This window comes from Nicotiana tabacum, chromosome 10 (assembly GCF_000715075.1).
Source record: "Nicotiana tabacum cultivar K326 chromosome 10, ASM71507v2, whole genome shotgun sequence".
NCBI lineage: Eukaryota > Viridiplantae > Streptophyta > Magnoliopsida > Solanales > Solanaceae > Nicotiana > Nicotiana tabacum.
Window position 1 is genome coordinate 100,031,926 of NC_134089.1, and position 144,179 is coordinate 100,176,104.

Below are 144,179 nucleotides of genomic sequence, written 5' to 3' on the forward strand. Positions count from 1 at the left end.
GCCAAGTGCCCTCCAGGCATGAATCTTCAATATAACGACACCATCACAAACTTCATACTTGGTTTACATCTTTAATCAATCAAGTGATCACATGGCACACTTATATAATCTTCCCATGGGACACACTCCCACAACCTACCACAACAATATCTGGAGCGTACCTCCAAACCACCGGTCGCACTAACGCTGAAGAGCGATCAAGAATCATTAACCAGGACGCAAAACCCTTTTTACAAAACACCGATCTTAGGTGACGCTGAAGACAATACCAACTTACCGTAAACATCGAAACTTATCTCCTGCTCATTCGAGCTCATGACATCTTGTCAAAATTTTCCTTCACTCGTGCCATTCTCCGCCCAATTTCCACAACCAGAACTGATTCACCAGCATGCATCAAATCGGAACTAACATAGTACATAACTGCACAATCCGCTAACCAATAGCAAGCTCCCTAACTTAGCTCGAAGCCATAGATCACAACACACTATACTCATAATGCATATACTCCATTGTTGCCTCAATACCTTAGTGAGGTTAAACTCAAATACTCTGTAAGCTTGTGTAAACACATTTCATCTAGTACTTCAACTCTTTGGCAATCTCGCAACAGTTAAACTCACTCTCTTAAGTGAACCAAAAATTTCAAACTTCAACACTTACAATTCATTTGCACATGAGATCTTCTGTCATTCACATGAGGATCACACCGCCTTAGCACACTTCACGGGAGATAACCCACCTGCTTCGCCTCAATATAACATTTTTGTATACCTTCCACCGCCATAAGCATTACGTAGTCAGTTGATCTTCTTGAGTCTGTACTCATACCGTAACATGAAATTTACTTCACTCCCAACTAGGAGACATGAAAAGATTCTTCACACGCCCATAACTCGGGCTATAACTTGAATCAAGATAGACTTCAAGCATCTACTAATTCTTCCATCATTCAACATACCCCTTCTCGTCGCTTCCAATTCGTATGGATACGCCTCGTAGTACTAACATACTCCTCACATAGACACAGCCGTCATTTTCACTAACGAGGACACTACCGAACATATAAGTTCAAAAACACTTGTTTACACAATCACCACCTCGGCACTCCCGCCATAGGCAAAGATCCAACCTCAAGTCCTCCAAACTAGCCCACCATAAACTCACAGAGATAACACCTCGCCCCTCGATCGGGGAATCACAAGACATCGAGGCACATCTGATACTGAGCGCCCATGCGCGTATACGAACGCGTGGAAGGAATTTCAAAAGTTTCTTTTCAAGATGAATCAAGGACGCACGATAAGAATTCAAGAATATGACGTTTTCCTAAAGGTTCTACAGCCTCTCGAGGATAAATACAGACGTCTCCGTACCGATCCGCGATACTCTACTAAACCGGCTCATGACTCGCGAGACCAAGTAACCTAGGCTCTGATACCAACTTGTCACGACCCCAGTCATGATGGCGCCCAACACACTGCTAGGCAAGCCCGACCATTCAACAACATTATCCCAAATTCTTATTCAGATTATAGATAAATATCACAGAGAATTTACTAAGTCATCACTTTCAAGTGTATAATTAATAATAAAACCTGCAGAAATTCAACTAAAATACCACACCATAGCCCAATAGAATCCGGTGTCACGAATATAAGCCTCTAATACAGAATATCCACATATTACAAGTCTGTCTAGGAAAAATACGGAATAAAAGATAGAGATAGAGGGGAGAGATCAAGGCTGCGAATGCCATGCAGCTACCTCAATACTCCCGGATACTGCTGCTTAGCTAAACAAATCCTCACTCAGCCTGTGGTGTACCTGGATCTGCACGCAAGGTGCAGAGAGTAATGTGAGTACTCCGACCTAGTGAGTAATAAACATAAATAAAGGCTCAGAATAAGAAATCGTGGAAAAATACAAAGTAAACTATAACTGGCAGTTTAGAACAACAAATAGTGAAGCAACAAGTCAATTAAATCAGAGTACCAATTACTGAGACAGGTATAACAGATAAAAACAAATGCATGAGTGCAATGCAATGCATATGATGGTACTCTCTGGTACACACTGCAGCGTGCAGCCCGAGCCATCCATTTTATTTATTGTCGACGGCGCTCACTAGGGGTGTGTACAGACTCCGGAGGGGCTCTTACAGCCCAAGCACAATACCAAGCCATCTCGTGGCATCAAATTTAGGCCCTCGGCCTCATATCAATCTCAGTATAATCACCCAGGCTCTCGGCCTCAATATCAATGTAATCAACCAGGCTCTCGGCCTCAATATCAATATAACACTGTTGTGACGCGCAGCCCGATCCATGCTCAGTCCAGAAATCATCATAAGCCCTTTGGGCATTTGTAAAACAGTAGTTCTCAGCCCGAAATATCATTTAGAAATATCATTTAAGTTTTTAAATCTTAGAAAGATGGCTGAGTTTGCAAAACAGTATTTAAAACCTTGGACTGAGATCAAATGATATGCATGTATGCGAAAACAGTGATGTCAATCCCTGAAGGATTCAAATAATTGGCAAGAAGCCCAAATGTAACAATTAAATCCAAGTAAGGATGATTCTCAATTTAGTTCAAACAGAAAACACGGTAAAAACATCTCTCAGGACGGACCAAGTCACAATCCTCAATGGTGCTCTACCCCACGCCCGTTATCCGGCGTGCAAGTCACCTCAATAAAGTGTTACGATGTGAAATTCCGGGGTTTCAAACCCTCAGGACATCATTTACTTCAATTACTCACCTTAAACCGGCCAAAGCTCTAGCTCGCTATGCCCTTCCTTCTCAAATTAGCCTCCTCGTGCGACGAATCTGCCCAAAATCATAACGAATATGTCGCATTATGCTAAAGGGATAATACCCAATCGAAAACACTCGAAAAATATCAAAATTCACGAATTTGACACAACCCGAGCGTCGGGCCCACGTCTCGAAACTCAGAAATTTTTACGTCATCGGGTTCCTTATCTCGCCACGAGTCTATACATACAAAAATCTCTCAAATCGGACCACAAATGGCCCCTCAAATCCCAAATTTAGAATTTCAATTTCAAGCCCTATTTTCTTACAATTTGGCTATATTTTCATGAATTTCAAGGATGATTTCACAATATAATCATGTATTTAGTTCATAGGACTTACCTCCAATCACTTCCCGTCAAAACCCCTTCAATTCTCGTCCAAAAGCTCTCAAGGTTGCTCAAAAATGGTGGAAAATGGGTTGGGTTCGCGGATGAAATGTTAATTTTTCGGAAGTACTGTTCACCGCGCGGGTACTGTTCACCCGCGGTTACTATTCACACGCGGTTACTGTTCACGCTGCTAAAACATTACAGCAGCAGCCAAAAAATTGCAGCTTTTTTTTTTGTTTCACTAAAATGGCTCTAACTCCATCATACAAACTCGGAATTCAATGATTCTTGTTCCTATGAGTCAAAAATAATGATACAAACATAGTCCTTCAATCGAAAATCAATTCGGAGCTCGTTTGCTCAGTGCGATAGCCATTTCGCTCGTTAAATAATTAACTCATGTTTCACGTCAAAAACCCAATCGCGACTTGATGAAATTAGACCAAACTTTCCAGATCACTCCTATAATTAATTATTTAAATTCTGGAAATCTCGAAATAAAATTTCGATCTCTAGAACTAAAAATAGACCTTTGGATCATTACATGTTTATGCTCAAACGATAAAAATCTTCCAAAAACTCTTCCAAAACTTATTCGAGCCTCATGGGACCCCGAACAAACATGCCAACATAATTCATAACATTATTCAAACCTCTTCCAATCATCAAAACACCTCAAACAACATCAAATTACCCAAAACTCATCGAATTCAAGCCTAATTTTCTAAAAACTTCCGAAATACACTTTCGATCAAAAACCCGACCAAACCACGTTCGAATGACCTGAAATTTTGCACACATATCCCAAATCACCTAACAAAGCTACAGCAACTCTCAGAATTCAATTCCGACTCTCAGATCAAAATCTCACCTATCAACCGGAATTGCCCAAAATACTAACTTCGCCAATTCAAGCCTAATTCTACACTGGTCCTCCAAAATTACTTCTGATCACACTCCTAAGTCACAAATCATCCCCCGAAGCTAACCGAATCATTAGGATTCAAATCTGAGCCCTCTAATACATAAGTCAACATCCGGTTGACTTTTCCAAAACAAACCTTCCTTAAAGATACTAAGTGTCTCATTTCCTACTAAAACCAATCCAAATCAACTCGTTCACACCCAACACTGATAATGAAGCATGAAGAAATAGGAAATGGGGAAAACGGGGCGGTAACTCATAAGACGACGGGGCGGGTCTTCACATCCTCCCCAACTTCGGTTTACCCGGAACCTCTACTCAAAGTAAGAAGAAGAAGAAGAAGAAGAAGAAAAAAAACAGATATCATAGGTATCCTAACCCTGATAGCCCATATAAGAAAAAGAGGTCTAGATATAGATCTAAGGAAGAGCATGATACTAGCAAAGCGCATCGGAAATCTACTCGATTTACGAAGAATAGATCAAAGAGAGATCTCGCTGATATTAAGTGTTATAAGTGTGGAAAATTTGGGCATATCGCTCCAAATTGCAAGCTTCAAAAGCTAAAGGCCTTAGAACTAGACGATGGGTTACGTGACAAAGTTTATAACTTGTTATACACTTCCGGATCAGATTCTGATTATACTTATTCTGAGACTGAGTCTGAAGCTGAGATTGATCTGATAGATTTATCTGAAAGTAGTAAAGATTTGGATAATACTTGCGCCGCTTGTAAAGGTGATATTTGCACTTGCGATGATGATGAGTTTTATAAATTGCAATCACAATTCCAAGATTTGAATATAAAAACCATTACATCTGACAATGTAATAGAACTTTTAAAGAAATTACTGATGAAAACATTCGTAAAAAAATTATAAATTTGACTGAAAGTTCTAGTTCTAGTGGTTCAAAGCTTTTTGAGAGACCAAAAAACGAATTTGAATATTTTGCGCCATATTCTTTGTCTGAAGTTAATAAACGTCTTCATAAGACAAATACGCCAAGCAGAGATACTTCGTTTGAGGATTTGAAAATCGAAATTGAGAATTTGAAAAGAGATATTAAGTCTCTTAAACAAAATCAAATGATTTGTGATCATCGGATTACTCAAATTGAGAAAAATAATTTTCTAACTGATTTTCCAACTGATTTTTTGGCTAAATGAATTTTCGAATTTTCAAATGAAAAGGGAAAAGAAATTTCTAATAAGATTGATTCGATTAATGAAAATTCTGATATGTTTTTAGGAATGATGCAGGTTGTTACGGCTCATAAGTGGTACATTAAATGTACTATCTTGATTGATAATAGTTTCTCTCTAACTGATGTAGCAATGATTGATAGTGGAGCAGATGTAAGTTGTATTCAAGAGGGTCTTGTTCCTACTAAATATTTTCAAAAGACCACTCATTTGGTAAAATCTGCTTCTGGTCATGCTTTAGATATAGAGTATAAATTACCAAATACTCGTATTTGCCAAAATAGAGTTTGTATTCCTCATTTCTTCTTTTTGGTAAAAAACCAGTTATACCCTCCGATTATACTTGGAACCCCTTTTATTAATGCTATTTACCCTTTTAATAACATAGATGCACAGGGTTTTTCTGCTACTTATCAAGATAAAGAGATAAGTTATTCTTTTGTTACAGATCCCGTAACTAGAGATATTAACGCCTTGATTAATATGAAACAAAGGCATGTTGATTCATTACAATTAGAAATATTGAGCATGAATATATTCGATACTTTACAATCTGCTAAGGTTCAACAAAAGATTAAATTGATTGCTGAACAGATGGCTGTTGATGTTTGCGTTGATCACCCTAGTGCCTTTTGGAACCGAAAAAGGCATATTGTAACTCTTCCTTACGAAGAAAACTTCTCCGAGGATGATATCCCCACTAAATCTCAACATTGCCAGATGAATGCTGAATTGGTCGAATTCTGCAAAAATGAAATTGATAATTTGTTACAAAAGGGTTTGATAAAACCCTCAAAATATCCTTGGTCATGTTCTGCCTTTTATGTTAATATTGCTGTGGAAAAGGAACGTGGTATTCCTAGATTAGTTAAAAATTATAAACCTTTGAATAAGCATTTGAAATGGATTAGATATCATATCCCCAATAAAAGAGATCTGTTATCTAGATTATATGACGCCAATATATTTTCAAAATTCGATTTAAAATCTGGATATTGGCAAATTTAAATTTTTAAAGAGCATACTGAGATGCTAGAAATCTGAATTTTGGCAAATTCAAATTTGTAAAGAGCATACTTATAGAACTGCCTTTAATGTTCCATTTGGTCAATATGAATGGAACGTCATACCTTTTAGTTTAAAAAATGCCCCTTCTGAATTTCAGAAAATTATGAATGATATTTTTAACCCTTATCTAGATTTTATCATCGTTTATATTGATGACATATTATTATTTTCTAAAACATTAGAGATGCATATTAAGCATCTTGATATTTTTAAGAAAATTGTAATACAAAACGGCCTAGTTATTTCTAAAACAAAAATGAGTCTATTCCAAACCAATGTTCGATTTTTAGGCCATAATATTTGCCAAGGAAAAATTACCCCGATACAAAGAGCGATTGATTTTGCTTCAAATTTCCTGATGTTATTACTGACATGACTCAATTACAAAGATTTTTGGGAAGTTTAAATTATATATCTCCTTTCTACAAAAGTTTATCTCGTGATCTAGCCCCTCTATATGACAGGGTGAAAAAGGATCATAGGCAGCATTGGACTGACCAGCATATTACGTTAGTCAAAAGTATTAAACGGCGTGTTAGGTCTCTACCTTGCTTAACTCTTGCTAATCCTACATGGCAAAAAATTATTGAGACAGATGCGTCCAACGTTGGCTACGGTGGGATTTTAAAGCAAGTGAATCCCAACAATAAGAGTGAATACCTGATAAGATTTCACTCTGGTAAATGGACCGAAGCCCAGAAGAAATATGCTACTGTGGCTCATGAAATGTTAACTATTGTTAAATGTATTTTAAAATTTCAAGACGATTTATATAATCAAAAGTTTTTAATAAAAACTGATGCTCAATCTGTTAAATATATGTTTGACAAAGATTTCAAACATGATGCGTCTAAATTAATATTTGCTAGATGGCAATCTCAACGAGCGCCTTTTGATTTTGAAATTCAATACAAAAAAGGAATTGATAATTCCCTTTCGGATTTTTTATCCCCGGAATACTTAGAGTGATTATGATTTTCTATACGACTTTTCTCGATGAAGAATTATTAATTACTATACTTAAAGTGGTTAGATTAAATAGAGATCTACAAAGTCTCATAATTGAATTGATAATTGAAGAAATCATTGATAACCTAATTAATAATGAATTTTCTATTCATGATTATGCTGAAACTGTTAGGGATGATATGTTGGATTATTACTTCTCAGAATAAATTGACTTGTTATTTGTGCAGAATGGACCCTTCATGGGACACCAGAGGCAGAGGTAGGGGAAGATCTTCCCCTAGTAAATCATATTCTCAAGGATCGTCATACGGATCCTCATCAAGTTCTCCGGTGATACAAGAGGGAAAAAAGAGTTTAATAAACTCTAAGATATTTCATAAAAGAGATTCATCAGTAGGTCCGTCTATATATCTGGATGATATTCCAGAAGATAATCCATTATACGGTCATCTACAGGCATATTTGACCGCCAAAAAGCACAGTAATACATTTGCTTCAATCGCTAGTGTCACGACCCCAACTCCGGTCATGATGGCGCCCAACACACTGCTAGGCAAGCCCGACCATTCAACAACATTATCTCAAATTCTTATTCAGATTATAGATAAATATCACAGAGAATTTACTAAGTCATTTCATTTAAGTGTATAATTAATAATAAAATCTGCGGAAGTTCAATTAAAATACCACACCAGAGCCCAACAGAATCCGGTGTCACGAATATGAGCCTCTAATACAGAATATTCACCTATTACAAGTCTATCTAGGAAAAATACGGAATAAAAGATAGAGATAGATGGGAGAGATCAAGGCTGCGAACGCCATGCAGCTACCTCGATACTCTCGGATACTGCTGCTCAGCTAAACCAATCCTCACTCAGCCTGTAGTGTACCTGGATCTGCACACAAGGTGCAGAGAGTAATGTGAGTACTCCGACCCAGTGAGTAATAAACATAAATAAAGACTGAGAATAAGAAATCATGGAAAAATACAAAGTAAACTATAACTGGAAGTTTAGAACAACAAATAGTGAAGCAACAAGTCAATTAAGTCAGAGTACCAAATACTGAGACAGATATAACAGATAAAAACAAATGCATGAGTGTAATGCAATGCATATGATGGTACACACTAGTACCCACTGCGGCGTGCAGCCCGAGCCATCCAGTTATTTATCGTCGACGGCGCTCACTGGGGGTGTGTAGACTCTAGAGGGGCTCCTACAGCCCAAGCGCAATATCAAGCCACCTCGTGGCATCAAATCTATGCCCTCGGCCTCATATCAATCTCAGTATAATCACCCAAGCTCTCGGTCTCAATATCAATGTAATCAACCAGGCTCTCGGCCTCAATATCAATGTAATCAACCAGGCTCTCGGCCTCAATATCAATATAACACTACTGCGGCGCATAGCCCGATCCATGCTCAGTCCAGAAATCATCATAAGCCCCTTGGGCATCTGTAAAACAGTAGTTCTCAGCCCGAAATATCATTTAAAAATACCATTTAAGTTTTCAAATCTTAGAAAGATGGCTGAGTTTGCAAAACAGTATTTAAAAACCTTGGACTGAGATCAAATGATATGCATGTATGCGAAAACAGTGATGTCAATCCCTGAAGGATTCAAATAATTGGCAAGAAGCCCAAATGTAATAGTTAAATCCAAGTAAGGATGATTCTCAATTTAGTTCAAGTAGAATACACGGTAAAAACATCTCTCGGGACGGACCAAGTCACAATCCCCAATGGTGCTCTACCCCACGCCTATTATCCGGCGTGCAAGTCACCTCAATATAGCGTTACGATGTGAAATTCCGGGGTTTCAAACCCTCAGGACATCATTTACATCAATTACTCACCTCGAACCGGCTACTTCTTTAGCTCGCGACGCCTTTGCCCCTCGAATTGGCCTCCACGTGCGTCGAATATATCCAAAATCAGAACGAATATGTCATAATATGATAAGGGAACAAAGCCCAATCAAAACAATCGAAAAATACCAAAATTCTCGAAATTAGCAAAAACCCGAGTAAAATACTACTTCACAATGCCTTTTCCTCTCAAATCGACCTCCGAATGCCTCGAATCTAGCCACAATAATTCGATTTAATCAATAAAAATTATAGGAATTAATTCCATATGGAATTCTACACTTTCCATTAAAAATCCGAAATTGCACTCAAAATTCGCCCGTGGGGCCCGCGTCTCGGAATCCGGCAAAACTTAGAAAATCTGACAACCCATTCCGATACGAGTTCAACCATACCAAAATTATCAAATTCCGACAAAAATTCGACTTCCAAATCTTAATTTTTCATTTTTTGGAAGATTTTGCAAAAATCTTTATTTCTTCCATTTAAATCCGAATTAAACGATGAAAATAACCATGGATTTATGTAATATAAACACTTTCGAGTATAGGACACTTACTTGAATTGAAATCGTGAAGAACACCTCAAAATCGCCCAAGAAACGAGCTCCAAAAATCCCAAAACGAAAATGAAGAAATGAGCATTTTTGGTCCTTAAGTTTCTGTCCGCCCGTCACTAAAAGTCCAGTTTCGTCACTAAAAGTCCACCAGAGACAGTTTTACCAGCTATATTCAATCGATTATAACTTTCTGTACAAATGTCCGAATGACAAATAGTTTAAATTTTTGGAAACTAGAATACAAGGGCTACAACTTTCATGTTTTATATATTTTCCGATTCCATATATATTTCGAGATATAAGCTTCCAAATTATGCTTCTCGCATCAAAATATTCGAACCTTGCTGTCAAAAATCCAGCAAGTTAAATTGGCTTAAAAATGGCCCGAAACCATTCTGAAACTCACCCGAGCCCCTCGGGACTCTAACCAAATATTCCAACATGTCTTAAAACATTATCCAAACTTACTCCAATCATCAAAACACCTCAACTAACACTAAAATCATCGAATTACATCGAATTCAAACCTAAGTTCTTTTAAAACTTCCAAAACACGCATTCGATCAAAAATCCAACCAAAACCATGGCCGAATGACCTGAACTTTTGCGCACACATCACAAATGACATAACGAAGTTACAACAACTCTCAGAATTCCATTCCGACCCTCGGATCAAAATCTCACCTATCAACCGGAATTCGCCAAAATACTAACTTCGTCAATTCAAGCCTAATTCTACACCGGACCTCCAAAATTACTTCCGATCACTCTCCTAAGTCACAAATCATCTCCCGGAGCTAACCGAACCGTCGGAATTCACATCCGATCCCTCTAACTCATAAGTCAATGTCCGGCTGACTTTTTCAACTTAAGTCTTCTTAAAAGAGACTAAGTGTCTCAATTCCTTTCAAAACCTTTCTGAATCAACTCGTTCACACCCAACACTGATAATGAAGCATAAATAAATAGGAAATGGGGAAAACGGGGTGGTAACTCACGAGACGACGGGTCGGGTCATCACATCCTCCCCGACTTAAACAAACGCTCGTCCTCGAGCGTACCCAGAGTTGTCCTAGAAGCCAACCAATAGCTGAACGACTTTACCAAGAATATACCTATGGGTGATCCCACACTACCCTATCTCGCATAGGTCCGATAACACAACATAGCTGAAATTTCACAATTCATCTAGTCCATAAACCATAGAACCACACTACACCTTCCGAAATCATACACAAGATTAGAACTTCATATCCATACTCAGAATAAGCCCGAACCAGCTGTAATAACCCATACCTGCAACATCAGGTGCAATTATCTGATATACCACATAACTCAAACACTCGAAACAATAATTTCTATTCACAGTAGCTGCACATAATAATCGAATATCGATAGGAAACCTCTTAACAACTAAAGCCTCATTCCAACACTTTCACATACTGCCAATGATAAAGGAAACACACAATAAATCATAACCATTTCCTATGTCAACCATTCATGAAGTCATTCCTCTCCTGGTAATTACCATAGCAAATTTTGAACTGAACCTCAATATTTACCCATCACACATACTGAAATCGAATCCGTTCGCATTCATTAATGATTTCAACGATCTCTTCTGACCAAACACACTACTCAGGTGACATGACACATCAATACATGCCTAAGCCACAACTTGCATAATACGTGCACCAATAAGAAACGGTCTGAACATACTCAAATCATGAAAATGACTCAACTGAGAGAGTTGTACCTAAAACTCACCAGTACTGCCACAACACAAGGCTGAGACCCTGTCTCACATCATAGAAACAGGACACACAAATTTGACCTGCAATGTTATGTTTCCATACAGCTTTGCTGTAATGCACGTTCCTATCCAAATACTACTCTACAGGAAATACCTCAAGTCACTATGCTTGAAATCGACAACCATGCTCAATTGATGTCTGGAGCCAAAGCAAATCATTACACCTATGGTGAAACAAATAACACACACCACGCAAACCTGATAGAACATAACCGGTACGTTATCCACCAAGCAACACCCAATTACTCATCCTGCTCGACTTCCACTACTACAACTCCTATCGGAGCCAGACGATCCAGTACCCGTCACCAAATTAATACCGAAATCAACAACCTCGCCCGGTGACATGCCTAGCCATATGAAACTCATCTGAAAAGTCCCCCAACACCGGAACTGAATTAATGATAGCAACCTTTGCACTGACATCCATCACGAATGCCCAATTAAGAAAGCAATCCTTCCCAACCGTCCGCTGGTCCTTTGAAATATAAACCACTCTACTAGAACATAATCCAATGCACTTCATCACTCAACCCATGGCATTTTCGGTATTGCCCATAGCGCAATAGTTCAGAATCACTCAACACTAAGACAACCAGTCTGAATTCCGACATCACATCCAAAATCTAACATACCAGTAAACAAAGATCCACTCGAACCTCTGAATCCTGATTGCCACTAAACGGTGCCGAATACACACGATCCACCACCACAACCTAGCATGTACATGAGAACTCCCAGTCTCCAACTCCATATGGCACACAAATCATCATACCTGATTCCAGTTTCCACCATGGGAATACATGCACACCTTTGATACCTAATCATTCCATGATAAATACTCTAAAATTTCCATGTGCCATACAAGCAACTCGAATATCAGCAGTCGATCCAGCCTTAAAGTGCTGCAATACTATTGATGTGCCATCAACTTAATCACATTGGCCTTTTTTTCTGAAACATATACCCTCTACAAATCACTATGATTAGAAATACAATTTCCTTAATCATTTGAAGATCATTCACCCTAATCATCTGAAGCTCATCCCTCTAATCACCTAAAGTTGCCCGTACTGCCTAAGAATGTTATGAATTTCCATTCAGAACTGAACCATAACCTTACACAAGCAAATCTCAATCCTTCACAACATATCGCATATACCATATCATCCTAAGGTAACATGACAACTTCACCTCCCTTCCAAACCATGAACGTTTACGTACTCAACTAGTCAAGAACTTCCATTGATCCCATCTAGAAGAAAAATCATTACACATCTCATGCTCTGCATGACATACATAGGTCTTGTTCAAATTCTTACAATACCGACACGACGAATGAGATCTGTATAAATTCATGACACCGCCGAATCAATAATTCATTGGGTCTATACTTCTGGAAAGAACTATCACCTCATTATGAACCAAACAATGGTCTTAGCCCCTTAATTTACTTCATATACTCAGATTGCACTGATCTCGAATTCAATGATCTCGTCTCACCCATTACGAACTGCTCAGGCAATAAGCCACCTTAGACATAATCAAAAGCCGCATATGATGCCCTAATATGCCAATAGGCTACCAATTCGAACGCGATACAAAAAAATAAAATGAACTCTGGAAGGAATTACCAATCCCACGCACTAATACGGACTTTCCTTAGAAAACAGGAAACAAGGCATACAAAATAGCATATAGAAAACTATACTCAACATCACACTATTGCGGCGTGCAACCCGATCCAGATAACATACCCATGGCGGCGTGCCACCCGATCCACACATAGATCTCACATAAGGAGATGCACGTCGAGCCAAATTTGCTCATTACAACAAAATACCGAGTATCGGTTGTAAGCATGCTAAGTGCATACTAATATCACTGAGGGACATATAGCGTTATAAGCTACAAAACTCAAGCACAACTGAGGTGCAATGTACAGTCTGAATTTCAAGAGCCAAGATGCTCATATAACGTCATTCCTACGCGGATTCTCAACACATAGCAATTTCTCAAGCCGTCTCACAACTCACACAGTGCAATGCATTACTACGTGAAATATCTGACAACGAAACATCAACCTAACTACTCATCCATGAGGACCGCGTTACTAAAATGCACACATCTGGCCTGATATAGAGCCATTATTCACATTAAATCTATCTACCTACTGCAAGCTGATTCTGATCACACTAAACTAGTCTGATAACCTTTTAAAGGTCCATAATAACTCCCATTTTTCTCATAACACACAAGAACAACCATCACAATCGGAGTAATCCTCCCCAGTTCACAACCCAATAAGCCAAGTGCCCTCCAGGCATGAATCTTCAATTTAACGACACCATCACAAACTTCATACTTGGTTTACACCTTTAATCAATCAAGTGATCACATGCCACACTTATATAATCTTCCCGTGGGACACACTCCCACAACCTACCACAACAATATCTGGAGCGTACCTCCAAACCACCGGTCGCACTAACACTAAAGAGCGATCAAGAATTATTAATCGGACGCAAAACCCTTTTTACAAAACACCGATCTTAGGTGACGCTGAAGACAATACCAACTTACTGTAAACATCGAAACTTATCTCCTGCTCATCCGAGCTCATGACATCTTATCAAAAAATTTCCTTCACTCGTGCCATTCTCGGCCCAATTTCCACAACCAGAACTAATTCACCAGCATGCATCAAATCAGAACTAACATAGTACATAACCGCACAATCCGCTAACCAATAGCAAGCTCCCCAACTTGGCTCGAAACCATAGATCACAACATACTATACTCATAACGCATATACTCCATTGTTGCCTCAATACCATAGTAAGATTAAACTCGATCCTTCATAAGCTTGTGGAAACACAAATCATTTAGAATTTTTTAACTCTTCTGCAAATCTCGCATTCACTCACACAACAGTTAAGCCCACTCCCTAGGCGATCCAATTTAGATTTCAACACATTTTGTTCACTTGCCATTGAGGTCTTCTAATAGATAACATAAGGATAACACAACTTTAGAACACCCCGCAGAAGATGACCTACTTGCTTTGCCTCCAACTAACATTTCTGCATACTTTCCACCGCCATAAGCATTACGTAGTCACTTGATCTTCCTGAGTCTGTACTCATACCGCAACATGAAATTTACTTCACTCCCAACTAGGAGACATGAAAAGATTCTTCACACGCCCATAACTCGGGCTATAACTTGAATCACGATGGACTTCAAGCATCTATTAGTCCTTCCATCATTCAGCAGACCCTTCTCGTCGCTTCCAAATCATATAGATACGCCTCGCAGTACTAACATACTCCTCACGTGGCTATCCAACCATCATTCCCACTAATAGGGACAATACCGGACATATAATTTCAAAACTCTTTCTCGCACAATCAGCACTTCGGTGCTCAAGACTTAGGCAAGGATCCAGCCTCCAGTCCTCCAGACTGGCCTAACATCAAACTCACAGCGATTACGTCTCGCCCTTCGACCGGGAAATTACAAGCCATCAAGGCACATCTAATACTGAGCGCTCATACGCACATACGAACGCGTGGAAGGAAATTTCAAAAGTTTCTTTTCAAGATGAATCAAGGACGCACGATAAGAATTCAAGAATGTGAAGTTTTCCTAAAGGTTCTGCAGCCTCTCGAGGATAAATACAGATGTCTCGGTACCGATCCGTGAGACTCTACTAAACTGGCTCACGACTCGCGAGACCAATTAACCTAGGCTCTGATACCAACTTGTCACGACCCCAACCCCAGTCATGATAGCGCCCAACACACTGCTAGGCAAGCCCGACCACTAAACAACATTATCCCAAATTCTTATTCAGATTATAGATAAATATCACAGAGAATTTACTAAGTCATTTCATTCAAGTGTATAATTAATAATAAAATCTGCGGAAGTTCAATTAAAATACCACACCATAGCCCAACAGAATCCGGTGTCACGAATATGAGCCTCTAATACAGAATATCCACCTATTACAAGTCTGTCTAGGAAAAATACGGAATAAAAGATAGAGATAGATGGGAGAGATCAAGGCTACAAACGCCATGCAGCTACCTCAATACTCCCGGATACTGCTGCTCAGCTAAACCAATCCTCACTCAGCATGTAGTGTACCTGGATCTGCACACAAGGTGCAGGGAGTAATGTGAGTACTCCGACCTAGTGAGCAATAAACATAAATAAAGGCTGAGAATAAAAAATCATGGAAAAATACAAAGTAAACTATATTGGAAGTTTAGAACAACAAATAGTGAAGCAGCAAGTCAATTAAGTCAGAATACCAAATACTGAGAGAGGTATAACAGATAAAAACAAATGCATGAGTGCAATGCAATGCATATGATGCGTCCAACATTGGATACGGTGGGATTTTAAAGCAAGTGAATCCCAACAATAAGAGTGAATACCTGATAAGATTTCACTCTGGTAAATGGACCGAAGCCCAGAAGAAATATGCTACTGTGGCTCATGAAATGTTAACTATTGTTAAATGTGTTTTAAAATTTCAAGACGATTTATATAATCAAAAGTTTTTAATAAAAACTGATGCTCAATCTGTTAAATATATGTTTGACAAAGATTTCAAACATGATGCGTCTAAATTAATATTTGCTAGATGGCAAGCTCAACGGGCACCTTTTGATTTTGAAATTCAATACAAAAAAGGAATTGATAATTCCCTTCCGGATTTTTTATCCCTGGAATACTTAGACTGATTATGATTTTCTATACGACTTTTCTCGATGAAGAATTATTAATTACTATACTTAAAGTGGTTAGATTAAATAGAGATCTATAAAGTCTCATAATTGAATTGATACTTGAAGAAATCATTGATAACCTGATTAATAATGAATTTTCTATTCATGATTATGCTGAAACTGTTAGGGATGATATGTTGGATTATTACTTCTCAGAATAAATTGACTTATTATTTGTGCAGAATGGACCCTTCATGGGCCACCATAGGCAGAGGTAGGGGAAGATCTTCCCATAGTAAATCATATTCTCAAGGATCGTCATACGGATCCTCATCAAGTTCTCTGGTGATACAAGAGGGAAAAAAGAGTTTAATAAACTCTAAGATATTTCATAAAGTAGATTCATCAGTAGGTCCGTCTATTCATCTGGATGATATTCCAGAAGATAATCCATTATACGGTCATCTACAGGCATATTTTGCCGCCAAAAAGCAAAGTAATACATTTGCTTCAATCGCTAGTGTCACGACCCCAACCCCGGTCATGATGGCGCCCAACACACTGCTAGGCAAGCCCGACCATTCAACAACATTATCTCAAATTCTTATTCAGATTATAGATAAATATCACAGAGAATTTACTAAGTCATTTCATTCAAGTGTATAATTAATAATAAAATCTGCGGAAGTTCAATTAAAATATCACACCAGAGCCCAACAGAATCCGGTGTCACGAATATGAGCCTCTAAAACAGAATATCCACCTATTACAAGTCTGTCTAGGAAAAATACGGAATAAAAGATAGAGATAGATGGGAGAGATCAAGGCTGCGAACGCCATGCAGCTACCTCGATACTCCCGGATACTGCTGCTCAGCTAAACAAATCCTCACTCAGCCTGTAGTGTACCTGGATCTGCACACAAAGTGCAGGGAGTAATGTGAGTACTCCGACCCAGTGAGTAATAAACATAAATAAAGGCTGAGAATAAGAAATCATGGAAAAATACAAAGTAAACTATAACTGGAAGTTTAGAACAACAAATAGTGAAGCAACAAGTCAATTAAGTCAGAGTACCAAATACTGAGACAGGTATAACAGATAAAAACAAATGCATGAGTGTAATGCAATGCATATGATGGTACACACTAGTACCCACTGCGGAGTGCAGCCCGAGCCATCCATTTATTTATCGTCGACGGTGCTCACTGGGGGTGTGTAGACTCTGGAGGGGCTCCTACAGCCCAAGCGCAATATCAAGCCATCTCGTGGCATCAAATCTATGCCCTCAGCCTCATATCAATCTCAGTATAATCACCCAGGCTCTCGGTCTCAATATCAATGTAATCAACCAGGCTCTCGGCCTCAATATCAATGTAATCAACCAGGCTCTCGGACTCAATATCAATATAACACTACTGCGGCGCATAGCCCGATCCATGCTCAGTCCAGAAATCATCATAAGCCCCTTGGGCATCTGTAAAACAGTAGTTCTCAGCCCGAAATATCATTTAAAAATACCATTTAAGTTTTCAAATCTTAGAAAGATGGCTGAGTTTGCAAAACAGTATTTAAAAACCTTGGACTGAGATCAAATGATATGCATGTATGCGAAAACAGTGATGTCAATCCCTGAAGGATTCAAATAATTGGCAAGAAGCCCAAATGTAACAGTTAAATCCAAGTAAGGATGATTCTCAATTTAGTTCAAGTAGAATACACGGTAAAAACATCTCTCGGGACGGACCAAGTCCCAATCCCCAATGGTGCTCTACCCCACGCCCATTATCCGGCGTGCAAGTCACCTCAATATAGCGTTACGATGTGAAATTCCGGGGTTTCAAACCCTCAGGACATCATTTACATCAATTACTCACCTCGAACTGGCTACTTCTTTAGCTCGCGACGCCTTTGCCCCTCGAATTGGCCTCCACGTGCGTCGAATCTATCCAAAATCAGAACGAATATGTCATAATATGATAAGGGAACAAAGCCCAATCAAAACAATCGAAAAATACAAAAATATTTGAAATTAGCAAAAACCTGAGCAAAATACTACTCCACAATGCCTTTTCCTCTCAAATCGACCTCTGAATACCTCGAATCTAGCCACAATAATTCGATTCAATCAATAAAAATTATAGGAATTAATTCCATATGGAATTCTACACTTTCCATTAAAAATCCGAAATTGCACTCAAAATTCGCCCGTGGGGCCCGCGTCTCGGAATCCGGCAAAACTTAGAAAATCCGACAACCCATTCCAATACGAGTTCAACCATACCAAAATTATCAAATTCCGACAACAACTCGACCTCCAAATCTTAATTTTTCATTTTTTGGAAGATTTTGCAAAAATCTTGATTTCTTCTATTTAAATCTGAATTAAACGATGAAAATAACCATGGATTTATGTAATATAAACACTTTCGAGTATAGGACACTTACTTGAGTTGAAATCATGAAGAACACCTCAAAATCGCCCAAGAAACGAGCTCCAAAAATCCCAAAACGAAAATGAAGAAATGAGCATTTTTGGTCCTTAAGTTTCTGTCCGCCCGTCACTAAAAGTCCGGTTTCGTCACTAAAAGTCCACCAGAGACAGTTTTACCAGCTATATTCAATCTATTATAACTTTCTGTACAAATGTCCAAATGACAAATGATTTAAATTTCTGGAAACTAGAATACAAGGGCTACAACTTTCATGTTTTATACATTTTCTGATTCCATATATTTTTCGAGATATAAGCTTCCAAATTAGCCTCCTCGCATCAGAAACTTCTGGGAAATTTCAAAACAGCTTTACTAGCCCTTATTCAATCGATTATAACTTTCTGTACAAATGTCCGAATGACAAATCGTTTAAATTTCTGAAAACTAGAATACAAGGGCTACAACTTTCATGTTTTATATATTTTTCTATTCCATATATATTTCGAGATATAAGCTTCCAAATTAGCCTCCTCGCATCAGAAATTTCTGGGAAATTTCAAAACAGCTTTACTAGCCCTTATTCAATCGATTATACCTTTTTTTACAAATATCCAAATGTTGAATGGTTTATATTTCTCGAAACTAGAATACAAGAGCTACAACTTTCATATTTTATACATTTTTCGATTCCTTATAGATTACGAGATATAAACTTCCAAATTATGCTCCTCGCATCAAAATTTTCGAACCTTGCTGTCAAAAATCCAGCAAGTTAAATTGGCCTAAAAATGGCCCGAAACCATTCCGAAACTCACCCGAGCCCCTCGGGACTCTAACCAAATATGCCAACATGTCTTAAAACATCATCCAAACTTGCTCCAATCATCAAAACACCTCAACTAACACTAAAATCATCGAATTACATCGAATTCAAGCCTAAGTTCTTTTAAAACTTCCAAAACACGCATTCGATCAAAAACCCAACCAAACCATGTCCGAATGGCCTGAAATTTTGCACACACATCACAAATGACATAACGAAGCTGCAAAAACTCTCAGAATTCCATGCCGACCCTCGGATCAAAATCTCACCTATCAACCGGAATTCGCCAAAATACTAACTTCGCCAATTCAAGCCTAATTCTACACCGGACCTCCAAAATTACTTCCGATCACACTCCTAAGTCACAAATCATCTCCCGGAGCTAACCGAACTGTCGGAATTCATATCCGATCCCTCAAACTCATAAGTCAACGTCCGGTTGACTTTTTCAACTTAAGCCTTTTTAAAAGAGACTAAGTGTCTCAATTCATTTCAAAACCTTTCCGAATCAACTCGTTCACACCCAACACTGATAATGAAGCATAAAGAAATAGGAAATGGGGAAAACGGGGTGGTAACTCACGAGACGATGGGTCGGGTCGTCACAGCTAGAGAAGAGGACAACGATGATATCAAGTCCTACGAAAAACTACCAAAGAAAGAAATAATATTTTTTTTAGAAAACTCTGAGATTCAGTGAAAGGATGAACCATGGAAGATATTCTAGAGATACCTGATTAATGGGTTATACTACCCAGGTGAATCATATAAAACACGCGCTTATTATGAGACCATCCTCATCAGCACAGGTAGTCCAGAATTCCAGCACTTTTCCGGTTATAACACCAGTGTGAACGTTTATAATTTCTCAAAAATTATTATCAAGCATATTATATCTGTTGAAGAATGGGGGATATCCACAATGAAAGAGAGGCAGATAAGCCTTAATAAATCACCCATGAATTTTACTTACTGGGATTATATCCAAACATTCGATAGAGTATTATATTATAACAATGATAGACATAAGCACACTTGGTTTATTAAAATATGTGTAAAGATATTTGCAGGACCTATCCCTAATTGGTTTCTGAACTGGTGGTCATATCACGGCCCCACAACAAAGATCTTGTCTGAGCCATTTCTTAAGTTATACAAAGAATGGACAAAAATTTCTCCGTTTTTAACTGATTTATATCATACAGATCATATCTGTTATTTAGAAAAAATTGATCAGATATACTTCTTCATTGAATTCTCTATTCCGTGGATTCATAAATGGACCCCCGAATTGGGGTTTACTGAAGAACAAATCCCTTGCTTATATAGGGTCTTTTACAATAATTTTTGGGATAAGTTAATGAAGAATGATCCCAAAACAAAATTGTTATACGGTCAAGAATTATTGGATTCCATTAAAGTACAGATCCAGTTATACGCGACCACTTCCCAGAAGAAAATATTTGATGATGACTCAGTCAAACATATTGCTAGGAGAATCTCCATTCAAGATGGAGATAAAACTGATTTAATAAATCAATATCTGGAAGAAGTGAAAAGAAATTTGCTTCAAACTTTAAGCCAATGTGAAAAATCAGACACATCGATGCAAAGTGAAACAAGCAACGATGATGTAGAGGAAGATTCTCAACCTATGATGACAGAAAGGATATTGTCTGATAAAAAAATCAAAGAAGTGGAAGATTTCCTACAAATGATGGACAAAGTAGAAGAAAGAAATAGTGGAAAATAGTGAAGCCGCCAAGGACTCCATAATAGGACCCCACTACTATAGTAGAAACACTGTATACACAGTAGATACACTGTATACACAGTAAAGACACTGTATAAGGGACCCACTGTACTGTACATAGATTCCTTATGTTTTTTTCTCTTCCTATAAGTAGGAGCCCTCTCTCATTCAGGGAGGCATCAGAAAAATTCCCCTCTCTCTCTCTCTCCCTCTCCCTCTCTCTCTCTCTCTCTCTCTCTCTCTCTTGTAAAGTCTTTTAAGCTTCTTAGCTTCTTCATTTTGTAAATCAGTTGAAGGAAATAAAAGTTTCGAAGTTCAGTTCATCATCTTCAGTGCCTTGTGTCCCGGCCTTAAAGAGTATTTGTTTATTTTATTTTATTGTATAGTATTTAAATTACTTTGTTTCTCTCCACTGCCGTGACTATGTCCGGCTAAGCGTTTTCATATCTGTGTTGAAGAACTAATTTCTCTTGTATATTAACCATGAAGAATCCAGACTCTTTCAAAATATAAAGGAATTTTAATATAGTTTCTTGGCTTGGTTCCAAGATTGTGGTACAGTCGACTCTGGTACTACTCTTATTGGTTTTGCCTTAGTGGCTACGTCTAGCCAGCTGTGACATTAAAGCCCGCTGAAGTTGTCAAAAGGGTTATCCCTTTCACAGTTAGAACTGCTAGACACATGGGCTCAATAAGAGTATGTATCGGACCTAGACAGGCCCCTTGTTTGGGTAAAAGGATAGATCCTTCCATACAGTCATTAAAACTATAATAAAATTCCCGTATATTTCGAATTTTTACTGGTCGTGCGGACTAATGCCAACCTTCAAAGGTACTGAAACAGCTAGATCTGGATGGCCGTGCGGACTACCGCCCGCCTACCGGTCCTAGTGTTAAACTATTCACATGAAATAAAGATATTCTAAAATATATTTTTCTTTATAGCTTTTTCGTCTTATATGATATTGTTAGTTTTGTTATATGTTCATATTTCAATAATATTAGCTTCTTAATTTTTAGTGTTAAGTTAGGGTTATGATAATTATTAAGTTATTAAAATAGTATTAGATTATTAAATTAATAACTTTTATATTTATCTAAATTGAATATAACTAGTAATCAATGTAAATAGATACAAGCACATAATTGTTTAAATCTAACATATAATATATTTAAGTTTGACTAACTATAATTATATACTTATTTTAATTAGTTTTGAAACTTTAAATTAATACTTTGTTTAATATGAATTATGATATTTATTATTTACCAAAAAATAATTCATTACTTTATAGTAGCTTGGTTTCTTATACTCCCCTATATCAGTCATATTAAGTTCTTAAATTCTTTTCAAAAATAAACTTAATAATAGTGAAAGTCTGTAACTATCTGTAAATACAAATAATACAAAAAATAAGCATAATAATAGTGAAAACATGTAAATATTCTTACATACAAATAATACTCAAAAGAGAGACAAGTATCTCTCATGTATAAAAACATTATCATGACGTATTTTATCATCTAGAAAAGATATATATAATTTTTTAAAATCCCAGTACTTAGTTATTCACACCTTAATTAGATATAATTAAATATTTTTAATAAAATTGGAACTTACAACTAAAACTGATTTAACCAGAATAACAAGATAATTAATTTTTGTATGGACTTAGATATCTTGTTGTAGCTAGATATAAATAATTATATAAAGTTAACACAGATAATAATAATGTTATCGATAAAGATAATATTTTCAAAAATTAATTGTTTATCATATATTAGGGCAAAAATTAGCAATGAATTTTATTTTTTCATTGCAAAACTTATTATTTCAATATAAATTTTTTAATTAGGGACGAAACCATAAATTTATTGTAAATCCGTGATTATGTAGCTACAAAATGTCATTTTTTATTAAGATTATTATTATTTTCTTGTAGTGTTAAATATGTTTCTTGTATATAATTGGAGCCTTTGGTCATTTATCAAAACTAAATGTACCAGCCCTCCCCCAACAAAGATCTTCATAATAAGTGTACTTATTTATTTCAAAAAATTATTCCTATTGAAGATTTAAAAATTATTAAGGACCATATACATAAATATCACTACAACAATTAAAATCTTCAATATGAATACTTTTTTGAAGTAAATAAGTACACTTAAAAGTAATAGAGTATATGACATACATAAATATCCACAAATTAATAATAATTTAAATTTTACATAAAAATATATATAACTAATAACAACTGCAATAAAATAAAATATGAGTTATGATAAGTCTAAAAAGTCAATTGATAAGTTTTGCTGCTATAAACAGGTAAACAAATGATATATTATTTGAGAATGAAGATTAATTGCAATTTTAAACAATTATTTAATCTCATATACAATTACTACTTTCTTCCTTAATGATATACAATACTATTTTTCTATATTATAAGAAAAAGACAACTATTACATTTCACATTAAGAGCCTGTTTGGACATAAAAAAAAAATTCCTTTTTCCAAAAAAAATTTACTTTTTTCCGAAATCAGCGTTTGTTCATAAAATTTTCAATTTTCACTTGAAAATGTATTTTGAAAATTTAAAAAACTCCCAAACAACTGTTTTCAAAATTTTCACTCAAATCACTTACAAAACTTCAAAAACAAGTCAAACTGAAATTTATGTCCAAACACAACTCTAAATTTCAAATACCATTTCACTTGGAAAAAAAATTATAATTTTTTAGAATTTTACAATTCTTATGTCCAAACGCCTACTAATATTTTATTACCTAATAGTGTTAGACAACTCTTGTCATGATTTTCATTATCAAGCAAAAATATTCATCATTTTTGTCATGGCAACCATTTTTTTAAGCCAACTATTTTTTTTTCTAGTTTGAAGCAAAAATCATTTAGCTACAAGATTTTGTTTCGAATAATTTCATAAGCCTTTAAGGTTATTATTACAAAAGCAAGTTTCAAGTTGCAGCAAAATCTAATGATTAGCTACAAAAAAATTTCAGAGCAATAAATTTGTGGCTGGATCAGTCTGTAATGAAAAATAATTATAGTTATTAAGCTAATTATTGCCCTCTTTTTTAGAACTTGAAGCAAAAATATTTATCTAGCTACAATATTTTATTTTAAATAATTTATTATGGTTAAAAGGTTATTTTTGCTACAATAACTTTCAGTTTGTGATAAAAACTAACAATTAGCTACAATATTTTGTCATAACAATAATAATAAATCCTTGGCTATATCATTTACCTATTGCTACAGTTTTTTATAACTTGAAGTAAATGTATTCCTTTAGCTACAATATTTTATTTTAAATACTTTATTGTGGCTAAAAGGTTACTATTGCTACAATAACTTTTAATGCGTGGCTAAAATGTATGATTTAGTTACGTAATTTTATTGTAGCAATACATTTGTAGCTATTTAGGCAATTATTGCTACGATTGTTAGCAATTATAGCAAAAATAAGGAATTAGCTTTACCAATTTAATTTTCGTGGCTAGCAAATTTTACGAATTTGTAAATAGCTAGAAAATTCTAATTTTTGTAGCTATTGTTAGGTATTAGCCACGATTTTTAAATTCGTAGTTGAGATTTCGTAGCTATAAATACCTTATGTTGTAGTGTTTGGTTTTCCCTCATTATGATGCCCTTGTTATCACTTTACGAATATTAGATACAGATGTGAGACGCATTAGGGTGGACGGTGGGAGCGGTGCATGCATTATCCACCCTTGAGTACTTGCACAAATGAAACTCGAGGATAAGATAGTGTCGCGTTGCATCACGCTAACATATTTTAACAATGTAGTTGAACGAACATATGGAGAAATCACACTCCTCGTCTTGGTCGGCGACGTCCCTTTGGAAATCACATTCCGCATCATGGACCAGGACATGACGTACAACGCAACAATAGGCCGACCCTGGATATACGCCATAAGGGTCATTCCCTCCAGCTTGTGCCAAGTTGTCTTAGTATAGAGGCTTGGCCTCATTTTTTTAAAACATGAAAAATCTAAACAATTCTCACCTTTTTTCTATATTGTTGGATTATTTTTCCAAATCAACAAAGTGTCAAGTGTGATTTGCTCCATTTGTTGAGTTCGCTGAAATTCTGTAATTTGGGTTGCCACTATTACAGAATAGCTTCTCCGTTATATCCTAGGAGGAAGTAATCTATAATCTTGGACAACAGTGAGGGAATTAAATTCCTTAAGGACGCATAAACAACTTGTGGACTCGAAATTATTTACGATTTGTTTATTGAACTAACATTTATTCTTCTATGATTTTTTGGTCTCGAACACAGATTACTGACAATTAGTTCACTACACCTTTCGTAAAGTCCTTACCCTTTTTTTTGGATTAACATGTAACAACATTCTCTTTATGCTTTTTTCGTTTTACATCAATAATATTTACTTTACCGATCAAAATAATTTTTTTGATCGAAAACTCAACATTCAGGTGCGGGAGAGATGATATGGCATGCCATGTCACCCAATAAAATTTAGAATTTCTCAAATGGCATGCCTACTCAACTTAATATATGTTTAATACCATTTCAGTGTCTTTGTGTTGGCGAAGTACTAAACCTTGCCAATAAGCTTACTGAGAAAGCTATATCTGGTCGGAAATTATTGGCAAGATACATTAATGCCCCAATTGCACTAAGATATGGTACTTTGGCACCAAGAAGTTCTTCATCATTTTCATGAGGACGGAATGGATCTTTCTTTATATCAAATGATCTCACAACCATCGGGGTACTCAATGAATGTGATTTATCCATATAGAATCGCTTTAAAATCTTTTCGGTGTATGTTGATTGATGGACAAATATTCCAACTTTCATATACTCAATTTGTAGACCAAGACAAAATTTTGTCTTTCCAAGATCTTTCATTTCAAATTCTTTCTTCAAACAGTCTACTGTTTTTGGAAGCTCCCAAGGAGTTCCAATGATATTTAAATCATCAACATACACGGCGATTATAACAAATTCAGATCCAGACCTTTTTATAAAGACACAAGGACAAATTGGATCATTCTTGTACCCTTCTTTCAACAGGTATTCACTCAGGCGATTGTACCACATACGACCTGATTGTTTCAATCCGTATAAAGATTTCTGAAGCTTTATTGAACAAGTTTCTCGAAAACTTTTATATGCTTCTGGCACTTTAAATCCCTCAGGTACTTTCATAAAAATTTCGTTGTCTAATGATCCATACAAATAGGCTGTAACAATATCCATTAAATGCATATCAAGTTTTTCTTGCACTGCCATATTTATGAGATACCTGAAGGTGATAGCATCCACTACAGGAGAATATGTCTCCATATAATCAATTCCAGGCCTTTGGGAAAACCCTTGTGCCACAAGTCGCGCTTTATATCTAACGACTTCATTTTTATCATTTCGTTTTCGCACAAAAACCCATTTATACCCTACTAGCTTTATGCCTTCAGGTGTTCGAACTATGGGTCCGAAGACTTCACGTTTTCCAAGTGAAGTTAAATCTGCCTGGATAGCATCTTTCTATTTTGGCCAATCATTTCTTTGTCTAGATTCATTGACAGATTTTGGTTCAAGATCCTCATCTTGTTGCATTATTTCAACAGCAACATTATAAGCAAAAATGTTATCGATAACAATATTATTTCGGTTCCATCTTTTCCCGATTGAGACATAACTTATTGATATCTCTTCATTTTTATTATTTTCAGGTACTTGGACCTCTGCTAAGGTCTTATCATTTGTTACGTCTTGGGGCTCTTCTTGAGCCACTACCTCTGTGTTATGTTCACTTTGATCACTTGCTCCTTTTCTTCTTCGAGGATTTTTATCTTTAGAACCGATTAGTCTACCACGTTTCAAGCATGGCTTAGACTCATTTGCTTTAATTAATTGTCCTGCCAAGATATCAACTCGAATTGGAGCATTAACAGCTGGAATATGTGACTTAGTCACCCTTGGTAGGTCAGTGAATGTATCTGGCAATTGATTTGCAATATTTTGTAAATGAATAATCTTTTGAACCTCTTGTTCACATTGATTTGTTCGAGGATCTAAATGAGACAGTGATAATGCATTCCAATCTATCTTCTTTTCCAGCTGCTTATTTTATCCCCCCAATGTTGGATATACTGATTCATCAAAATGGCAATCAGAAAATCTTGCCGTAAATAAATCTTCAGTCATCGGCTCTAGATATTTTATAATAGAAGGAGATTCATTTCCAACATATATCCCCAACCTTCTTTGAGGACCCATCTTTGTGCGTTGTGGTGGAGCAATTGGAACATATATCGCACAACCAAAGATCCTAAGATGAGAAATATTTGGCTCCTGACCAAAAGCCAATTGCAATGGGGAGACTTTATGATAACTTGTGGGCCTTATCCGCACAAGCGTTGCTGCGTGCAAAATAGCATGACCCCATACTGAAATGGGAAGTTTTGTTCTCATAAGCATTGGTCTAGCAATTAATTGGAGGCGTTTGATCAATGATTCTGCTAGACTATTTTGTGTATAACATGAGCAATCGGATGCTCAATTGTTATCCCAGTTGAAATACAATAATCATTAAAGGCTTGGGATGTAAACTCACCAGCATTATCAAGACGAATTGTCTTAATTGCATAATCTGGAAATTGTGCTCTTAGCTTTATTATTTGAGCTAACAATCTCGCAAATGTCATATTGCGAGTTGATAGTAAGCACACATGTGACCATCTTGTAGATGCATCTACCAAAATCATATAATATTTGAATGGTCCACATGGAGGGTGAATGAGCCCACATATATCACCCTGTATACGTTCCAGAAATGCAGGGGATTCCATCCTAACTTTAATAGTTGATGGTCTAATAATTAATTTTCCTTGAGAACATGCAACACAAGAGAATTCCTTAAATTGAAGAATCTTCTGATTCTTCATTGCATGTCCATGTGAATTCTCAATTATTTTACGCATCATATTAGAACCAGGATGGCCCAACCGGTCATGCCAAATAATAAAATTATCTTGATTAGTAAATTTCTCGTTTACTATGACATGTGTTTCAATCTTGCTAATACTTGTGTAGTATAAGCCGGAGGAAAAAGCAGGTAACATTTCAAGCACATATTTCTTACCGGACATTATTGTAGTAATATAAAGATATTCAATCTTTTCATCATTTGTAGTCTCAATATGATAGCCATTTTGGCGAATATCTTTGAAACTTAATAAGTTTCTTTGAGATTTACTACAATATAGTGCTTCATCAATAGCCAAATTTATTCCTCCTGGTAGTAATAAATTGGCTCTTCCAGAACCTTCAATTAATCTTGTACTACCAGATATTGTATTAACATTCGCTTCTTTCATTACCAAATAAGAGAAATATCTCTTATCTTTTAAAATAGTGTGTGTTGTAGCACTATCCAGAAGACATATATCATCTTTATTAATCTTGATTCCAACTGAAGACTGAGGAATTTTCATATTCTTCATATAAAACAAATAATACATCATAAGAAATATGAAAGACAAGCGGAAAAAAAAACATTAAGAAATACATTAGGAATGTAGAAACTAGCAACACATGATGCATTAGGAAAATACACTCAAGAAAAATAAACTAGTTGCAAACATAAAAATAACAGCTTTTATAGCTTCATTCCCCAGTAAGATGATTAGTTCTTCAGTCAATATCCTCAAAGAAGTCTCCAACTTCTAAATGAGTAATATTTGTTAGGCCTTCAAAATCATCATCTTTATATGCAAGATGTGCCTTAGAATCATATTTATTTGAGGGACCTGCTTCATCATCATTATTTTGAAAGATCAAGTGTGCCTCCACATTATTTTCTTTTTTCTTGAGAGAGACTTGATAAAGTTTGACAAAATGTTCTGACGTACGACAAATGCGTGCCTAATGACCTCTCATACCACATCGGTGACACATACTAGCTTTACCTTTTGAATGATTAATTTGAGAACCCTTATTGTTCTCCAATTTATTTCCACCATAATGACGATAATTGTTTCGCCCCCTGCCACGTCCACGTTTACGACCATGTCCACGACCACGGTAATTATTTTGTTTTCTTTCAAACTTATCATATGTTGCTACAACATTCACTTCCGGAAATGGAGCTGACCCAGTGGGACGGGCTTCATGATTTTTCATTAATAGAGTATTATTCTGCTCAGCCACAAGTAGACATGTGATTAACTCAGAATATTTCTTAAAACCTTTTTCACGGTATTGTTGTTGTAGCACCACATTTGAAGCGTGAAAAGTAGAAAATATTTTTTCCAATAAGTCCTCATCTGTGATAGTGTCTCCACATAATTTTAATAGAGAACTTACTTTAAAGATAGCAGAATTATACTCACTTATGGTTTTAAAGTCTTGCAACCTTAAATGTATCCACTCATACCGAGCTTTCGGTAATACCGTAAATTTTAGGTGGTCATATCGATCCTTCAAATTAATCCATAATTCAAGTGGATCTTTTACGGTTAAATATTCAGTTTTTAACCCTTCATGTAGATGATGACTAAGGAAAATTATGGCCTTCGTTTTATCCTGATTTGATGCTTCATTTCCTTGTATAATAGTATTTCCAAGACCTTTAGCGTCAAGGTGAATTTCAGCATCAAGAACCCATGATAAATAGTTCCTTCCGGTGATGTCAAGTGCCACAAATTCAAGTTTTGATAAATTTGACATAGTGAAAACTATCATAAAAGATGAATAAGTTAGAGAAATAATTATAATAATAAACAATTAATGAAAACAAAACGATTAAGGTAAAAGAAATGAAAATAGAGTTATATCATGTTAACAATCTACTATTTCATTTTATTCTTGCCATAAAGTAGAAATTACATACTTGTTTCATTTCACTTTATATTATTGATATATATGTGTTAATAGAATTGAACGTGACTAACATTATTTATATGTTCCAATAAATATAAAGTAATTAAAAAATTATTGCTTGTCAATTCATTTCTCACAGTTCTTCAAAATGCCTTAAAGATATGTTTTGATCCAGGGAGTTCATGACATTAGTGCATAGCTAGTTTGAAGACTTTGAGGTCCTCTAAGAGTTGAGCACGGAAGGAAATAGTTATTTAATCACTGCAATGTACTTAAACTATTTAAGATGCCCAAGCGCACAAGTAATCTGCAAACAATGAACATATGATATGTACTGCCATAAATAAGATGATTATAATGATATATACCTTAATAAAATATGACTCAACTTAGCGGGAGTTAAGAATAAAATTAGAGCTTCGTACTGATAACGTGTAATAAAATAAAAGTAATGCAGTAAAATGTAAATAAGAAGAGATAGAAAGAAGGGAGAAGTGTTTTCTTCTTTCACTTTGGTGTATTTTTCCATTGCAATTACATGACCTTTTATAGGCATAAAAAGTAAAGATGATGGACATAAAGTAGAAAATTTAATCTTTAAGTTATTCACAATATGAGCATTCAATATAGCATCCAGTGTAGTATCCAATGTACAAACTATTCATAACAAGTTTATATTTTTCCAGTTAATTTTTAGCAAGGCTAAGAGGGCACCTATCAGCATAAGCCAGTGATTGGTTCACTAGTTTGTTGCAAGATATGAAGGCTCTTTGGCTTTTTATGGATTGGGTTTTAAACCAATTAATAGCAACATACATTAATTTTTTTTGTTTTATATTCGTCCATGATTTTATTTCAATTATTTGTTTCTTATCTTACATCTTAAAATCGAGATTTTTGTTACTTTTACAAAGAAATAAAGAATTGCTAAACTTTAATTGAAATAATTACTAATTAGTCATTAAAACACGGAGAACCAATATGCAGAGGCGGATCCAGGATTTGATGACTATGAGTGCCACTATTTTAATGCAAACCTACTACTACCGAAGGAGATTGAATTAGAGTATACATTTTGTCGGTTAAACCCATATTGATTTAGTTCGGTTCGGTTCGATACATTTTGAAATAATTAAATTTAATTTACCAGATTTTTGATGCATATAAATACGTAATCACCAAACAGAATAAGTTTTGTCCATCTCGATCTAATTCTCTCAATTCAAATTCTATTGAATATGAATAAAAACATAAAATGAAAATTAAATTTAAGTTAGCAAATACACTTACTTAATCTACATAGAACTAGATTAATATTATGTTTATCTATAGTAAGGAAAATATAATATTGGATGAATAAAATAAGAGGAACAATAATAAATTCAGTATAACCCCACAAGGGAAGAATTAGCGTGTACGCAATCTTAAGGAGGAAACACACCAGCTACAAAATAATTTAGTCTCGATCCTGAGTCGCACGTCTAGAAATTTGACAGCTCAATCGTGGCACTCACTATCAATTTGTGACTTTGGGGTGCTACTCTTTTCATATTTAAGTGTATTTGAGTAAAACATCAGTACATAAATAAATGTTTACCTGAGCGACCGGGTGCCGTACCACCCCTAATCTCCTGCATATATCCGCCCCCTGCCAATATGTTGGTACCTTATTACTTATAAATTATCTATGTAATGACCAAAATTAAGCTCTGAATGTCTACATATATTTTCCCAGATCTCATTATAACCTCATGATAGTAATTAGCAAAGAATGCCATTTATTATATATGGATGAAAGAATTATTTTTCAGTTATAGTTGAGAAACTTCATGAAAACTTTCACGAGTAAGGATCTCTTGTTGCTAAATATACGAATATACCTGAGTTTAATAAAAAATGGAATATTTATTTTTGTCCTGCAATAAGTTCTTTGTTAATCAACGAATAAAAATCTAAGTAAACCAAACCGACTAAAAATCTAAGTAAACCAAACCGACTAAAAATCTAAGTAAACCAAATCGACCGGTTGCAAACTCCTACTTTATTCATGTGGCTTGATATAATTTAGATTAGAATTGATAGTGCATCCATACTCTCCAAATTCTGAATCCGTCTTTAGTAATATGTCGAAAATTCAATGCTTCATGCAGGAATAAGGCGGTAGAAATGACACTATGTAATAGTAGATACTTTTATACACATTAGTTAAAATATATCTAGAATTTTGAAAGTATTTAAACCTTAATCATATCTCAAATTTCAGATCAATTGTCCTCTTCTATCTTCACAAATTAAAAAAAGTAATACCTTGCTATGCGTTGTTATAAAACAATGAACAGACTGCATTTGTTGTTGATACTAACTTTATGAAATCAAACAAGACAATCGAAATATTTTTGATAGGTCCAACTCTGAAAGTTTTGAACTACCATAGCCAAATGTCTGTCCGAGTAAGGTTGATTTTGAGACGGCTAAATTTTAAATACTGTATAATTTTTAATTATAATTTAAATAATGGTCCTAAAAAAGACTATTTATGAACTTGGGGGATAAAGATGATAGCTTCACTTTTTGCAAGTGTTAAACCCCAACCTTCCATATAATCGTTCAAAGAAATATTGCCTTGAGGGACAAGTTCCATTTTTATCTTGTAAACATTGCTTGATTCTACAGTGTTGTCTCCTTTCATCATCAGTTCCTTATAATCTTTTACCAAATATATAATTTTAACTAATCATTTTAGATTAATTTTTTAGAATAAGCTAGTTTAACTACCCATAATCAAACCTAACGGCTTAATCTTACTGGAAGAGAAACAACAAACAATCTTTTGTTCACCAAAACATCTGTTGCCCCTCTCAGTTCACGGGTGGAGAATCTGGTTGGGTCATTGCTCATGCCAGCTTCCAAATCCAAAACCCTAAGCTCTTTGTTCCGCTCCGCCAGTAAGATATCAAAGCAATGGAAATCCGCTGCGCCTTCTACCTCGGCTGAGGATATTGCCCTAAAACAGTACGTCGCCTCCATTAAATCGCCATCTTCATCTCGGCTTACTGATTCTTCCAAGTCTCTCAGTGAAATAGCCGCCGAAAGCCTGAATTTTAAGTCAGCTGCTGATTCTGGTAGCACACTGCTAATTCTTCTTTGCTGGAACATTATAAACATTAAAATTGCTTGATTATTTATGCTCTTTGTTTTGTTCAGGAGAATCAGCGAAAGTGCTATCAGGAGAAATATCGTCGATACTATGTGGTATGTTGTTTTTTTCTCTGTGTTAATTTGATAAATCAGGTACATTTGTCATAGTTTTTAAGTTTTGGATAAGTTACAAACTGAGGAAGGATTACTAACTTAGGTTGGAGTGTTTTTTTTTTAATAAAAAAAATATTGCATTCTTTTTGTTTATTCTTTTATTGCTCTGTTATTCTTTTGGTTGTTCTTTTTTTACTTCGGCATATCACATGGACTCATTTGTTAAAAGTAGAAAAGAATTGTTTAATATGAATGCACATAATGATAATTGTTAGTTTGCTCAAAAAATGAATCCACATTATGATCAATCATGTTCTGACCTTTGAAGTCTTAAATAATAGTGGGAGAACTTCTAATAAGTTCCTTCTCAAAAAATAAAAAGGAAGCTCCTAAATGAGTCTCCACAAATTTTCAGTTGCCAAATTGGAAAATTCTGCCACATTTCTAAGTATCAATAATCTTCAGTTTAGCTATACATCTAATACAAAATATAAGTGCATTCCCTAGTTTGGAATTTGAATATGTTGTGGTTGTCTTAGGAATTCTTGTAATGATATTTGATAGCAGAAGGTTGAACAAATGTGTGAACTATGATCATCCAGCTACTGTTATCCTTATATTGATATTTCTGCATTATCCAGAAGGCTTAAAAGATAGGCTTCAGCAGGTGGGATCAGAGAGGACTACCTGAAATAATTCCGATCACAAGATCCACTATGATGTAATTGGATGTGGGGAAAGGATGCACAACTTGGAATATCTATTTGTTTTAGCATATGTCGTCTGCATGCGGTTGCCTTACAAACCGTTTTATCTACATATTCTTCTTATTATCTCTTATTGTAGGTGATTTAGATTATGATTTGATCGATTCAGAAGCGAGTAGCAACACAAGTTGTTTGGAAAATGTATTGGATGTACCATGGTTATCAAATATAGATAGATCCAATAAGTCATTGCGGCGGAAAGAAATAGCACGAGAAAGGAAGGAAATATGGACCTTCAAGAGTAGTCAGACAAGTCGTTTCCACCAGTTGGTTAAACAATGTGCCTGTAAATTGGGGACTGATACTACCATTAAAGTGTTTGGTAAATTGGGACGAGAAACTGGCCTGAAAGAATATAATGCTCTAATAAGACTCTGTATAGAGAAAGCCAGAGAAACAAATGATGAAGAGGTGTCGTTGAAGCAGCTTTCAAAAGCTTATCAACTTCTTAAATCAATGAAGGAACAGGGTTTCCAAGTAGAAGAGGAGAGCTATGGTCCAATTCTTATGTTTTTTGTTGATTTTGGCATGGCACAGGAGTTTGACTTTTACTGTGAGCTCATAATAGATAGAAACTCTGATTCACTTGCAAGATTAGCTTACTATGAGATGTTGCTTTGGATTAAAGTTGAGAATGAAGATAAACTAGAAGAACTCTTCTATCATCTTTCACTTTATGATGGCGACGATAAATCCTCCTTTCAAGGTTTGCAATTTACTTGACACATGTCCCTATTACTATTTTAGTTTGTATATTCAAATTGTTTGATCCTACTGGTTATTAGAAGCTACTTGTGGTAGCATCTTGTACTTCAATGAGTAGCGATTAAAATGATTAAGTTGCATGTTTCTTTTTCTCATATTTATTGTACATTATGTTTGTAATGCATATGCAAATTGTTGATGAATTTAGAGTCTGTCTTTGCAATCCGATACCATCTTAGAATGTCACAATTTTTTCTGAAATGCATCTTATGATGAGTTCTGGCAAAGACTGTCTCTGCACCAGTGTCATACTTTAGCATCTCACAATGTTGTACATGTTGCAGAAAACTATCTGTTAGCACTGTGTGAAGAGGACCGTGTTAAGAATTTTGTGAGGCTCCTACACACTGTTGATATAACAAAAATTTCATCTATGAATTGTGTCACAAATATCTTCAAGTTCTTGGGGAAGTTGCAACTGGAGTCCTTCGCAAAGAAGTTTCTTCAGGAGTTAGTAACAATAGGTAAACTTGTCAGTTTTCTTTTGTTCAGAGGCGCCTATATAGTTGGTTCATTTTTTAATTCACTGGCCTCATGTTAGGCACATCTTTTCTAATTGCATTGGGTACTATAACATGAAGGTTACCCATTATTATTTAACTCATAGGATGTTCTCTATGTTGGTATCTTATCCCAATACATCTTAGAAAGGGTTATTATCAAATTTTGCGAATAGATATACTATAGACAATTTTTCTCAAAAAAAAAAAAAGAAGGAAATTACTATATACTAGAAACTTTTTTGAGTATTCGCATCATTTGTAAGGAAATTGATGGTTTTCCTTTTGCTGTTAGCAAATCCTTAACTTCTGACAAAGTGCCCTAATCTCTTCCACTTACATTCCCTTCTCATGCATCCTAATGTAATCTCTCTCAAAGCAGATATTGGAGCAGAAAACATCTCAAAGTTCATTTACAATTATACAACTAGCATGCCAAATTTTGCGGTGAGGAACTTCTCATGAATGCTGCTGGTAATCTCCCTTGGTATACAAGTCACATGACGCTTGCATAAACAACAACAACAACAATCCAGTATAATCCCACAAGTGGGGTCTGGGGAGGGTAGTGTGTACACAGACCTTACCCCTACCATGTGGGGTAGAGAGGCTGTTTCCAATAGATCCTCAGTACAAGAATATGAAAAGAGAGAATAAAACAATAAGAACAACCAAGGCCAAAAGGATAGAATTAGAAAAATAAATGGAAAAGATTGTTGGATAGAATATCTAAGACGCTTTTTTTTCTTAAGTCACAAGTTACATAAACATTTTAAACTCTGCGTACAGTCAAACGATGTCAACTGATGTCACACAGGAACAATGGAGGTTAGAGGGAGTTTAATTTTTTTATTGTATTTTGCCTTCTACTTATGTTTTTCCTCTAGATACTGATTGACTCTGGATTGCAATTAGCATAACTTCTCTACGTTTCTAATGTAAAGTTGGTTCTGAATTTTAAATAAACTATTGCAGTTGCCAAGTTTAGAAATGCAGGGTAAGACTGCGTATAATAGACCCTTGTGGTCCGGCCCTTCCCCGGACCCCATGCATAGCGGGAGCTTAGTGCACCGGGCTGCCTTTTTTTTTTATTGCAGTTGCCAAGTGGATCTGTAGTCATGCTAGTTCTTAATGTGCCCACCTGTGAAATATTGCTCTGATTGCTTTGTTATGTTGTGGAAGCTTGAAGATGTGATGCTTGAATTCAAAAATTTACATGCTGAGCTGGAGCTTACACCAACATCTTCCCAATATCAGAAGCTTATTATGTATTGTTGTGAGTTATTTAAGGTATGAACCGATTGTTTACTGACGTTTTAGATATACTCTATGCAGTGATTGGAGATTTCTTTGTGCAAATAAGTCATTGCATGTTATGGTTGGTATCTAAACTTCTCCAATGTACTGATACTTGCAACTTTGCAAATAGGTACATGTTGCACTTGATATGGTTGATCAGATGTTTGAAGCGGGTGTGACGTTAACGCTGGAGACATTTAATTCCATACTAGATGCCTGCGATAAAGGCTGTGAGTATAATTTGGTAGGTTGACTTGAATCTTTTATCCTTTTTTTGACGTTTTGGTTCATTAACTTAATCTATGAGGAGCTGTCGCATAGTTTGGGCTAGGACACGTCAATTCTCTGAGATTTTACGGTCACAAATGGTCCTTACTGTTCTGATAAATTTGCTACTCATGTATATATGGTTACAGTAAACAGTTTTGATGCTCCAAAGCTGAACCTGGATAAAGGATCAAACCATCCTGGGCAGCATGTTTAGATGAAATACTAATGTACTAGAATAGATTGTGATATCATTCTTTAGGGGCAAAAGATAAGAATTAGTTCTCATGATCTGCTCGTTGGAGCTTTTAACTCTTAGGAACAGCAAAGTTGGAGTCTCCAAATAGGTTAAGCATTAAATAGCAAATGGGCTTATCAAATATTGATATATGTCTTATCAGTAGAAGAGCTAAGTTTATGATGTCAAATCCAAGCAAAAGGTAATCTTCATGGCTATGATAGATTTTCAGCTGAATTTAACCTGTTGGTGTTCTTATATATCTGTTCAAGTTTCGCTCTAGTCCCTTCTCTTTGTCCTTTCTTCTTTCTCCATTGTCAACTGAACTTCTTGCTGCTTATTTGATTCAATCACTTTTAGGGGCGAAATACTTCGAGTTGAAATTTACATAAGTAATTTTTTCCAAAGTACCGGAGGATTAAATATTTGCAAATTATCCATTGCATATCTCTTGTATCTTTGATTTATTTCTGGTCGTCACAAATCAAGTTTTAATGTGTATCCTCATGAATCTTAGGTTCATCGAATATATTCAATGTTACTTCGCCATGGTCTCAAGCCAGATAGCGAGACCTTCAGGATAATGATAAATATGACGTGAGAGCAAAAGATGTAAGTTTTCTCTTAGGGAATGTACATATTTGTGTATGGGTATTGAAAGAGTCGCCTAACGACAAGAGCTCAGTGTTCTTATGTTGTCCTCAATGCAGTTTGAAGGCGCATATGGCATGATCGAAGATTTGAAGAAATTTGACGTGATGCCTACCACTAGCATGTACAATTGCATAATGGCAGGATATTTCCGGGAGGTGAGTACTTCTTTTATCATGTTATCTTCTATGCTTGAGTTGTCATAATTTATCTATGTGCAGAACGACTAACTTCCACTCTCAAACCTATTTATTGCTTCTTGTGGTCTTCACTTGACCGCGTCTCTTTCAAAGTACTTGTAGAGTGTCTTTTTGAGTACTACAACAACAACAACTCCAGTATAATTCACTCGGGTTTGGGGAAGGTAGTGTGTACGCAGACCTTACACCTACCTTGAGGGTAGAGAGGTTGTTTTGAATAGACATAATGTCTTTTTGAGTGAAAGGGAAAATAGATCAAAGTATATTGCTCAATTTCAAGTTGCTACATTTGATTTACCTCTTTAGTGGATCTAGACATAGTAAGAAATCTAGCAAGTTTATCTTAATAATTTCACTAAATTATGTGGGCAAAGTTGTTTGTTTCTCTACAAAAGTTGTGCAACTGGAGCTAGGGGTCGTCTGGTTACTCGTGTTATTGGAAATAATTCCGGATGAATTCTGCGTCAAATGTCAAGTGTTTGGTGATTGTATTTTGTTTGTGTATTGTTATTCAGATGTTTGGTTATCAAATTTTGTTTGCGTATTAATACCCACATAGGTTATGTGCATATTCATGTCATTGTGAATAACAATACACATATTAGTTATATATGGAGGAAATGATCTCCTATGCTTACAGTTTGAATAGAAGAAAATGGTCCTACAAAGATCTCCCGTGTTAAATATAGATCTCTTTGTTATTTTTCACTGATCTCTTGTGAAAAGGGTCATATAACTAAAATAACATTTGTAAAAAATTACAAATTCAAATCTTCTGTTGTTTTGATATTGGTTAGCTCATAGTCTGATAAAGTTCTTTTTTTTTTTTGGTTGTAATAGGAGCTAACCTTTATCCTCTTTTTGTATTCTTCCTGTAGTTTTGATATTGGTTAGCTCATAGTCTGATACCCTTTTTTTTTTTTTTTTTTTTTTTTTGCGATAACAGGAGCTAACCTTTATCCTCTTTTGTATTCTCTTGCATCTTCTTGATGCCTTTTACATAACACTACTTAAAAAAAAAAAAAAATCTTGTTATATTTGCATACGAGCATGTAATGCAGAAACAATGCTTCTTATCTTATTAATTGTTTAGTTATTATACTTGTTGTATTTCATTAATTTAATTTTGTGTAATGCTTGTACTTCTCGTTTAATAATTTGAAACAAACTGTTTAAAATGGGTCTTCCATGATTAAAAGAGTAATGCAATGTTCATTATTCATTATCTTATCTTTAAGATACGTAATTTTAAATCCTCTTAAAACTGTTCATTATTTTGAGATAATTAAGAATTGATTATTACGAAGTAAAGTTATTATAATTTATAGTTTTGTTACACACACACACATGTATATAGTACCAATTATTTTCTTTCTTTTATGATAATAAAGCATATAGTTGATACATATGTGGGATAGCAATTAATTAGTATCAAAGTAGTTATCCGAGTAAGGGTACTTATGGGATTTAGAAAGCTCCAAATTTGCTTAAATTATCTAGTATTGCAATGGAACGAACTTGAATGGATAGGTTGGACATAGATAATTTCGACCCTAACGGGTTTCAGATCGATGCGTATTGATTGATTGATTCATTATGTTAATAAACCAGATACTTCAGTGGATAAATAATGTAGCAAATTTTCATTAAATTTAAAATATTTCATTGGATAAACGGAAAAGGTCCTGAAATCTTTACTATTAGAAATTGTTTAAAATTATCCTTCGTTATACTATTGGAATAGAAAAACTCCTACCATTTTACTATTGAAACACATATCCCTTCTTTGATGGACTAGACACGTGGCACGCATCCAAGGCTCTTGGTCCATCTAATGTTTAATTAGACTTGACCCGCCCCATTACCGATACCCAACCCTATAAATTTGACCCTCACCAACCAATTTAAACCGCCCTATTACGTGGTAGTAACTCCATTTTTAGTCAGAAATGTGGCTTGGATCGTTTATATAAAGATGGTTCAATCATTTTTAAATTTATTTATATACTTATATGAAGGATGAATACAGGAGTTATTACATGGATCAACAAATGGAAGAGGACACTGAGATTAAAACTTCATTGCTGGCTTTGAGAACAAGAAGAAAGCAACATGCCATAACCGATTACAACCAACATTGATTGTCCTACAATAGAAAACCGGATGATTGACATGATGGATCTGGTTATTCCATGACCAAAGTCCAATTATTCCATGATGAAAACGAAGATCTTCAATGACGACAACTTTGAGGAATAAGATGATTCCCATTAAGAGTTCAATATTGGCTGTTTTTGGAAACACATAGGGGCTCAAAATTGGACCATGGAATTGGGAGGGGTAAGGGAGGGAGAGTAGAGAGAGGAGGGCTTAAGGTTAGAGAGTGGCTGCAGAGATAACTTTTTTGTGTGGAAGAAATGAGAGAGTATTGTATTGAGTGGAAGAGAGAAAACTTGGTTGGAGAGGGTCAAATTTAACGGGTTGGGTACCTGGTAATGGGGCGGGTCGAGTCTAATTTAAAACTAAATGGACCAAGAGCTTTGGATGCATGCAGTCCGTCAAAGAAGGGGTATATATGTTTGAATAGTAAGACGGTAGGGGTTTTTCTGATCCAATAGTATAATGGAGAGTAATTTCTAATAGTAGAGGGATATTTCAGAACCTTTTCCGATGGATAAAAGGTAGCAAATTTTCATTAAATTTAAAATGTAATACATTTATTATATTATACACCTTATATATTTATTAAGTAAAACATCTGTTAGCGGAAACGTAAAAGAAAGAACACAAGATTTAACGTGGTTCGGATCAAAATAATCCTACGTCCACCAGAGAACAATTGCCCTTTTAATATTAACAAAGGAAGGGGAGATTTCCCAATTACACTTAAGAGAATTTCTCTCTTAACTCTCTACTCACTACAATGTATTGTATTATTTTGGGATGATTTCTACAAGTGAAGGAGTGCATCTATTTATAGAGGTAAAGACCTCCTCTTGATGTCATTGGTGACATCAAACTACCTCCTCTTGATGTCATGGGTGACATCAAATGAGGAAGCTTCCTCCTAGCATCCACACCAACTCTTTCCACTAACTCTTCCAATTGGCATGCCATTGTTGACTAAACATAAACCAACATTTTCAGCATGCCATTGTTAACTAAACATAAACCAACATTTTCAATCTCCACCTTGGTTTGCGTTTCGAGCGTGTGAACAACTCTGGCCAAAACTTCTAAGCTTACTGGGCAACCCCGTTGTAAGAAACAAGAAGAATCAAACCATTGTTGAACATACCACCTCCACCTAGCAACTGTTCTCTTCGGAGTTGCATCAGTTGATGCACACCCCCGCCAAGTCCTTGCAGTGTGCAAACTTAGCGAGCGGGACTATCTTGGTCAACATGTCTGCAGCATTATCGTCTGTGATAACCTTCACGACCTTGATAGTTCCCTCATCAATAACATCTCGAATAAAATGAAATCTGACATCAATGTGTTTAGTGCGCTCATGAAATCTCTGATTTTTCATTAGATGAATAGCACTCTGACTATCACATCTAAGAGTTGATTCCAGCTGAACCAAACTCAATTCTGCTACTAAACTTTTCAACCAGATAGCTTCCTTTAGCGCCTCCGCTGCTGCCATGTATTCTGCTTCTGTCGTAGACAAAGCGACAATCGACTGCAAAGTCGACTTCCAACTGACGGCACTGCCAACGAGGGTAAAGATGTATCCAGTTGTGGACCTTCTTCTGTCAAGATCTCGTGCATAGTCAGAATCCACATAACCGAGAATTGAAATACCTGTACCACTTTTTCGAAAGGTAAGACCAACACCAGAAGCTCCTTTGAGATATCTCAATATCCACTTGACAGCTTCCCAATGCCTCTTTCCTGGGTTGGACATGTATCTACTTACCACACTTACAGATTGAGCAATATCTGGACGTGTGCATACCATAGCATACATAATACTACCAACTGCACTGGCATAAGGAATCTTTGACATATGCTCCACCTCATCCTCGGACTGAGGCATTTGTGACTCTGAAAGTTTAAAATGAGGAGCTAATGGTGTACTTACAGGCTTGCACGTTTGCATATTGAATCTTTCGAGAACCCTTTCAATATACCTCTTCTGAGAAAGATGTACAACATCGTCTTCTCTTGAAATCTCCATACCAAGGATTTTCTTTGCAGCTCCTAAATCCTTCATGTCAAATTCCTTACTCAATAGTTTCTTCAAAGCATTTATCTCTGTAATGTTGTTAGCAGCAATAAGCATATCATCAACATACAACAGTAAATAAATCATTGAGTTACCAGACATCTTCTTGTGATACACACAACTATCAAATGCACTCCTTGAGAATTCATGTGTAGTCATGAATGCATCAAACCTCTTGTACCACTGTCTAGGGGATTGCTTCAAACCATACAAAGACTTCTTTAGTTGACATACGTGATCTTCTTTTCCCTCAGCTAGGAAACCTTCAGGTTGATCCATATAGATTGTCTCTTCTAGATCACCGTGTAAGAAAGCAGTTTTGACATCAAGCTGTTGAAGCTCCAAGTCAAATTGTGCAACCAATGCTAGTAGCACGCGAATTGAGCTATGCTTCACGACCGGAGAGAAAATCTCATTGTAGTCAATTCCCTCCTTTTGGCTGAAACCTTTTGCAACCAATATCGCCTTGAACCTAGCATCTTCCACTTCAGGAATTCCCTCTTTCTTTCGGTAGACCCACTTGCATCCAACTGTCCTCTTCCCTTTTGTCTTTTCACTAAGACCCATGTCTGATTCTTGTGAAGAGACTCCATCTCTTCAGTCATGGCTAACCGCCATTGTACAGCATCCTTGCAAGAAGTTGCTTCAATATACGAGGAGGGCTCCAGATCTTTAATCTCTTCTTGTGCAGCTACGAACGCATATGCAATCAAGTTTGCTTGATTTATAAGGCGTTCCGGTTCTCGTGTTTGCCTCTTCTCCCTCCCCTTCGCAATTGTGTATGGTTCATTGACAGCAAGTTCTTCAACGCCTACATCTTCTGACTCATTTTTAACCTGAGTCTCTTGATCCTTTTCCTTGGCAAGCTCCACCGGAAGCTCCACCTGCTCGTTGTTCTTGTTTCCTGAAAACTCCACGGAAACTTTACGGGGATCAAGTATAGAGGATTCATCGAAGGTGACATCTCTACTAACTATAAATTTGAGTAAAGACAAACACCAAAGTTTGTACCCTTTTACTCCATCCACATACCCTACGAATATGGCCTTCTTAGCCCTTGGTTCAAGCTTTCCTTCATTAACGTGATAATAAGCTGGACACCCAAATACTCGTAAGTATGAATAGTTAGAGGGTTCACCTGACCATACCTCATTCGGAGTCTTAAAGTCAATTGCCAATGCTGGAGATCGATTGACAATATGAGCAGCAGTGTGAACTGCTTCAGCCCAAAATACTTTGGACATTTTGGCTTGTAGGAGCATACAACGAGCCTTTTCAAGAAGAGTTCTGTTCATTCTCTCGGCAACTCCATTCTGCTGTGGGGTATGCCTGACAGTCCTATGTCTTGAGATCCCATGAACCTTGCAGAATTCATTAAACTCTTCATTGCAAAACTCCAAGCCATTGTCTGTGCGAAGATACTTGATTTTCCGCTCCATTTGATTTTCAACCAAAATCTTCCACTCTTTAAATGCTCTTTCCGCCCTTCGATGGAAGTTTAGAAGGACCCCATAAATCTGAATGGATGTAGTCTAGCACTCCTCTTGTCTTGTGTTTGCCAGTGCTGAAGCTGACCTTCTTCTGCTTCCCTAGAACGCAGTGCTCACAGAAGTCAAGCGTGCTGATCTTCTCACCTTCCAAAAGTTTACGATTGCTCAACATCTCCAGTCCACGTGCGCTCATATGACCCAGTCTCATGTGCCATAGTCTTGCCTTGTCATCATTAGATAACTGCACTGTAGATGCATTTGCAGAGCCAACAATGGTGCTTCCGGCCAATGTGTAAAGGCCGTTCTCCAGCTTGCCTTTCAGCATGACTAAAGAACCTTTAGTCACCTTCATAGTTCCTGCTTCGCTCATGTACCTGTAGCCTTGTTCATCCAGAGTACCCAAGGAGATCAAATTCTTCTTCAGATCAGGAACATGACGGACTTGTGTAATAGTCCTCACGATTCCATCATGGCAGCGAACCCGAACTGAGCCAATGCCAACTATTGCACAAGTTGCATTATTGCCCATTACTACGGTTCCTCCACTTTTCTCGTAGCTGCTAAACCAGTCTTTTCGGAACGTCATATGCAGAGTACAAGCAGAGTCTAACACCCATTTGTTTTCATAACTACTATTATTATTACACGATGTTGTTAGTACATAATCATTATCAAAATTATGTACCTGTTCAACTGTAGATGCACTCGCCTTTTCCTTGGACTTTGACATTGGGCAATCTCGTTCAAAGTGCCCCTTCTTGCCACAACCCCAACACTCTGTATTCTTCTTGTTCACACGAGACTTTGATCTGTGCTTTGATTTGGTCTTTCCCTGTTGGCTAGTCCGTAAGAGGCCACTTGCCTGGTCATCTCTATCTCCTTCAATGTGCCTCCGCACATCACTAGAGTTAAGTGCCTGCCGCACTTGCTCAAGCTTGATAGGCTCCTTGCTATACATCATTGAATTCTCAATAGTTTACTTCCTCCTTTAATAAGATCGGGATGAGGAGTGACCTTCACGATATCCTAAAGTCAATGAAAATAGCAAAGCACATGCAAGCGTCTCCTCCTCCCTTTTAATTCCTGCAATCTGTAAGTCCATGACAAGTTTATTAAACGCATCTAAATGATCTTGTAACGAAGTACCTGACCCCATCTTAAATGTGTGAAGACGCCGTTGTAACAACATTCTTGTTGTCACTGATCGGTCTTGGTATAGCCCTTCTAGCTTTTCCCACAACTGTTTGGCCGTCTCTTCGGTACCCGTACTCACTTCACAAAGCACGTTAGGTGCAAGGGATAGTTGGATTGCACTCAATGCATCCCCTTCAATCTTCTCCTTGTCGGGAGCTGATATATCCGTAGGATACTTTCCGTCAATAGCATGGATTGAACCTTCCCTCCGCAGTAACGCCATCATCTGGATCTTCCAGATATTGAAGTTGTTGCGTCCATTGAATCTATCAATTTCAAACTTCATGGAACTCATATTTGCTTGTTCTTTCTCCTTGGATCGTTAAAGAATCCTGTCGCTCTGATACCAATTGTTAGCGGAAACGTAAAAGAAAGAACACAAGATTTAACGTGGTTCGGATCAAAATAATCCTACGTCCACCAGAGAACAATTGCCCTTTTAATATTAACAAAGGAAGGGGAGATTTCCCAATTACACTTAAGAGAATTTCTCTCTTAACTCTCTACTCACTACAATGTATTGTATTATTTTGGGATGATTTCTACAAGTGAAGGAGTGCATCTATTTATAGAGGTAAAGACCTCCTCTTGATGTCATTGGTGACATCAAACTACCTCCTCTTGATGTCATGGGTGACATCAAAGGAGGAAGCTTCCTCCTAGCATCCACACCAACTCTTTCCACTAACTCTTCCAATTGGCATGCCATTGTTGACTAAACATAAACCAACATTTTCAGCATGCCATTGTTAACTAAACATAAACCAACATTTTCAACATCCAATAGTACAAACTATCTGGTGATTGTTATTCAATACACCCCTGTAAATATAATGTGTATAATTGGTCGGTGAACCAAACCACCCTTACAGAGACATGTCTGGATACTTCCGCAAAATCTTGAATGTGACCCATGTTCGTGCGTTACAGGTATTAGAAAACAATCTTTCTATATGTCCATCCTTCTCTATATTGGGAAGGGAAAATCAAGTGATGCTTCCATCATGATTCATTGTCGATAAGTTGTCTTGTGCATGCATTTTAGGTACAGAAACAGCCCTTTTTTTTGGGTGTGAAAAGCCTTCCAATCCACGTGAAATATACAATTGCTTGATGGCTTTTATTAATATATTGGAATTTTGTTGCATGAATTTCCCTATTGCCGGAAATGATAATGATTGTATAGTGCTTATTACTTCTAATTTTTTCAGCTTTTGACTTTTCCTATTTGTTGAACTTTCTGCAGAAAGACATTCATGCTGCACTAAAGGTTCTCAAACAAATGGAAGATGCTAATGTGAAGTCAGACTCTCAGACTTTCAGCTATCTGATAAGCAATTGCACAAGTGGAGATAACATATCTAAGGTCCTTTTGTTTTTCATCTTAGTTCAGTACTCCTTTGTGATAAGTTCTATTCTGTGATCTGTTATAAAAGAACCTGCCCAGACTTGGCCAAATTATTTAGCACCCATTGTTATGGGAATAGGATTATAAATCAGGACTTGCATTTCTCATTTCGGAAATAGCCGCTCTACCTTCACAATGTAGGGGTAAGGCTGCGTACACGCTACCCTCCCCAGATCCCACTTTTGGGATTACACTGCGTTTGTTGTTGTATTGTTGTGGGAGTAGGACTATGAATCAAGGCTTGCATTCTCATTTCTCTGGCTGATTAAGTTTGATAATTTGAGTGGATGCATTATTTTCGTTGTACTAGCTTATTCTAGATTATGTGCCCTTTCATATTTCTCGTTATTAATAGAAGGTGGTTCAGTAATTGGGAGTAAGAAGGTAGAATGGAGATTATATTCTAACTTCTTACAATGGAAATGATAGAATGGAGATGATAATGTCCTTGATTATAGAAGGAAAGCCAGCTTATGTTGAGCTTAATTCCAATTTAAGATTATAAAGCTAGTTCAATTCATGTACTATCAGAAATCGTGCAAGCATATTGGCAAATCCTTATTCCTTTGCGGACAAGTGCGGAAGGGCGCACTGTTGAACTCCTGGGTAGGAATGAGGATTTACGGATTGTAGTTTGCCATATCAAAAAATTGAAAAAAACTTCAAATTTTATGTTGATATTGCTTTGGAAGAGAATTCTGGCTGAAATAAGAAGTTGAAAAATGAAAGGTGTAGCGTAGAGTTCAATGAAATGGGAGAAGAATCATGAGGTCTCTGGTTCAAATTCCAATGGAGATAAAAATCATTAGGTGATTTTTCCCATCTATCCAAGTCTTAGTGGGTTGAGTTACCTGGTACGTGTGCCGATGGGAGTTAGTAGGTACCCAATAGAATAGTCGAGGTGGGGGCAAGCTAGCCCAGACACCACCGTCATAAAAATGAAGAAGTTGATAACTGCCGCATAGAAGTGGGATAAACTGTATATTGCAAATTAACTAGTGCAACATAAGAAAATTCTCATATTGACCCTCATCAAAAGATAGGAAGGCCATTAAGGCCTCATTTTTTTTTTAAAGATTAAGACGTCTGAATCTGAATGCACATCTGAATATCAAGATGTGTATTAAGATTAAGATGTTTGAATACTAAATGGTTAAGACTGCTTGTTTTTCAACATTTGAATGAATAAAAGTTATCTTTATATAAAAATTAATAAATATAAAATTTATAAAATACTGATTTACTTAATATTTTATCAACAAAATATTTAAAAAAATATATATGGCAGTTGATGGTGGTGATGACTAACGGTGGTATTTGTAGATGCCAACTAGAGGCAGTGGTTGGTAGTGGGTTTGGTTGATAGTGGTGGTTCTAGATAGTCGCTAGTACTGATTGGTAGTGGAGATTACAGTTGAGAATGGTGAGTGATATAGTTGAGAATGGTGGATGGTGGTGGTGGTGGTTGAGTAAGGTTGTGGTAGTTCATAGTGGCGGGCACTAGCTGTTATAGTTAAGAATGGTGGTGGGGGTGGCAGTTGAGGTGAGTGGGTGGATGGTTGTGGTTGAGGATGATTGTGGTGGTGGCGGTGGTTATTGATAATTGTGGGGGTAGTAAGTGGTGGTAGTCAACAATGGTGAGGTGGTGGGTGGTGGTAGTCAATAATGATGGCAGTGATGATGATACTTGAGGATGATTGTGGTCGGTGGTGGTGGTTGAGTATGTAGGTGGCGGGTGGTGCATGATGGTTGTTGATAATGGTGGGCATTAGTAGTAATTAATTGTGAATATGGATAATAACATCTTAATGAAATTAAGTCTCTGTTATAGATTTTAATCGTTCAGACCTATTCAGACTCATTAAGTGGTTACTAAAAAAAGAAAGAAGTAAATACACGTAATGATCAAGATCTGAATGATTCAGACTTAAAAACAAACACACTTAATGTGTGAAATCTGAATGATTAAGATTCAGACCTTCATTGAGTGCAAACAAATGAGGCCTAAATGATGTTTAATCAAGATAAAATATTTAACCATGTCACGACCCAAATCTAGTTTAGGCCGTGATGGCGCCCAGCACCGTTGCTAGGCAAGCCAACAGTGAACTATCTAGTGATTTCCTTTTTAATAAGTTATTCAAATAGCTAATTTTCCTTAAATTTAAAGGATTTAATAAATAACGGATTTTTAAAGCAATCACAAACGAAAACAACTAAATGAAATCATAACTGTAGAAATACAACCCAAAATCATAAGTCTACTAGTGTGTGCCAAGACCCGGTGTCACAAGTGTATAGTAGAATATACAAAAGAATACTAGTCTACTGTCTAAAATGTAATAGACAGAAAAATATAACGAAAGGAAGACTTCGGCTGCTGTAGTACGGCTCGGAAGGGCAACTCACCGTGTAGTCTCGAAGCGGGGATCAAATATGCGCGCTGAACTGGTAAACAAATGCACTCGCCTCAGATCCTGTACAATTTAGTACAGAAGTGTAGCATGAGTACATAAACAATATGTACCCAGTAAGTATCCAATCTAACCTCGAAGAAGTAGTGACGAGGGGTCGACTTTGACACTTACTATGGGCTAACAATAATGTATTAAAACTTTATGCTAAGCATGGATTTCATGATAATATTGAAAGCTCAATAACAGGAAAATGATGAATTCTTCTCTCACAAATATTAAATCTCAAGTTCAGTTTTATCATTGAACAGCTTGCATTTCAAGACATTTAAGCAATATCAATTAGGAATAGTTCCAAAGAATTAACATGCGCAAATTATGCCGAGGTCGTACGACCCGATCCAATATAGTATTTAAACTGTGCACTGCCGAGGGTCGAATGGCACGAACCATAGATGTATCTATCTGCTACCGAGGTATTCGGCCTGCTCCACAAATAGAAAACATTTCAAATAAAACACATATTCTCATATATAGTCAAATGTCTCATTCGTAACTTCAAGTAAGTAAATTTTTCCTTTTACAACTCTTTTATCAACTTCCGTTATGACTTGAGCAGTTAAATCAACAAGTAGGGGTGCAAACATTTCAAATAAAGCATGGTACGGGTCCTAGACTACCCGGACAATAGCATAATAGTAGCTACGTACGGACTCTCATCACCTCGTACGTATGTAGCCCCCACAAATAGGTACACACATTTATTTGATTCACCTATGGGATTAATTCCCTCTTACAAGGTTAGAAAAGAGACTTACCTCGTCTTAAAGCTTACTTTCCGGTTCAAAAATGTGCTCAAACCTCCAAATTTGGTGCCCAACGACTCGAAACTAGTCAAATATTATATAAATTAATCAATTTATGCTCAAAAGTTCATATCCTCATTATTATAGTGATTACCCAACCCTAAATGCAAGATTCCTAAATTCACCCCGGGGCCCACGTGCCCGGATTCCGTAAATTTTAGAAGAAAGTTGTTACCCGTAACCTTAGGAACATAAATATATGATTTTTACTAAGTTCCATAACCAATTTCGTGGTCAAATCTCATTTTTATCAAAAACCTAGGTTCTCATCTAAACCCTTGATTTTCACTAGTTATTACATGTTAATCTACCCATAATCTATGTATTTAACTCATGTTGTGTAGAAATTACTTGCCTCATGGCAGGACATGGCCATGGCACGAGTCAGGACGTGTCAGGACATGGCACGACATGGCCATGGCACGTGTCAGGACGTGGCCATGGCACATGTCAGGACGTCGCAGGATGTGATGGCACGTGTCAGGACATGGCAGGACATGGCCATGGCACGTGTCAGGACATGGCCATGGCAGTGCTAGGAGAAAACTCTCTTCCAAGAGCTCCAAAAATCACCCAAGAGATGAAGTAAAGCGAGATAAATGGCTTTAGTCCTGCATTAAATGAGCTGGGCACAGGCTTTTATGCCGCATTTGCGACATCAGGTTCGCAAATGCGAAGCCCTGGCTTTCCAAAGAGTCGCAAATGCGGACTCTGCTGGGATCGCAAATGCGGCAAATGTGTCGCAAATGTGAACACTGCCTAGGTTGGGCTCCTTCACAATTGCGAAGCCCTTCTCGCAAATGCGAGGTTCGCATTTGTGAACAATTTCTCGCATTTGCGAGACCTGCAATTGCTGCCAAGAAACGCCAGAAAACTGATGTGTTTTCATTCCTTCCGAACGTTCGAAACTCACCCGAGCCTTCGGGGCTCCACACCAAACACCCACACAAGTCTAACAACATCATACAAACTTGCTCGCGCGATCGGAATACCGGAATAACATCAAAAACCACGAATTGGACGCCAAAACGCATGAATTTACGCATGAACTCAAAAACTTCTAAAAACACTTCCGCGCGTCCGATATCTATCAAATCAACTCGGAATGACGCCAAATTTTGTGTGCAAGTCCTAAATGACATTACGGACCTACTCCAACTTCCGGAATTGGAATCCGAACCTGATATCAAAAAGTCCACCCTCGGTCAAACTTTACAAAACTTCAAATTTCTAACTTTCGCCAAATGACTCCGAAACGACCTACAGACCTCTGAATCCACTCCCAGATGCGCTCCCAAGTCCAGAATCATCATACGGAGCTATTCCTAGGCTCGGAATCCTAAATGGACATCTAGAATGTAAAAATCCATTTCAACCCAAATTTATGGAATTTGCTCAAAATGCCAACTTTCACTATTAGGCGCCGAAACGCTCCCGGGTCATCCAAAACCCGATCCGAACATAGGCTCAAGTCTGAAGTCATCATACGAACTTATTGGAACCGTCAAATCCCGATTCCAAGGTCGTTTACTCAAAATGTTAATCGAAGTCAAACTTGGCCTTTTAAGCCAACTTAAGGAACCAAGTGTTCCGATTTCAACCCGAACCCTTCCAAATCCCGAACTAACCATCCCCACAAGTCATAAAACAGTAAAAGCACGTACGGGAAGTCTTATTTAGGGGAACGGGGTTCTAGAAAGCAAAACGACCGGTCGGGTCGTTACAAACCATGTCTCGTGAATACATCCATCATCACAGTGCTAGTCTTTCCATTTGATGTAAAAATTGTCCTTTACATAGAATTTCACAAGGCGGACACCAATCTTTTTCTCATAGAATTTTTGTTAGTGGTAATTGGATCCATTCTGATTCCTTTATCTAATTTATCGAGGCATAGACTTTTTAGCTCTTTTGTTTTTTCTTTCCATATTAGCGCAAAGATGCTTATTCTATTGACATTGACTATAAATATGCTCGATAACAATTGGTAATTTGAAAATCTGTAGTTTCTTGATGAGATGAAAGATTCTGGAGTTCAATACACAAAGCATGTATATATGGCCCTAATAAATGGATATACAGCTTCTGGACAGTTTGAAGAGGCTAAACAGGTACACGAGTATACCCAGTTCAGTTTCTTGTTTTTACAAGTCTTTGATTGCCATATGTTTCCCTTTTCTGCATGGTAAATTCTTTATTAGGTCCACAAATTCTTAATAGCTGGTTTTCCCCTTAAAATTATTTCAGTTGTATGCTTTTATCTATTTGTTTAATCTTGTTGAAGTCTCTGGTGGCACATTTTTGCATCTCAGTTGATTCTCCGTCTTGGGGTTTTTTTTCTTGTCCAATCAGAAGCTTTCACGTGAAATGTATTTTTTGCAGCAAAATTGAACGGCTTTCTAACTGATAACCCCAATGTAGAGCATTTATGCGAAAATATTTTCTGTTTGTCTCCTCGGAAGAAGCTAGATCTTACCAAACGAAAACGTTATTTCTTCTGATGATTTAGAAGCATCAAAATATGTGCAGGTAATCTATGATCGAAGAGTACCTGTAAAGAGCTTCAATGAAATCAGAAGTGTGCTTATTTCAGCTCTTGCATCACATGGACAAATGCTTGATGCCCTTGAAATATATGAAGAAATGAATAAAGCTCAATGCAAGTTGGAGCCAAAAACAATCATATGTCTCATTGTGAGTGCTTTCTTGCACATATGCTCTTTCCAAGATCTTTTCTTTAAGCACCTTCCAAATTCTTGACACTCTTATTCTTTTAAATCATAATTTTATAGGAACACCTTCAGTCTGAAGGAGAGTTGCATAGATTGCTGCACTTACTTGAGCAACTAGATGGCCTGGATCGTTGGATTGATGCTTGCTTTAGGGTCATAACATATTGTATTCGGCACAATCACTTGAGGTATAAAGTCATAACTGTTTCTTGAGAGTTATTGCTGAAATTTGACTCGCTTAAAATTTCCCCCTTTGTGTAATAGATCTGCTGTTGACTTGCTCAAAAAGCTGGTAGATGCATACAAGAACGATGAAGTGGCTAAAGAAGTTCTGTTTGATGAGGTCTTGCTTTTGATCCTTTTCTCTGCTTTCGGTTGGAAATTATAATTATGTATCATGGAACTTAGTACTTTTAGGGCTCCTGCCGTTGATATACTCTTATCATTCCTTGTGTGCAAGATGGAATGTCTTGCTCCTCACTGAATATAATATTTTACTTGTCAAAATTGTTGGCTCTCATTATTTATGGAGACTTTAATTTAGCTCTGATGTGTTAAATTCTTGTAAGATACTGATTTTTGGTAATCATCGAGCAGGTTTTCTGCCAGATTGCGATAAATGAACCAACAAATTTGCAGTTCGGCTTGGATCTCCTTCAGGCTATTAAGAAAGAGATTGGTGTCCGCCTTTCAAGAAAAAGTCTTGATTTCCTCCTCAGTGCGTGTGTCAATGGCAAGGATTTACAAGCTTGTTCTCTGGTTTGGAAAGAATACAGAACAGCTAGTCTTCCTTACAATGTTTTAAGTTTTGTGAGGTAATTTTCGAATTACTGATATTTCTCAATCTTGTTTGCTTGCCTGAACATTCTGTTCTTAGGAAATTCATGATAGTTACTCATATTCGTTATTTTAATTTCTCTACAGTTGCATCTGTTGAGAAATTATTGAGTCAATCATTCAACTCTAAAGATTTAAATAAGCTTGACTAGTGCATTTTCATATGTTTGTTGCGTTTTGTCCTTCTTGGTTCGAGTGAAATGCAAAGATTATCCATCTAATACAACTTAAAGTTAAAGTTGGAAAGAAGTTAGAAAAAAGCATTCGAACTAACAAAGCTTCTGAACTACAGATAGGTAAATACACTAAATGAATCATTTACATCATTTTCATACAATAGTTATTTTCACTGATTCTAGGAGTTAAATTGTAACAATTATTCTGACAAAAGCTGCACTTTTCCTATTGGTGACTACCAAAGGATGCAACAATTGATGTATTTTGACCTTATGTTTGGGCTACTTTTGAGATCACAAATGGCATTTGTCCTTTTATGTATTCCTTATTTGCTCTAATACCCCGCTTGATGCAGGATGTATCAAGCCTTGTTGGCATTAGGGGACTACAAATCTGCAGCAAATATTTTCAATAAAATACCAAAGGATGATATTCACGTTTGCAGTGTACTCCAAGCTTGTCAAGAAACTTATGGAAAATCTGTCTCTGCAAAGGGGAAAAAGAAGAAAAAGAAAATAGGAAAGAATGTGAGATGTGAACAGTGGAGTTCATAGATGATTTAGAAAATTCTTAGGTGTGTATAAATTTTGAACGTGCCATCTCTGTATGAGAATATTCTTTGCAGATCATTTAGTTTATCTATTCCTGCTTGGTACTTTATTTTCCCCCCCTCTGCTCATTTTTCTTCGTCCTTTTTGGTGCAGCAATTGCTTGAGATCAACTTTTTGCAGATCATGTAGATGTACAACTTTTAGTGCTGAGAACTCGTACATTGGGCGTAGAGCTCTATGTTAGTCCAGCTTTAGAATTGTCCAGAGATTCAACATCAAGTTGGAAGTGGATCAAGAGAAACGTGAGACACTTCTTTTGACTTCTGTTATCATGGATTTATTGCCTATGATTATTTTGAAACATTGAAGGGAACTTGCACTGGAACGTATAAAGGACTAAGAATCAAGTGGGGCAGATGTCTTGTTTCATTTTGAAGAGTAAGGAGAGAATCTGAAACATGTGTCCTCCCGAGTTCTTACTTCTCCCTTTTCCCAAAAAATGAGTTCTCTGTAGAATCATTTGTTAATTTGGAGATCAGGTATATGATAGTTTCGTATTTGTAATTGGTCGATGATACACACATTTAGCCTTCAAATTTCCTACCTGATATTTTCGATGTGTTTAGTAGGCCTTACCTGTATTTTCATTTTGTAGCTAGTCTTCTTGTCCAATGCTAACATTTCAGACCATTTGGTTCAAACCTTATGTTAATGGAACAATTGTGAAAATACCATAGCCAGTAAGGTATATATCCACATGGAGAAAAAGAAAACAGCGCAGATTGGTCTGCCTGTAGTTTTAAGCAGAATGAGAAATCCTAGCTGGAGTAATGCAAAAGGGTTCCAAGTGTAGACCGTTGAGCTCTCTGCTTATTTTCATCGTCAAAACAAACCTATAAAATGCAATTGTTCCTCTTTTCTCATATCTTCTGAATGAAACAAATATGAAGTGATTTAACAGCTTTGTAATAACATTTCTTTACCGTGTCTTTCCACCCAATCATGTATTGTTCTTTATCGAAATTTATTCATTGCCAATTGTGGCAACTTGAGTACAATATTTATACGTGGATTTGATACTGCAGCCAATTTGTCTCTTTTAAGTCTTTTCTTACAGGTAAGGTCTATCAGTAACACACATCTAACTTTCAAGGAGATGCTAGTTTGTTCTTGCAATAGTGATGTCCTTCTGATACCAGATAAAATGATAAATATTTGATTTTTTTTTTCTTTTTTTGGTGAGAAGAAAGTCTTGCATGCCCGTGTGTTTAAAACAGTATTCTGTTAATGCAATTATCATCCACATTCTTAACCCCAGAGGGAGCTTGTTGAGGAGGGGAAAGAGCAAGGGGGGAAAGGAGGAGGAAGGTTTTGCTAGTTCAATACTGTAAATTAAACACTTGAATGCACTATAATTCTTCTTTAAGAAGTGGTTTCATCCGACTGGCGAAACAATTCTATTTTTAGTCAGTTAATCCATTACAGAAAATTGCTTTTATAATGATTTCTCTGTAGAACGATTTCTTGTACTACTTGCTGGTAGTTACTATTACACAACATTAAAGAAGATTTGAGCTTCCCATTAGCAAAATCTTTCAAAAAGAATTAGCAACAAGAATTGCTTGCCTGCAACGCGCCCTAGCTTGTTCAAGTCTCTCATTCAGTGTCTCTTCTTTCACTGCAGCACTAACCATAGCCAAATCCATCTCCATCAACTTCAAGACTCTGGACAATTCTGTCACCATTCTATCTTCAACTTTCCCTTCTTCCCTTAACACTTCTGCTTCTTCTCTAGCTCTTTCTGCCACTATTTCTCCCACTTTAGCCAACAATACTGTCGACCCAAAATCTCTAGCCATCAACTCCTCCAATTTCTCCAAAAAATCCATTATCACATATCCTACAGGCTTCTCCAAATTAATAGGCTTTGTTCTCTTCCATCCAATCTCAAAGTTTGGTGGATCCTGCTTCACAAGCCCAGTTCTTGATTTCCTATCGCGAATTATCTCTGACTTTCTTCGTTTCTCTATTGGGAATTTTTCTGGGCTGATTGTTGTTTCTGAGGTTGGTGTGGGACTCAGGAAGTTGGGGTCTGAAAACTCAGGTGTGGGATTGGAAGTGCATTTGATAGTGAACTGCTTTACATGGATATGATTTGTGAGTGGTTGTGATATTAGAATTTTAGAAATTGGATGAATTGTAGGGAGAGTGTGGACATGGTGGAGTTGGAGGATATTAGAAGCCATGCCAAATTGCCCAACAAGTCGATAAGCTCTATTTTGTCAAGTGGTGCCAAGTATCTCGTGCGTTACTAGTAGGAGGAGCAAAATATCTTGCCAAGACTGCTCCTTTTAATTGTTGAAAATTTAGCTGAGTATTTTGTTAAAGGATTAAAATATTATGTACAATGGTAGTGTAAAATTCTTTCTATTTTTATATCAATTTAATTAATAAAATTACAGCAAAAATATATATATGCCGAAGATGTAGTAAATTTGTTAATAATATAAGTATATTTTAATTGGTTTTAGCAAATTATATAGGGAGAAATTAAAAAATAACTAGATTTACAAATGGTCATTCAAAAATAGTCACACTTTCAAAAGTAATCGAAATTTAACCATTTTTCATGTAAAGATAAATTTGAACGAAAATACTATTCAAAATCCGGAAAATACTCTTGTATATTATACTGGAGCTCCAGCATAAATATACTGGACCTCCAGCATATTATACTGGAGTTCCAGCAAAAGTATACTGGAATTCCAACATAATATACTGGAGTTCCAGCAAAGTATACCGGTCCAGTATAATATGCTGGAAGTTCATACACAAGTGCTCGAATCTCCAGTATATTATGCTGAAACTTTCCGCGTGTTGGAGTTCTAGCATAATATGCTGGAAGTTCATACACAGGTGCACCGAACTCCAGTACATTTTGCTGGACCGGTCTCTGTTGCAGCAAAATAGTGGCTATTTTTCAATAACTTGGCAAACGCTGGCTATTTTTGAATGACCAATCCGAAAACTGGCTTGATATTTTTACAATTATATACACTAGCTATTAAGCCAATGGCCCTATATATATAAAAAAGTTTGTGTCAATTAAATTCAACGTGTTCTGTTATGTTCCTTCTTTCATACTGTATACCTTTTGTAGTTTCAGTCTCTCTAATTGCGTAAGCTTCAGCAATATTAGAATTTCTCACATGAAATAAACTGTAAAAGACAACCCCAGGCATGAAGCAAATGTTGCCAAAATAACCAAATCAACCTTAAATATGTTGTATGTTAAATCCATCATCATTTGGGATAATCTTCAAGTTGATTAAAGGATAATCTCATGAAATTCAATCTATCATTTGATAAAGAAGTTCTGATTCCTTAATTCTTATATTTGCTGCTCCCTCCGTCCAAGTTTATTTGTTCACTATATTAAAAATAGATGTGCACTTTTACTTGTTCAGTTTAAAAAATCAATCGATAATTTACTACTTTTTCAAGCATTAATTACACACCCTATTTGGTATTATCATATGTATAGCTAATACATAGCAAACCATGGTATTAGCAATACCAAAGTTATTAATACATGTATAAGCTTAGTTAAAGATAAAATTGCTCCTTCAAATTTTATGCTTGATTTTTTACCTGTTTTTCATTAATGTAAATAAGATACATGTTGATAAATTTGCCTTTCTAATTTTTTTTCCCATCCCATTTTCTAATATTAAATTCTTTCAATTCATCCCTTCTATTAAAATATCATATTTAACAGAAAAATGCTAAAACCCGCAATTCCCTTTCTGAAAATTAGAATACTTTTCTCTACAATCGTGGGATTCTTCCTCTTCCTCTCCTGTGAAGCCAATTGCTCCATGGCCACATCGTTTTGGATCAACATTTGCACAAGTTATATAGACTAAATTAATGTAATTATCCCTAAAGAATTTGGAGGGTATTTTAATAGACAAATAATTTTCTAAAAGAAATTATGCAATGCATGTGATTTTAATACATCAAACCAAACAGTCGACAAGAAATAATTTCAACATAACTATTATATTATAGACATAATTAACATTATAATTAATATCCGCATTACTAATATACTATATTCAATATTATTCTTATCTATCTGCTAAACGAGCCCTTAATGGTTTTCAATTAGGACTTGCTTTTGGATAAAAAAGTAAGGAACTTGTATGATTTGGATTTTTCGATAAGTGATTTTTGACAATCAAATAAAGATTTACTACTTCGGTACTTCCATTAAAAGACTAACGAAGGAAGGAGAGGGGAATTAAATTTTTAAGACACTTCAAAATTTATATCAAATTTTAAGACAAAAGTGTTAAAGAATGGGGCACAAGGGACATTTTTATAATTAGGGTTAATGACATAATTTTTAAAACCCCCAAAGTTCTTTTATTTACAAAAAAATCACCCCCTCCACCCCCTATTCCTCCTCTCTCTCTCCCCCTCCAACCCTCCTCCTCCTCCCGCCACTCCTCCTCCTCCCCTTGTTCCTCCATCTCGCAACACTCTTCTCTATCCCCGCCACTCCTAATCCTCAAACATTTAGGAAAGATATTTTAAATATTTAGAGAAATGTTTCAAACATCTTCTGAGATATGTTTCAAACATCTACACATATCTGTGGGGACTAGGGGTGTACATAGGTCGGGTTGGTTCGGATTTTCTAATTGCCAAACCAAACCAATTCTATCGGGTTATTAAATCTAATGACCAAACCAAACCAAACCAATAAAAGTCGGATTTTTCAATTTCGGGTTTTCTCGAATTTTTCGGATTTTTTCGGGGTTGTTTTTCATAAAGTCTTCATAGCACAAAATATAGAATTTTTGCTCCAAATATTTCTTTAATCCTAGTAAGATAGAACTATATAAGCAGAGACAGATTTATGTGGAGGGAGGTGGGGTACATGCACCCATGCTCCCCTCCCTATGCTATGTATAAAACACTAATTTTTTCAATTATGTGTTTAAATATATTTGTGGCCACCCATGCTTAATAGCTTGTTTGGATGGTTGTTACACATCGTTTCATGATGTATCGTATCGTACTATACTGTATTGTACTGTATTGTTTGATAAATACAATGTTTGGATAGATTGTGTCGTTTGCTATCGTTTCATGATATCACGCATCAGCAATATGAAGAATAAACGTGCAATATTATAAAGAAAAATTATGATACAATGTACAATTACTATATAAAAAGGTAGGATAAATTATAAAATAAAATAATTTAATAATAATAGAGGGTGAGATTTAGAGAAAAGGACAAGGTAACGACGCGACCACACCAAATCGGCTGTTACATAAAGTGGTACATTTCGTCGTTATGTAACGACGAATTTAACGATACGATACAATAAAATTTAAGTAACAATCAAAACAAACATTGTATTTGAAGTAACAATACGATACGATACAATGGGTAACAACCATCCAAACAAGCTGTAAGTGATTGTTTGGTGCATTGGTGACTAAGTGCCCCTCTTATCTCCTTTTTGTCCCCAAGGTCAGGGGTTCGATCCCCATACAATTTTTTTGATTAATTTCTTTTATAATTAATTACAATAAATAAATTCTCAATTTCTCACACCCATTTCAATTAACAACATATCCCTATGCATTTTCTTTCTTTTCAATTAACAAACAAATATATTTTTTTACTTTAAAAAAATAATCCCTTTTGCCTACGTCTTTTTTATTTTCTTCTCCTAATCATTCTTTTGAGTACAAATACTTTGAAATCCCTAAAAGCAAAGTACTCATGACTCGTCTCTCTCGGCTCTGAGGCTCTCAATGGATTCAAAGCAGGAAAACCCCTACTTAATATTAAGCGCCACTTTTAAAATCTTTTTTGAATGATTGTTTTATGTGCTATGTAGAACGTGAGATATTTATAACTGTAAGTAATGATGTTATTATTGATTGTTTTCAATAAAAACTCGTCGAGGACAATTATAAAGTGAATGATATTTTTTGCAGATATAGTATTAATATAGTTTGCTCGTCAACTTGCCGCCATCACAAAATTTTATATAATGGAACCAAACAGGAACCAAATATCTATCTTAAAGATAATAGTGCACCCATGATATTAAAATCCTGGATATGCCTCTGTGTATAAGGTGTTTTTCAATAAAATAACATAAATATGAGATGAGTCGTGGCATTGTACTAAAATATTCAATAATAAAGATAATAAAATCGCATAAAATAAGTATTATTAATAAGCCATAATAAAAACAAACATAATTTAAAATTACTAATAAGTTGCTAAAATAAGTACGACTAATAAGTACTATTATTTACATGACTAAACACTAAAAGAAAAATAAGTTATGTATTTTATCTAAACCACGGAAAAACTAAAAAATAGATATCTACTACTATTTTCATTCATAGTACAATTAATTGAATGACTTTTATTAACATAAGTATTGATTTGATATTGGTTTAGGATTTATTTGAGTTACTAACATTTATGAACTATAAAACTTATTGGAGCATCCAAAAATTATAAGTCCAAGCTTGAAATAATACGTGAAAAGATAAAACTATGAAAAAGCTTAAGAAATATTTATAAACTACACTACAATAAATTTTTTTATGTATTAAATATATTTAAAACTTCTATACATATAATGTCGGGTTGATTTGGTTTCGGTTTGACTTTTTTTAGTTAAAACCAAACCAAGCAAAATATGGTTGGATTTTTTTTTCCAACACCAAATCATAGTCGGATTTTTTTCTCGATTTGGCTCATATTATCAGGTTGGTGTGGTCTATCGGTTTCATTTGTACACCCTTAGTGGGGACGTTTGAAACATCTGTGGAAAAAAGATCAATGAGAACAACACTAAAAAAAAAGAAGCAAAAAAAATATCCCGATGGATGTTTCAAATCTCTTCCCGGGAGATGTGATGTTTCAGCAGAATATTCATTTATGGGGATGTCTCAAAATATCTCGAGGGTATTTTACAAAATATTTACTTTGTAAAATTTCATATTTTTTCACTCGTATATTTTAAACCACTAGAAGAAAATGAGATGAAGAAGGAAAGAAGAAGAAGATGACACAGACGAACCAGCAACATCAACATCAACAAAAGTTGAAGAGAAAGAAGAAAGTAAGGAAGAAGTACGAGGAAGAAAAAGAAGAAAGAAGATAGAAGGAGAAGAAGAAGTAAAGAGGAGAAAGAAGAGGGAAATAAAAATTTGAAATAATTTGAATGGGTATGGTTTTTTAAAAGTTTTGAAAATATTAATATTTACCCATAACTTTAGTTATTTTTAATCTTACCCCCAAACCCCTTTAATTACATATTTTTTTTTATTAATGTCCTATATTGTTACTCAGGACTTCAAAAGGTTTTTTTTACCTCATTTTTCTCATTTATCCTAGGAAATAGTGGACGCCCAGCGACAGAGGGGTATAATTGTTGTTGTAAGAGGAGAAGGAAGTGTTGGTGCGCCGTGTCTGGCGGAAACACAAAAACGTGGTTTTTACTGCTCACAAAGGCTCACTCACGACTCAGTTGAGGAGTGATGGCGAGGATACCCATAGGGTGCGAGCCGGTGGTGGGATCGTTAACGCCATCAAAGAAAAAAGATTACAGAGTCACTAACAGACTCCAAGAAGGCAAACGTCCGTTATACGCCGTCGTCTTCAACTTCATCGACTCTCGCTACTTCAATGTCTTTGCTACCGTCGGCGGAAATCGAGTACTATTCCTCTTCCTCTCTGTTTTTTGTTTTCTCTTATTTTTTTTGGGGTAACCTCCTATTTTGTTTTTTTCGGCTCAGCGGTGTAAGTTAAATAAGCCCTAATTTTCCTTAAAGCCGAATCTTTTACGAGTAATTGCATACCCCAATGGATATAGAGCATTCTTATAGTTGAATCCCACTAGTTTGGTATTGAAGCTTATTGTGTTGCTGGAAAATTATCTAGGATTTAACTCACCTTCTTCTTTTCACTTAGGGATGAGAAGTACATGAAAACTAACGAGTGTGCTTCGGCCTTTACTACTTGTTGACTGTTATGTGGGAGAAGGTGCAATGTTTAGATAGAAAAGCATCAATCTTTTTTCCATCTTGGTCATTTTGCCTATTTGTTAAAACTTCAAGTTCAATAATGCTCTCTCTTTTTCATTTCAATTAAATGTGCCAGATGTTTCTCTGCAAGTTACTTTAATATTGAAGGCTCGAGAACGGAGGACCCCAACCTCCCCCACACATTCATTTTTTAATGCTTAGAAGCAAAAATGTTAAACTCATTGCTGAAAACTTCTTATTTAATTAGGATTGTTATGCCTGCTTTTAGCACACGCTTACCTTATACACAGTAACTGTTGATTGGTTCTTTTGTTTCTCCATATTTTCAGAGTGCCACATGTTCTACAGATTGCAAATATTTTCCTATCGCTTTACCTTTCTAATATAACCCCTTTGTTCATGCCAAAGATAATGATTATTAGAATTGCCTGTAATCTAGAAATCTTGTATAATTTCTTATCAACGTGAGAATGATGGAATTATAAAACTTGTTGTATTTCTGTTCAACTTGAGAGTTATGCATGAGGCAATCTTTTATTGCTTAAAATAAATTCAGAATTTGGAGAGGCTGCATGCTTGTGTAAATGAGGTGTCTTTTCTTAGTGTAGATTATGCCATCTGAGAATTGTTAAAAATTAGGGAAATTGAAAGAAGATAAACAATAATAGAAGAATAGGAATGCTAGCTTCATGATATTTATCCATTGTATGCCAATAGTGATAGCTCAGACTCAAGTCTTCAATTTTTCTGTTGGCTTGTCAGGTGACTGTTTACCAATGTCTGGAAGGTGGTGTTATTGCTGTGCTGCAGTCTTATATTGATGAAGATGTAAGAAGTTGCAAGTTCTCTGTTGCTGCATTTATACTTTACATATGTGATTTGTATGCTTAAAAAGCTTTTGGCCTTTCCATGTGCTTTGTAGATCAGAAAGATGAATCCTTTTACACTGTAAGTTGGGCTTGCAATATTGATGGGAGTCCATTCATAGTGGCTGGAGGAATAAATGGAATTCTCCGTGTTATTGATGCTGGCAATGAGAAGATACACAAGGTCTTGTACATGAAACTTTGGCTTGCACGTTTACATGGTTAAAGAAGACTAGCTGCTTGTTTAATTTTTGAGTGAATTTCTGCAAATGATCATAACATCCATCTAATTAATTTTTATCTGACTGGTAATATATTTCTTCTCCTCCATGATCCAATCCATCTTATTCATTGTGATACAACAACAACAACCACAACAACCACAACGACCCAGTAAAATAGGGTAGTGTGTACGCAAATTTTACCCCTACCCCGAAGGAGTAGAGAGGTTGTTTCCGAAAGATCCTCAGTTCAAGAAGACGGAAAAGACGAGAAGAGAAGGAAAGAGACAATATATTAGTACCATCAAACAGAAACCAAATGAATAACAACAGCATCATAGGAACTAGAAAATAGTTGAAATCCAATAACAAAATCAGAAAATAAGCCCCGATGCTATGAAATACGGAAGGATAGTGTGAACACAACATTAACCACTAGTAGTCTAAGGCCAACCCTATCGAATTAGCCTCACCCTGGACCCGACTACGTCCTAACCTACAACCCTAATGCTCGACCTCCATACTTTCCTAACAAGGGTCATGTCCTCGGAAGTCTGTAGCAATGCCATGTCCTGTCTAATGACTTCTCCCCAATACTTCTTAGGTGCCCTCTACCTCTTCTCGAACCCGCCAAGGCCAAACTGTCGCACCTCTTCACCGGAGCATCATGGTTTCTCCTCCGCACGTGCCCGAACTATCTGAGCTTCGCTTCCCGCATCTTGTCATCCATAGGAGGCACGCCTACCTTCTCCCTAAAACTTCATTCCTAATCTTATCCATCCTAGTATGGCCGCACATCCACCTTAACATCCTCATTTCTACCACTTTCATCTTCTGGATATGAGAGTTCTTAACCGGCCAACACTCTACCCCATACAACATAGCCGGTCTAACCATAGCTCTATAGAACTTACCTTTGAGTAACGGTGATACTTTCTTGTCACACAGGACTCCTGATGCTAACTCCATTTTATCCACCCCACCCCTATCGGTGTGTGACATCCTTGTTGATCTCTCCGTTCCCCTAGATAATTGACCCCGGGTACTTAAAACTACTTCTTTTGGGGATGACCTGTGATCCAAGCCTCACGTCCATGCGCACTTCCCCCGACTCGACGCTGAACTTGCACTCCAGATACTCTGTCTTAGTCCTGCTCAACTTGAAACCCTTAGACTCAAGGGTATATTTCCAAACCCCCAGCCTGTTGTTAACACCGCCTCGCGTCTCATCAACCAGAACTATGTCGTCGGTGAATAACATACACCATGAAACCTCCCTTGAATATGGTGTGCCAGTGAAACGGGCTGAGCGTAGATTCTTGGTATAACCCATAACAATCGGGAAATGCTCTGAGTCGTCTCCCACTGTCCTCCCATTGTGATATAAGCAAGTTAAGTTTTCCTCCATGATTCAATCCATGTTAAGTGATATCCAGTCAAACAATACAAGTTTGAAAAATGAAGAAGCTTTTGAAACTAGTTACATGTTAACTTAATAGCATATGCCTATTCACCTTTTTCCATTTACTTGTTTATGATTGAACAGAGCTTTGTGGGACATGGAGACTCCATAAATGAAATTAGGACTCAAGTCCTGAAACCATCTCTTGTAGTATCTGCCAGCAAGGTATGTACCTCAAGTATCCTTCTTTTTGTCTTATTTCTTCTTCCACGAGGAAATTTTATTTCTCTTAAATGGGTTACTTCTTGCACTGTTGCAAGATGCATGTAGAATAAAGATCAATTTTGGAACTGTTTCATATGGCATATTTTAATCATCGAGATTTGGCCAGGATGAATCTGTTCGCTTGTGGAATGTTCATACTGGAATATGCATTTTGATATTTGCTGGTGCTGGGGGTCACCGGAATGAAGTACTCAGTGTGGTAAGTTACTGTATTTACTGCAGTCCCACTCCAAGGATGGAGCTGGTAACAAAGTAATGTCTTTCACATCTATTGTCAAGAATACTGTGAACTAGGATGTTGAGCATATCAGCTGGTTTTGATGGTTGTAGGACTTCCATCCTTCTGACATATATCGTATTGCTAGCTGTGGAATGGATAATACTGTTAAGATCTGGTCAATGAAAGGTAAATATGTAGTCATTTTCATTTTCCTATAGATTGTTGAAATGACATATGATAGACGACTAAAGGAATGTCATCAATCTACTAGAACATTGAAAAAGAATTAAAAAAGAGTGATCTCTAGAGGAACAACTTGTGATTGTTTTTGTTCTCAAGGTTTGTCCTGAACCTTCCTAATGGTATTAATATTGTTGTTGATGTGTTCCTGTACTTTTTCCAAATTTGATGATGTCACCTATATTCTCTGATCCTGGCACGACTTCTGGGAGGTGCTAAACTAATGACTTGCACCCCAATGTATAGTAATTAAGAGATATTTCCATGAGGATATCCTTGTTTCTGTCACAAGTGTGAAAATGATGTCAATAAGTCAAAGATTTGCTTGTTATAAATGCACCAAGAAATGCACCAACTACCTAGAAGGAAATATGAGTCAGCATGCAGTTCTCCTAGACATTGCATATTCTGGTGTTGAGAATGCTTGTCACCTAGACTACTTTACTACCCATATATGGTCATATGTATCAGCAAATAATCTACTGTTCCTGGTAGGAGGATGCAGAGTTGGTTGTGGATCAGATTTGTCTTGCATCATCTATTCCATTTATGCTCAGTGGTTTCAAATTTGAAAACTAAAATGTAACATCAATTTAAGCTAGCAATTCTTTTCTGATGACCTTCTTGTTGCAGAATTCTGGACATATGTGGAGAAATCGTTTACTTGGACTGATCTTCCTTCCAAGTTTCCCACAAAATATGTACAGTTTCCAGTGAGTATTCTTCTTGTAGCTTCTCACCTTCTCCGCTTTTTTTTTTCTTCTGAAAGTTTTATTGGGTAACTTTTGCTTGCTGTAACCCCCTCTTTATCATTTCAGATATTCATCGCATCAGTTCATTCCAACTATGTTGACTGTACCAGATGGCTTGGTGATTTTATCTTGTCCAAGGTGAATAGCATGACCTGCTCATGACCTGAGTTCTTTCTTTCTTTCTTTTCTCTAACTGTTCTGCTATATGAATTCTTGATTGGCATTAGCTTCCTTTCCCCTTAACAAGAGAGGGAAAATCGGAATACCTGAGAACCTCTTTAAAATCAAAGACTAGCTTGAATTACTTTTTTTTTAACCTTCGAGATGTCTACCTCAAGTTGGAAATGACATGTTAATTGTTTGATGATTTGTTCTCTTTTTTTAATATATTGTTGTCATATTTTTACCTGTACTGATCCATTAAATTTGTCGGAACTCAGAGTGTTGACAATGAAATTGTATTATGGGAACCAAAGATGAAAGAACAGTCTCCTGGAGAGGTTAGAAATCATGATCCTGGAATCTCTTTTTGATAACTATATTAAACATTGACACACAACTTCCTAATGTATATTGCTCTAATTTTAGGGCACAGTTGACATCCTTCAAAAGTATCCCGTCCCAGAGTGTGATATTTGGTTCATCAAGTTTTCATGTGATTTCCACTACAAAGCAGCAGCTATAGGTAATACGAAGTGTTAATCAAAATATTGCATGTCCCGACTTAATGAGCGTTTGTTATCATTGTTTCTACTAAAGAATTTACTGCTCGTGCAACACCATGTTGTTGCTGAGGTTAGAGATTAGTAACTTGTGACCATCTGGAATCAAGATTATGAAAATTTGAGAATTAGATACAACGCGAAAACTACAGATGAGCGGCCTGCATGCATGCTATGTTTCTCCTTGCAAGTTTCCTTCCAAGCTTGTACTGGAATGAACCCTTTCACCTTACATTTAACAGGGAATAGGGAAGGCAAGATCTTTGTCTGGGAACTACAAACCAGTCCACCAGCTATGATTGCAAGGTTGATCTCCATCCATGCACCCCTACCTAGTTTCTGATCCTTCTCATTTATGATTTGGATTTCAAGTGTTTGTGCTTCATTTTTGCAGGTTATCTCATGTTCAATCTAAATCTCCAATTAGACAGACTGCCATGTCTTTTGATGGGAGGTTAATATCCAAGAACACTTTAATTGCTTCTTCTGTATGTTCTTTCGCAATCTGTGCATTAATTAATCAATGTCTTTTTTCTTCAGCACCATACTTAGCTGCTGTGAAGATGGGACTATATGGCGCTGGGATGTCGTAGCAACTTCTTGAGCTTTTCATTAGGGGTTTGAGCAGGACATCTGTCTTAATGTTTCAATTCACAGCAGCTGCCAAAGACATCCAACAGTGATGGGAGACTTTTATTGAATATGGTACTTGAAGGATCCAGAACATATCTAACATGCAAGCAAACCTGCCAAATGCTACTCAAGTTTATCTCTAACCTCTTTCTTGTGAAACTAACTTAATGTGCTAGTGAATTAACTTGTACTTTTACTGCTGAAGATGCATGTAGTTAATTTTTGTAGTGGCAAAAATTCAGTGTTGCCTTGAGTGGAAAGTTCTGAGTTTTGTTTGCTAATTAGGTGATACTAGTCTTAGCTTGTTGTCCGAATTGGCACTCTCTTCTGATAGACTTTTTCCAGTTTTTCACTCTGACGTTGCTAAAAGAAATTTTAGAAGTCGCATCTAAGTTGGCGTATGTACTAGACATATTTGTATCAGCTCACTCTTGCTTAATGGGCTAGCTTTAAGGTAGGACACCAACCGTACTTATGATGTGTGAATATGATGGTCTTATAAATTGAAAATCTTTACTTGTCTCGCGCAGGTTGTCCCGTCCATTAAAGAACGACTTCACTCTTTAGTGATGAAAATCCAAGTTATTGCAGCAAAGAGGGTACCAGGATTTTGGTCTATTGGTAAAAGTGCATATTGTTTGACCAAAAGATGTCAAAACCTTTTTGGAATCTAGATCAAATGATGGAATGAGCAAACAAGATAGAAAGATATATTTTGTCTATTCAAATCCAATAAAAGCTCATAAATACAAAGACTTAAATGCATAAGTGGAATTGTCACAGATGCAATCGGTGTAAGGGAGAATAAGTGTGGGATGATTGGGGAATTTTAGGATTTTCTCCGATAAAAAAGACTTGTTCTTTATTTCAATCTTAGATGATTCCTTTACAAAAGTGTTTTCCCCTTTTTTCGTTACATCCCCTTCCTATTTATAAGGGACAATCTCTCAAAAAACCCTAAAAAGTACAACATAGAGAATATTCGAAAAACATATTCTTACTGTCTCCAACTAGATGTACATTATCGTGGATGTTATGCATCGACTGATCGCCCTCAGTCGTTACCTTCCACCACGACGACCCTCAGACGATGCATCATGATACCCTCGTTCCTCATCCTACTCGGTAATGGTCGTGGTGGCCAGATTTGGACCCATACAGTTAGCCCCTCCGCTTGTCGAGGTCGCGACCCTGTGTGTCCTTGATAAGTGGATGTCGCCCCTATCCGTTACCAAATTTGGCGGTTAGATCATGCCAGTTTAATCGATAGTCGAAAGAGCGACGCAATTTACGGTATTCCAGATAGTGTATCACATTGGGAAATGACACCACTCTTACGTGCGTCATCATTGCGCGCCTTCCCGAGGCAGAGACCAATTAGCTTACCGCTTCGATTTTGGTGCCACTAACAACCTTTTTGCTTCGATTCCGGCACCATCCAAACCTTATAAATAGATGAAGGTTTGGTTCTTTCAAGAACTTTTGAACATTTCCTTTCCAGTGTATGTGTTATCTTCTTTGGCCATCTCCTTCTTCATCTTCAGCTCTACTTTCGTGATCTTTCTCTTCTCCTTCTTCCGTTCATCGTTCTTTGTTTTATTAATATATCATCTGCCATTGAGATGCCTAAAACACATCGTTCCCTCGAAGAGGTTTCTGACGCCACCCCACTTTCTATAGCGCCTCCCCCTGGTGGTGAGGATGTGACAGTAGAGGAAGGGGACAACCTCCCCACTGTAGAGGAGATACTACCGAGAAACCCCATGTCTCAGAATGATTTCCTTAAAGAGCCTGTTCCTTCTCCTGCTCCGGTGATTTCTGAGATCGAGCGGGCTCACATAGATGACCTCCGATCTACGTATAACATTCCCTCCCATGTTGAGATGGTTCCGGCTGGGAGGGACCTCGTGAAAGTCCATAGGCCGAGGTATTGTGCTTTTTACAAATATCCCCTCGTGATAGGACATTCATTCCCCCTTCTTCCGTTTACGGAGGAATTCTGCCGGTTCTGCCCGGCACAACTCTCTCTGTATACATACAAGATATTTTTAGTATTGACGAAGTACGCGGAGTTAGCAGGGTGCGAAGTTGACCTTCGCCACCTCTTGCATTTGTTTCCCCTAGTTTTCATAGGGGCACCATGATTCATTTGAGACATCGTGGGACCAAGGGGTTGGTGGTCGGAACAAACGATCGTGCGAGCCGCAAATTTTGGCATAAATACTTCATCGTTAAAACCGAGCATCTTGTGTCGGACTCCGCTGGATTCCCTGAGCGGTGGAATAACAATCGTAGGTATTGCTACTTGTTATCTACTTTTGTCCTTTCCAACTTGGTATTCATTTGTAACTTTGTTTTTGCAGTTGCGAGGCGTACACCCCGTACCGTCATTGGTATAGAGGACTGGGTGGACCGTTTGCTTCCTTACGTAGTGGAGACTCGAGATTGGTCTTCTTTCATTAAACCCTTTGGGCCGAAGGCTCCATCCGGTAAATGTTATCTTTTGTTTTGACCTTTGGCTATTTGTCGTTGTTTATTAATACGGCCCCTCGTGGTGACATGTCGTAGGGCTTCTAGGAAGAGGGTCCCAGTCCTTGCCTTTCGCCAAGCCATCGCATAGGCGGGGATGCAATTTACCTTGGAGGAGAGCGTTCGAGGGGGTCGTGCTCAGCCTGTACGGGTGAGAGACTCATCTCGGGATATGGTTGTAAGGGATGAGGTCTCCTCTCGACTGGCCTATCATCTCGTGGAAGAGTCCTCTAATGGGGATAAATCTCCGTCAAGAAAAAAGATGAGGGTAGAACTCGGGAAGGACGTTGCCATTGATGCTGGTAAGAGTGAAACTGGTGCGTCAGAGACGGAACCTGTGCCCGTTTTTATGGCGGACGCCATTTTGGTGGAGAGGTCCCCTCAGATAGAAGGAGTATACCAGGGAGGGGGGTCTGTGCGTTCCGCTGAGGGTGGCGCATCATCCGCCGTTGTAGGAGGGGTACATGCCGGGGGTGACGGCTCGAGTTCGAACGTCGACCCAGGAGATGTACGAGAGTTCTTGGAGCGTCACACTCGTGTAGAGGTTAGAACGGAGGGTTCTGATCGGCACATAGTCGTTCCTGGGGATTACGACTTGTTGTCGAACTGTGATCACGTGGTGTCGGTGTTTGCCCCTTTATATGCTGCTCCTGAGAACGCGACACTTAAAGCGATGAGTGATGCAGAGTTGTCACGGAGCGTCTCCGGCGTGGCTCTACGGGTAAATGCTTTTCTTTTTCTTTTTGTCGTTGGATATGTTTCGCATCCTTAGCCCATTCTTTTGTTTTGACTTTGTTTTTCATATTAGACCCTCATCATGGAGATTGAGCGGGAACGTCGGGAAAGGCGGAGGACGACCGTCTATGGGAAGATGTCCTCCAGATATCAGGAATACCACACCAAGCATCGTGAAATGGCCGACATCTTTACTCAGGATCACGACTTTCAGCTGTTCCGCGATGGGCTTAAGCAAAGGGAGGATCAACTGGCGCATAAGGTCGAAGAACTGAAAGAACGAGACGAGGACCTTATGAAGGCTATTGCCCATTGTAGTGAACTCGAGGCGGCCCTTAAGGTCAGGGAAGATGAGCTCGAGCTGAGTAAGGGAGTGATGGCCGAAAATGCCGATCTCCAAGTAAAGGTGGCCAATTTAAACGCCGAGCTTGACAGGAAGGCGGCGGAGGTCGTCGACCTTAAGGGTGAGTTGAGTGCTAATGCTGATGGGTTGGCTCACGCCGAAAGGGATAGGGCAACTGCCATCTCTGAGGCAGCGACTCTGGAAGACGCCCTCCGTGTTTGCAGGTTGCAGCGGAACAAGGAGATGGAGGCATCTGCGCTTAAGGTAGCGAGATTTGAGGGGCGTATTCAAGAACTGGAGGCAGAATTGTCTGCATTAAACGAACAAGTTGTTGCTTTGAAAGCGGAGGACGTACGACACAGTGGCAACCTTCTACTTCCCATGCTTCGGCCGACCCCGTCGTGCCTCGAGATTTATATGAGCTATGGGTTCATGCCGAAGCCCAGCTTGACGTATATAAGTCTCTTCATGCTGATGGGAAGATATCTGAGGCGGAACTCCGAGAGGTGCGTATTAATGCGCGTGCCGCTCGAGAGACGTGTGGCTATGACCACGTTACGCCTGGTGGAGATGATGTCGATTTCGATGATGCGGACAAGCTCGCCTCCGATTCTTGGTACAATGAGGAGTATGCCACGGGGGTTGATATGTCATAGGACTTGGCTGTATTTATTTTGCTTTGCCATTTTTGTGGGGGCATTTTTGAGCCCTTTGTAAAAAGCTTTTGTAATACAACAGCTGTAATGGAGCAATTACTTTTTATTGTGTACCTCTGAATTGTTTTTTTGTCGTGTTTGTTTATTTGGCGACGTCCTTTACTGTAGTCGTGCTTATTTCGAGTTGTCGAAATGTTACCTATGGCATTTCGAGCGATATTGCTCTTATGTCGAGCTTTTTCCTTTGATAACGGCCTTAGCCATAGGGATGTTGTTTTCGAGCTAATGTCGAAGTGTTATCCTGTCGTGTTTCGAGCGATGTTGAACTCGTTCCTATGGCGATAACCTTAGCTGTGGGGTGTCATTTCGACTTAATGTCGAAATGTTAACCCGTCGTAGTTCGATTGGTATCGAAACTTTTCGTGGCGATTGTCACACCTCCTTTTTTCGACCCCGCGAGGGGTGAAGGAGTTTTTCCAATTAAAGGACAATCGAAACGGGATTTGTTTATTTATTTCAGAGTCGCCACTTGGGAGATTTAGGGTGTCCCAAGTCACCAATTTAATCCCGAATCGAGGAAAAGAATGACTCTGTATTACAGTCCGCGAACCAGAAATCCGGATAAGGAATTCTGTTAACCCGGGAGAAGGTGTTAGGCATTCCCGAGTTCCGTGGTTCTAGCACGGTCGCTCAACTGTCATATTCGGCTTGTTTATCTGATTTTATACAATTATGAGCTCATGTGCAAGTTTTAACTTTTAACCGCTTTCGTCATTATTATTATATATTTTTTCAAGAATTGCAACATCATGGAAATACATCTCCAACCACGTCACATCAATGCACCCGTGGTTGTTGGCACATTTCAACTCTGTTGAGATTTGGATTTGGGTCACATAAATGTGCACCCGAGTTTTAAGAAAATTAAATTATTAAAAGGCGTGCCTAAAGCGACTAGCGTATCATTTACTTTGGGTAGGGCCGTGAAATTTTGCTAAACGGTCCATCCCGAAGTCTAAGCAATTTTAAAGCAAATATTTACCGAGGCCCCCACAATTTTGTATTTTTATTCCGTGAGGCTCATCTCATTCTTATTTTTTAAAGGAATTTGCAACGTCATGGACATGCATCTCGGACCACGTCACAATCAATGTACCCGTGATTAGAGACACATTTCTACTCCGTTGAGATTTGGATTTGGGTCACATAAATGTGCACCCGAGTTTAAGAATGTAATTAAATTAAATCGCGTCTAAAGAGTCTAACGCGTTATTATCTTTGGGGAAGGCAGTGAAATTCACTAAACAGTCCATCCCGAATTCTAAGTATTTATTATGACCAATTATTGAGGGCCCCGCAATTTGCATTTTTATTTGGCGAGGCTCGTCTCATTTTTTTTTTTAAAAAGATAATCTTAGAATGACTACATTTTTTTATTTTTCGTTTTTCTCTAAAATAAATGAAGAAAATGTCCTACTTTATTTACATACTTTCGAGTTATTATAGTTAAGTTTCGAAAGTGAGTCGTTTAAAGAGTTTACATGGCAGCGCATAGAATGTTCTACATACAGACAGTAAAAGAAAGAAAAGACTACATTAAACTACAACTTCAAATCTTTCTCATTTTTTGCATTCATGTTTCGAGTAGCTTACAAGATGAACCAGTGTATCGTTTGTGTACCTGGTATTGTCAATATAAGAAGAAGAAGGTCAGCAAAGTAGTATGTAACACAACAACATACAGCAGCAGAAAGCCCAACACAGTAGCTTCAACACCTCAATCCAGAAATCCCAGCAACACGGAGAAAACTAGTAAAAATGGAGAAGAAAAATAGTGCGGAAATCTCTCTTTGTTTTTTCTTTCTAGATTTGAACTCTCTATGGTATTCTTACGCTCTCAATATTTCAGAAAATTTGGTTCTATCTTTTTTACTCTCTCCAAAATGAATTCTGTCCCTGTATATTCTGTGTATCCAGAGTGTATATCGAGTGTATACTGCTCTCTCCGCCCCTTCTTTTTTTCTTCTCTCTATCTAGTTTTTCCTCTTTTTTCCCACCCCCTTTTTCCTAAATTTTCTCTTCTATTTATAGCAAAATTTCGAAATTTTCAGATTTATATTTTTATTTTTTTATTTTTTTAATTAAAAGAAATCCCACTTACAAATTGCTTTTATTTTTTTTAGAAAAATAAATCCCACATTTATTTACTTTTATTTTTAAAATTCCAACTTTAATTACTTTATCTTATTTAAAATCCCACTTTTTATTTTTTAAAAGAGAATCTTACTTTATTTAACTTTTCTTTAAAAAAACAAACCACTATCTTTTCTTTTTCTTTCAAAAATGCTACTTTCAATTACTTTAAATTTTTAAAATTTTCAGATACCTTTATATTTATTTTTTAATTCCAACCTTCTTTTACTTTTTAATTTTTTAAAAATTTCCACAAAACTTTTTATTTTTTTAAATTTTCTACATTCTTTTACTTTTTTTTAAAAAGAGAATTCCACCTATTTTTTTATTTTTTTTATTCAATACTTCCATTTTTCTTATTTTTTTAAATCATTCCCGAAATTATTATTTTTGTTTTAAAAAAAATATTTTCGGATTTTTTTATATAAAAAAACAAAAAATAATAATAAAAATATTAATAGTGATAATTCAGCTTTTAATTTTTTTGGTATTTTTATCCTATAATAAAAAGTGTAATAAAGCTAAAATAATAGTAGGTTAAAACCCCCTAAAATATTTACATAAAAGAAGTGATAAAAAAAATTAAATGTTGTCAAAAATTAGGTGTTCACAGCTGCCCCTCTTTGCTCGAAAACACGAAGAGCTTTCGGGCAAAGATAAAGTGAACAATGCGACTAATTTTTTATCATATCGTTATTCAAAATAGGAAGAAAATAAAAAAGGAAAGGCGCAACCGAGTCCTGGTTTTGGACAGCCTACATATCCCTGGTTATAAGGGAATCAGGTCGCGTGTAGTTCAGAAAGTTTTGGTAGGTGGGACTACCATGGGATTGTGATGTTACTGTTACTGCTGTTGCGTGCTGTTACCACTACTTTTCGATCTTCTTATTACACCATTGCTAGAAAGAAAACAAGAAGTTATACTAAGCTATGATCTATGAATTACAAAGATTTATTCTCGAGCTTGGTCATGTGATTGTTGCTGCCTTATTGCTTTGTGTTTCCTCTGGTATTTCTTTACTTCTAGCTCGACTTGTGGTCTTCCTTCTGATTTCTGCTGGGGATTTTTGTTGTAACCCTCTGCTTTACTGACTTCAAACTTCAATGTATTCTCCTGTTCTGCAAGTGGGCTCCTGACTCCACCTTGACTTTTGAAAGATGACACAACCTCCATTCTCCAGGCGGGCTCCTGACTTCTTCAACAATCTTGGAATTTAACGCCATTCCTCTCTTCAGGCGGGCTCCTGACTTCAATTTTAAAAATAAAATGCCATTCCTTTCTTTAGGTTGGCGAGATTTCAACAACTTTTAAAATAAAACGTCTTTCCTCTCTTCAGGCGGGCTCCTGATTTCAACAACAACTTTGAAAATAAACGTCATTCCTTTCTTCAGGCGGGCTCCTGACCTCAACAACAACTGAACATTGATAATCTTAATAAAACTAAAAAAAATGACTCCCTTTTTTTCAAATTCAAACTTCTTCTTTTTTCAAATTATCCTAGGAGAAAATTCATCAGACTAGATTTTGATCCTAGGAGAAGATTCATCCGACTAAGATTTTATTATATTATCTTGGGAGAAAAATTCCATCGGACCAAGATTTTGACTCTAGGAGATAAATCGTCATACTAGGTCCATTTTGTTGTGATCTTAGGAGAAAATTTCATCGGACTAAAATTTCTATCTTAGGAGAAAAATTCATCAGACTAAGATTTGATATCTTAGGAGAAAAATTCATCGGACTAAAATTTGATATCTTAGGAGAAAGATTCATTGGACTAAGATTTGATGTCTTAGGAGAAAATTTTATCGGACTAAAATTTCTATCTTAGGAGAAAAATTCATCGGACTAAGATTTGGTATCTTAGGAGAAAATTTCATCGGACTAAGATTTGATATCTTATCTTGGGAGAAAAAAATTCCATCGGACCAAGATTGTGACTCTAGGAGATAAATCGTCAAACTAGGTCCATTTTGTTGTGATCTTAGGAGAAAGATTCATCGGACTAAGTTTTCTATCTTAGGAGAAAAATTCATCGGACTAAGATTTGATATCTTAGGAGAAAAATTCATCGGACTAAGATTTGATATCTTAGGAGAAAATTTCATCGGACTAAGATTGTATATCGTAGGAGGAAAATGTAAAGATCAATGATTTGAGAAACTTACCTTTGTAATTTCTTCTTTTCTTTTCTTTTTCCTTTGCACTGCTTTGTTCCTGTTTCAACTCTCAAGCAAAGAAAAATTTATCAGTTTTAAAATGGTGGCCGATTTGTGGCTTTGCTGGGGATGGCTTCCTCCTTTAAAAGCTGGTATTGTCTTCCCACGAGACTGTTGGGGATAATGATGTTGGGGAATTACTTACTTGCTTGCTGGGGATAATACCACTGAGGGAGTCTCCTTTCTTCCCCTCCTTCAATTTTTTTTCCTCTCAACATTGCTGGGGATAAAAGTGTTATCTTCTTGGGATAACGTTGTTGAGGATAACGCTGCTGGGGAATTTTATCCCTTCAAATCGATGCTTCATTCTTCTGGAAGCTTCTGGGGATGATAATGACTTTTGCTTTTTCTAAACACCAGTTTCATCTCTTTGGTTCTGTCCGCTGGGGATACAACTCTTTTTATTAAAACTCATTATTTTCTTTCTTTCAACACTACTGGGGATAACACCGGTTCAAAACCCACTTACCTTAAGACTGGTGTTATCTTTCTTCCTCCCCATGTGGATACCTGACTTCCAGAAAATTTTCAAAATGAAACCTGATTTTCTGCCCCAGTTTGATAATCTTCTTTATGGCATGCCTTTCCGCCATCAATGCCATTTCCTTTAAGATTCGACTGTGGTGGTTGGTTGTGATACTCCTACTGGGGATGACTTTTCCCTTTCTCCTTCCCTGCTCTGCGTTCCAAAAAACTTGTTGGGGATGATATTATTTGCTGGGGATGATCCCTTTCTGCTGGGGATATCCCTCTTCTTTTGTGGCACAACTCAGAAACTGGCATTTCCCTGACCTTTTAGTCTCATATGAATTTCCCAAATCATGCTCATTGCTCTCCGCGTTGTTCTTTCTTGATTTGTCCACGAGCCTTGGCCTTGAGGTTTATAACCTTTGATTTCGGCGAGGATATCCCTCTTGACACTCGTCAATCCTTTTGTCAATTCCCTCTTGTTGGGTGACACTGGCCTCGCGCTTGTTCCTTGCTGACTATACCACTTGGATGTACTAGTCAGATCTCGTCTTGCATAATTGGAAAGCTGATGGCAGATTTTGAAGTCATTACTCGTTCTGACCAAACAGACTCTATTGGGGAATTTTTCTATGAAAGGAGAAAGATAAAAAGGAACAGAATAAAATACAAAGGAAAGAGATGACTCTCTAATGAGGAATCTATAAAATAAAAACCTATCAAATGTGGATACCAACTCTAATGGTCATGACATGCACATATGGCCTGTCCTTCGTCGTTAATCGCTTTTCACAACTTTTGTCTGGTGATTTCCATCTGATTCTCAATATTTATTCGACTTGTAGTGCCCGAAGGGTTTTCACTGTCAAGCCTCTCTCATTTTTTTTAAAACTTTCATCGCCTTATGGTGCCCGTGAAGATTTTCACCGATAAGACTCTCTCATTTGTATCACTTTCCAGCTGGGGATTTGGAGTGTTGCCGCTATGACTCTTTCTGCTGGGGATTAGAGTCTTTTCTGCTGTGGAACAGAGTGTTATGTTCACCGGCAAGACTCTCATTTGTCTGATTTGACATCTTTTGAAGACTGATCAGAAGGTCTTTCTTTGGACCGTAATGTGGGTTTTGGATAGGCTAGAAAGAAAGGGTATTAAAGGCTCAAAAATAAATTTGGGGTTCAAAATTACAACCTTCGGAACCATATTTGTTTACAACAAGCGCAACTCTTGCCCCAGTTTTTAGTTTTGGGATTTTTATTTTTGTTATACTATGTTACACTATGCACATTATGCACCCTATGACCGAGCCGTGAGGCGCCTACGTATCCTCTTTGAGGAATCAGGTCAAACGTAGTTCCCAATTCCTTTGTTTTCTTCTGACTTTCTTTTGTTTTTTGTTATCATTTTTCTTTTCTTCTTTTTTTTCTTCCATGTTTGTGTTTGTAACCTTTGCTACTGATTCCGAACGATGGGTATGAAAGAAAATAAATAAGGCTCAAAAAGGGTAACGAAGGATAAAGTGTTTAGGTAGCAGAACCAAATGCCTTCGTCATTCCAGTCTTCAAAACATGCCAAGGGCAAACAACACAATTAAACATCGCAACATTAAATATCCACGAATTCACCTTTTTATTTGTCATTTTTAAAACAACGCTGGGCAATACTCTCACTTTCATCACCACGAACGGCCCCCTTGTCAATATGGCCAATTTGCTTTTACGGTTTTCTTTATGTTTTTTCTCACCCCAGTTTCACACGGTTCGGGCTTCAAATGATCTCAAACTGTTCTTATTTTCAAAGGGGTCCCGATCATCCCCAAATGGCTTTACGATCAACTTTTAAGATTAGGCCTAAATTGTGCGCGCATGTCATGTCACTAGAATCGGCGTTGAACAAAAGCAAAACAAAAGGGTATATAAAACTAAACAAAGAAGATGACTAGAGATAATAAAAGACCAGAATTTGCATTTAGACAAACGGTAGAACTGTTTAAACAACAAAATAAACAGTTACAACCCTAAAACCAAACCAGATAACACCACATTAGGTACTAGACAAATAAAAGGATAAGGGGGTTTAACCACAAGACAATATCCGGATTACAACCCTGAAATAATCCGGACGATAGAAATGACAACAAAATAAACCACCAAAACTCCTCTCTGGCTGACCAGGAGATGGAGCGCCTTTCCAATTGCCAAACACGGTGTTTTAGCCATTGAGTTCTGCATCATCATTGCCAAGACCATTACCAACTTCAATATCATTATCATCAGTTAGCAGCTTCTCGGGATGACTCTCAAACTCCATGTCACCAGGCATCCTCCCCATAAAGTGTGCATCATGATGTGCAGGTGAAGGATTCTGCACGATATTCTGGGTGTCACTATCTTGGATCACAATCAGATTTTCCTGGATCATCCTTTCTATTTCTCTTTTCAAATCCCGACAACTTTCAACATTGTGCCCCTGGGCATTGGAATGGTATTCACACCTTTTAGAAGGGTCAAAGCTTCTTGCACGTGGGTCCACATGATTTGGAGGAATAGATGCAATCATGTCGTGATGCTTCAACCTCTCAAATAAGCTTTCATAGGACTCTCCTATTGGTGTAAAATTATCTTTCAACCTTCGTTCCCCTTTATACCTCTGGCTTGGATGTGGGTTATAGGGCACCTGAAAGTTATGTGGAGGCTTCTGGAGATTTTGTGACGCTCGTGCTCGCCTTCTGGGGTGTTTTGGTGGCCGGGCAACATACTTCAAGATGTTCTCCTAGGACCTCTTCTTGACCCTGATGTCATCATGATTTCTTCAATCTTCTCATTTGTGTCGCAAAAATTGTCAGACTCAACCCGGACAGCATGAGTTGCAGCTTTAAAAACTGCTTGACTTATAATTTTTCCTGTCTTAAGACCATTCTCTATCATTTCTCCCATTTTGATTGCTTCCGAGAAGGATTTGCCAACTGCGGACATCATGTTCTGAAAGTAATCTGGCTCTTGCGCTTGAAGGAAGACAGTTATTAGCTCGTGGTCATCCATGGGTGGCTTAACTCGAGCTGCTTGCTCTCTCCATTTAATGGCATATTCCCTGAAACTTTCACTTGGTTTCTTCTTCAGGTTTGAAAGGGAAATGCGGTCTGGGGCAATGTCGATGCTGTATTGGAACTGTTTGACAAAGGCTTATGCCATGTCGGCCCAGGCATACCAGCGAGACGTGTCTTGATCCATAAACCATTCGGAAGCTACTCCCGTAAGGCTTTCCACAAAATAAGCCATCAACAATTCTTCATTTCTTCCCGCACTTCTCAGTTGATGCAATACCTTTTCAGGTGGGCAATGGGATCTCCATGTCCATCGTACTTTTCAAATTTGGGAGTCTTGAAACCAGGCGGCAAGTGGACATCGGGGAACATACATAGATCTTTGAAGGCAACACTCTTTTGACCAGACAACCCTTGCCTGTTTTTTAACCATTGTTCTAAGCTTTTCACTCTTTGGGTCATTTCTTCTTGTACCATCTTTCGGGCAGGCTCTTCAATCTTTGCAGGAAGATCAAACGAGTACGAGTGGTACTTAGGAGAGTGGTACTGCTCTTGTTGTGTCGCAAATTGTGACTCATGACGAGGCTGTCCTTGCCCACTGGCCCATGCTTGACACACTCCGGTCATTTGCTGTTTCAGTATTCTATTTTTCTCCGGCACAGTAGACTCTTGTTAAACCCTCTGACTCTGAGTCTCTTGAGCATTTGTAACAACTTTGATGTCAGTTATCATTTTCTTTGGATCTTGTGTTTCCATCTTACCACAAACCGACCAACTCAACTTTCTTCACAATTCAAAACAAAACATGTTAGAATGGACTCAGTCGGTTCTTATTACTAGCAACATCTTTTTCCTTTTTTCGACTTTTTTTTTCTGATTTTTTTTGTTTTTTTGTTGTTGTGGTCGAATCTTATGGAGATTGCCTACGTATCATGACCCCGCATGAATCAGACCTTGCGTAGTTCGGGCAACATGAAAGGTAACAACAATGAAACATTTTTTTTTTCTTTATCAATTTTCATAATAAAACAAACTGGGTTTCAAAGTTTAAAAGATGACCAACAAACTCAAAAATCAAACAACCCACATATTCTAGTCAAAAGATTTATAACCTCAAAACAAAAAGGCCAGCTTCCTTTCCCCGTTTGACAAATGCAACCAAACGGCTATTTTTGCAAATGTGGCCCTTTCCAAATCTCACATGAATTTTGAGGCCGGGAGGATTATTTTATGACACTTTACAAACTTGTCCATTCTTTTACGAAAATAACCTTTCGACAATTGAAAGATACTCTAAGGCTATTTCGGCAAGAACGGTTTAAGACACTGCCGAAGCTGGCTCGACTTATTTTGACCAAAAGCCCAAACGGTCTGACCGCTGACTTTTTGTTTTTTTTTTCTTTTCAAATTACAATAAAAACCTGGTGTTGCAAACACGGCCCTTCAGCACCTCGGGGACGAAGATTTTTAAGGCTGTGTGGGTCAACTGGACCAAAAATCCTAAACATGACCCAAAAGGTGGCTGTTTATGCAAAGTCAGCCTTCCGGCGTCCCTTTCGGGAACATTCGGCTATTTATGACAAAACAACATCACCTGACTTATTTACGACTCTTTTTATCGTTTTTTCAAATTAGAAAACTTAATATTGCAAACACGGCCTTTCAACGTCTCGGGGACGAAGATTTTTAAGGCTGTGTGGGTCAACTGGACCAAATCTTAAAAAACGACCCAAATGTGGCTGTTTATGCAAAGTCAGCCTTTCGGCGTCCCTTTCGGGAACATTCGGCTATGTTTTGACAAAACAGCGTCACCCGACTTCTTTATGACAGAATTAAAATTTTGACATGTTTTTTTTTATTATTTATTTGTTTTTGGCTATTTTAGCAAAAGGGGGGGTTGGACCCGATGAGGGTTGCCTACGTATCTCACATCCGGTGAGAATCAAACCCGCGTAGTCCGGGCATAAAACAAACTATATTTTTTTTATAAAAAAAAAACAAGACCATTTTTCATTTTCATTTTTCATGGGAAGGCAAATTATTTTCCTTTTCTATTTTGAAAACGAGACACAACAACGACTTTTTTATTTTTTATTTTATTTTTCCTTTGCTTTTAGTAAAACAAACTAATAAAATATTTTTTTTCGTTTTCTCAAAATTTCGGCAGGGTTTCGACAGTATTTGGGCATTGGTTTTTTTTCAAAAATAAACCAATATCCCTAACCGCTATTTCTTTTTCTTTTTTTCAATTTCACAATATTCCTGATATTCAAAAATTGGTCAGCATGCGGGCGTGAGACAAATAAATGCACGGAAAACAAATAGGATGCATCAGGATGGTCTTTTCATTTCAGGTTGCTAGTCCTAGACGGACCCAACCCCTGTGTTGAGTCTCCTAAGTCAAATGCACATGATGTAAACAAACGTTCCTACTAGGGATCCGGCATGAAGCTGAGTTATTCTAAGTGAAAAACCTGAGGCATATTGTTCTAGACCTGGCTTACCCAAACGGACAGCTTGAGCCGAAGTGGGGGCAACGTACCGGGAGCACGAAAGTCTACCCGGCCTAGTTACTTGTCCCAACTTCGTCTTATTTGGTATGACTTCTAAAAGAAAGGCGGGCCACACGCACATGTGCACCATAAATTCAGAAGACTCAGAAGGAAGGAGGGTTTCGTAGCAGTTTTATATGCACAATTCAGATAATATTAAAGCGGTAAAAAGCAACATTTAGCACATTAAGCATGAATACGTAAAAAAATACGATAACAAACAAAGCCAACCATAACAGTTATTTTAAGCTCGAATTCTTGAACCCTGAACCAGAGATTCTGGGTCCATTCCCCAGCACAGTCGCCAGAGCTGTCACACCTCCTTTTTCCGACCCCGCGAGGGGTGAAGGAGTTTTTCCAATTAAAGGACAATCGAAACGGGATTTGTTTATTTATTTTAGAGTCGCCACTTGGGAGATTTAGGGTGTCCCAAGTCACCAATTTAATCCCGAATCGAGGAAAAGAATGACTCTGTATTACAGTCCGCGAACCAGAAATCCGGATAAGGAATTCTGTTAACCCGGGAGAAGGTGTTAGGCATTCCCGAGTTCCGTGGTTCTAGCACGGTCGCTCAACTGCCATATTCGGCTTGTTTATCTGATTTTATACAATTATGAGCTCATGTGCAAGTTTTAACTTTTAACCGCTTTCGTCATTATTATTATATATTTTTTCAAGAATTGCAACATCATGGAAATACATCTCCAACCACGTCACATCAATGCACCCGTGGTTGTTGGCACATTTCAACTCTGTTGAGATTTGGATTTGGGTCACATAAATGTGCACCCGAGTTTTAAGAAAATTAAATTATTAAAAGGCGTGCCTAAAGTGACTAGCGTATCATTTACTTTGGGTAGGGCCGTGAAATTTTGCTAAACGGTCCATCCCGAAGTCTAAGCAATTTTAAAGCAAATATTTACCGAGGCCCCCACAATTTTGTATTTTTATTCCGTGAGGCTCATCTCATTCTTATTTTTTAAAGGAATTTGCAACGTCATGGACATGCATCTCGGACCACGTCACAATCAATGTACCCGTGATTAGAGACACATTTCGACTCCGTTGAGATTTGGATTTGGGTCACATAAATGTGCACCCGAGTTTAAGAATGTAATTAAATTAAATCGCGTCTAAAGAGTCTAACGCGTTATTATCTTTGGGGAAGGCAGTGAAATTCACTAAACAGTCCATCCCGAATTCTAAGTATTTATTATGACCAATTATTGATGGCCCCGCAATTTGCATTTTTATTTGGCGAGGCTCGTCTCATTATTTATTTATTTATTTTAAAAAAAAGATAATCTTAGAATGACTACATTTTTTTATTTTTTGTTTTTCTCTAAAATAAATGAAGAAAATGTCCTACTTTATTTACATACTTTCGAGTTATTATAGTTAAGTTTCGAAAGTGAGTCGTTTAAAGAGTTTACATGGGCAGCGCATAGAATGTTCTACATACAGACAATAAAAGAAAGAAAAGACTACATTAAACTACAACTTCAAATCTTTCTCATTTTTTGCATTCATGTTTCGAGTAGCTTACAAGATGAACCAGTGTATCGTTTGTGTACCTGGTATTGTCAATATAAGAAGAAGAAGGTCAGCAAAGTAGTATGTAACACAACAACATACAGCAGCAGAAAGCCCAACACAGTAGCTTCAACACCTCAATCCAGAAATCCCAGCAACACGGAGAAAACTAGTAAAAATGGAGAAGAAAAATAGTGCGGAAATCTCTCTTTGTTTTTTCTTTCTAGATTTGAACTCTCTATGGTGTTCTTACACTCTCAATATTTCAGAAAATTTGGTTCTATCTTTTTTACTCTCTCCAAAATGAATTCTGTCCCTGTATATTATGTGTATCCAGAGTGTATATTGAGTGTATACTGCTCTTTCCGCCCCCTCTTTTTTTCTTCTCTCTATATAGTTTTTCTTCTTTTTTCCCACCCCCTTCTTCCTAAATTTTCTCTTCTATTTATAGCAAAACTTTCGAAATTTTCAGATTTATTTTTTTATTTTTTTAATTAAAAGAAATCCCACTTACAAATTGCTTTAGAAAAAGAAATCCCACCTTTATTTACTTTTATTTTTAAAATTCCAACTTTAATTACTTTATCTTATTTAAAATCCCACTTTTTATTTTTTAAAAGAGAATCTCACTTTATTTAACTTTTCTTTAAAAAAACAAACCACTATCTTTTTCTTTTTCTTTCAAAAATGCTACTTTCAATTATTTTAAATTTTTAAAATTTTCAGATACCTCTATATTTATTTTTTAATTCCAACCTTCTTTTACTTTTTAATTTTTTTAAAAATTTCCACAAAATATTTTATTTTTTTAAATTTTCTACATTCTTTTACTTTTTTTTTAAAAGAGAATTCCACCTATTTTTTATATATATATATTTTTTTATTCAATACTTCCCTTTTTCTTATTTTTTTAAATCATTCCCGAAATTATTATTTTTGTTTTAAAAAAAATATTTTCGGATTTTTTTATATAAAAAACAAATAATAATAATAAAAATATTAATAGTGATAATTCAGCTTTTATTTTTTTTGGTATTTTTATCCTATGATAAAAAGTGTAATAAAGCTAAAATAATAGTAGGTTAAAAACCCCTAAAATATTTACATAAAAGAAGTGATAAAAAAAATTAAATGTTGTCAAAAATTAGGTGTTCACAGCGATGGCCTTAGCCATGGGGTGTTATTTCGACTTAATGTCGAAATGTTAACCCGTCGTGGTTCGAATAGTATCAAACTCTTTCGTGGCGATGGCCTTGGCCATGTGGTGTTATTTCGACTTAATGCCGAAATGTTAACCCCTTGTGGTTCGAACGGTATCGAACTCTTTCGTGGCGATGACCTTGGACATGGGGCGTTATTTTGACTTAATGTAAAATGTTAACCCGTCGTGGTTCGAACAGTGTCGAACTTTTTCGTGGCAATGGCCTTGGCCATGGGGTGTTATTTCGACTTAATGTCAAAATGTTAACTTGTCGTGGTTTGAATGGTATCGAACTCTTTCGTGGAGATGTCCTTGGCCATGGAGTGTTATTTCGACTTAATGTCGAAATGTTAACCCGTCGTGGTTCGAATGGTATCGAACTCTTTAGTGGCGATGGCCTTGGCCATGGGGTGTTATTTCGACTTAATGTCGAAATGTTAACCCGTCGTGGTTCGAACGGTGCCGAACTCTTTCGTGGTGATGGCCTTGTCCATGGGGTGTTATTTCGACTTAATGTCGAAATGTTAACTCGTCGTGGTTCGAATGGTATCAAACTCTTTCGTGGCGATGGCCTTGTCTATGGGGTGTTATTTCGACTTAATGTCGAAATGTTAACCCGTTGTGGTTCGAACGGTATCGAACTCTTTCGTGGTGATGGCCTTGGACATGGGGCGTTATTTCGACTTAATATCGAAATGTTAACCCATCGTGGTTCGAACGATGTCGAAGTTTTTCTTGGCGATGGCCTTGGCTATGGGGTGTTATTTCGACTTAATGTCGAAATGTTAACCTGTCGTGGTTTGAATAGTATCGAACTCTTTCGTGGAGATGGCCTTGGCCATGGGGTGTTATTTTGACTTAATGTTGAAATGTTAACCCGTCGTGGTTCTAATGGTATCGAACTCTTTCGTGGTGATGGCCTTGGCCATGGGGTGTTATTTCGACTTAATGTCGAAATGTTAACTCGTTGTGGTTCGAATGGTGTCGAACTCTTCTGTGGCGATGGTCTTGGCCATAGTGTGTCGCGTATGCCTGTTTCATTCATACATTGGAGATATATATTGATTTTGTACATTCAACAGAGTAATTTCATTCATGCATTGGAGATACATATCAATTTTGTACATTCGACGGAGTAATATCCTTGTACCTAGTCCCTTCAGTGCTCGGCCTGGAGATGTTGTCGGTAGGCTGGGCGATGGATTGTACTTTGAACATCGAAACGTCCCCCTCGTCGCCTCGTTAAAAACCTCTCTGAGAAAATCTATTGGGACAAAACCCGGGTGAGGGAAAAAGAGTACGACTTAGGTGGCGTTATTTCTCAGAAGTGGAAATATTTATGGTGGGCGACATTCTAGTTGTTTTGTAGTAGTTTTCCTTCCATTGTTTCCAACTGGAATGCTCCTTTGCTTGCTGTTGCTGTGATTTTATATGACCCGTCCTAGTTTGTTCCCAATTTTCCTTCATTTGGGTCTTTTGCTGCCTGTGTTTTGGCCTTGAGGACGTAGTCCCCGACTCTGAGTGGTCGTACTTTGGCCTTCTTGTTGTAGTACCTTTCTGCTTGTTGTTTTTGGGTTATCATTCTTATGTGAGCCATGTCCCTTCGTTCTTCTACCTCATCTAGGTCTTGTATTCTAATTTCATCGTTGCTCGGTCCACTCTCATTGGAGTACCTCAGGCTGGGTTCTCTGACCTCGACGGGTATAACTGCATCGGTACCGTAGACCAGTGAATACGACATCTCACCTGTGCTGGTTTTTGGCGTTGTGCGGCCCATAACACCTCTCGTAGTAGTTCCGTCCATAACCCTTTGGCACCCTCGAGCTTTTACTTTAATATATTCAATATTTTTTTGTTGGAGGATTCCGTTTGTCCGTTGCCGGCGGGGTGATATGGCGTGGAGAGTATCCGCTTGATGTGCCATTTTTCGAAGAATTCAGTCGTCTTTTTCCTGATGAACTGAGGTCCATTATGGAAACTGATTTCTTTGGGGATGCCGAAGCGGTATATGATGTTTTTCCAGATGAACGCGATGACTTCTTGTTCGCGTATTTGAGCGAACGCACCTGCTTCCACCCATTTGGAAAAGTAATCAGTTAAAACCAAAAGGAAGCATATCTTACCTCGCCCTACTGGGAGGGGTCCGACGATATCCATCCCCCATTTTATGAACAGCCATGGAGAGGTGACGGAGTGCAGGAGTTCGCTCGCCTGGTGTATCATAGGGGCGTATTTCTGGCATTGCTCACATTTTTTGACGTAATCTACGGCCTTTTTTTCATAGTAGGCCAGTAGTATTCTGCACTAATAAGACATCTGACGAGGGCCCGATTGCCTGTATGGGCGCCGCAGTGGCCCTCGTGTACCTCTTCGAGCACATGCCTTGTTTGATTTGATCCAAGGCATTTGGCCAAGGGACCGCCAAACGTCCTTTTGTAAAGGACGTGGTTTATGAGGTTGTACCTGGCCGGTTGTATTCGAAGCCTTTTGGCTTCTTTTTTATCTTGTGGGAGTGCTCCCTCCTGCAAATACGATATGATGCTGTTGCGCCAGTCCCAAGTTAAATTTATAGAATTTACCTCGATTTGGTCTATTGATGAGTGGAGGAGGGTGACCACATTCTCCTTGGAGATATTTTTAGTTGTTGTTGCCAGCTTGGCGAGACCGTACGCTTCGATATTTTGCGCCCGCGGTATTTGGTCGAGTCGGCATTAGTCAAATTCTGGCAGCAGCTTGTGGATTTCGGTCTGGTATTTTTGTAGCCTCTGCTCCTTGATCTGGAAAGTCCCAGTAACTTGGTTTAGGACAAGTTGAGAGTCGTAGTGGAGGATGACTCGTTGTGCACCATACTTGAGGGCCAATTTCAGTCCTGCAATTACGGCCTCATTGTTAGTAATTTCAGGGCACTGTATGGACGGGTGAATCACTTCACTCGTTGGGACTTCGAATACGAGTCCCAGTCCAGATCCCGACGCATTGGATGCGCCGTCGGTGTAGAGGACCTTGAGGTCGGGTCGCCCAGGAGAGGCGCGAAGCGCTTCTTTCTCGACCTCAAATAGTATTTCTGTGCTAAAGTCAGCGACGAAGTCGGCGAGTACTTGTGATTTTATCGCAGTTCGCGATTGATATGTTATATCGTGTTCGCTCAATTCTATGGCCCTTTGGCCAATTTGCCCGACAACGCGGGTTTGTGCAGGATGCTTCTGAGGGGAAAAATTGTCACCACCTTTATGGGGTGACACTGAAAATATGGTCTAAGCTTTCGTGAAGCTACGACCAACACCAGAGCCAATTTTTCGAGGTGGGGATACCTCGTTTCAGCGTCAACTAAAGTTTTGCTGATATAGTAAATCGGAGATTGCCAACCTTTTCTCTCACGGACCAAAACCGCGCTTACTACGACTTCGAAGACGGCTAGGTAGACAAGGAGGCATTCGCCTGGTTCTTCCTTGGCGAGTAACGGTGGTGAGGACAAGTAGGTTTTCAGTTTTCTCAGGGCATCGACACACTCCGAATTCCACTGGAGTCTGTTGTCTTTCTTTAGCACACTAAAAAATTTATGACACTTGTCTGACGACCGTGAGATGAACCTTGACAGGGCAGCTATCCGACCTGTCAGTTTTTGTACCTATTTTTTGCTGGTTAACATTTCTGGTATTCCTTCGATGGCCTTATGATCTGGGTTGACCTCTATGCCTCTTTGCGATACCATAAAACTGAAGAATTTGCCCGAGGTTACACCGAAGGCGCATTTTTCGGGGTTTTGTTTCATGTCGTGCTGTCTTAATATGTCGAAGGCTTCCTTCAGATGATCGATATGATCTTCTTTCCTTTTAGATTTAACCAGTATGTCATCGATGTAGACTTCCCTTATTTTGTCGAGTTGGTTTTTGAACATCTTGGTGACCGGTTCTCTGGTATGTCGCCCCTGCATTCTTTAGTCCAAATGGCATGACCTTATAGCAGTACTTTCCTTGGTAAGTTATGAAAGTTGTTTTCTTCTGGTCTTCTTCCTCCATGAGGATCTGGTTGTAACCCGAATAGGCATCTAAGAAGCTTAGCAACTTGTGTCCTGCTGTTACGTCGATGAGCTGGTCGATGTGTGGCAACAGAAAGGAGTCTTTTGGGCAGGCCTTGTTTAAGTCTGTGAAATCTACACACATTCGCCACTTTCCATTTTTCTTCTTTACCATGACCACATTGGCGACCCACTGGGGATATTTTAACTCTCTGACAGAGCCATTTGTGAGCAAGTTATCGACTTCTTCGCTGACGGCTTCGTTGATTGCGGCATTGAACTTCCTTCTTATTTGCCGTACTGGCGGGTAGAGGGGGTCAACATTCAGTTTGTGCGTGGCGATGTCTCTCGGGATACCTGGCATATCTACATGGGAGAAGGCAAACAGATCGGCATTGTCTGTTAAGAATTTATGAAACTTACCTGGTTCCAAGAGGTTGTGCCCGATATAAGCCTTTTTGGTGCTGTCATTGCCGTCTAGTAGGATGGGATCGAGATCCCCTATTGTCGACTCGGATGCTTCCACGATGTCGGGATCTTTGATAACGTCTGTTCGTACATCAAGTTTGGTTCCCGACATTGTTGATTGTTATGCTTCCGCACTGGCCCCTTTTAGTTGTTGGGTATGGGCGCAATCCTGGGCGATGCGATAGCATTCCTGTGCAGTGCGTTGTTCGCCTCGGATGCTGAATACCCCCTACGGAGTAGGAAACTTGATTACTTGATAGAGACTGGACGGAACTGCTCGCATGGCGTGTATCCACGGGTGCCCTATGATAGCGGTGTAGGTTGTATCCTAGTCCATGACGTGAAACGTCGTTTCCAGGGTAACTCCTCCGGCTAGGACGGGTAGTACTATTTCTTTAGAAGTCCGCTCGACTGCATTATTAAAACCTATTAGTGTTATGCAACGCGGTATTATTTTATCTTCGAGTCTTATCTGTGTGAGGACTCGAGAATGGATAGTACACGCGCCGCTCCCGTCATCTACCATTATTCTTTTTACATCAGTATCTGCAATACGTAAAGTGATAGCAAGAGCATCATAGTGAGGGAAAGACAAACCGTCGACATACGACTTATCGAAGACGATACTATCTTCGAGGTCATCATACCGTTCATGAGTGATCGACCGTTTGAGTTTATGTATGATGGTGAACTTTACATGATTGATTGTTGTGTCGTCGCTCCCGCCAATGATCATCTGTATAGTGTGAGCGGGAGAAGGCAGTTTTGGAGGTCCCTGGGGTTGTTCGCGTCTGCGGGCAAAGTTAGCCCGTCCTCGATCGCTCATCAATTCTTTCAGGTGTCCATGATTTAGCATTCTCACTACCTCCTACCGCAGTCCTATGCAATCTTCGATTTTGTGACCCCTTTCCTGGTGGAATTCGTAGAAAGCGTTCGATTTCCGAGTGCTTGGGTCGGACTTCTTCTTTTGCGGCTATTGCACCTTGGTACCGAGTTTCTCCAGTGCTTACACTATTTTTGAAGGAGAGACACAAATATTTTGAGCAGATTGGAGCAGAGGCATACCTTTTTCGTGTCGATGTGGCGCTGCACGTCGAGGAGGAGCATCCGTGTGCCACGGAGGAGACGGGATAGATGTCGTGACGTAGGGTTGATGCCTTTCTCGGTCGAAATGAGTCCCCGACTAATCTCTTCGAATGTCATTGCGACGATCTTTCCTTGCTTCAATTTGAACTGACATCAACCGTTAGATCGGACCATTGAGGTCGTCCTCGTCGGCTCTTACCTCGGCGCAGTAAGAGTTATGGATTTCTTCCCAAGTGGTTGGAGGGTATTTCATGAGCCTGCTTAACAATTTTCTGGTCTCTCTCGACCCGTTCCTGTTTAGTCCGTTCTGGAAGGCTACTACCGCCATTCCCTCTGACACCTTTGGTAAACTCATTCTCACCCTGTTGAACCGAGCTAGGAAGTCCCTGAGTCCCTCGCCATGCATTTGCCTAATGGAAAAGATGTCGTTTACTTTGGCTTCTGCCTTTTTGGCTCCTGCATGGGCGGTGACAAACTTGTCTGCCATTTCTTCGAATGTTGCTATCGATCGTTCCGGTAGTTGGGAGTACCAGGTCAGGGCTCCCCTGTTAGGGGTTCGCCGAACCTTTTTAGTAGCACCGATGGTACCTGTTCTTTCGAAAGATCGTTACCTTTTACGGCTGTGACGTAGTGGATAATATGATCTTCTGGATCGTGGTACCGTCATATATCTTCAGGTATGATGGCATTTTGAAGGTCTTTGGAATGGCGTAGGGGGCCGCGTCCTCATTGTATGGTTGCTCGATGAATCGACCAACGCCCCATTTTGGCAACAACTTTGGGGAGCCCGGTATTTTGTCAAACCTCTCTTGGTTCTCATTCATCTAGTCACGGAGTGCCTTATTCTCATTTTGCATCTCCTCCATTTTCTTTAAAATGGCTGCAAACGTATCATTACCTGCGTCATCAGCAACATGAGTGTTACCTGTACGAGGGGCATCTTGCTCATCAGCGATTGTCGTGACATCTACATGTGCAACATTCGTGTTATCCCTTTGGGCAGGTTTATCAAGTATGTTGCTCAGAGTACTTGTTAGCCATTCTTCCAGCAGTCTTCACCGCCAGTGGTGCCTCTCCTGTTGTAGATGTGGAGGCTTCCTTCTCGCGCTAAGCAGTTACGCTTTCGTGCAGGGAAGGTGAAGCGTCTCCCCTGGGTGTGGTGTTTGGGGTCCTGTTTTTGTTATCTTCCCCTGCTGTCTTCATTGATGGTGTTCAGGAGGTTGGTTGTGACGCATACTATTTCTTTTTGCCTTGCATCTCCTTTCCCTGCCATTGTTAGTTTGTGCAAAGCTAGGAAGAGGTGACTATCCCTTTCTATGATCTAGATGAAACTGAAATTTAAACTGAAGAAATCCCCACATACGGTGCCAAATTGTTTGACCAAAAGATGTCAAAACCTTTTTGATTAAAACAACTAATAATAAGGATGAGGTCAATCTTAGTCAAGCACAATAAAATCTAGATCAAATGATGGAATGAGCAAACAAGATGAAAGATATAATAAGTCTATTCAAATCCAATAAAAACTCATAAATACGAAGACTTAAATGCATAAGTGGAACTGTCACAGATGCAACCGGTGTAAGGGAGAATAAGTGTGGGATGATTGGGGAATCTTAGAATTTTCTCCGATAAACAAGACTTGTTCTTTATTTCAATCTCAGATGATTCCTTTAAAAAAAGTGTTCTCCCCTTTTTTCGTTACATCCCCTTTCTATTTATCAGGGACAATCTCCCAAAAAACCCTAAAAAGTATAACATAGAGAATATTCGAAAAGCATATTCTTATTGTCTCCCACTAGATGTACACTGTCGTGGACGTTATGCATCGACTGATCGCCCTCAGTCGTTACCTTCCACCACAACGACCCTCAGACGATGCATCATGATACCTTCGTTCCTCATCCTATTCGGTAATGGTCGTGGTGGCCAGATTTGGACCCATACACATATTATGTGTGCATTAGATGCATGTCTATGATCTTGAACTTATATAGAGAAAAACTTTAAAGATGGACTCATGATCCATCGAATGTCGAACTGTATGGCACGATTATGCCAAAAAAAAAAAAAAAAAAATGGTGTAGCAAAGCAAAATCAATCTGTATATCACTGACTCGGGCATTTCTCGATTACCCAAAACAAAATTATTGTAGCAAAGGAAAACCAATGATGCTCAATGTGGCCAACATAATGATCCTGCATTTACTGGTGGCAAAATACAACAATAAAATATAAAGACACCCTTATATAAGTGGGTGATGAATTCGATCATACATCAATACAAAATTTTCTGTGCAACCGCGGCTTTTTTTTCACATTTTCTCGCTGTGCTACATGCTCAACATATTTCGGATAGTACATATCTACAACAAAGAATGGCTAACGTGTATGAAACTTGAACTATAGAAAAACAACATACAATAGAGAGAACTTTGGGAGAGGAGAATTGAATCAAACTTGAGTTCGCAATCGCATCAATAGTTTCTGCATATTCTCCAGTTTCTGACTCAGCTCTTTAAAATCATCAACAGAAGATGTAGAACTACCTAGTTCAACACTTAGAGCAGCACATTTGGTCTGTGATTCCTTGATTAACTCTTCAACAGAAGCTACTGTTGACTCTATACATGAGTTCCGGCTTCCACCAGTTAAATTTGACGACGGACTTAGTCCTATACTACTGCTGCTACTATCCCTGCTGAGTTTTTCAGGGGTAAATATTCTATCGAAGCTTTCACTTCCTGCAAGAATTCGTTGGTCCAAGTCACTAAATCATCAACCAAAATACAAAGCATTAGAACAATTAATCTGACAAGTCCAGAACAAGGCCATGAGATAGCATCATTTACTAAATGTCTAATATGCGCTATCCTACAAACATGGCCTTGCTCTTCGTTGAAGGGAACTTTTTGGAGGAGCTCAGCTATTTTACTGCAGAGACTTCTATTTTAGCAATTATACGGATAAGTGCTACTGATTCAGTAAACTTACGACATTTAGGTTTAGAATCTCAGACTACAGAATAAAGAGATATATGGTGAAAACAAAGTTTCAAATAAGATGCAAAACTTACCTAAGTTACTGAGTTGACGGATTGCTCCTGGGCCGATAGAACCTTCTAACTTAAGTACTCGCAGGATTCCAGCAGCAAGCCGACCCATAGAGTCAACCTCAGACTTGCACAAGAAAGCAAGGTACTGGAGCTCAGCCTTCGTCACCACTGCCTCAATCTGCCAAATACAACATACTTAATACATAGACAGAGCAGGGAGATAAAAATCAAAGGACAAACTCACAAAATCTTCGTACCGGCTGTTTGACGGAGAATTTCAACTTTTCGACAATCCACTTTCCCATTCCATCATCAATATTGTCTTCGGCATTCACTATGTCTACTTCGATGTTCATACCACCAAATGTCTCAGCAGCCTCTTTAATAGGTCCTGCAGGACTAACATCTCGCAGGATACTCTGTCGAGAGCGCGGTTTTAAGATCTGCAGACCTTCCACACCAACCTGCAACAGTTCCTAGACTTGTTACTTGTCTAAAAAAGCTCCATGAACCGAAAATGATTGTGAAAAAGAGAACAACAGCAATTAGTTATTTGCATAAAAACCAAGGTAACATAGTAGTCTGTTCATGTGCTCACCTCAAGAGACAAGGGCCACAACTGACAAAAGTAACCCAAACATAAAAAAAACCTAAGAAGTATTTGGAACCTCTGAAGCTATAAAGATAGGTGCAAAACTATGAAATAATTACTGCCATGTTTCTTGTCTAAGCATTGTTTTACAGCTACTGTCAAAAATCTCAACATGCAATAACTGCTCAAAACAATAGCTACCCTGCAAGATATAAAGTACCTTATAACACGAGTCAAGTTTTATCAATTTCCACCGAGGCAAATAATTGCACAATAAGAATAAAGTGCTTACAGTAATCAACTCGAGGGGGTATCTTTTCTTGCCAGACAATTTTCTGCTGCCATCTGTTACATGCTTAGAGCTGCTTGCTTTGACACAAATGTTGCGGAAAGTTGTGTGCCAACACCTCTCTTCTCTGATGGAATCTTCATGATCACAGAACCACCACTTTTCTGCTGCTTCTTGTGCACCTTCCAGAGCAAATAACCAATCTTTGAATTCGATGGATATGTCCACATCATCAGGTGTTTCCAACTGTAATCTTCCAGTGTCCTTTCCATCTGGAAAGAAGAAAAATATGAAGAAATGAGATGACCATCGAACAAAAAGATCACAAGCAAAGTTAATCACTGAACTCATAGACGACAAAGAAAATGAATACTCATCCATCCTGAATTGCCTGTGCCTAATTTGTGTAAGTTGTTCAAAAACACTTTTAACACATTCAAAATAAGACAGATTTTTGGACCACCTATACTCTTTTACATATCATTTTTTCCTCTAATTTATTCTTTTATGCATAAAATTCAAACTATGGCTCCACATGTTTCCTCGCAAGTACTAAAAAGCTCATATTTTCAACTCTTCTCTTAATGATCATGCCAAACTAAAAGTGCACAACCGAATTCGGATGGCAGGAGTATATAACATCATAAGTTGAAGAGTCTAACCGTCTTCAAGCTCATTGATGGTAGGAGGTGTTGCTTTCAAAAGTTTAGACAAAGGCCCAGCAGACAAATGCTCCAAACCTTTAGTAAGCCCTTCCCCAGGACCACCATCTGGCCCAAGAATTCCAAACCTGTGAAGTAAGGCTTCTGTGTAATTCATTCCTCCCCCAAGGCGGACACCAGCAATACAAGCTGAAACATTTAGACTGTGACACTCCATGTCCTGTGTTTTATATGGAATCACCTGTACCATTTTTATGTCCAAGAAGGGAACTAAAACAAAGTTGCCATTTGGTTGATTGATCTTCCTGTTTTGCACCCAAAAGACAGATCTAAGTTGACATCCATTCCCCATCAACTGGCCATTTTGGTTTGAAGTCCACGCCAAGCCGTTCTCACATGGCAAGCTACTCAGAGTGTCTGCACAATCAACTTCAACACTTTCCCAAAGCAAACTTGATGAAATGGCTATAGCACCACCCAAGGTTCTATGAGTAACTTTGACGGACAGCTCTTTGCCTATAAATTGAACCAAAGGCATTCCTGAAATGTCAGTGGAAGAAGACTCCAAAAATCTTAGACGCAGATCATTCACTGCTAAACTTACAGCAGTATCACCGGGAACTTTTTCACCTAATGATCCACCTGAAGATTTTTGACTTACTTCCTCGTGCGAATTGATCCTCCCAACTACTGCCATCTTTTCGCTTATCCTCCCAAAATATGTGTAAAAATCTAGGACAAAAAATAATTGCTCAACCGAAGTGTTGGAAAAGTACTGCTGACAGGCAACTCCCACTCTGACAATCCCTCCAGGGGGTGGGACATTTGTTAAAGGGCTTCCATCTGCAGTAACCATAGCTATTTCAAGGCAAGCACCTTTCAGCTCAACACATCTCCATAAATTTGAAGATAATGTAAGAGAATTTTGGAGTCCAGTTGCATCATTACATGTTTGTAGAGATAAACTAATGACTGAAGCACCAGCACTCAATTTCTTCTGGCTACCATCAATTGGTTGATCTTCCCATAGACAGAAGCATGCCGGATCCTTCTCGAGGTGTAGGAGCCCGAGCTTAAGAGCAGGTGACTCAGAAAGGACGAAATCTTCAATATGAAGCCTTGCCCCATCAAACAAACTATGACAAGTGTTATTTTCACCTGAAACAGTATCATTTGGTGTTCCCATGTCTAATGGGACAGTAATGTCTATCCTCTTAAGATTGAATGTAAGGGAGTTAATAGAGAAATCTGATAGAACTACTCCAGGATTCACTACAATTCCATCTGCTAAAAAGGAACATATCCTCAAACATGATTCTTCCTGAAGATGAAGCTGACAACCAATCAAGAAGAACAACATAAGTTCATCAGGTAGTCAAAAGAAAAAGACAATATGAGGTTGTTATCTAGAATAGTATATGAATACCATAAGGGGCTGACAATTGATAACTGTGGTAGAGGAAAGAATTGGTGGAGACGGTGAAGGCTTGAGCTGAAGAGAATGGAGAGATATCAGGGGGACCCCAGCACTGAAGTTCCCCTGTTGGTCCCCTAGAGGATATATGGGAGGACAAAAATCTTTACCTGGATTAAGTAACAAGAGAAATACGTCAAATTCAATCATATATTCTAGACTAAGCTTTCTATCCAGACATAACGTATTTCCTCCAAAATTGATTACAGTACCAAAGTCTGGAATGTGCAAAACATCATCAGAATCCGCCAGCTCTGATGGCTGCACCAAGGTGCATGGAGGGTGTGAAAATGTATCCCTGCATTTTAAGCAATTGGTGCACTTAGAACGTGCTATGAAAATTAAATTCAACTCTTAACTTCCAGCAAAAGAATTTTTCAGAGATGACTTTGTATCCACTTAACCAGATTGTTATGAAATAATGGATCCCTAATCTGACTAAATTAGAGTTTACTTTTTTCCAGCAAAAGGTAAAATTATTTTTGAGAGACTTGGCTCCGTATTCATCTTGCCATAAGGGTAAGATAAGAACTGTTAAAACTTACTGCATGAACTCCAGACTAGTAGATATAGCTTAGGAATAGAACAAAGAGAAACTACATTTACCTTGTCGTGTTGTGGGTCAAACCCAACAGTATTTAATGAACACAAATGGTCCAAATACAAAATCATATTACCAAAGAAGTTAGCTTGCTCAGAGAATCAACACACTGAGCAGTAAGGTGAAGCTAGTTCAGATTCAGTTAACTTTCCATGAAGTACAAAACATAATACGAGATAGTTTTGGTGAATTGAGCCTCCTAGCCTCGCAGTCATTCACAAGGTAAACTGTCCATATTTGAAAACTAGCATAATTCAAGCTATAGCTATAACGCCAACAGCATTTACAATCACACTTAATTAATTCAACTCTTGTATGAATATGAAGGTAAAATTACTCTCAAGACATCTCTGAGCCTCGTGAACTAATGTTAAGCTTAGAAAAATGGAGTTACCAGAGTCCTATACATAGAATGCATAACATTCAAAGAAAACACGGTTAATTGGTTGCAGCTAACGATGTTGTTCGGACTCTCCAAAAGTGATGCCGCACCCGTGTCGGATCCTCCAAAAATGCACTAAATTTGGAGGATCCAACACGCATCCAACAACATTTTTGAAGAGTCCGAGTAACATATCAGCTACTGATAAACAATAAAATCTTATTGCTGAATTAAGCTAAAGTTGTAGTCAATGATTTTTCGCAAATTGTGTAGTATGTGAATTTGTGTGAAGTGATGACAGAATCATGGAAACTTGCCTTAAAAAGACTCCCCCGATCATAAGACGAGTCAAGCATTTTGCACTTTCTCCACCTGAGATACTTCCCTACAGAAGAGAAAATCCAATATAAAGGCCCTAACAACAAACCAAGTAAAAAGAACAGCTGGTTCCACCAACATAAAATGTGTTGCATCATTTCATGAATCATTATAAAAGATACGATTTTTATTTTTTGAAAATAAGAAGCTATACCCGAGAAAAGATTAAAGACTGCATCAACAGTTCAAGCTGAAATTCTGCAAAGCAAACTGACACATATTAGTGGAATTTTTTGAAAGAAATAGAAACCTTACATATCGATTACAATATCCTCCATGTAGATAAATGACTTCGCAGAGAAGGCAAGCATAACATCCAATAATAGAACTTCAAATAAACATATTGTATCATAATCATTTTGAATATTATATATTGCTTGAGGGGTAGCTGATAGTTGATGCACTGAACTACATTGAAGCACTACTTTTTTCAGCTGTCTTCTAGCAAAGAATAGGAAACCGCCAAGTGACCCAATTTTTTTTTTGAAGTGAACTCATGCACAAGATGTAACAATCTCGTCTCCACGAACCAAAATTCAGTGTTTTCAAAAGCAAAAAGTAGAAAAGAACCAGATGTTTTTCGGTGGTTTGAGCACAATCAAATGGTACAGGTGGAGGCTGTCTGTTAGTGTTTGGAGTGGCAAGTTATACATAGGCAATGATGGGCGAATATTTAAGAGCAGATAGTTACAGAATCACTCGGGAATAACCATTGAGGACTGAAAGTGGAGGAGGTTGAAGTATTTCTATACAAATATATGATAGGCCAGTCGGGAGGACAAGATGGTATTGGGGGGAGGGGCTATGCATGGTGAAATCACTTTTAAGGATATATACGAGGGTGGTGTAGAAGAAAGTGAGGCACAAAAAATGTAGCTTTTTCCAAATGGTGTACAGTACGCAGTGCAGTATTTATGGCATATAACTTAGGCAAGAGGAGGCAGATAATGGTAATTTTGTCCACTTGTCCGAGGAGTTCAGAGAGGAGACTAGCCATCTGCCCTTGCATTGTAGTTTTGTTAACATCTTTTTTGAGATCAGCATTCTCGCTGTTCAACATACCACAGGTGTTAACTAGGACTATGACAAAGGCACTCGCAAGTTGGGATGTTTACCGAGGATTGCCAATGAAAGGAAGGAAACAGATGAATGCAACAACAACAACCCAGTAAAATCCCACAAGTGGGGTCTGGGGAGGGTAGAGTGTGCGCAGACCTTACCCCTACCCCAAGGGGTAGAGAGGCTGTTTTCGATAGACCCTTGGCTCAAGCAAATGGAAAAAACAATATATCAGTACCAACAACAGGAAGCATAGAAATAATAACGTCATAAGTTCCAGAAAATAGATGACAAACAATAACAGTAACACGTAAGAAAGGCTCGATACTATGGAAAGTGTGGACACAACAATAACCACTAGCACTCTAGGACACAACCCTATCAGACTAGCCTCTCACCCGGTACGAAGTAGAAAAGAGCTCCACTACCTCCTAACCTACAACCCTACTGCTAGATCTCCACACCTTCCTATCAAGGGCCATGTCCTCGAAAATCTGAAGCCTTGCCATATTCTGCCTGATCACCTCTCCAATACTTCTTGGGCCGCCCTTTACCTCTCCTCATACTCGTCAAAGCAAACCGCTAAAATCTCTTTACTGGGGCGTTCGGACTTCTCCTCCGCACGTGCCCGAACCATCTGAGCCTAGTTCCCCGCATCTTGTCATCCATCGGAGCCACGCCCACCTTCTCCCGGATATCTTCATTCCTAATCTTATCCATCCTAGTGTGCCCGCACATCCACCTAAACATCCTCATTTCTGCTACTTTCATCTTCTGGATATGAGAGTTCTTAAGCGACCAACACTCTGCCCCATACAACATGGCTGGTCTAACCATCGCTCACTTACCTTTTGAGCCTCAGTGGCACCTTCTTGTCACATAGGACTCCAGATGCTAACTTCCACTTCATCCACCCCACCCATATACGGTGCGCGACATCCTCACCGATCTCCTCATCCCGTGGATAACCGACCCAAGATACTTGAAACCAGTGTTTGGAAAAGCGATCGCTTCGTTGCTTTAAGCGCGAAGCGACAAGGCATCGCTTTTCCCAGAGAGAGGCGACTCGACCGTGAAGCGCACACTTCAGTGGACAAATCGACAAAGGCGATCGTCTGTTAAAAAAATCGCAGCTAGGCCTTTTTTAAAAAAAAAAAAGATTGGGTCTGTTTGTAAATTATACAAAACAGACCCCTAAGCTGCTTCTGTAATTGCTCGACAAAACAGAGACCCCTTCTCTCTTCTTCATCGACAAAGCTAGGGTTTCCAGGTAATTTTTCTTGTTCTCCTTTCTACTTCTCATTTTTTTCTTTCTTCTTTCTTTCTTCTTCTTGTTCGTCTGCTTTTTTTTTCTTTCTTTTTCCTTCTTTCTTCCTCTTCTCTTCTCTTTTTTTACTTTTTCTCGTCAAGCGCCTGCCCTAGCTCTGTTTTCTTTTTTTTCCCTTTTATTCTTCTTAATTTTAATATGTATTTTAGTTTATAAAATTACTTATTATATATGTGTTATATTTTTCAGTTTATTTGATTTTTTAATGAGTATTTCTGTTTATAAAATTAGTTATTTTATATATGTTATATTTTCAGTTTATTTGATTAATTTTATATGTATTTCAGTTTAGAAAACTAATATATATATATATATATATATATATATATATATATATATATATATTATATGTATTTTAAGAATTGCGCTTCACTTCAATGAAGCGTGCACTTCGCTTTGCGCTTCGCTTTTGAAGCGAGGCGAGCCCCTGTCGCTTTTTTGTGCTCTCAAAAACACTGCTTGAAACTGCTTCTCTTGGGGATGACCTGTGATTCTAGCATCACGTCCACGCCCAATTCCCTCGGCCCGGCACTGAACTTACACTCCAGGTATTCTGTCTTAGTCCTGCTAAACTTGAAACCCTTAGACTCAAGGCTTGTCTCCATACCTCCAACCTCTCATTAACGTCGTCGCGCGTCTCATCAATCAGAACTATGTCGTCAACGAATAACATACACCATGGCACCTCCCCTTGAATATGGTGCGTCAAGGCGTCCATCACCAGGGCAAATAAAAATGGGCTGAGCGCAAATCCTTGGTGCAACCCTATAACAACCGAAAATTGCTCCGAGTAGCCATCTGCCCTTGCATTGTAGTTTTGTTAACATCTTTTTTGAGATCAACATTCTTGCTGCTCAACATAGCACAGGTGTTAACTAGGACTGTGACAAAGGCACTCACAAGTTGGGATGTTTACAGAGGATTGGCAATGAAACAGATGCCTTTCATGAAAGTTTTCGGCCAACTTGGAGTGAAAGAAATGGAATGTCCTGTGAAAGAGTGCTCGGAATGTAAAATGTATTAAAATCTCTTCTCATTTCTTCTTTCTTCTTTTGTGTAAAATATGTATAGATGATTTGAATAATAACAGATGTATGTGGTCGACCGCACACACTTTCTATATACTTTTGACACCATTTGGTGTTTATTAATGAAAAAACCTTTTAAAGAAAATACTTTAGTCAATGAAAGATCCCCACAAGCCCGGGAATCCAAAATGTACTTAAAATCTTAAACAAGGATGATGGTGAATTGTGTGAACTGCTTCCTCAGAAGGTTTAAACTATTAGAGAGGACACAACCTCCTTACATGCGGACCTGATTCACTTCTTGAGCCAAGAATTGGGTGATGGTGAGGCTCGAAGCCAAGATCTCTGCCTGCTCTGGAGTGAACCACCTCATCTAAGAGCTTAAGCTATTAGAGAGGTGACCCACTTTTATTTATTTGTATTAGGTTTGTCCGAAGACTGAGGTTTACTTGAAATGGAACAAAATCAAACATTAAAAGATGAAAAGATTTAGTGATAAAAAAGATGGAAAAATGATCCAACAAAGAAAATTAAATAAATAAGATCATTAGAAAGGCAGATAAGAGGTAAATATTACAAACTACAAAGTTGTTTAGGAATCTTCCTCCACCAAAAATGAACTCCAACAAACTATATATGCTTTCATTTATCAAAGAAGATGTTACATTCTGTCTATTTACCCACCAAATTTAAATCTTGATACCTTTGTAAACTAATTTTTTGCATATATAATGGTATTTGTCTCCTGACCTCAGAATGCAGTCACTTGATTGATAAAGTTCATCCTGTATTGCATCCTTGAAGTTTGACTATGCTTTTACTTTAAGATTGTACTGTTTGAGTTATGCTCCTTAAAGTAAACTGTACGAATTTGAATTTCTATTCTTTTTGGTTTAATTGGTTTAATCAGATAGATGTATCATTAGCTTTTGATAGCTAGTTATCCTCTCACTGCCTGTGCAATTACTGAAAATAGTACATGTACTTGAGGTGGCAACCTAACCTATGTCCTTTACGCGCAGAAAAATGTGATCCACAACAATGGAGACCAAAGACCGCCCTGCTGCTTCTGTTGAATGCTGCCATAGTTAACAACCCATTAGGAAAAGTCAGAAAGGTGATGTACACATCGGTCTATAACTTTCTAAGATAATGTCAACATTAGGAACCAATTTGCAAAAGTTTTATGACAGTGGTGTCAGTCATACTTGCTGATTTGGATTGACATCTCCTCTGTTAATACATGCATACAATCCCGTCAAGAAGCGAAGAAAGGCTCGTAATCCTGCAGAATCGAAATAGTAATAAGTAGATTGTAAAGAACAAGACAAGAACATCCAAATAATGCATAATCTTTTCAACATGCCTGGCTCACTTAGAGCTGGACAAACAGCTTCTGTGATATGCAGTTGAACTTCAAGCCCTAGTGGACTATTTAGTTCAGTCCTCTGAATCGTTATCTGATAACAAAGTAACAGCGAGAAAGATATCAATATCAACAGCATGTATGCCTCAAATCCATAAGCTAAGCTCAATTGAGAAATAAGATTCATAGAAGAAAACAGAGTCCCCGATTGGCATTACATGAGCCTCTCCAGATATTCCTTCTATGAATCTCTCCCCGCCGAAAAATACTCTCTTTGCTCCATCTTCATCTCTCTTGTTACGTCCTCCTCCTTGAGAGCTCGCAAAATGTGCATCCACGAACATATCGGGATGAGGTAACAGGTCAATAGATAGATGTTCCCATTCAAGCTTCTGTTATTAAGAGAAAAGTAGATTATGCAATATTACATAAGATGCAAACATGAGTAATAAAGGGTTTAGGACACTGCACAAAAAGAGGGTACCCAACACAACCCTGTAGAGACTACCTTGAGAGGAATTATAGAATCCCATTCACGTAAACAATATGGGGAAAATAGCTAAATATTAGAAAAGGAAATGTAATTACTTTGAACACATATATGAACTCCTTGCCACTAGAGAAATCCCTTGCTTCCTTCAGATTTACAACCTGCAACAGCAGATTGTTTGAGTCATTCTTGAGCAACAATCATACAAGTCTTATCCAAAATAAATGCAACCAACCTCCCAGTTCTCATTTGTAGTATACAGAAGAAGATTACGTATAGTGATTGAAGCCATAGGTGATGCCCTGGTGAAATAGACAAACTAAAGAGTAAGAAAACTAGCTAATAGGGAAAACTTAATCACATGATTGCAAGAAACCTCAGCTAGCAGATAAACAAAAATGCTCACGTCACAAGTTTTTGCTAAGCCCTACCAAAAGATGCAAGGGGTCTGAGCATTAAACAATAGTATGTGATTTACAAGTTAGGAACCATTAGATATACTGTTTTGCACACTACTGATTGAATCTTTTCTAGTAGAGTGCACTTACATATTGGTGTAGAAAAACGTTATGCAAATAATAGTGTCAAATTGTTAATCTGGAATTTTCTCAGGTTAGATGACCTAGCAAATTTATGTATGTTCCAAAGCACTTATGACATATTTGACAGACTTCTAGGCACCAAGAAGCTTGCCTTTCTTCTTCCTTCTTTTTTTGATAGGTAAATTAGATTGAGTATCAAAAGGCTCAAGCAAGGATAATACAGGACTTTGATCTGCACACAAAATAGAAATAAGAGCAACTTCTTGCTTTATATGAGCCAATATCTGAACCACGTCAATGATTTTATAGTTATGCTTTGCTTTAAGTTTTATTACCATCGGCTTCTGGACTGATTTACGTTGTTTTATCTAGTTATAATTCTATAAAGAATCAAACCTAGAGTAGCCTTGGTCATTTCTAAGTCCAAACCATATTTTTTTCTTCTTTTTTTTTTCTGAAGCCATTTTCAGTCTAAAGTCTAAACCCATATTATTTACCTGTTCCTACGTGTAACAGCATTCATTAAGATAGATTGGTCTCTTCAGTATGCTTATTCGCAGATTGCTCCTATTATTATCCGCAATGATTTTAATCAGCCTGATAAATCTTAAAGCATAATTTCCCTTTGAATTTTCAGCAGTTGTAGTTCAAGTCATTCGCTAAAAGAATCAGCTAAAATATAACCACACTAACTATAAGTTCTTAAATTCAAAATGTAACTGGAAATTTTGCATTTGTATTAAATTAGCTCTCAATTAAAGTCTTTAATTAATTTTTCAAGATCTTCCTATTTAAGTTGCAGCCTTGATCGACTTAAAACTCGATTTAAAAGGTTCTGTACATTATAGTGAAATTCCTAGTAGGAATAAGAAGCTTGCAAATCACTGAAACCTACTGAAGAATTTCTATCAACTTTTGGAGAAGCTTTGTTGCTTCAGCAGCCTCATCTTAAAGGTCATTCTTACACTATATGTGGTTGGACCTATAAACCTCTGCTTTCTGTGTCCTGCTTCTTCTATCCTCAATTTCTGGGGTTAACTGCTGCTATTATACAGAAAACAGTCCCCAACTTGCACAGGGATTAATTTCTTTTAGAGTTAGTACACCAGGATGCATGTAAAAGTATTAGGGTATATTGAGATCAATTTTTTTCTCAGAAACTTTTAGTCTTCAAACTCCTTTCATTTGGTGCTAAATTCTATCCAGCAGTCAGAGAATAATTCTGGAAACAGCTCAATCACTTCTAAATAATTCCACTTGCTGACTAGTGAAGACTTTCAGATGTCCTGCATAGTTTCTGGGTTTGCACTAAGATAGGCTTAAGATTAAGAGAAACTTGTCTAGGACGTATAAGGCCAAGTGTTTTTTCCAATCAGTTACCGCTCCTCATGAATCAAGACAAAAACACTTGGACTGCAACTTTTTTTTTTAAATTCTAACAGCATTTGGTCCTAAGTCACTAATTACTACTATTTGCTAATCACCAAGCAAATTGTGAATTGCCTCCCATCATAACAGAAATAATACCAGTGTTGTTAAAGGCATTTAAGGCGCACTTAAGCCTTGAAGCTCAGAAGAGCTCCGGCGAGGGCACTTCGTTTCGTTTACCCGTGGTTTAGAGTAGGCAAGGCACCAAGGCATGCACCTCATTGCCAATGAGTTCTATCTTAAATTGAGACGTACTAAACAATAAATATAATCGGCAAAAAGATATACTAATTGTTAAGGAAAACAATATGAATCAATTTATATATACATACACACACGCACATACACATTGCGGCTTTTTTACTAAAGCTCACATTTTAATTGCGCTTTGCGCTTAAAGCGCCAATATACCTAAAGTGCTTTCTAAGCTTTTCGCTTTCAACAACATTGAATAATACATCAACTATATAGAACAATAAATTTGACGCTCCGAACTATTCCTTCTGTTTTACTATCTTCTAGCAATTTTTGTCCTTTTTAAAGAAGATAGCGATTTTTGTCTTTTATACTCCCTGTGTTCCATCTTATATGACACTCTTTCCTTTTTAATGTGTTGCAAAAAGAATAACACATTTCTATATTTAGAAACAATTTAAGTTTAAACTTTCCATTTTACCCTTAATGACATAATTTTATATTCACGGAAATGTCATGCCTTGTTTTAAGAACACAAGTTCCATAAGTCCTTCTTTCTTAAACTTCGTGCCCCGTCATACACCTTCACATAATGAAACAGACAAGTATATGAGAAAAAATGTGACTCAAACAACCTCTCAAATTTTATTTTTTTTGTATTTTAAACTTCTTAGACTCTCTGCATTCTAACAAGAAATCATTACTTTCTCTTATCATTAAAAAAATTATCAATTTCCTCAAGAGTTCTTTAAGCGTATTGAATCATGACAAAAAGAAGTTTACCCCAAGTAAGCTGCATTCTAGTTTATAGGCAGCATAGAGGGAACAATCATCCTAGAAAACAAAGGTGATCCATGTATTAAGTACGTCTAATTAGATAAGAAAAATGAAGGATTAAGAAGCTCATTAGGACATCAAATTAGTAGAGGAAGCCAGTTAATTTAGGAGAAGGAAAAACGATTGGAGAGCTTGGGACGTTAACCCACTAGTACATGCGTGGATCCTGTGGAAGGAAAGAAATAGGAGAGAGTTCAAGAGGATGGAGAATGATTATGTACTTTTGACGAATAGCCATTTTTTTTAAGTATCTTTTTGGTGCACCGATGACATAAGCTTCCACTTTGTATTGAAGATTAGTTGTCTTTTGCCAGAGAATATATTATAATGCAAATTCTCTACTTTTTTGCCAGAGTTGTCAAAGTTTAAAGCGAGCTTAAGCCCGGAAGCAAGGCGCAAAACATATTGAGCGTTTTCCTTCGCTTAGCGGACGCTTTAGTGTCATCATCAAGGCTCTAAAGCATACTTTTTCTTGCCGATGAGTGTAATGCTAAAGAGGTGACACGAGACAATTGATATTTCATTTTATCGTATTTTATTTCAATGTCTTTGTCCATATTGTTTTTATTCACGCTTTTAACTATTAGTCGTGGAGTACACATACATATTTGTATTTTTTCCTTCATTTGCACCTTTCATCATTAACGCTCACGTTTTATTTGCGCTTTATGCTTAAAGGCCCAACAGACCTTAGAGCTTTTTTGCGCTTTTCACCTTTGATAACACTGCTTTTTTTTAATATACTGCTTGTATGCGGGAGATTTTCCCATTATTAATAAAATTATTTACCTTATCAAAGAAAATAGATATGCTCCATTGCACGAATGTTTGGTAACTATGATTGATACATTAATGCCTTTACTTAATCTTTTGACGCCATGGATTAGAAAGCATCCAGGAGTATTTGGAAAGTTAGTACATATGAGGAAAGTTAGAATTCCATATAAAGTGACATGCTTTATGTGTGTGTATATATATGTATATGAGGAAAGTTAGAATTCCATATAAAGTGACATGCTTTATGTGGTTGGTAGTTAAAGACTAAAGAGGCATGCTTAACAGACGAAAACTTAAAGAAGAGAGGCATACAGCTATGTCCATCTTTGTGGTAAGAAAGCTGAAACTGTCATCTTTTTAAAAAGCTGTGAGGTGACTTCCCAAATCTGGAACATATTTTTGTACATGAGAGGTATCAAATGGGCAATGCCAAAAGGTTCTTTGGAGCTATTAAAATGTTGGAACGGAGAAGGAGGTTTAACCAGGCAGAAGAGCACATGAAAGATGACACTATCCTGCATTTGGAGGACTGCTTGGAGGGAAAGAAAATTTAGATGCTTTGAAGGCACAGGTAATCCAATTCAGAAGATCAAGATGAACTCCCTTTTGATATTTCATTTTTGGTGAAAAGAAGAAGCCCTAGTGAATATGGAAGTTATTCTAGAAATTTTAGAAGCTCTATAAATAGTTAAGGTTAGCATTTTATTTAGCTCCATATCTCTACATATGGTTTTAGCATAGTTTTTTGCACTGATATATAAAATTTGCGACCATTCAGAAAAAAAAAAAACATTCAAGTGTACAGGGAATCAGAAAGCATTAAGGAGTAAGAATATCCAGTCCGATTTTGAAACAGGTGCACAGTGGAGGATTGAACTCGGGAAGAGAAAGAAACAGGAAAAAATGGGATTAAAATATCAGAAGTGAACTTATTGAACACTTACCAGCTTGCTCCTCCCCGGCGTCGAGCACCTCCATGAGTTTCAAGTAGAAGATTAACAGTATGCACTTGTAATGTCATGCCATCTGCAATCTGACAATAAAATGGCAACTTACAAGATCACTCATCCCGAAGGATCGCCCAACCAAATCTCTTTACAAGTATATGATCTTTCCAGAATCGAGAATTTAAACACAAAGACAAGGAAAATAAGAAGACTGGTGATGAATGTAGTACATATAGGAATCAGTCAGTGTAGAATAATGAAAGCACTCGACCTAAAGTAGAGTAAACATGATGTAATAAATTTATCTATGCAACAGTCTCTGCTTTGAGTTTTCAGCCAAAGAAAAATGAAAATGAAAGAACATAGACGTTACATGGGTTTCTTAACAGAAAAGAGCAATTTTGCGACTATCAATTTGTTGCATGTTAGATATCATATGATTTCACTAGTCAAAGAGCCCTATGTATATACGACTTTCCTTTTTGGCCTTGTGATGGACAATATGAAGAAACAAAAGAACAATTACAACAGGGTGAAACAAGAGCTTAAATTAAGACCTTTATGCTTTAACTAACCCACTTATTCTGGAAGATATGATCATCCACAGACCTCTGAGGTTTAAGCTGATTAAACAATACTAAGGGTCTACTGATTCTATTGAATTATACTATACATTAGCTATCTTCAAATGTCAAAGTATTTTTAAGTATTTCATCCTTCCTTGGAACACCTATGTGATCGGAATCATAGCATAGCCAGTATTTCATTGTCAACTTTAAATTGTTGCTTTCTAAATTGTGCATGAAATCAATCAAATCTCAACAAATTATGTATACAAATTCCCATGGCGATGTAAGCAATTAACTCGAACACTCAACCATAACACTAAAACCAAGTGAGCTGATTCTCTAATGTTGCTAACCTTGTCAGCAAATCCATATCCACTGCCCTTCGAGGAGCTACCAGATGATGCCGCACTGACAGCAAGATATCAAGTGAGACAACAATAATCAAAACAAGCTCTTAAGAGAGTCGTATATTAAATGCTATCCAGGTACCTGCTAGAGCTCCTAGATGTATCAATATCATCTCTTTCTTCGAGAACTAAGTCGAGCCTATCAATTTGCACGACTATTGGCTCTATTTGCACATTGCTTACTGATGGAAGCTTTCAATTTAAAAACCAAAGTATAGGTCAAAAGCAGTTGGAAAAATAAACATTTGACTTAATAAAGATTAAAATTTTCAGAAAGACAGAGCTACTAACTATGATCTCCAATTTCCCGACTTTTGCGGTTGTAACATTCAGTGCCGGTGGTAATCCCGCGCTCGCATGCAAAGCATCTCCATTTATATCTACCAAAATCACCAAATTTGAGCTGTATAATCAAGAAACAAGCTTAAATAATTGTAATTAGATGAAAATAGTACCTAAATTGGAAAGTTGGGCCGTACGGCCCTGCAATTTGAACTGATCTCGGCTAAATGACTTTAGCCAGTACTTCAATGTGTACTCCAAAGCTCGAGCCAGAATTGACTCCATTTCTAGCCTATCGCCTTGCGTGAGTTGCAGATCTACTACAACACCGAAGAACAGAAGAATTTCACCGGTATCGGAAAATGGCGGCGTCGATAACAGAAAACCGCACGGCGCTGGTAGACGCGGCGGCCGGCTCCTGTAAGATCTTCTGCTGAGGGAATTCAGGCGAAAATGGATGGATGGTGAACGGAAGAGGGGAAATTAGCGGGCGGAATGGCGTGAGTCGGTAGCACGTGCAAATCACGTGAAAGAGAGATTCTGTGGGGCCATGAGTATAACTTTCGGTGTGGTTTAATATGTGGTCATTTGATATACTTGATAGGTGTTGTGTTTGATAAATGTTGGGGAATGATGTAGATGATCATAAGAGAGGTATTGGATCTCGAAAAACAACTCATGTATGTCAGGAATAGGACAACAGGTGGGCGGAAATGTCAGTACTCATGACATGAGAGATGTTTTGTCCATCATCTTTTGATTTGAATTGATTTTTCCACTTTACCATTCCACTAATCATGCTTCCGCATCTATCTCTAATTGTTTGCCTTTTACTCTTTTTTCCTGTTCATTTCTTTTTGGTGAATTAGGATTGAATTTACTTACATTTTCAATATAATTTGATTTGCAGTAATATGTTATTTTATTATCATCTTACACTTAGTACCTGCAGTATATTTTCGCAACCTGATTCTATAGATATTGTTACACTTGTATAAATTTTAATTCGTTATATTATGCTTGAACTTGCTTGCGCGTGTACTTTTTTTTTTTCTGTTGCAAATAAATTGCAATGTCCTACCATCATCGAAAATTGATTAAGTTTGCTCTGTTTTATGCTTTGGGTCTATTCAAAGCCATAAAAAAAACTATAGCATATATGACACCAGGTAGCCACTTTAAAGGGCTGCTATTTAGGAATTAGCCAGAGCGTCCTGAATTTCAGTTTTTCAGTTTAATTTTTCGGGACAAAAATATCCTGAAGTTAAGATTTTTAATTTAAAATATAAGTCCAAAATAAATGTTGGCTAATCTCTAAATAGCATCCCTCAGGATAAAGGTGTGGTTCAAATAGACCCAAAGTATAATAAATGTAAATTTGATCAGTTTTGTACAGTACGGGGTTTAGTAGAATATGTTTGAAACACTTGCATGTTTTCTTGCGGTTCTTGCTAATGCAAAACGTTTAACAGAATAATTCAAACACGAAGTCAGGTCAATTAGATAAATCCAGTCCAGAAACCAAGGTAGACGAACTCATGAAAAGCAAACCATAGGATCTCCATTTTTTTTGCTGGTAATGAAGATATTCATTCAAAACATACTAAGAATCATTACAAACTGGGACCATTCTAGAACACAAAGTTCCTAGCTTGTCCTTTTTGAAAGCAGTAGCAACAAAAGGGGAGGGGCAAAATACAGTTTAGGATTTCCAAAAAGAGATGAAGCTTCCATTCTTCGCCATCAGATCGGCAACGATCCATTAGCTTCTCTAAACATATGCATCAAAATGTGAGGCTCCAGCTTTGGATAACATCCATTTGCAATCATTTATCAAGTGTTTACGAAGACAAGAGTTGTTAAAGAGCATATTAATAAGTTCCTTATAATCTGTTTCTATCACCAAAGGCATTATGTTTTCGTTTATTGCTAATTTAATTTCGTGGAGTAGAGATAGAGCCTTCATATATATGTTAGTGGCATTTGCCACTGTCATGTTGTAGCATATAATCCAATCACTATTTTCATTTCTGAACACTCCTCCCAAGCCCCCTTTCCCTGGTCCCTATACAGGAGCCATCTATTTTGAGTTTGAAAGTGCCTTGGTCTGATGGGTTCCATTTGATATAGATAGTAGTTTTTGGTGTTGGGTGTAAGCACGTGATTATTGCCCTATATGAGAATTACTCCCAAAAAATTCAAAAATAAAATGATTTTTCTTTGGTGTGCAATTTTGTGATATTTTGTGATATTTTGAAGAATTATTTGTATTTGTCTGTGCGTATTTATTCGCTAAATTAATAAAAAATACAAAAATATGTCGCATTTTGCATGTAGGATTTAATTCTACAATTTTTAGTAATTAAAATTGTTTTACAAAAATTAAAAATTACAAAAATAGGCATCGTTTGCATTTTTAGCATTTAATGTCCAAATATACAATTTTATGCTTAATTAATACTTAATTGTGCGTTAATTGTTATTGGGAGTTAATTTGCGCCTTTATAACTTAATTTAGTTCTTAATAATAGTTTAAGTATTTTTATAATTTAGTTTTAGAAAAATAAAAGAAGAAAAGAGAGCGAAAATATAAAGAAAGTCGGAATTGGGCCTCTTCTTCAATTTCAAGCTATAGGCCCAAAAAATGGCCCAATCTTCCCTACGACCCAGTCCATTTCGAACTGGGTCGACCCAGTCCATTAACCCAACACCCCTTCTTCATTTTTGTCCAACACAAAACAAAACCAAAAAAAAAAAAAAGTGAATTATCACTATTAATAGTTTTATTTTTTGTTTTTTTTATATATAAAAAAAATCCGAAAATATTTTATTTTATTTATTATTTTTATTTTAAAATATATATATATATAGTAATTTCGGAAATGATTTTAAAAAAATAAAAAATAAAAAAATAAAAAAAGTAAAAGAATGTAGAAAATTTTAAAAAAAAAGTAAAAAGTTTTAAAAAATTTAAAAGTAAAAGAAGGTTGGAATTAAAAAATAAATATAAAGATATCTGAAAATTTAAAAAATTTAAAGTAATTGAAAGTAGCATTTTTAAAAGAAAAAGAAAAGATAGTGGTTTATTTTTTAAAGAAAAGTTAAATAAAGTGAGATTCTCTTTTAAAAAAATAAAAAGTGGGATTTTAAATAAGATAAAGTAATTAAAGTTGGAATTTTAAAAATAAAAGTAAATAAAGGTGGGATTTCTTTTTCTAAAAAAATAAAAGCAATTTGTAAGTGGGATTTCTTTTAATTAAAAAAATAATAAAATAATAAAAAAACAAATCTGAAAATTTCAAAAATTTTGCTATAAATAGAAGAGAAAATTTAGGAAGAAGTGTGGAAAAAAAGAGAGGAAAAACTAGATAGAGAGAAGAAAAAAAGAGGGGGCGGAGTGAGAAGTATACACCCGATATACATTCTGGATACACTGAATATACAGGGGCAGAATTCATTTTGGAGAGTTTTGAAGTTGAAAAAGAATAGTTACTGCTTCATTGTCTCGCTTAAGATCTGAAATAGTCAGAACCTTCCTACCTTTTACTTCTTCACTATACTTGGAGTCGTTTATAGTCTCCTGGGTTTTCTGCTATTCCTACTGTACTGGTTTGCGATGTTGCTGAATCTGCTGTTGCTGTGTTATTACTGCTGCTGACTTCTCCTTCTTTTGTTCTTGTACTGCTGTTTCCAGGTACACATTTGTACAATCTCGACTTGAAGCAAAAAAAATGAAATATTAATCAGGCTTTGTTCTTGTTGAATTCCTCCTGTTTAGATTTGTGGTTGAATATAATTTTTCTTTCTTCGTATAAAGATGTAGTTGAATGATTAATGAATAATGAGGTTGCATATGTATACTTTCTTCATCTAATAATGTTAGTTTAAATTACGGAGAATAATTAATCTGTTTTGATATTATGGTCAATCTCATGTTCTAGTATTATTGAATAACAGAATATAAAATGAAAGCAGTTTTTCTTTGTACAAACTCGATCGCAATTTTCCATTCGCATTAGCCGTAAACTAATAACTAATAAGTTACGTTTTTCAGCATGTAAATAATTAAGAGATTTTCTTTTATTTTAGAGACGAACTTAATAGAAAATATAGTCATTGTAGGTTTATCCTTTAAAAATAAAAATGAGACGAGCCTCGCCAAATAAAACGTATAGATTGCGGGGCCCTCACAAAATGTATGGTTTAATTAGAATTCGGAAGGACCGTTTAGCGAATTTCACGGTCTTCCCCAAAATAATAACGCGATAGTCTCTTTAGGCGCGTGTTTAATATTTTACTTTCTTAAGCCTGGGTGTGCATTTCATGCGACCCGAATCCAAATCCCAAAACATCAAATAAAACGTGTTCCGGATTGTGGGTGCATTTCATGTGACGCAGTCCAAAGACGTGTTTTAAGCGATGTTCATATTTCTTTTAAAAACAATAATAATAAAGCGGTTAAAAGATAAAATTTGCACATAAGTTCATATTTGTATAAAATCAGATAATCAAGCCGAATATAACAGTTGAGCGACCGTGCTAGAACCACGGAACTCGGGAATGCCTAACACCTTCTCCCCGGTTAACAGAATTCCTTATCCGGATTTCTGGTACGCAGACTGTAATATGGAGTCATTCTTTTCCTCGATTCGGGATTAAAATTGGTGACTTGGGACACCCTAAATCTCCCAAGTGGCGACTCTGAAATAAATAAACCAATCCCGTCTCGATTGTCCTTTAATTGGAAAAACTCCCTTGCACCCTCGCGGTGCGGAAAAAGGAGGTGCGACAGCTCTGGCGACTCTGCTGGGGAAAAAACCCAGAACCACTGGTTCAGGGTTCAAGAATTCGAGCTTAAAATAATTGTTATAGTTGGCTTTATTTATTATCTGATTTTTTTTACATGATATATGCCCAATGTGCTAAATGACACTTTTACCGCTTTAATATTATTTGAATTATGAATATATATAACTGCTACGAAACCCCCTTCTTTCTGAGTCTTCTAAATTTATGGTGCACACGTGCGCGTGGCCCACCTTTCTGTTAAAGTCATACTAAATAAGACGAAGTTGGGACAAGTAACTAGGCCGGGTAGACTTTCGTGCTCCCGGTACGTTGCCCCCGCTTCGGCTCAAACTGTCCGTTTGGGTAAGCCAGGGCTAGATCAATATACCTCAGGTTTTTTCACTTAGAATAACTCAGCTTCATGCCGGATCCCTAGTAGGAGCGATTGTTTGCATCACGTGCATTTGACTTTGGAGACTCAACACAGGGGTTGGGTCTGTCTAGGACAGGTGTACCAAAAAAAAAATGACCATCCTGATGCATCTTACTTGCTCCTACTTGCGCATTTATTTGATCCGGATTTGTGTGTTGAGTGACTTTTGAATATTATGAATAATATTTTAAAATTGAAAAAAAAAAATAGCGGTTAGGGAATTGACTATTTATTTTTAAAAAAAAACAATGCCCAAATAACTGTCAAAACTCTGCCGAAATTTTGAGAAAATGAAAAAAAAATGTTTTATTAGTTTGTTTTATTAAAAGCAAAGGAAAAATAGAAAATGAAAATAAAAAAAGAGTCTTATTTTTAAAATGGTTTTGTTTTATTTTATTTGCTTATGAAAATGCAAAAAAAAAAAAAGTCTTTCATTATTTGTCGCAAATATATATATATATATAAATCCGAAAAGTTTTTTTTATTTCCAAAAGATATATATATCTTTATTTGTTGCAAAGAGTATTTGTCTTGCCAAGAAAATTCAAAATAAAATTCCAAAAAATATGTCTTGCAAAAAATAATATAAATATCTTTATTTTCCATTGTTGATAAAACAAAAATAATAAAAATGTTTTCTTTTAAGAAAAAGAAATCCGAAAATATTTTGATTCCTCTTTCAAAATTGAAAAGAAAATTCAAAATTCAAAAAATATTTTTTAGAAGCATTTCTTTTATCAAAAGTAAAATTCCAAAAATATTTTTTTTTCTTTAGAATAAAAAAAAAGACAAATGGAAATTCGAAAAAAAAAACTTCCTTTTACTTTTGAAATTCTCAAAGTTCAAATCAAAAGAAAAGGAATTTTTACGAGTTTTTCTTTCAAAAAGAAATCAATCAAAAAAAATATATATACTTCCTTTGAGCAGTTCTTTCACAGTTCCAATAAAAAAAAATATTAGTTCATTTACTTATTCACGATGCCCGAACTACGCGGGTTTGATTCTCACCGGATGTGAGATACGTAGGCAACCCTCATCGGGTCCAACCCCCACTTTTGCTAAAATAAGCCAAAAACCAATAAATAAATAAAAAACGTGTCAAAATTTTAATTTTGTCGTAAATAAGTCGGGCAGTGTCCAGCCTCCACTTTTTGCTAAAAAAAATAAATAAATAGCCAAAAATAAATATGTCAAATTTTAATTTTGTCAGAAAGAAGTCGGGTGACGCTGTTTTATCAAGACATAGTCGAATGTTCCCGAAAGGGACGCCGGAAGGCTGACTTTGCATAAACAGCCACCTTTGGGTCATTTTTTAAAATTTGGTCCGTTGACCCACACAGCCTTAAAAAATCTTCGTCCCCGAGGCGCTGAAGGGCCGTGTTGCAACACCTGGTTTTTATTGTAATTTGAAAAAAAAAACAAAGAGTCAATGGTCAGGTGAATACCGTTTAGATTTTTGGTCAAAATAAGCCGAGCCAGCTACGGCCGCGTCTTAAACCGTTCTTGCCGAAATAGCCTCAGAGTATCTTTCAGTTGTCGAAAGGCTATTTTCATAAAAGACGGACAAGTGTGTAAAGTGTCATAAAATAATCCTCTTCGGCCTCAAAATTTGGACGGGGCCACATTTGCAAAAATAACCGTTTGGTTGCATTTGTCAAACGGAGAAAGGAAGCCCGTTTGTTTTGGAGTTTGTAAAACTTTTGATTATAATATGTGGGTCGTTTGATTTTCAAGTTTGTAGGTCATTTTTAAACCTTTGAAACCCAATATGAAAATTGAAAAAAAAATGATTAGTATTGCTTATCTTTTATTGGTCCGAACTACGCAAGGTCTGATTCATGCGGGGTCATGATACGTAGGCAATCTCCATAAGATTCGACCACAACAAAAAATGAAAAAAAGGGAAAAAAAAATTGGAAAAAAAAAAATGTTGCTAGTAATAAGAACCGACTGAGTCCATTCTAACATGTTTTATTTTGAATTGTGAAGAAAGTTGAGTTGGTCGGTTTGTTCAGAGGGTTCAACAAGAGTCTACTGTGCCAGAAAAAAATAGAATATTGAAACAGCAAATGACCGGAGTGTGTCAAGCATGGGCCAGTGGGCAAGGACAGCCTCGTCATGAGTCACAATTTGCGACACAACAAGAGCAGTACCACTCTCCTAAGTACCACCCGTACTCGTTAGATCTTCCTTCAAAGATTGAAGAGCCTGCCCGAAAGATGGTACAAGAAGAAATGACCCAAAGGGTGAAAAACTTAGAACAATGGTTGAAAAACATGCAAGGGTTGTCTGGCCAAAAGAGTGTTGCCTTCAAAGATCTATGTATGTTCCCCGATGTCCACTTGCCGCCTGGTTTCAAGACTCCCAAATTTGAAAAGTACGATGGACATGGAGATCCCATTACCCACCTGAAAAGGTATTGCAATCAACTGAGAGGTGCGGGAAGAAATGAAGAATTATTGATGGCTTATTTTGTGGAAAGCCTTACGGGAGTAGCTTCCGAATGGTTTATGGATCAAGACACGTCTCGCTGGTATGTCTGGGACGACATGGCACAAGCATTTGTCAAACAGTTCCAATACAGCATCGACATTGCCCCAGACCGCATTTCCCTTTCAAACCTGAAGAAGAAACCAAGTGAAAGTTTCAGGGAATATGCCATTAAATGGAGAGAGCAAGCAGCTCGAGTTAAGCCACCCATGGATGACCACGAGCTAATAATTGTCTTCCTTCAAGCGCAAGAGCCAGATTACTTTCAGAACATGATGTCCGCAGTTGGCAAATCCTTTTCAGAAGCAATCAAAATGGGAGAAATAATAGAGAATGGTCTTAAGACAGGAAAAATTATAAGTCAAGCAGTTTTTAAAGCTGCAACTCATGCTGTCCGGGTTGAGTCTGATAATTTTTGCGACACAAATGAGAAGATTGAAGAAATCATGATGACATCAGGGTCAAGAAGAGGTCCTAGGAGAACATCTCGAAGGTATGAGCAGCCTCCTAAAGTTATCTATGAATCCCCTGAGCAATATTATCCCCCTCAGAACCCACAACATTCTATTGTTCCACCTCAGTATGTTGCCCGGCCACCAAAACTTCCCAGAAGGCGAGCATGAGCGTCACAAAATCTCCATAAGCCTCCACATAACTTTCAGGTGCCCTATAACCCACATCCAAGCCAGAAGTATAAAGGGGAACGAAGGTTGAAAGATAATTTTACACCAATAGGAGGGTCCTATGAAAGCTTATTTGAGAGGTTAAAGCATCACGACATGATTGCATCTATTCCTCCAAATCATCTGGACCCACGTGCAAGAAGCTTTGACCCTTCTAAAAGGTGTGAATACCATTCCAATGCCCAGGGGCACAATGTTGAAAGTTGTCGGGATTTGAAAAAAGAAATAGAAAGGATGATACAGGAAAATCTGATTGTGATCCAAGGTAATGACACCCAGAATATCGCGCAGAATCCTTTACCTGCACATCATGATGCACACTTTATGGGGAGGATGCCTGGTGACATGGGATTTTAGAGTCATCCCGGAAAGCCGCTAACTGATGATAATAATATCGAAGTTGGAAATGGTCTGGACAATACTGCAAAGCTCAGTGGCTAAAGATGCCAACTTTGATAAAATGGGAGGACACTCCGTTCCTTGGTTAGCAAGAGAGAAGCTTGTGGTGGCTTATTTTGTTGTCATTTCTGTTGTCCGGATTATTCTTAGGGTTGTAATCCGAATATTGTCTTGTGTCAAACCTTCTTATCTTTCCATTTTTGTCGTATCGGTTTGTTTAAGTCTCGTTGATGTTGTGTTAAGATTTTATTCTGGTTGTTTTGTTTGTTTTTCTAACCATTTCTCCGGAAGTCTAATACAAAAGCCGGTCTTTTATTATTTCCAGTCATCTTTTTATTTAGTCCTTTTGTCATTTTCGTTCAATGCCGATTCTAGGGACATGACATGCGCACACAGTTTGGGCCTAGTCTTTAAAGTTAATCATAAAACCCTGGAGAGGTGATCAAAGAATTTAAGGGAAATAAGAACGGTTTGAGATTATTTGAAGCCCGAGTCATGTGGAACTGGGGCAAGTTAAACATAAAGAAAACCGTTAAATGCAGGTTTCGCCAAATTGGCATGAGGGTCGTTCATGAGAATGAGAGTGAGAGTGTCGCCCAGCAGTGCTTTAGAAATGACAAATGAAAAAGCAAGTGTTTAACATAATTGTCAAGTCCAGCACCATTGGAAGAGACTATAAATCTATGTTCAATAGTGTTGTTTGCCTCGGCATGTTTTGAAGACTGGAATGACGAAGGCATTTTGTTCTGCTACCTAAACACTTTATCCTTCGTTACCCCTTTTGAGCCTTATTTATTTTCTTTCATACCCCTCGTTCGGAATCAATAGCAATGACTAGGAAATACGAGCCTAAAAGGTAAAGAAAAAATCAAAAAAAAAAAAACAACAACGAAAAAAGAAAAAGAAAAAAGAAAAAAAAAGAAAAAAAGAAAGTCAAATGAAAAAGAGGAACTTGGAACTACGTTTGACCTGATTCCTCAAAGAGGATACGTAGGCGCTTCACGGCTCGGTCATAGGGTGCATAGTGCGCATAATGTGCGTAATATTCATAGTGTAACAAAAAAAAAATTTAAAAATATATATAATAAATAAATAATCCCCAAGCAAGAAACTGGGGCAAGGGTTGCGCTTGTTATAAACAAATATGATTTCGAAGGTTGTAATTTTGAACCCCAAATTGATTTGTTTTTGAGCCTTTAATACCCTTTCTTTCTAAGCCTATCCAAAAAACACCACATTATGGTCCAAAGAAAGACCTTCTGATCAGTCTGCAAAAGATGCCAAGTCAGACAAATGAGAATCTTATCGACGAACATAACATTCTGTTCCACAGCAGAAAGGACTCTAATCTCCAGCAGAGAGAGTCATACCGGCAACACTCCAAATCCCCAGCTGGAAAGTGATATAAATGAGAGAGTCTTATCGGTGAAAATCTTCACGGACACCATAAGGCGATGAAAGCTGAGAGAAAAACCAAAATGAGAGAGACTTGATGGTGAAAACCTTTTGGGCACTACAAGTCGAATAAGATTGGGAATCAGATGGAGGATAGTCAAGGGAAGATCTTGAAAGACGATTGACGACGGAGGATAGGCCACATATGCATGTCATGACCATTAGAGTCAGTGTCTGCGTTTGATAGGTTTTTATTTATAATTTCTTTTGTTAAAGAGTCATCTTTTTCCTTTGTCTTTTATTCTGTTCCTTTTTATCTTTCTCCTTTCATAGAAAATTCCCCAGTAGAGTCTGTTTGGTCAGAACCAGTGGGAAATGACTTCAAAATAAGCCATCAGCTTTCCAAGATAAGATCTGACTAATACATCCAAGTGATATAGTCAGCAAGGAACAAGCGTGAGGCTAGTATCAAAAATGATATCCCCAGCAAAAGGGAATTGACAAAAAGATCAACGAGTGTCAAGAGGGATATCCTTGCCAAAATAAGAGGTTATTTAAACCTCAAGGCCAAGGCCCGTGGACAAACAAGGAGAGCAATAAGCATGATTTGGGAAATTCATGCGAGACTAAAAGGTCGGGAAAATGCAAGTCTCCGAGCCATGCCACGAAAGAAGAGGGATATCCCCAACATAAAAGGATTATCCCCAGCAAATAATATCGTCCCTTGTGGAATGCAGAGCAAGGAAGGAGAAAGGGGAAAGCCATCCCAAGAAGGAGTATCACAACCAACCACCGCGTTTTAAACTAACAAATTTTGTTTAAAATGGGTAAAGGAAATGGCATTGATGTCGGAAATGCATGCCACAAGAAAGATTGTCAAACTGGAGCAGAAAGTTTTCTTTTCAGTTAGAAAATTTTTTGGAAAATCAGGTACCCATTTGGGGAAGAATAAAAATAGCATCAAGGAAGTGGTCTTTGAACCAGGGTTGCCCCCAACATAATAAGTTTCCAATGGAGGAAGTTATCCCCAGCAGACAGAATAAAGGGATGACACTTGTGCTCAGAAAAGCAAAGAGCCATTATCATCCCCAGCAGCTTCCAAAAGAATGAAGCATCGATTTGAAGGGATAAAATTTCCCAGCAGCGTTATCCTCAACAACGTTATCCCAAGAAGATAACACTTTTATCCCCAGCAGTGTTGAAGAAAAAAAAAAGAAAAAAAAAGAAAAAAACCAAAAACAAATTTGAAGGAGGGGAAGAAAGGAGACTCCCACAGTGGTATTATCCCCAGCAAGCAAGAACAAAGCAGCGCAAAGGAAGGAGAAAAGAAAAGAAGAAATTACGAAGGTAAGTTTCTCAAATCATTGATCTTTACTACATTTTTCTCCTAGGATAAAAAGTCCTAGTCTGATGAATTTACCTCCCGATACAATCTTGGTCTGATGAAATTGTTCTCCCAAGATAAAATCTTAGTCGGATGAATCTTTCTCCTAAGATCACAACAAAATGGACCTAGTGTGACGATTTATCTCCTAGAGTCACAATCTTGGTCTGATGAAATTGTTCTCCCAAGATAAAATCTTAGTCGGATGAATCTTTCTCCTAAGATCACAACAAATGGACCTAGTCTGACGATTTATCTCCTAGAGTCAAAATCTTGGTATGATGAAATTGTTCTCCCAAGATAAAATCTTAGTCGGATGAATCTTTCTCCTAAGATCACAACAAAATGGACCTAGTCTGACGATTTATCTCCTAGAGTCAAAATCTTGGTATGATGAAATTGTTCTCCCAAGATAAAATCTTAGTCGGATGAATCTTTCTCCTAAGATCACAACAAAATGGACCTAGTCTGACGATTTATCTCCTAGAGTCAAAATCTTGGTCTGATGAAATTGTTCTCCCAAGATAAAATCTTAGTCGGATGAATCTTTCTCCTAAGATCACAACAAAATGGACCTAGTCTGACGATTTATCTCCTAGAGTCAAAATCTTGGTCTGATGAAATTGTTCTCCCAAGATAAAATCTTAGTCGGATGAATCTTTCTCCTAAGATCACAACAAAATGGACCTAGTCTGACGATTTATCTCCTAGAGTCAAAATCTTGGTCTGATGAAATTATTCTCCCAAGATAAAATCTTAGTCGGATGAATCTTTCTCCTAAGATCACAACAAATGGACCTAGTCTGACGATTTATCTCCTAGAGTCAAAATCTTGGTCTGATGAAATTGTTCTCCCAAGATAAAATCTTAGTCGGATGAATCTTTCTCCTAAGATCACAACAAATGGACCTAGTCTGACGATTTATCTCCTAGAGTCAAAATCTTGGTCTGATGAAATTGTTCTCCCAAGATAAAATCTTAGTCGGATGAATCTTTCTCCTAAGATCACAACAAATGGACCTAGTCTGACGATTTATCTCCTAGAGTCAAAATCTTGGTCTGATGAAATTTTTCTCCCAAGATAAAATCTTAGTCAGATTAATCTTTCTCCTAAGATAAGATATCAAATCCTAGTCTGATGAATTTTCTCCTAGGATAATAATAAAAAAAATGAAAAAATTGAAAAAGAAGTCAGGCGTCCACCTGGAGAATGAGGATGAAAAATCGAAGAAGAAATCAGGCGCCCACATGGAGAACAAGGGAAAACAGTTGAATTATCAGAAATCAGGCGTCCACCTGGAGAACAAGGAAGGACAGTTGAAATAGCAATCATGAATCCACCTGGAGAACAAGGAAGAAGAGTTGAAATATCAGAAGTCAGGCGTCCACCTGGAGAACAAGGAAAAACACCAAAACTGGGGTAGAAGATTTTCTGCCATGGTCGAAAATTTTCTAGGAAGAACGAGGAAATCAATTCAAGTTTTAAGAGATAGCAAGACGACACGATTCGAAGAAAAACAGTCGGAGGTAAGACAATTCCAAGATTTTGAAAATGGGATCATCCGCCCTCGAACAGGATATTTTGGGTTCATCTTCTGCCCCAGTTTGACAATCTTTCTTGTGGCATGCATTTCCGACATCAATGCCATTTCCTTTACCCATTTTAAACAAAATTTGTTAGTTTAAAACGCGGTGGTTGGTTGTGATACTCCTTCTTGGGATGGCTTTCCCCTTTCTCCTTCCTTGCTCTGCATTCCACAAGGGACGATATTATTTGCTGGGGATAATCCTTTTCTGTTGGGGATATCCCTCTTCTTTTGTGGCATGGCTCGGAGACTTGCATTTTCCCGACCTTTTAGTCTCGCATGAATTTCCCAAATCATGCTTATTGCTCTCCTTGTTTGTCCACGGGCCTTGGCCTTGAGGTTTTAATAACCTCTTATTTTGGCAAGGATATCCCTCTTGACACTCGTTGATCTTTTTGTCAATTCCCTTTTGCTGGGGATATCATTTTTGGCAAGGACATCCGCCCTCGAACAGGATATTTTGGGTTCATCCGCCCTCGAACAGGATATTTTGGGTTCATCCGCCCTCGAATAGGATATTTGGGTTCATCCGCCCTCGAATAGGATATTTTGGGTTCATCCGCCCTCGAATAGGATATTTTGGGTTCATCCGCCCTCGAACAGGATATTTTGGGTTCATCCGCCCTCGAATAGGATATATGGGTTCATCCGCCCTCGAATAGGATATTTTGGGTTCATCCGCCCTCGAACAGGATATTTTGGGTTCATCCGCCCTCGAATAGGATATTTTGGGTTCATCCGCCCTCGAATAGGATATATGGGTTCATCCGCCCTCGAATAGGATATTTTGGGTTCATCCACCCTCGAATAGGATATTTTGGGTTCATCCGCCCTCGAATAGGATATTTTGGGTTCATCCGCCCTCGAATAGGATATTTCGGGTTCATCCGCCCTCGAATAGGATTTTATTTTTTAAAGTTGTTGAAATCAGGAGCCCCCCTGAAGAACAGAATGGCGATGTATTGGTTGAAGTCAGGAGCTCGCCTGAAGAGAGGAATGGCGATTATTTTCAAAGTTGTTGTTGAAGTCAGGAGCCCGCCTGAAGAGAGGAATGACATTCATTTTTAAAGTTGTTGTTGAAGTTGGGAGCCCGCCCATAGAACAGAGGCATACATTTCAGTCTTTAATTTTCAAGCATTGAACTTGGGAGCCCGCCCAGATAACAGAGGCATACATTTCAAGTCTTTAATTTTCAAGTATTAAAATTGGGAGCCCGCCCAGATAACAGAGGCATACATTTCAAAATCAAGTCAGAGGACAATAAAACAGAGGGTTACAATAGGAATCTCCAGCAGGAAATAATAAAATTTCCCGGCACCGGGAAACAGAAGGTTGCAACAAGAGGTCACAGTACAAACTCAAGTACATGTGTCAAAAGAAGTAAAGCACCGAAAGAAATGCAAGCAGACAAGGAAGCAAGGCAACAAAAACAAATTGTACTCTAGCCTAGCTTCTTGTTTTTTTAAGCACGGTGTAACAAGGAGATCGGTAAGCAGTAGTAATAGCATGCAACAACAGTAACATTGCAGTCCAACGGTAGTCCCAGCTACCAAAATTTCTCGAACTACATTGACCTGATTCCTGTTTAGCCCAGGATATGTAGGAAACCTTTGAAGCAAAGGTTCAGTCAAATCTTTTTCAAAAAAATGCTTCAACGGAGTACTCGGATGGGCAAAAATCGCTCGCTTTATCTTTGCACGAAAACCCTTCGTGTCTCCGGGCAAAGAGGGGCAGCTGTAAGCACGTGATTTTTGCCCTATATGAGAATTACTCCCAAAAAATTCAAAAATAAAATGATTTTTCTTTGGTGTGCAATTTTGTGATATTTTGTGATATTTTGAAGAATTATTTGTATTTGTCTGTGCGTGTTTATTCGCTAAATTAATAAAAAATACAAAAATATGTCGCATTTTGCATGTAGGATTTAATTCTATAATTGTTAGTAATTAAAATTGTTTTACAAAAATTAAAAATTACAAAAATAGGCATCGTTTGCATTTTTAGCATTTAATGTCCAAATATACAATTTTATGCTTAATTAATACTTAATTGTGCGTTAATTGTTATTGGGAGTTAATTTGCGCCTTTATAACTTAATTTAGTTCTTAATAATAGTTTAAATATTTTTATAATTTAGTTTTAGAAAAATAAAAGAAGAAAAGAGAGCGAAAATATAAAGAAAGTCGAAATTGGGCCTCTTCTTCAATTTCAAGCTATAGGCCCAAAAAATGGCCCAATCTTCCCTACGACCCAGTCCATTTCGAACTGGGTCGACCCAGTCCATTAACCCAATACCCCTTCTTCATTTTTGTCCAACACAAAACAAAACCAAAAAAAAAATAAAAAATAAAAAGTGAATTATCACTATTAATAGTTTTATTTTTTGTTTTTTTATATATATAAAAAAATCCGAAAATATTTTATTTTATTTATTATTTTTATTTTAAAAATAGTAATTTCGGAAATGATTTTAAAAAAATAAAAAATAAAAAAATAAAAAAAAGTAAAAGAATGTAGAAAATTTTAAAAAAAAGTAAAAAGTTTTAAAAAATTTAAAAGTAAAAGAAGGTTGGAATTAAAAAATAAATATAAAGATATATGAAAATTTAAAAAATTTAAAGTAATTGAAAGTAGCAATTTTAAAAGAAAAAGAAAAGATAGTGGTTTATTTTTTAAAGAAAAGTTAAATAAAGTGAGATTCTCTTTTAAAAAAATAAAAAGTGGGATTTTGAATAAGATAAAGTAATTAAAGTTGGAATTTTAAAAATAAAAGTAAATAAAGGTGGGATTTCTTTTTCTAAAAAAATAAAAGCAATTTGTAAGTGAGATTTCTTTTAATTAAAAAAATAATAAAATAATAAAAAAACAAATCTGAAAATTTCGAAAATTTTGCTATAAATAGAAGAGAAAATTTAGGAAGAAGTGTGGAAAAAAAGAGAGGAAAAACTAGATAGAGAGAAGAAAAAAAGAGGGGGCGGAGTGAGAAGTATACACCCGATATACATTCTGGATACACTGAATATACAGGGGCAGAATTCATTTTGGAGAGTTTTGAAGTTGAAAAAGAATAGTTACTGCTTCATTGCCTCGCTTAAGATCTGAAATAGTCAGAACCTTCCTACCTTTTACTTCTTCACTATACTTGGAGTCGTTTATAGTCTCCTGGGTTTTCTGCTATTCCTACTGTACTGGTTTGCGATGTTGCTGAATCTGCTGTTGCTGTGTTATTACTGCTGCTGACTTCTCCTTCTTTTGTTCTTGTACTGCTGTTTCCAGGTACACATTTGTACAATCTCGGCTTGAAGCAAAAAAATGAAATATTAATCAGGCTTTGTTCCTGTTGAATTCCTCCTGTTTAGATTTGTGGTTGAATATAATTTTTCTTTCTTCGTATAAAGATGTAGTTGAATGATTAATGAATAATGAGGTTGCATATGTATACTTTCTTCATCTAATAATGTTAGTTTAAATTACGGAGAATAATTAATCTGTTTTGATATTATGGTCAATCTCATGTTCTAGTATTATTGAATAACAGAATATAAAATGAAAGCAGTTTTTCTTTGTACAAACTCGATCGCAATTTTCCATTCGCATTAGCCGTAAACTAATAACTAATAAGTTACGTTTTTCAGCATGTAAATAATTAAGAGATTTTCTTTTATTTTAGAGACGAACTTAATAGAAAATATAGTCATTGTAGGTTTATCCTTTAAAAATAAAAATGAGACGAGCCTCGCCAAATAAAACGTATAGATTGCGGGGCCCTCACAAAATGTATGGTTTAATTAGAATTCGGAAGGACCGTTTAGCGAATTTCACGGTCTTCCCCAAAATAATAACGCGATAGTCTCTTTAGGCGCGTGTTTAATATTTTACTTTCTTAAGCCTGGGTGTGCATTTCATGCGACCCGAATCCAAATCCCAAAACATCAAATAAAACGTGTTCCGGATTGTGGGTGCATTTCATGTGACGCAGTCCAAAGACGTGTTTTAAGAGATGTTCATATTTCTTTTAAAAACAATAATAATAAAGCGGTTAAAAGATAAAATTTGCACATAAGTTCATATTTGTATAAAATCAGATAATCAAGCCGAATATAACAGTTGAGCGACCGTGCTAGAACCACGGAACTCGGGAATGCCTAACACCTTCTCCCGGGTTAACAGAATTCCTTATCCGGATTTCTGGTACGCAGACTGTAATATGGAGTCATTCTTTTCCTCGATTCGGGATTAAAATTGGTGACTTGGGACACCCTAAATCTCCCAAGTGGCGACTCTGAAATAAATAAACCAATCCCGTCTCGATTGTCCTTTAATTGGAAAAACTCCCTTGCACCCTCGCGGGTGCGGAAAAAGGAGGTGCGACATTGGGTAGTTGCTTTGCTCCATTAGTAGTTTGAACTCCAGAGCTTTACTTTTGATATGACATAACTTCAGCGAAGCATTGTTATTTTTGAAAACACGAGCAGAATCTGAGCTCTAATACCAGTTGTTGGGAATAAAACCCCTACCAAAATAATATTCACGGTAATAAAAGCGGAATAATAATGTAGCACCGAGATACGGTAATTAACAAGAATAAGAGTAACAATGACACCAAGATTTTTACGTGGAAAACCTTTCTGAATAAGGGAAAAACCACGACCCCGAGAGGAGCAACTGATATCACTATAGTAAGGAATTTATACTTTGTAGGCCCGAGTAAAATACTACAAAGACCACTACAATACTCAAAAGAAATAACTCTCTTTTGATATTTCACCTCACTACAATATCGCTCGTGCTCTCTATTTTCTTCACAGACTATTTTCTTATATCCTGTCTATGAAACCTCACTCTTTCTTTCTAGCTCTCAGATATATTTTCCTCTGAGATTGATGATGTTAAAAATGAGAGCCGAAGCTCTCATTTTATAGGCAAAATATAGCTTACCTCATTTGATATTACAGGTTCTGCAGACTGCTTAATTTGACAAAGAAATCGAACGTGGGCTACTTAGCAGCCATATTTGACAAAAGTTAACAAAGGAAGAGAATTCTTCCATAATTCAAGGGCTGGACCCCACAAATCTCCCCCTCCAGTCCCATTCACCCGAAGGAGGTGACATCAGAGGTACTAGTTTGAGTGTATGCCGACAAGTTCTTTGCAAAGCTCGAACTTGTCTCTTGGTACACCTTGGTTAGCATATCCGCATGATTTTTGCTTGTGTAAATCTTTTGACCTGTAAAGATTCGTTCGCCACCTGCTCACGAATCTAATGATATCTCACATCTATGTGTTTGGTCCTTGCATGGTACATAGAGTTCTTGCTAAGGTCTATTGCACTTTGACTGTCACAATAGACGACATATTCCTTCTGATGCAATCCATGCTCTTGAAGGAACCGTTTGAGCCATATTATCTCCTTGCCAGCTTCAGTAGCGACAATATACTCCGCTTCATTTGTAGAGAGTGCAACACACTTCTGCAACCTCGACTGCCATGATATAGCTCCCCCTGAAAATGTAAACAAATATCCAGTAGTGGATTTTCTATTATCAATGTCACCTGCCATATCAGCATCTGTATAGCCCTTCAAGATTGGATCAGATCCTCCAAAGCACAAACAATCTCCCGTGGTACCTCTCAGGTATCTGAGTATCCACTTGACTGCTTCCCAATGTTCCTTTCCAGGATTTTCAAGAAACCTGTTGACAACACCAACTGCGTGAGCAATATCAGGTCTAGTGCATACCATTGCATACATTAAGCTTCCGACTGCTGAAGAATAAAGAACTTTAGCCATATTCCCTTTCTCCTCCACTGTTGTAGGACACATCTTCTTACTCAACTTTAGATGACCAGCAAGAGGTATGCTGACTGGCTTAGCATTCTTCATGTTGAAGCGTTCTAGTACACGTTCAATGTACTTCTCCTGAGATAGCCACAACTTTCTACTTGTTCTCTCTCGAACTATCTTCATCCCTAGAATTTGTTGTGCTGGGCCCAAGTCCTTCATATCAAATGACTTGGACAGATCTCCTTTCAACTTTGCTATTAACTCCTTGTCTTTTCCTACAATTAACATGTCATCCACATACAACAACAATATAATAAAGTTATTCTCAGAAAATCTTTTGAAGTATACACATGGATCAGAATAGGTCTTTAGGTATGTTTGACTTTTCATGAATGAGTCAAACTTCATGTACCACTGCCTTGGTGCCTGCTTCAATCCATAAATACTCTTATTCAATTTGCACACCATGTATTTCTTTCCAGCTACTTCAAATCCTTCTGGCTGCTCCATATAAATCTCCTCTTCCAAATCTCCATGAAGAAATGCAGTTTTCACATCCAACTGCTCCACTTCAAGATCTAGGCTAGCTGCTAAGCTCAAAATTGTTCGAATAGAAGTCATTTTGACAACAGGTGAGAAAATTTCGTCAAAATCAATACCTTTCTTTTGTTCGAAGCCTTTAACCACCAATCGAGCTTTGTATCTGACCAACTTGCCATTTCCATCTTTCTTGAGTTTAAAGACCCATTTGCATTTGAGTGGTCTTTTACCCTTTAGAAGTTCAACCAGCTTGTATGTGCCATTTTTCTGTAGAGATTTGTCACGACCCGGATTTTCCACCATCGGGTGTCGTGATGGTGCCTACTATCGGAGCTAGGCAAGCCAAATATATAAAATATTTTTCCTGCTTTCTTCCAAACAATATAATAAACGAGACAAAATTTAAGCGGAAGACTTTAAATCTAAAGCAATTGAGAACCAAAAGTGCGGAAGTTTGAACCGAAATGTTACCCAGAGTCTGGTGTCATTAGCTCACGGACTACTACAGAATACTACAATCAATGTCTGAAAGGAAAATACATCATGTTTGTCTGATACAAGATAAACAAACAAAAAACATGGAAAGGGACTTCGGCCTGCGAACGCCAGCTAGGCTACCTCGAGAGTCCCTGGACTGAAGATAGCTCCCAGAAGTCCTACTACTGCGGTCCGTAAGCTGCTCCCTGATCTGTGCACAAAAGTGCACAGAGTGTAGCATCAGCACAACCGACCCCATGTGCTAGTAAGTGCCTGACCTAACCCCGGCGAAGTAGTGACGAGGCTAGACAGGACCTACCACAAGTAACCTGTACAGATATATCTAACGAGTGCAAGAAAACAATAACAAAATAATACCAAGTAAAGCTGGGAGGGGGACATGCTATCGGGGAGTAACAACTAAAGATAAAATATCGGAAATAAACAGAAGAAACTCCAGTTTCCATGATATATATATATTTATAGTGGGCGGCATGCCACACGATCCCATAATATCATATATAAGTGGACGGCATGCCACACAATCCCATAATATCATATATAAGTGGACGGTGTGCCACACGATCCCATAATATCATATATAAGTGGACGGCATGCCACACGATCCCATAATATCATATATAAGTGGACAGCGTGCCACACGATCCCAATTCATCTTTATCACAGTGCACAATATGTCATCGGCAACAGAGGCCAATAACCAAGTGGACGGCGTGCCACACGATCCCAATTCATCTTTATCACAGTGCATAATATGTCACCGGCAACAGAGGCCAATAACCAAGTGGACGGCGTGCCACACGATCCCAATTCATCTTTATCACAGTGCACAATATGTCACCGGCAACAGAGGCCAATAACCAAGTGAACGGCGTGCCACACGATCCCATAATATCTGACTTCTTATAGTAGACCCCTTCAGGGGAGAATAACAACTCAATACCTCTAACATGGGAAGGGTACAGCTAACAGCCCAAAATATCCCGACAAGGGAGAATATATATATCAGTCTACACATCCCGGCAAGGGAGTATTCACAACACATTCCTTTTCTTAAAACATTCTTCCTCAACTAACACAATCATGTTCGAGCCAACACTCCAAAAGTACAACAATCACAATTCCACCTCAACCGTTCACATTATAAGAAACTCATCAAATAAACAAGGAGATTGTGTCACATTTATTCGAATTAAAAGTAATTAAGACTCACAGTCATACTAGACTCCGGTGCATAGATAACCGTCACCATGCCTATACACCATACTCCACATTAGCAAGTAGCAAATAACATCATAATCCTATTCCCTCAAGCCAAAGTTAGAACAAACACTTACCTCGAATGCTCCAAACTCAACTCACGCTTCTAGTATAACTTTACCTCTTGATTCCACCACCAATCCGCTCGAATCTAGTCATAAGTTACTTAATCACATTAATAATTACTAAATGAACATCCCCAATGCATGAAAATAGATTTTTCAAGGTTTTTCCCAAAAAGGTCAAAAATACCCCCAGACCCACGTGGTCGAAACTCGAGGTTCGGACCAAAACCCGGTTACCCATTCCCCCATGAATCCAAATATATGATTTGTTTTTAAATCGGACCCCAAATTAAGGTCCAACTTCTCAATTTGTAGAAAACATAGGTTCTACCCGAAACACCTAATTTTCCCCATGAAAATCTTTGATTTGAAGTTGAAATTATGTTAAAAGATGTTAAGGAATAAAGAAATTAAGTTAGAAATCACTTACCAATCGTTTTGTAGAATAAAAGTTGTTTGGAAAATCGCCTCTTAGGTTTTGGGTTTTTGAAAAGTGAAAAATGACTGAGATTTTCCGAACTTGTATACCTTTCTGAGGACCTGGCACGGACCGCACAAAAATCTGTTGCGGCCGCGCCGAGTGGGAGAAAAATTGAGGCTTTTCTGAACCCTTCCAGTGCGGACCGCACTGTTTTGGTGCGCGGCCACGCTGGTTAACCTGAAACCCTAGCCCTCAGACTCAGCCACGCGGACCGCACAGAAAGGCATCGCGGCCGCGCGGCTCCAGCGCGGACCGCGCGGAAATTACCGCGGCCGCGCTGGTGTCTGCAACACCTGAACCTGCATTTTCTTAAGTCCAAGACCTCCCGGGCCCTATTCAAAACTCACCCGAGCCTTCGGGGCTCCAAACCAAACATGCACACAACCTTAAAAACATCTTACGGACTTACTTGTGCGATCAAATCGCCAAATAACATCATATACATAGGATCAAGCCTCAAACACATGATTTTCTTTCTTCAACTTTCATAACTCAAATTCTCCATTTTTAGTCCGAAACACGTCATATGACGTTCGCTTTTAGCCAAACTTTACAGATAGTGCTTAACACATATTTAAGACTTGTACCGGGCGCCGGAACCAAACTACGGGCCCGATACCTATATTTTCTAACTCATTTTCATTTCAAGTTTTCATATCATTTTCAGAAAAACAATTTCACACAAAAATTCATTTCTCGGGCTTGGGACCTCGGAATTTAATTTCGGGCACACGCCCAAGTCCCATATTTTTCTACGGACCCTCCGGGACCCTCGAATTACAGGTCCGGGTCCGTTTACCCAAAATGTTGACTGAAGTCAATATTATGCATATTAATATCAAAATTCATCAAGTTCTTCACAAAATTTGCATATTTTAACATAAAAGCCTTTCGGCTCTGCGCCCGAACTGCGCAGTCAACTCAAGGCAACTAAAAGCGAGGTTTTCAAGGCCTCGGAAGCATGGAACAAGGAAGAATTGCGGTGATGACCCTTTGGGTCGTCACATTCTCCACCTCTAAAACAACTGTTCATCCTCGAACGGACAAAAGAATGAAGTACCTGAGTCGGGGAATAAATGAGGATAACGGCTCCTCATATCAGACTCGGACTCCCAGGTCGATGCCTCAGGAGGCTGACCTCTCCACTGAACACACACCGAAGGAAAACTCTTCGACCTCAACTGTCGAACCTGCCGGTCTAGAATAGCCACCGGCTCCTCCTCATATGACAGATCCTTGTCCAATTGGACAGTGCTGAAATCTAACACGTGCGATGGATCACCGCGATACTTCCGGAGCATAGATACATGAAACACAGGATGCACAACTGACAAGCTAGGTGGCAAGGCAAGTCTATAAGCCACCTCTCCCACATGATCAAGGATCTCAAATGGACCGATGAACCTAGGGCTGAGCTTGCCCTTCTTCCCAAATCTCATCACGCCCTTCATAGGCGATACACGGAGCAATACCCACTCACCAACCATGAAAGCAACATCTCTGACCTTGCGGTCTGCATAACTCTTCTGTCTGGACTAAGCTGTACGAAGTCTATCCTGAATAATCCTGACCTTGTCCAAGGCCTCCTGAACCAGATCCGTACCCAATAATCGAGCCTCTCCCAGCTCAAACCATCCAACTGGAGACTGACATTGCCTACCATACAACGCCTCATACGGAGCCATCTGAATGCTGGACTGGTAGCTGTTGTTGTAGGCAAACTCTACTAAAGGCAAAAACTGGTCCCACGAGCCTCCAAAATCAATGACACAAGCTCGGAGCATGTCCTCAAGAATCTGAATAGTCCTCTCGGACTGACCGTCTGTCTGGGGATGACATGTTGTACTCAACTCAATCTGGGTGCCCAACTCTCGCTGAACCGCTCTCCAGAAATGCGAGGTAAACTGCGTACCCCGATCCGAAATGATAGATAGCGGCACCCCATGAAGGCGAACAATCTCCCTGATATAAATCTCGGCTAACCTCTCGTACGAATAGGTGGCTGCAACAGGAACAAAATGCGCTGACTTGGTCATCCTATCAACAATAACCCAAACCGTATCAAACTTCTTCCGAGTCATCGGAAGTCCAATAACAAAATCCATAGTAATCCTCTCTCACTTCCACTCGGGAAGCTCAATCCTCTAAAATAAGCCACCAGGCCTCTGATGCTCGTACTTAACCTGCTGACAGTTCAAACAACGAGCCACATATGCAACAATGTCTTTCTTCATTTTGCGCCACCAATAGTGCTGCCTCAAATCCTAATACATCTTCGCTGTGCCCGGGTGAATAGAATACCGAGAACTGTGGGCCTCCGCTAAGATCAACTCTCGAATCCCATCAACATTGGGCACACAAACTCGCCCCTGCAATCTCAATACGCCATAATCATCTAAGGTTGCTTTCTTGGTACCTCCACACTACACCGTGTCTCTCAAGACACACAAATGGGGATCCTCAAACTGCCGCTCGCGGATACGCTCTAATAGTGAGGAACGAGCAACTGTTCAAGCTAACACTCTTTTAGGCTCAGAAATATCCAACCTCACAAGACGATTGGCCAAAGCCTGAACATCCAAAGCAAGCGATCTCTGGCTGATTGGAATATAAGCGAGACTACCAATGCTGGCGGACTTTCTACTCAATGCATCGACCACCACATTGGCCTTCCCCGGGTGATATAAGATAGTGATGTCATAATCTTTCAACAATTCCAACCACCTTCGCTGCCTCAATTTCAACTCCTTTTTGCTTGAACAAATACTGAAGACTCTTATGGTCCGTGAACACCTCACACGTCACGCCATATAAGTAATGCCTCCAGATCTTCAAGGTATGAACAATGGCTACCAACTTGAGATCATGAACCGGATAATTCTTCTCGTGGATCTTCAACTGCCTCGAAGCATAGGCAATTACTTTGCCTCCCTGCATCAATACCGCACCAAGCCCAATACGGGACGCATCATAATAGACCGTATATGGCCCTGAACCTGTGGGCAAAACCAATACTGGTGCCGTAGTCAGAGTCGTCTTGAGCTTCTGAAAGCTCGCCTTACACTCGTCCGACCACCTGAACTGGGCACCCTTCTGGGTCAATCTGGTCATAGGGGCTGCAATGGATGAAAACCCCTATACAAACTGACGGTAGTAACCTACTAACCCCAGGAAACTCCGAATCTCCGTAGCTGAAGCTGGTCGAGGCCAGTTCTTGACTACCTCTATCTTCTTCGGGTCTACCTGGATACTTGTTGCCGATACGACATGACCCAGGAATGCGACCGAACTCATCCAAAACTCGCACTTTGAGAACTTAGCATACAAGTGACTATCCCTCAGGGTCTGAAGAACCACGCTGAGGTGTTGCTCATGCTCCTCCTGACTGCAGGAGTATATCAAAATATCATCAATGAAGACTATCACGAACGAGTCCAAGTAAGGCCTGAACACTCGGTTCATCAAATCCATAAAGGCTGCTGGGGCATTGGTCAACCCAAATGACATAACCAAGAACTCATAATGCCTGTACCGAGTGCGGAATGCTGTCTTAGGGACATCGGATGCCCTAGTCCTCAACTGATGGTAGCCATATCTCAAGTCTATCTTTGAGAATACCTTGGCACCCTGAAGCTGATCGAACAAATCATCAATCCTCGGCAGTGGATACTTATTCTTAATTGTAACCTTGTTCAATTGCCGGTAATCAATGCACATCCTCATCGAACCATCCTTTTTCTTCACAAATAACACCGATGCACCCCAAGGTGAAACACTAGGTCTAATGAAACCTTTCTCAAGCAAATCAAGCAAGGAAGAATTGCGGTGATAACCCTTTGGGTCGTCACAAGATTCCATCTCTTCTTGCATAGCTTTCATCCACTGGTTCTTTTCTAGATGGGACAGCACCTCCTTAAGACTTTCTAGCTTCCCCTCATCACTGATGAGGACATACTCTGTGGAAGGGTACCTGCATGACTCTACCCTTGGCCTCTCTGATCTCCTCAGAAGTTGAGGTTGTTCTTCTCCCTGAGTGGGGTGCTCCACTTCCTCAACACCTTCATCAAGTTGCTCCCCCTGCTCAATAACCTCACCAGGTTGCTCCCCCTGCTCGGCAACCTCATCGGTCGTACTTTATGCACTTGTGGGATTGTTAGAAGTAGAAGGAATAGTAACAAGGTTAGGAATTATATCATTCTTCGCCTTTTCTGACATATCAGCAGCAGCTCCAACTTCACTTTCTCGGAAGACTATATCTCTGCTTCTAATGACCTTCTTCTTTACAGGATCCCACAGTTTGTACCCGAACTCTTCATCTCCATATCCAATAAATATGCAGGGAACAGATTTATCATCCAGCTTTGTTCTTTGCTCTTTTGGTACATGTGCAAAAGCTTTGTAACCGAACACCTTCAGATGCGAGTAGGACACCTCCTTATTGGTCCAAACTCTCTCTGGGATGTCAAACGCCAACGGAACTGATGGGCTCCTATTGATCAGGTAACAGGCTATCTGAACTACTTCACCCCAGAATGACTTAGGCAGTTTAGCCATTCTGAGCATTCTTCTCACCTTCTCCACAATGGTGCGGTTCATCCTCTCGGCTACGCCATTGTGTTGTGGGGTTCCAGGAACTGTCTTTTCATGTCTGATCCCATGACTTGAACAATACTCTTCAAATTCTCTTGAAGTGTACTCACCTCCATTGTCACTTCGGAGACGCTTTAGCTTTCGACCCCTCTCCGTTTCTACTAGAGCATGAAACTTCTGGAAAACTTGAAACACCTGATCTTTGGTTTTCAAAATATAAACCCATAATTTTCGTGAAGCATCATCAATAAAAGTAACAAAATATTTGTTACCGCCCATTGATTCAATTTCCATTGGGCCGCAAACATCAGAATATACTAAATCAAGTATATTCAATTTTCTTTCAGATGATGTCTGAAATGAGACTCTATGCTGCTTACCAAATAAACAGTAGTCACAAGGTTTTACCATTGTACCTTTGGCATAAGAAATGAGTGATTTCTTGGCAAGAATCTACAATCACTTTTCGCTCATATGACCCATTCTTTTGTGCCACAAATCTGCAGAAATCTCATCTTGTGCCGCGTTCAATTCACCTTGGCTTATTTCTGCATTTGTCCTGTACAACATACCACGAGCAACTCCCTTTGCAATCACCAATGATCCCTTAGTGAGTCTCCACTTTTGATTTTCAAAATAGTTCTCGTATCCATCTCAGTCTAAAGCAATTCCCGAGATCAAGTTCATCCGCAAATCAGGTACATACCGCACATCCTTTAGAACCAATGTGCATCCGACCTTTGTCTTGATACAAATGTCACCAATCCCCGCAATCTTTGAGTAACTTGTGTTACCCATTCTCACTGTGCCGAAATCACCTATTACATATCTGCAAAAAAGATCTCTTACCGGTGTGGCATAGTAAGATGCCGCTGTGTCAACCACCCATTCCGACTCTGGACCTAATAGGTGCATGCATTCCACTTCCTCATTTATAAAGAGGACAACATTATCATTATTTTGCACCATGGCGGCTGTGTTGTCGTCATTCTTCTGGCCACTGGTTTCACCTTTGCCCTTCCTTGGATTTGGGCAATCTCTTTTGAAGTGACCTGGTTGATCACAGTTGTAGCAATTTCTGGCTCTTGATTTAGATCGGTTCTTTGACTTTCCATGAGCTCCAGATCTACCATAGTTGCTCGAACTCCTTTGATAACTCCTGCCTCTACCTTCTGTGATGAGAGTCTGTCCTTGATTTTCAGGCTTCTTTCTCATCTTCTCATTGAGTAGAAGAGCCGATGTGACATCTTTCAACTCAATAGTAGTCTTACCGTGCAGGATGGTTGTTGCCAAATTATCGTACGAAGATGGCAATGAGTTCAATAGCAAGATGGCTTTATCTTCTTCCGCGATTTTCACTCTGAGATTGGCAAGCTGTGTGATTAGTCCGTTAAACACATTTAAATGTGACAAAAAATTCGTACCTTCACTCATGTGTAGGGCGTATAACTGCTTCTTCAGGTACAATTTATTTGTCAGCGTTTTGGACATATATAGGCTTTCCAACCTTGTCCAAATTCCACGTGCAGTGTCTTCATCAATGATGTTATTTACCACATCATCTGATAAGTGCAACCTGATTACACTAGCAGCTCTTTCATCCAAGTCAGCCCAATCATCAATTTTTATGGTATCAGGCTTTTTGGAATCAGCATCTAGAACCTTGTGTAATCCTTGTTGGATGAGCAGATCTCTCATCCTTCTTTGCCATGTTGAGAAACCGTTATTTCCGTTGAATTTTTCTACCTCGTACTTTACTCCGGATATTTTTATTTTTCACCAAGTATAATACTACCGACAGTGAATAGTATTTCAGTGAACGAGCAGAACCTGTGCTCTGATACTAGTTGTTGGGAATAAATCCCCTACCAAAATAATATTCACGGTAATAAAAGCGGAATAATAATGTAGCACCGAGATACGGTAATTAACAAAAATAAAAAAGTAACAATGACACCAAGATTTTTACGTGGAAAACCCTTCTGATTAAGGGAAAAACCACGACCCTGAGAGGAGCAATTGATATCACTATAGTAAGGAATTTACACTTTGTAGGCCCGAGTAAAATACTATAAAGACCACTACAATACTCAAAAGAAATAACCCTCTTTTGATATTTCACCTCACTACAATATCGCTCACACTCTCTATTTTCTTCACAGACTATTTTCTTATATCCTGTATGTGAAACCTCACTCTTTCTTTCTAGCTCTCAGATATATTTTCCTCTGAGATTGATGATGTTAAAAATGAGAGCCGAAGCTCTCACTTTATAGGCAGAATACAGCCTATCTCATTTGATAGTACAAGTTCTGCAGACTACTTAATTTGACAAAGAAATCGAACGTGAGCTGCTTAGCAGCCATATTTGACAAAAGTTAACAAAGGAAGAGAATTCTTCCATAATTCAAGGGCTGGACCCCACAAGTATGAAGGGTAAGATGTCCGACCAGGCAAGATAACTGTTCAAACTTTACCTTAGCAAGGCATTGGGATTTAAGCCAATTGTGGATTGCATATTTATCCTAGGAATAGCATGGGAAGTTATGAATAGTGCCTATTTGTTCCAATATTGCTTTTGTGTAGGAGCATTTGAAAAATATATGTTCTCGATACCACAAACACCGTAGAGGCTAGAGTCACAAATGTTTCTCTTGCATAATATTTGTGCAGTGGGAAGTCTATTGTGCACTACGGTTCATAGGAAAGTTTTAATTTTGTTTTGGGTGTTCAGCTTCCATAGCCAGCTGTAATTCTTTCCATCACTGTCTACCCCATCCTTATTAGCTATCATTGTATAAGTTGTCTTCAAGGTGAACTCACCATTTGTATTTCTCTTATCTAGGAGTAGTTATCTTTTGCCGGTTGAACATGCTTTATGTAAGTACTAAACACTTTGTATTTTATACTGTCCGATAGGTAGAAGGATATGGCTTCGATATTGATAGTGTTATTGATAATGATATCAGACAGAAGTTGGTGTTGTCCGTGCTTCATGAGTGGCCCTTGGATTAATGATCTCAGGGACCCTTCATTATTAATCCAGATCCCGCCAGGTATTCATTAAATGTCCATCTCTGATTTTCCAGTGGACTCCTTCTCTACATATTTTACTTCCCTCTACAATGTTTTTTCAGATATAGGAGCCATTTTTATCTTGTATCAGCCAATCCTGTTGGTTACTGCTCTTGTTATATTTGTTATGTAAAACTTTTGACCATAAAGAGTTATTTTCCTTTTTAAACCTCCATGCTAGGGTTTCACTAAATGAATAGTTCTTCCACTTTGATTTGAACAAACCTAGTCCCCCTTTCTTCTTCGATTTAACGACTAAATCCTATCTTAATAAGTATCATTTCTTCTTCTGAGAGGTGCTTCCCCAAAGAAAGTTCCTTTGGATAGTATCTATATTTTTCAATGTGCTTTGCAACAAGATATAGATTTGCATTACATAATTAGGTATGGTCGCTAGAGTAGATTTGATTAGGGTGGCTCTTCCGGCTAACGTCGGGTGATTTATCTTCCAACCCCTAAGTCTATTATTAAGCCTGTCAATTATGAATTGAAAGTCCTTTTTGGACGGTCTAGATCTCATCATGGGAAATCCTAGGCATTTCCCAAACTCATTGGCGCTCTTCATTGCTAGGCATTGGCTAACACTAACCCTTTTATCAGTCAGTCTGTTACTTGAGAAGAAAATCCTAGATTTGCTAAAATTAATAGATTGACCTGAGAAGTTGCAGAATTTATTCAGTGTATCTATTATTGAGTTACAACTCTCCTAATTAGCATCTGCCATGAGGATTAGGTCATCCGCGAAGAAATATGAGATAACGTGGGGCCATTGTGCTTTAGATTAACTAGATCCCAAAAACAACAATCGATCTCACAGTGAATTAATCGGAATAGCATTTCCATGCAAATGATAAATAGATAGGGGGATAAAGGGTCACCTTACCTAATTCCCCTAGAGGGGTAAAAGAAATCTGTACTAGAGCCGTTGAATAGAAGAGAGGTTGAAGTTGTAGAAATACAAGACATGATTAGATTAATAAGGTCTTTTGGAAACTTTAGGTATATAAAAGAAAATTTGACAAAAGACCACTCAATTTTGTCAAAAGATTTTTCTAGATCAATTTTAATCATTATTTTTTTTTTGTTTTTTCCCTTTTAATTTCCTATAGTGGTCTAGGACTTCATATACAATAATAGCATTGTCCGAGGCTCTTTTTCCCTTTATGAAGCTAGTTTAAGTCGGGTGAATGAGTTTAAGAAGAAAAGGGTTGATTCTATTAACTATAATTTTTGTAACCACTTTGTATGCCGTATTGCATAAGCTAATGAGTCTATATTGCTTTATAGTTTCAGAGTTTTGACACTTTGGTATCAAACAAATGTATGTAGTATTCATGTCTCAATTTTCTTTAGTTTCATCCCAAAATTTACGATAGAAAAAGGGATGTAATCCATCTGGGCTAGGGGCCTTATAAGGTTTTAAGGAATTGACAACACTTTTAATTTCTTGATTTATAATGTCTATGCTTAAGGTCTGTTGGTCCTCATTGTCTAGGGTAGCATAGTGAGACATATAGTGAATATTTTGTAGGAAATACTTTGGCTAGTAGTGAATAGGTTATGGTAATAATTTTTTATTATGGTAATGATATCTCTTTGTTCGTAAAATCAATTTCCAATGTCATCTCTTAAACTTAGGGTTCTATTTTTTTTATCTTCTTTGCATGACGTTGATGTGGAAAAAATTTGTGCTAGCATCACCCTCGTTTAACCGCTGAGCTCTAGATTTGAGTTGCTAGAACTTTTCTTCTAATATTTTTAAGTTATAAATCTTTTAGGAGGCTAGTTTTTAGATCTAATAGGAATTGACTGGTGGAGTACTTTGGAGAATTTTGGATTTCATTTAATCTAGCTAAAATGACTTTTTTATGGAAAATATTTGTCACGTCCCAACTTCGGGAGGCACGACCGGCGCTCAATTGAGTGAACCCAACTGAGCAAGCCTTATCAACCGCTATCTATCCAACTCGATATGAATAAGGAAGTCATGCTTATCTTTATTTAAACTAGGAAAGATAGTACATTCAACATCTTAGTTCATTTTATATCACAACATATATTTAAAATGTGGTTAAACTTCCAAGGTTCCATACAAGTTATAGTGTAGAAGAAAGCAAGAGTACATGGTTACAACATGGTCCATTGACCTATCCAATACCCATACATAACCCACACAAACATCTACGGAGCCTCTAAGGATACAAAAGACGTGATAACAATGCCGGCAACAAGGCCCCGGCTATACCTCAAAAGTGAAAGTTCAAAATAAGAAGATGTACAATATAACCCCTTGAAGGAGAAAGGGGCTCACCAAGACTTAGAGAAAAAGGTACTCCGCTATGCACGATCGACACTATCCGCAATGGAGCCACCTACATTCATAAAAAAAATGTAGAGCCCCCGGCAAAAGGGACGTTAGTGCCATCGAATAGCACTAGTATGTATAACAAAACACCATTTTACTAGAAAGAACTATCAAACAAGTACAAGTAAATCACATGACTAAATCAAATATGCAATTCATTCAATCCTTCATATAATTTCCAAAACTTAGTTTGGGATATTTCTTTCATATCTTCATCACTGTTCTCAATACCACCGCTATCTTGAGCGGAGTCCGATCACGACACGACCGGCTAAGTTGCCTCATTGGAGGCAATATCTCAATCACGATTTCATTTCCCTTATCCGGAATTCAATATCAGCACATTACCACCATGTGTGCGGCATGGTGTCCGATCACGACCCGATCGGCTAGGCTGCCTTATCTAAGCGTTGTTCCTTTCTCATTAGTCATCACATCTGAATCTTTATTCATATATATCATATCAATTCCTTGGCACTCAGGGCCACCATTATCACATCGTTTTCCATTTTCAGTATTCATCTTGCAGGTTGTGATCATAGGCATATACAAAAGTAATTCAAGTTGCAGTACAGGTAAGTGGGCACATAGCTAGCATGAATAATTCTCAGTTTCTATCTTGGCTTATAGCCTAAGCATTTCAACACATAATTGTATTCTTCATACTTCTCTAATTATCAAGAATGGTACATTACTCACATTGAGGCACATCCTTCACGTATATGTGTAGTTAATTGCAAATCAATTAATGCGCAATAACAATCAATACATTGACCAATTCAAATCTTACCACACTTTCGTAAATGCCAACGAAGCTCAATTTCTAATAAAGGGGGGTTTTAACCATACATACCTGAAATTTGCCCCTTAATGATACTACAATGATCCAATACACTTAAGTAACTTCAATCTACAATACAACATTCAATAGGGCCAATATTAGTAATAAATTCTATAACTTAAGCCATTTAGGCATATTATCAAACACCTTGTAGGTATAGATATTTACACCTCATAACTATAGTATTGGTTCATCCAACTATCACCATTAACCATCAATTCATCCCACCATTATTCTTTATCAATTTATACTCCTAACACCACATGTGTGATCAACCATTTACACCCAACCAATAAAATTCCATCAAGTAATCACCTTTAAATCCCTACCATGGTCATGTATTTAAATTGGGAATTTATGGCTTCCAATCACCATACCATAAGTTGTAATACTTGATTCATACTCATAATTCCATAATAACTCCATATATGTAAGTCTAAGGGTAAAAGTTTACCTCTTGTAGACCAAATCTTGAAAGACAACTTTGGGGTGTTCTTGAAATTTTAAAGAAATCCCATGAAATCAAATCAAAATCATGTTGTAACTAGTGATTGAGAAGTGAAATAACCATGAACACTTAAAAACTCATCTTAAGTGTGCAATTGGACGCCTTGGTCGGATTAGGGATGGACAGGATGCTATAGTCTTGAAAAATGACTTAAATCCTCTAATTTCCCGTCCTTAGGTGTATTTAGAGGTCTTCCATTAGCGCGCCCGTGCTAAGGCCGTGCTAACGAGGCAGAATACTTCACAATATGCGCGGCCGCGCTAATGACACATGCCCAGTAAAATAGTCGTAACTTTCTGTATACACCTCCAAATGGCGAACAGTTTGATGCGTTGGAAACTAGACTCAAAGGGCTTTAATTAGATAGGTTATGAATCACACAAATCCTTATATAACTGGAGATATGATTGTCCTCGAATGATAATTGGAGTCAATCTGCAAATACTTAATATAACTTATCTCCTTTCTCACACATCTTTAACTCCCAATTTTTGACTAACTCCCAAATTTTTCAGAAATTTCGGTAGAGTTTCCCTTGTAACTAGGATTATCCACCTATCAGAGAGCCCAGATACATATCCTAACAACATATACATGTTCCATAGGCATAACATAACTTATACAACACCAACCATGGCCGCATAGGCAACATATATTACCAAAATAGAATAGTTTAACATAGATCAAATCAAAAGATAAGAGGTCATAGGAACCAAATGCATAAAAGCTATTACATAACTATTCAAACAAATTTGGGTACTTCTTTCTCATTTCTTCCTCGGCTTCCCAAGTGGCTTCCTCAACCTGATGGTTCCGCCGTAACACTTTTACAGAGGCAATTTCCTTATTTCTCAATTTCCGAACTTGCCTATCAAGAATGACAACTGGAATTTCTTCATAAGATAGTTCTTCATTAACCTCAATAGCTTTAATTGGCACAATAACGGACGGATCTCCCACTACCCTCTTCAACATAGACACATGGAAAACCGAATGTACCAATGATATCTCGGGTGGCAGCTCAAGCTTGTATGCCACCTGACCGATCCTCTGAATGATTCTGTACAGCCTGACATACCTCGGACTTAATTTCCATTTCTTCCCGAATCGCATGATGCCCTTCATGGGGGAAACCTTCAAAAATACCCAATCATCTTCTTTGAACTCCAAATCTCTACGACAAATGTCTGAATAAGACTTTTGGCGACTCTGAGCAGTTTTCAACCTCTCCTTAATAATCATGACTTTCTCCATGGCCTGATACATAAGGTCCGGCCCTATCAATTCTACTTCTCCAACCTCGAACCACCCAATGGGAGACCTGCATCTCCTACCATACAGTGCCTCAAATGGTGCCATCTGGATACTAGTATGGAAGCTGTTGTTGTAAGAAAATTCTATGAGTGGCAAATGGTCATCCCAACTACCCTTGAAATCAATAGTACAAGCACGCAACATGTCTTCAAGCGTCTGAATAGTCCGCTCTACTTGCCCATCGGTTTGTGGATGAAAAGTTGTGCTAAGGTTTACCTGCGTACCCAAACCTTGCTGAAATTTCTTTCAAAAGTTGGCCGTGAACTGAGCCCCTCAATCTGAAATGATTGAGACTGGAGTGCCATGCAACCTGACTATTTTTTTGATATACAACTGAGTATACTGTTCCGCTGTGTCGGTAGATTTAACTGGCAAGAAGTGCGCTGATTTTGTGAGTCGGTCAACGATCACCCAAATTGAGTCGAACCTGCGTGGAGTGCACAGAAGCCCTACTACAAAATCCATATTGATCATCTCCCATTTCC

At 37.8% G+C, this 144,179-nt stretch overlaps 4 protein-coding genes across 4 annotated transcripts; 2 read left to right on the forward strand and 2 right to left on the reverse strand.

Moving 5' to 3' along the window:
• Positions 1-32,780: 32,780 nt before the first annotated feature.
• On the forward strand, positions 32,781-54,782 carry LOC107794472 (pentatricopeptide repeat-containing protein At4g04790, mitochondrial-like). The gene is given in 18 exon segments (XM_016616958.2): positions 32,781-33,336; positions 33,419-33,466; positions 34,313-34,939; positions 35,283-35,462; positions 35,881-35,945; positions 36,681-36,788; positions 36,928-37,041; positions 37,820-37,895; positions 37,898-37,914; positions 38,013-38,111; positions 46,315-46,434; positions 51,763-51,867; positions 52,286-52,450; positions 52,549-52,676; positions 52,753-52,831; positions 53,086-53,303; positions 53,858-54,076; positions 54,207-54,782. Coding segments are annotated over 17 exon segments (2,574 nt in total). The 5' UTR covers positions 32,781-33,110; the 3' UTR covers positions 54,057-54,076; positions 54,207-54,782.
• A 659-nt stretch (positions 54,783-55,441) lies between these two features.
• Positions 55,442-56,371, reverse strand: LOC107794473 (protein CHLORORESPIRATORY REDUCTION 41, chloroplastic). The gene has a single exon (XM_016616959.2). It carries the CDS (start codon positions 56,297-56,299, stop codon positions 55,649-55,651), a length of 651 nt encoding a protein of 216 aa, XP_016472445.1. The 5' UTR covers positions 56,300-56,371; the 3' UTR covers positions 55,442-55,648.
• Positions 56,372-61,487: 5,116 nt separating this feature from the next.
• Positions 61,488-67,908, forward strand: LOC107794471 (polycomb group protein FIE1). The gene is made up of 13 exons (XM_016616957.2): positions 61,488-61,814; positions 62,907-62,972; positions 63,072-63,194; positions 64,778-64,858; positions 65,025-65,117; positions 65,249-65,324; positions 66,012-66,091; positions 66,197-66,268; positions 66,571-66,630; positions 66,719-66,815; positions 67,095-67,158; positions 67,247-67,306; positions 67,393-67,908. The coding sequence occupies exons 1-13, from the start codon at positions 61,638-61,640 to the stop codon at positions 67,454-67,456; spliced, it is 1,113 nt and encodes a 370-aa protein (XP_016472443.1). The 5' UTR covers positions 61,488-61,637; the 3' UTR covers positions 67,457-67,908.
• Positions 67,909-92,709: 24,801 nt separating this feature from the next.
• On the reverse strand, positions 92,710-109,941 carry LOC107769916 (uncharacterized). Its single transcript, XM_016589173.2, has 20 exons — positions 109,388-109,941; positions 109,224-109,312; positions 109,015-109,124; positions 108,879-108,933; positions 107,954-108,042; positions 103,466-103,532; positions 103,329-103,391; positions 102,959-103,132; positions 102,741-102,834; positions 102,583-102,659; positions 102,378-102,453; positions 98,115-98,158; positions 97,900-97,967; positions 96,812-96,897; positions 96,552-96,709; positions 95,126-96,458; positions 94,467-94,735; positions 93,840-94,046; positions 93,604-93,760; positions 92,710-93,271 (listed from the first exon to the last, which is right to left on the reverse strand). The coding sequence occupies exons 1-20, from the start codon at positions 109,497-109,499 to the stop codon at positions 92,982-92,984; spliced, it is 3,618 nt and encodes a 1,205-aa protein (XP_016444659.2). The 5' UTR covers positions 109,500-109,941; the 3' UTR covers positions 92,710-92,981.
• Positions 109,942-144,179: the final 34,238 nt, after the last annotated feature.

Excerpts from the sequence above, each read along its gene's own strand:
- LOC107769916 (XM_016589173.2), bottom strand. The coding sequence starts at position 109,499 with ATGGAGTCAATTCTGGCTCGAGCTTTGGAGTACACATTGAAGTACTGG. Across the intron at positions 98,159-102,377 it reads TCTGCGCGTAAAGGACATAG|AATTTCAGCTTGAACTGTTG; the intron begins GTTAGGTTGCCA and ends TTTGCTTTGCAG. Across the intron at positions 97,968-98,114 it reads AGTCTTTAATCTTTTCTCGG|GGAAGTATCTCAGGTGGAGA; the intron begins GTATAGCTTCTT and ends TCTCTTCTGTAG.
- LOC107794471 (XM_016616957.2), top strand. The coding sequence starts at position 61,638 with ATGGCGAGGATACCCATAGGGTGCGAGCCGGTGGTGGGATCGTTAACG. Across the intron at positions 62,973-63,071 it reads AGTCTTATATTGATGAAGAT|AAAGATGAATCCTTTTACAC; the intron begins GTAAGAAGTTGC and ends TTTGTAGATCAG. Across the intron at positions 65,325-66,011 it reads TAAGATCTGGTCAATGAAAG|AATTCTGGACATATGTGGAG; the intron begins GTAAATATGTAG and ends TTCTTGTTGCAG.
- LOC107794473 (XM_016616959.2), bottom strand. The coding sequence starts at position 56,299 with ATGGCTTCTAATATCCTCCAACTCCACCATGTCCACACTCTCCCTACA.